General features: G+C 42.5%; 5 protein-coding genes across 6 annotated transcripts in view; 4 read left to right on the top strand and 1 right to left on the bottom strand.

Moving 5' to 3' along the window:
- The window catches only part of LOC139368158 (clusterin associated protein 1), a 21,020-nt gene extending 6,726 nt beyond the window's left edge, over positions 1 to 14,294 (bottom strand). Inside the window, exons 1-8 of the mRNA XM_071106759.1 lie at positions 14,181 to 14,294; positions 13,859 to 13,929; positions 11,832 to 11,943; positions 11,631 to 11,715; positions 11,016 to 11,195; positions 3,948 to 4,043; positions 3,506 to 3,589; positions 3,270 to 3,403 (exon numbers count right to left, since the gene is read on the bottom strand). Coding sequence (XP_070962860.1) covers positions 3,270 to 3,403; positions 3,506 to 3,589; positions 3,948 to 4,043; positions 11,016 to 11,195; positions 11,631 to 11,715; positions 11,832 to 11,943; positions 13,859 to 13,880 — 713 coding nt within the window. The 5' untranslated portion in view covers positions 13,881 to 13,929; positions 14,181 to 14,294. The remainder of the gene's footprint in view (positions 1 to 3,269; positions 3,404 to 3,505; positions 3,590 to 3,947; positions 4,044 to 11,015; positions 11,196 to 11,630; positions 11,716 to 11,831; positions 11,944 to 13,858; positions 13,930 to 14,180) is intronic.
- Positions 14,295 to 26,557: 12,263 nt separating this feature from the next.
- On the top strand, positions 26,558 to 39,815 carry LOC139367505 (glucagon receptor-like). Its single transcript, XM_071105738.1, has 13 exons — positions 26,558 to 26,617; positions 27,004 to 27,106; positions 34,034 to 34,141; positions 35,112 to 35,233; positions 35,653 to 35,759; positions 36,055 to 36,211; positions 36,399 to 36,558; positions 36,652 to 36,712; positions 36,823 to 36,892; positions 37,129 to 37,220; positions 37,422 to 37,560; positions 37,674 to 37,715; positions 39,744 to 39,815. The coding sequence occupies exons 1-13, from the start codon at positions 26,558 to 26,560 to the stop codon at positions 39,813 to 39,815; spliced, it is 1,293 nt and encodes a 430-aa protein (XP_070961839.1).
- A 5,252-nt stretch (positions 39,816 to 45,067) lies between these two features.
- LOC139368157 (WD repeat domain 90) lies at positions 45,068 to 103,677 on the top strand. Its single transcript, XM_071106758.1, has 42 exons — positions 45,068 to 45,420; positions 45,583 to 45,674; positions 45,979 to 46,155; positions 50,705 to 50,843; positions 51,061 to 51,231; positions 55,084 to 55,210; positions 55,532 to 55,599; positions 55,798 to 55,910; positions 56,121 to 56,381; positions 56,549 to 56,611; positions 56,741 to 56,809; positions 57,812 to 57,922; positions 58,188 to 58,333; positions 58,627 to 58,684; positions 77,888 to 78,006; positions 78,458 to 78,619; positions 79,698 to 79,828; positions 79,971 to 80,087; positions 80,958 to 81,193; positions 81,554 to 81,690; positions 83,417 to 83,547; positions 84,336 to 84,466; positions 88,540 to 88,701; positions 90,326 to 90,454; positions 90,613 to 90,746; positions 90,886 to 90,926; positions 91,085 to 91,216; positions 91,488 to 91,676; positions 93,108 to 93,190; positions 93,298 to 93,400; positions 95,621 to 95,742; positions 95,989 to 96,145; positions 96,290 to 96,480; positions 96,860 to 97,028; positions 97,211 to 97,334; positions 99,129 to 99,300; positions 99,424 to 99,546; positions 100,213 to 100,375; positions 100,598 to 100,728; positions 100,956 to 101,099; positions 102,419 to 102,623; positions 102,936 to 103,677. The coding sequence occupies exons 1-42, from the start codon at positions 45,408 to 45,410 to the stop codon at positions 103,091 to 103,093; spliced, it is 5,604 nt and encodes a 1,867-aa protein (XP_070962859.1). The 5' UTR covers positions 45,068 to 45,407; the 3' UTR covers positions 103,094 to 103,677.
- A 2,540-nt stretch (positions 103,678 to 106,217) lies between these two features.
- LOC139367279 (adhesion G protein-coupled receptor E3-like) lies at positions 106,218 to 113,916 on the top strand. The gene is made up of 8 exons (XM_071105506.1): positions 106,218 to 106,263; positions 110,067 to 110,204; positions 110,387 to 110,430; positions 110,553 to 110,666; positions 110,751 to 110,910; positions 111,062 to 111,184; positions 113,108 to 113,262; positions 113,698 to 113,916. The coding sequence occupies exons 1-8, from the start codon at positions 106,218 to 106,220 to the stop codon at positions 113,914 to 113,916; spliced, it is 999 nt and encodes a 332-aa protein (XP_070961607.1).
- Positions 113,917 to 127,257: 13,341 nt separating this feature from the next.
- LOC139368156 (ras homolog family member T2) lies at positions 127,258 to 141,439 on the top strand. Of its 2 annotated transcripts, XM_071106757.1 has the most exons (20): positions 127,314 to 127,485; positions 128,477 to 128,535; positions 129,183 to 129,264; positions 129,516 to 129,559; positions 129,954 to 130,008; positions 130,677 to 130,730; positions 130,921 to 130,973; positions 131,130 to 131,238; positions 131,429 to 131,530; positions 131,643 to 131,741; positions 133,014 to 133,122; positions 133,294 to 133,414; positions 133,771 to 133,855; positions 134,113 to 134,258; positions 137,626 to 137,726; positions 138,567 to 138,697; positions 138,930 to 139,010; positions 139,109 to 139,231; positions 139,409 to 139,611; positions 139,788 to 141,428. In XM_071106757.1, the coding sequence occupies exons 4-20, from the start codon at positions 129,531 to 129,533 to the stop codon at positions 139,903 to 139,905; spliced, it is 1,719 nt and encodes a 572-aa protein (XP_070962858.1). In that variant the 5' UTR covers positions 127,314 to 127,485; positions 128,477 to 128,535; positions 129,183 to 129,264; positions 129,516 to 129,530; the 3' UTR covers positions 139,906 to 141,428. The 2 variants fall into 2 exon arrangements, with proteins under 2 accessions (XP_070962856.1, XP_070962858.1); XM_071106755.1 differs by lacking the exon at positions 129,954 to 130,008 and having other exon boundaries at positions 127,258 to 127,485; positions 139,788 to 141,439.
- Positions 141,440 to 144,179: the final 2,740 nt, after the last annotated feature.

Raw genomic sequence — 144,179 nt, 5'->3', positions numbered from 1 at the left:
TCGGTCAGAAAATCGATTCAAAACATCACAGTGACAACTGATGCGCCTTCTCCTTTAGTGTCAAACTGCATGTAACGGTGTTGATTCATTGATCTACAAGTAATTTTGTTTGCCGAACCACCCCAGGCAATATCAGTAGCCTAGTCAAACCGCGCACTATTCTCAGCTTCACGAGGTAGGCAACCTGTTCCTGATCTTGCGCGGCACCTTCAGCATTCAAACGCTAAAATGGCTTGCGTGATATTAGGCTTCATTGGTTGAGTGACAACCTATGTAATTTCTAGGTTATTGTTATCTATGCGCAGTTGAAAATTGTGTTTTACAAGAATGAAAGTAAACTACCGGAGACATCTGGCTATACATTATTTTAATTGTTCAGGTTCGCCATCAGCAATAGTTTTGGTAGTTCTGTTTTAAATAATCAGTGTACTGTATATGGTCATTTTTTAGATATACAGGGTAAAGTTGATCATCTCATAATGAGGACATAAATGTCTTTGCGAGGTGCAATGCAAGGCCGAAGATAGAAGATCACTCAGTAAAAACCTCAAAACTGTCAAAACCATTTGATTTTGAGATGGGGGTGAAATCCAAAATTGTGCTATATATTCATTGACCATGTCATAGCTAATTTGTAAACGATAAATATTGATACATTACTAGCGCAAACACTTAATCTGCAAAAATGACAAGTTAATTAGTGGGTGATGGTGATTTCAGAACCAAATGGGTGGGTTTTGGCCGGTCTAGGCCGCCATTGCAGAAAATAATTTGTTCTTCACTGACTTGCCTAGTTAAATAAAGGTTAAATAAATAAAATAGTACATACACCATAAACACACACACATCATCTCAGATCCATCATCAGCAGATGTTTTTATTTAGAATAGAAAATTCATGTTTATGCAACAAATGTTAGTGCATCGAATCATATCAAACTTTCTCGAATCATTTCAAACTAAAACGTATCCTTCCTGTATCGTGTCGGAGCCCATGTATCTAGACACGTATCAAATCATCTTGAAAGGGAAAGATGCACATCCCTAGTAAATGAACATAGGCAACACAATGCTTCAGCCTATTTATTTATAGCCACTATGCTGCATCAGTTGGGCTACAGGTTATAATGCTCAGTGCTAATAGCACACCTGATCATAGGGACCATGCATATAGCCTATGTTAAAATATGTTAAATTAATTTCACGGTCCAATATGTTAAAATAATTTGACCAATATGTTATTGGGCTCATTTCTCGAGGTGGAAATTCTATTTTAGATGGTGTCAGCATAATTGTATTTTCATTCATTTTGGAGTACAATGTCCTTTTAAAAAGTCATCAGAACAGAGCTTCTCAGTCCTTCTAAATCAGTGGTTCTTAACCTTGTTGGAGGTACTGAACCCCACCAGTTTCATATGCGCATTCACCGAACCCTTCTTAATTGGAAAAATAAAATTATTTTTTCAAATTCAAAACAGGTATATATTTGACTGGTGCACAAAATGAACCAACATGCATCAACATCATTGTGTTCAAAGAACAAAATCATCAAAATCTAAGTGCGTGGCAATTGCTTGCTTCAGTTCCGCGGGTACAGAAATGTCTCCGATTCCAGATACATCTTCGATCTTACTTACACAGTCGTCCAGCAGGGGAAAGTTTGCGAAGTTATTGTTCTCTGTTCGTCGTTTCCATAACGGTAGCCTTTTTTGAAAAGCCTTCAGGTTTTCCTCCGCTTCGATGATGTTGACTCCACCGCCCTGCATCTTTTGATTGAGATGATTGAGAGCTGCGAAGATATCGGCCATGTACGCTAAAATGAGAATGAACTCAGAATTTTTGAAGCAATCTGCATGGCAATGTTGGTGCTCTTGCAAAAACAGGGCTAATTCCACACGCATGGCAAAAACACGATTCAGCACCTGTCCCCGGGATAACCACCGAACGTTAGAATGGTACAGAAGTACCTCGAATTCAGAGCCCATTTCTTTACACAGCTCACTGAAGATGCAATGCCGCAGAGCACTAGTTCGCACATAGTTCACGCATTCCACTACAATTTGTAATACTTCTGCCAGTTTTGGAGGCAAGGTTTTTGTTGCCAACGCATGCCTGTGCAGAATACAATGCGTAACAATGATGTGTGGTGCATCGGCTTTCACTAGCACCAAAACCAGACTTTCTTCCCAGCATGACTGGAGCTCCGTCCGAACAAACTGCAGAAACCATATCCCACGAAAGATTGTTGTCTTTGAAGAATTCATCCACAAGTTTCTTCTCATCGGCTGCCTCAGTTGTTGTTGTAAGAGGCTTACAAAATAAAAAATCGTCCTTTATCACGTCGTCTTTCACATAGCGCACGAATACAGCAAGCTGGCTTAGATTGGAAACGTCTGTGGTCTCGTCCAGTTGAAGGCTGAATTTTGCCGGGCTTGAAATCAGATCTGCAACTACTTGAGCCAAGATGTCGTTGCTCATGTCCTCTATTCTGTCGCTGATGGTGTCATTTGAAAGAGGAATTTGGGATAACTTAACTTCAGCCTCTTTTCCCAGCATGATATTCGCCATCTTCAACACAGCTGGTTTTATGAGTGTTTCACCAATGGTGTGTGGTTTGCCCTGCTTTTCGATCAGGTAAGCAACTTCGTACGATGCTGTGAGGATCGGTTTGTTGATGGGTACAAAGCCGAGAACAGGCAGAGTAGCCTTTTCATCGAATCTGGCTCTCTTCACCTTGAATTCAGCGAGTGTTGTGTTCTTGTATTTTCCATCTCCATGCAGCTTAAGGAAGTGTTCTCTTAGTTTTGCCGGTGCTAGACTAGAATTGCTCAACTTGGCATTGCAAATCATGCAGTTAGGACACTGACTCCCATCACGTTCCGTTATACATGTGAATCCATATTGTACATATTCGTCCGACCACTTTCTTTTTTTGCTCGACATAGTAAGTATGAAGGGATTAAAATATTAAGAAAGAAATCACAAGACGTACCATCACGACAGTCACAAGTCGACTACTGAGCACACCAAATTCCCTGCAGCACAGATAGGCCTAGCGATGTAGCGTGATCACATGCAGCCAATGATGGCCAAGCGGAGCGTGTCATCACGAATCATATGAATCGGAAGTGTGTCTTGACCTCCGCCGAACCCCTGAGACTGACTCACCGAACCCCTGGGGTTCGATCGAACCCAGGTTAAGAACCACTGTTCTAAATATATATATTTTTTTTAAACACATAATTGCCACAGAAGTTTCTCCTAACTCACCGTACACTCTGTAGAGTCTGGAGTCTCTTCTGATTCCTCTCCAGCTCCTGTTTCTTCTTCTCCATTTTGGATTCCAGGCTGGTCTCATCTGAGGACACGTTGTTCAGCATGTCTTTGGTTTTATCCACGCTTTCCTGGACCACAGAGCAAGACATTAGCTAGAGTGGTTGCTATTGAGAGTGAATGCTGGTGGAACAGACATATGAGCTGTGTCTGTATCTCAAGACAATACACACCAAAACTTCCTTGATGGCTGCTCTGAGGGCCTTCTCTGTCTCATTGATCTCCAAGGGTCTGGAGATGGCAGCAGTTCTCATCTCCTATAATCAAAAAAGAGACAGGATTAACATGATAAGGTTCAACTCTCAAAGACAACATGTCATTATAATCTCTCACATAGATTCTGGTGAGGAATTGCATAGACATTCTTCCCCAAGGTTTGTGGGGTTCATACTTCTAAGTAACCAGTGTGTGCCTGTCTGCAGCGTTCCAATGTCTTCTCAAATCAAGTGCCGTGTCAAATATTTTAAATGATACAGATGTCTTTGGTAACATCTCCACATATTAGGGGGGCTGTCAAACCGTCACCCACAGTCCCAGACATGCAGTCAAAATGTCTGATTGCTTTCCCCAGCCGTGGTGTGTTTCTGAGCCTGTGTGTGTGTTTGTTTCCTTCACCCTCAGGTCCACCTCCTTCCCCAGCAGGTCGTAAAGCGACGCTCCTTTAGACGTGATCTCCGAGGCCAGCTGCCTCGCTGCCTTCAGGTCTGCAATCTGGATCACAGACAAGAGAAGGAGAATTCAGAGGGAAAAGCCTATGAAAAGTACATTTGAAAACACCAACACGTAATACAGAAAATAACATTTCTTGACGATAGAGTTGTTTTCCTTTCCTTTTTTGTGTGCAATTTTCATGGTGGTGTCACCAGCCACAATCATCAATAACTAAATATATTGTAATAGTGGGGAAAAACACCAGGGCCCAGATTCACAAAACACTTCTTTACGCAAAAACCTAAGTCAAAGGAAAAAAAGTTAAGATAGTTCGTAAGTGTAATTCATCAACAATATCTTAAGATTTAATGATTTTCTTACGAACTTTTCAAACATCTTCTTACATCTTATTTGTTGCAAGGCAACCATTTTAGCTATCTAGCTAGCAATGGCAATCATGTTAGCATATTTCGTACTGAAATTACTGTTCTAAAACATGTTCTTGAGTTTAAAATAATCAATAATGAAACTTTCAGATAAAGTCTGTGAGTGAATTAAACATGTTCAATTGCTTTCATGAGCTTTTTCTCTCACTGCCCCGAGTTTAAGACACAAGTTCAGCCATCTTAGAATTAACAACATTTCCATTAACTTTATTTTCAATAATCAAATTTCTTCTTAACTTTTTGCTTCAGGAGAACATAAGTTGCGCAATAACATTTCCAATAATCGTTTTGAGGAATAGCAACTTAGCTTAACATACTTCTTAAGTCTATAGTTAAGGGAAAAAAATGGCAGTTAAGACAGTTTTTCTCAAGAAGGTTTTGTGAATCTGGGCCCAGTACTTAAGGGCTGTTGACTGTGACTGCTAGTTTTGAGTGGTCACCAGTAGTTATTGATTTGTTCAAGTACTGATTACAGCCTGAATGTTATGGAGGACTGCATCTGTGTGCCTCATGCAATGTATCGTTCTGCAACATAAGCATAAAGCGCCAAGTAAGTGTGGGGATATCCAACCCTTGTCATATGATGAAGCTGTAAAGTCTCAAAGTAACACTTCGCTTGTTTCCAATGTTTGGCACTATGTTTAAACAGCATACATTGCGATGCCGGACACAAGCAGGGATGATGAGTGCAATCTAGATGAGATAGTTGATGTGTCAGCAGTGGGCACAGAAAATGACATGTTTGACTGTTTCAATCGGAAAGGACTTCACTTTATTCATGTCAACACATGGAGCCTGCTGCCGAAATTAGAGGAATTAAAGCTCCTCGCTTCTAACACCTGGGCTGCAGTAGTTGCTGTGACTAGGACATGGCTCGACGGGTCAATTGAGGATAATGAGGTTGAGCTACCTGGTTATAGCATTCATAGAATTGACTGAAATGGTGGCGGCATGTGCGTTTTAATGATGTGCATTTTAATCCTCATTCAGATCTGAAAATGGATGGATTGAGGTTGCACCAGTAGATATACTTCTTCCTAAATGTCGTAATATAGTTGTTGGTGTGTGCTATTGGACTCCTAAGCAGAATCATTTCTATGATTACTTGAATCAAATTGCTGTGATCACAATGTATTTGCTGATAGAGAATATATTCTGCTTGGCGATTGTAATACAAATGTGCAGTTATCACCCAAGAAATGTACACTAGTAAATGCCCTGTATAACTGAAACAACTGATTGTTGAGCCAACCCGGGTGTGTAGAAAGTAAGTCAACTTTGGATTTGATTATTGTATCATCAGACCAAGAGAATGTCTGTCAGTCAGGAGTCTTAAATATTGTTTTTAGTGATCATATGGTAACCTACTGTACCCGTAAGAAATCCAAAATACTACTTGAGCCAGGTAATAACTACATGAAGGTACGGTCTATGAAACAATACTCAAAGGAACGTTTGTAGAAGTACTTGGAAAGTTGGATTGGTCTCATGTACAAAACTGTGATGTTGATCAAGCTTGGTATCTTTTAAAGATATGTTTCTGTCTGCACTCGACTCTCTGGCTCCGATGAAACAAATTAGAATCATACAGCGGTCAGGGAAATGGATCACTTCCGAGATCTTAGACCTCACAAGGAAAAGAGATCGCTACCTGGCCAAATTCAAAAGGACAAATCTACAAGATTATGATGGTTATAGTAACTGTATAAACCAGATACACAATGGATAAGGTCAAATCCAAACATAACATAGACACTGTTAATTACAACTTACATCAGACTCGTAAACTGTGGAAATTGTTAAAGGACATTGTCTCAAAAACTCTCCATAAGGTCAAATCCTGTAGTGTTGGCCTGGATATTGATGATGTGTTATGTGATGACCAGACAAAGGCTGCAAATATATATATTTTTTACCACTATAGCCTCATCTCTGGTTAAGTTGTTTCCGACCTGCTCTGGACACGATGGCCAGTCTTTCATTAACAACTTTAACCATAGCAAATGTATCACAAATTATTTGTTTGAGCTGTGCATGGTAACAGAGGACAAAGTACCCACAAAACACCAGTCTCAACGTCAACAGTGAAGAGGCGACTCTGGGATGCTGGCCTTCTAGTGTCTGTGTTATTTTGCCAATCTTAATCTTTCCTTTTTATTGGCCAGTCTGAGATATGGCTTGCTTTTTGCAACTCTGCCTAGAAGGCCAGCATCCCGGTGTCGCCTCTTCACTGTTGACGTTGAGACTGGTGTTTTGCGGGTACTATTTAATGAAGCTGATAGTTGAGGACTTGTGAGGTGTCTGTTTCTCAAACTAGACATTCTAATGTACTTGTCCTCTTGTGCAGTTGTGCACCGGGGCCTCCCACTCCTCTTTCTATTCTGGTTAAAGCCAGTTTGTGCTGTGCTGTGAAGGGAGTAGTACACAGCGTTGTACGAGATCTTCAGTTTCTTGGCAATTTCTCGCATGGAATAACCTTCATTTCTCAGAACAAGAATAGACTGATGAGTTTCAGAAGAAAGGTCTTTGTTTATTGCCACTTTGAGCCTGTAATCAAACCCACAAATGCTGATGCTCCAGATATTCAATTGCTTCTTTAATAGGAACAACAGTTTTCAGCTGTGCTAACATAATTGTAAAAGGGTTTTCTAATGATCAATAAGCCTTTTAAAATGATAAACTTGGATCAGCTAACACAACGTGCCATTGGAACACAGGAGTGATGGTTGCTGATAAATGGGCCTCTGTACGCCTATGGAGATATTCCATCAAAAAAATCTGCCGTTTCCAGCTACAATAGTCATTAACAATAGCTACACTGTATTTCTGATCAATTTGATGTTATTTTAAATGAACAAAAACATTTGCTTTTCTTTCAAAAGAGAGTGAGAAGGGGAGCTATACAGGTATGATCATGTTAGACCTGCTGAAAGATTTTGACACTGTGAACCATGATATTCTCCTGATGAAACTGAAATGCATGGGTCTAAATGATGTAGCAGTGAATTGGTTTTGGTCTTATCTGACCAACAGAACCCAAGTACGTAATGTTGGTGATGTTCTGTCAGAGGCCAAAGAAATATCCTGTGGAGCACCGCAGGGATCAATTTTATGGCCTCTCTTATTTCTTATGTATGTTAATGACATGCCAGATACAGTAAAGTGCAAACTCCTGCTTTATGCTGATATCAGTCAAGGATACAGTTTACATAGAGGAATTGCATTTTGCTAGAGATTGGTTGACTGAACAAAATGTTGCGACATTTGGGAAAAACTGAATACGTTTTTTTTTTTAACGAAACAGATTGTTTTGGGCTGACAAAATAAAAGGTCAACTGTGCAGGCAAGGAGAATGAATCTAAAACAAGTGTAACTTATTTTGGTGTGTCCCTAGATCAATCCCTTTCTGGAGACCAGATTGCTGCTAAGACTATTTCTAAAATGGCAAACGAATTGAAATGGTTTATATCGTAACACTAGATATTTTAACAGCAAAGTTAAGAAACTGCATGTCTCAACCTTGATTCAGTGTCATGTTGATTATGCCTGCTCTGCATGGTATAGTGGGCTATCAAAAAAGCTGAAAAAGAGAATACAGGTCATGCAAAATAATGTTATCAGGTATATGCTTAAATGTCCCCCTAGGACCTATATAGGGGTACAGGAGTTTCTGGAGATGGGCTTGTTGCTTTTGGAGTCCAGAATGATGACAGAAGTGAGCGCTAAGGGGCGATAGTCATTTAGTTCAGTTACCTTTGCTTTCTTCGGTACAGGAACAATGGTGGCCATCTCTGGGATAGACTGAATATGTCCGTAAACACACCAGCTAGCTGGTCTGCGCATGCTCCGAGGACACGCTAGGGATGCCGTCTGGGCCGGCAACCTTGCGAGGGTGAACACGATTAAATGTCTTACATCGGCCAAGGAGAAGGAGAACCCACAGTCTTTGGTCAGTGGCACTGTGTTCGAACCAGAGTGCCTGTAGTGACACCTCTAGCACGGAGATGCAGTGCCTTAGACCGCTGCGCCACTAATATCAAAAAAATTGTTATGGCATACTTTGTCATAATCAACTGTGATAATTGTCTAGTAAAATATATAATTTTTTCATTCCTTCTAAGATTCTGATCTACAACAGTGTGTACAGAGATGCCCAAAGTGGTCAAAATGCAAATCCCAACCAATTTACGAGGGTCGAACCTAGGGGTGTGAACGTTTAAACGAAATTGGGATCTTTAACGTTAAGAAAAATCCGTAATGGAAAAACAACGGTTTTCCCCCCCTCCACAATACTCAAATCACTGGCTCGCCAGCTCTTTCTCTTCGCTAATGATGCGAGTGTGTGTTCAGTCTTCGGTCTGTTGCGTGTAAAATATCCTAGCCTATTAATTGATGATAAAGCCCTGCATTACTCAAGTTGCGAGACATTGAAAGACAAGAAATTGCGAAATACAACATTCCAGCACGCCCCTCCTGTCTCTCTCCGTCCCTTGCTAGCTCGCTATGAAAGATCAGTGTTTGTGTTCTCGGAAGCACGGCAACTAAAATCAGTCTCATCCATTACAAAAATACTGAATCTTAGGAATCGATTCCTAGCGGACGATTCCTACCACAAAAAAGCTATGTCCTTCCCTGACTTTTCCTAAAATGGTTGTATTTTACATTGCTCATGTCAGAATTTTTCAACTCACAAACAGAAAAGCCTTTTTACCCCACAACTATTCACAACTTAACCCGCAAGACAATGAGCTGTAGGATGTTTGTACCCAGCCAGGCATGTGTCTCTGTCTCTCTCCGCACTGAAGCATACCACACTGCATCCTTGCCTCTGAAGCTAAGCAGGGTTGGTCCTGGATGAGAGACCAAAAGGATTTAGGAGGCACTTTCCTCTGGTCTAAAAAAATATTAGCCCGATGCTCCAGGGCAGTGATTTGGAACATTACCCTGTATAGGGTGCCGTCTTTCGGATGGGAAGTTAAACGGGTGTCCTGATTCGCTGTGGTCACTAAAGATCCCATGGCACTTATCGTAAAAGTAGGGGTGTTAACACCCCTAATCATGCCACCTAATCATCCCAAGCTTCCAATTGGCTTATTCATCCCCCCTCCTCTCCCCTGTAACTATTCCCCTGATTGTTGCTGTAAATGAGAATGTGTTCTTAGTCAACTTACCTGGTAAAATAAGGTTATAGATAAGAATGAATGGGTGATAATTGTGCACGTTACTTCACAATTAAACTAGGCCTAACTGAATGATAAGGATGGTGAAGAGGTTGATTTAATTTATAAAAATAATAGTGTGATGACGAGTTCGTGTTATGCCTACCCATCAAATCAAATCAAATTTTATTTGTCACATACACATGGTTAGCAGATGTTAATGCGAGTGTAGCGAAATGCTTGTGCTTCTAGTTCCGACAATGCAGTAATAAGTCAGCATAAGTCAGCATTGGCGCTCATGATTTTAATTTGAAGGCGTGACTTGCGGGTTAATACTGTATCATTCTCTTTTACTTTGTCAAAATAAGCTGTTACAGGACTGTTTAATTTACTATAACTATTACTAAATGTATCGTAAGGGGAAATTAAAACATTCTACGTGTTGCACTAGACTTTTAGAATACTGAAAAACATATCCTTGACGCTATCCGAGTTGATGAGCGAGGGGAAGCAAACGATGCTAGTCCGCCTATAGTGTAATTCTACAAAGTCCAGGCCCATGTTTTTCCCTAGGACTTTGTAGATTTACACTATTGTGGCTAAATTTCTACATGGATTTATTTCCAATAATATTTCTTCATGCAATTCATCCTTTACGCACTATTTAACAAGAGTTGGTGCTTATGTTTGTACACATTGTGGGTGGATATGAATCTGATGCATATGCTAAAGGTGACGCCCGGCAACGTTCTCTAAGGGGTACTTATAGGCTGAAAGCCAGGCGGTTTAGTGTTAAAAAGCCGTAGTGTACTCTTACAGACAAACAAAAACGCTGTAACCGAGGCACTTTCAAGAGTATATGACTGCGGTAGATACACTTTTAACTTCAATGCCTGGCCCTAGCGGTCATAATAAGACCATTATTTTGCATTGTGAATTGATGTGGAATTTTATGACTTTATCTTACCGTTTTAAACAAAAAACAAAACATCTGTTTAAACCTTAAGCAAAATTGTCCATTTGTCACATCTGTGGTCGAACCCCCAACAGGTCTGAACTGTCTTCACAGACAGGGCTGGGATTATCTCCTTGTCTGTGGGGCTGAATATATTACAATACCAATAACCCTGTAACACCAACAGAGAAACCCCATGCAGTCTTTGCTATGTCAGGGGTCCCCTGCTAATATTAACCTAGTCATATCTATGGGCTAAACAGAATCTTTCAGCAGAACCGTAGAAACCTACAGTACCGGTCAACCATTTTGGACCTCCACGCCATTTCTTCCTAAAAATAACAATTTCTTGCAGATCTTTTCTCATTTGGTATATTTTTTTTTGTTACATAGAAGGTACATGGAGCTAGCATATTTGAAGGTAGGCCTACATGGAGTTGGCAACATGTACATGTTACAGTGTCATTCTCACCTTGGAACCCAAGTCAAACTTGAATTTGCTATTGTCCTCCTCCACTTTGTCCCCTGAGGCCATCTCCTTGGTCTTCATGGCACTGTACAGCACTGAGGTGATCTTCAACATCTCTTTCACAGCGTAGCCATCAGCCTGGTACAGACGCTTTGTGTTGACCTTGATGTGAGCCTTTGTTGCCTGGAATCAGGTGAAAACACATTTTGAGTTCCCCTCTTAAAAACCTGTTTGCCTCGTAAACTACACATTCCCTTATTTTCTAAAGACGATAGCGCTAAAATTAAAGTGGCCTTGTAGAACAGTTACTACAAAATAATAAGATGTACGATAGACAAATATGGGAGGTCTCAAAATAAGCAAAATATTGACAAACAGACAAATACATTTAACAAAAGGAGTGGCTGTGAATCCAACTTCTCTGGACCCCTCTTCCCGACAGCTAAAGGTCCCTAAGCTTCGGTGCATATACTTGACACACGGTCTCTGCTCTACTGTACCCTGGCGAATGGTGCCCAATTAACAAAGTAAGACCAAGGCTGACGGGACTTTAGCTCTGGGGAAAAGGGATCCAAGGAGGCGAGATGCGGCCTTAAACAAATGACATTGCATCTTTACCATAAATTGGGCCACTGCCTTTATGAAGAAAATCCTGTCTGTCTCCGTGTCCACGTCACTCGGTATGTCCATTTGCGGTTCATATCTGTTGGAACGACAGAAACATATGATACAATAACAATCATTGCAGCAGTGTGCTGTATCGTGTGCATTTGTCAGAAGACTGGCCACTGCATTTGTCAGATGTCGCCTATTTATCACCTTTTCACAAGCCAAATGAGAATTTCTGCCACCAGGGTAAAGTTGGGGGTCCTGAAGTTCTCCATGGATATCAAGCGAGGATAGCCCAGAGCCCGCATCATTTCTGTGAAATCTGTCAAGAGATGGTTATTTGCATTATAATGAGATCCACTAACTACTTTCTGCTGGCTGATACCTTTTTCTACTGGTTTCCAACTTATTGTGTAACTAGTGTCATGATGCCTGGACCAATAGTTTTTTTTTTTTTACCTATCTGCTACCATAAATAGCAAGAAAGCTAGATTACTTTGGCAGATAGCCACCCTGTATTGCAAACCTTAGGAGAAACATCTTGTTTTCATCACGTAGCTAACGTTACCTAATGTTAGAGTATCACAGTATGAGTCATAATACCCAGCCATATCTCAGCTCACTGGTCACCATAGCACAACCCACCCGTAGCAAACGCTCCAGCAGGTATATTTCACTGGTCACCCCAAAGCCTATTCCTCCTCTGGCCACCCTTCCTTACAGTTCTCTGCTGCCAATGACTGGTACGAATTGCAAAAATCACTGAAGCTGGAGACTCATATCTCCCTCAATAACTTTAAGCATCAGTTGTCAGAGCAGCTCACAGATCACTGCACCTGTACATAGCCCATCTGTATTTTGCTCCTTTGCACCCCAGTTTCTTCACTTGCACATTCATCTTCTGCACACCTATCACTCCAGTGTTTAATTGCTGAACTCTAATTACATCGCCACCATGGCCTATTTATTGCCTTACCTCCCTAATCTTACCTCATTTGCACACACTGTATGTAGATTTTTTCCTATTGTGTTATTGACTGTACGTTTGTTTATTCCATGTGTAACTGTTGTTTGTGTCGCACTGCTTTGCTTTATCTTGGCCAATTTGCAGTTGTAAATGAGAACTTGTTCTCAACTGGCCTACCTGGTTAAATAAAAGGTGAAATACACACACACTTATACATATATATATATTTTTTCTTTTTAATTTTTTAAGTTTGTAAATTATGTCTGAGAGTTGGAGCGTGCCTGGCACAAAAAAAAACTACAAAATGTGTCCGTCTGCTTTGCCTAATATAAGTACATGTTAGCGATTACATTTACTTTTGATACTTAAGTTTATTTAAAACCAAATACTTTTAGACTTTTACTCAAGTAGTTATCTTCTTCAGGCTAGGGTCATTTTTTTATCAATTTCCACCTTACTGACGTGCCCAAAGTAAACTGCCTGTCACTCAGGCCCAGAAGCCAGGATGCGCATATAATTGGTACCAATGGATAAAATAAGGGCTGAGGTTAACACAGGTTTAAGGTTCATGCATTCTTCGGTTCGGCTGGCAGCTAGCCGAACGAGTGCGCATGCATACTTCCTTATTAGAGACCTTCACCTGGAAAACGAGGGGGGGAAGCAACAATAGTACTGTTTGTCCATCTTGATGCACCGTTCCTCAAAATAGTCTGACTTAATCAAAGATAATTTATGAAATCTGTCATTCAATTTGACGTTTTTGCCGTAGAAATCTTAGTCGCGCAATTTAATTAAGATGTTTGATGCAGGTTTTTTTTCATAGTATTTCTCAAGTGGAAAAAAAACCGTGAAAACAACTCGAAGTTGTCATAATTGAATGACAAACATTCAATTGAAGAATCCCTAATGTTGACCAATGACCGACGAAGGGGCGTAGACTTCGACTTGCTTCTAGAAAAGATGTGCTTTGTTTTCATTAACAAAAGCTTCAAAATTCACAAAAAGTGACTTTAGGTGATGACGATTATCTATTAGAACTGAACGTATAAGATTTCTTAAGCCTTTGTTTCCCAGACCTTATTTTCGGCTTTCATCTCATACCCCCATTAAATTCCCTATGGCATTAACTAACGAGCCACGGCGGGCATCCGCGTTATTAGAGTGCCTACAAAAAGACGCCATTACTATTACTCTCTATTACAGACATTAATATCGAAGATATTTATAACTCCTCTTCTGCCTGTGGTAATAGCTAGCTAACGTTACTTACTTCGTAAGTCTCTAAAGGACATCGTTTGTTCGTGTTGTGGCACTCAATCACACAAGGAAGTCTTCTGGATCCTGAGAGATTTAAGAAAAATCAGATACGGCCTTATGCTACCAAAGTCAACGATATCACTAACGTTACTTTAGCTAGCCAACTACGTTAACATAAGCCAAATCAGAAACACGACAGCCCGTAATGTAACTATTTACATTAACTATACACTTCGAGCAATACACCTAGTTGATATCATATTTGCTGCATAATGTTCTTAAAAGTTGCACACTATAACACAATATCTTAGCAAGGAAGTTTAAACACGATTTACCTTATCTTGGGTGTTAGATTGGTTAGCTTCTTCTATGAGGTATAGCTTGTTAGCGATCTGGCAACAACAAAAAATATGCTTGCCCGTCTCTATGGAATCCAATACTACGGAATCATAGAGGAGACAAACCTGGCGGTTTTAATGGAACGCATTCTCATAATTTAGCTAAAAATAAGTTTGTAGCTGGAAAAATGATAATTTCGTTATTATTATAATAATAAAGTTTATAGTCGATATAGTTGAATTGTCATCACGTCAGCTTTGTATAGCCAAATAGCCTACATAGGTTAATTATATAGTTGGTTGAAATCAAATCAATTCTATGCTTAGATTATAGGGGTTTTGAATTTACATTGCATGCATTATAATAATTGGCCTCAATCCCTAGAATATTATATTTCAACCGGGTATCAACTGTCGGTATTGGTGCACTCATGATACGTACGCAGTTTTCTGTATGTATAATGCTGCCACTGGACTGCTACAGGTGCACTGCATCTCAGCGCCAGTCTTTCGACAAGAGGCAGCATTTCTACTTGAAGGTACAGTATCTTTATCTACTCTATATATTGTACTCTATTTTATGTACCATGTTTGTTTAGCTATGTATTAAACTGTTCTTACTTTATAGTTGATGTTGTAAAGGTAGGTTACTGTAGGCAAACTTTAATGTGACGTGCATATAATCAATGTTCTTCAATATAAGAACATTGTGGGCACTTGTAAAAAATATATATAATAATGGATGGTGGACTACAGCAATTAAGAATGGATTTGTTGTTGATTCAATTATATACCGGCATAAATACCCTTCATTGCAATGAAAATATGATAATTCCTTTTTATTTGCGAGGGCAGAAATATACCTATTTGCTTGTGAAAATGTAATGTATTTGCGAGGGCAGAAATATAATAAATTCTACTGTATATAGAATAAATTATATTTCTGTGCATTTGCTCTATTCTGTTTACCTTTTGTTGGTATCCCACTTGATGGTATGTATAATTTCACAAATGGTATAGTTGCAATCACAATTTGTTTGATTTACTGAAACCTACTGAAATGTAAGACTACTGAACTACAGCAACACCTGCTTTTTATGAACAAATTATCTCATTGTAAATGTGAACCTGTGCGGACTCCATAGGTGTTCTTTTGCTTTACCTGTTGTAATGCCATTATTAAGGGTTTGAAGTTGTGATTACCTCTTATTATAATCTTTTGAGTTGAAAAACAGCATCTTAAAGAAGTTACAGTCATGTGAAATACAGTAGAATAGACCCGAATACAATGTAACTTAATGTTCATTGGTACTTTGTTTTCTCAGGGTAGGTGTAAAAATGATTGACACCCCTGTTTTCAATACCTTTCCATACCTCACCTTGCAAGCATAATGGCAATAAGCCTTTATCTAAAGTGTTTTATGAGTTGGAGACAATTCCTCTGTACAGAATCTTTCCAGATCCTTGATATGTGCTTGGAGTTATTGTCTTGCAGGAATATCCAATGTTTTGGGCCAAAAAATCCTGGTACTGTGTAAAGTTCATGATGTCGTTGACTTTAACAGGGACCCTAGGACCAGTGGAAGAAAAATAGCCTCATAATATATTTTCTGCATTCTCATTTCAACATCAAACCCACCACTGGCGTGCGTAGCCAAAGAGCTCTATTTTCACTACCCTCAGCGAGGTAGGTAGAAACAGCAAGCATCCAGTTTTCAGGGGCAAAGCAGAGAAGAGGAAAAGCCTGAAAACCAGATGCTTCCAGTTTATTGCGTCCCCACTCAGGTGTTTCTATATTATACTGAACAACAATATAAACGCAACATGTAAAGTGTTGGTCCCGTGTTTCATGAGCTGAAATAAAAGAGCCCAGAAATTGTCCATATGCTCAAAAAGCTTATTTCTTTCAAATGTTGCACAAATTTGTTTACTCCCTGTTAGTGAGCATTTTTCCATTGCCAAGATAATCCATCCACCTGACCGGTGTTGCAAATCAAGAAGCTGATTAAACAGCATGATCATTACACAGGTGCACCTCTGCCACTTTAAAATGTGCATTTTTGTCACACAACACAATGCCACAGATGTTTTGAGACTGCAGAAAGGTGTGGCTCAGTGTGGCTCAGTTGGTTAAACATGGCACTTGCAACACCAGGGTTGTGGTTTTGATTCCCACGGGGGACCAGTATTGGGAAAAAGTATGAAAATGCATTCACTCACTACTGTAAGTCGCTCTGGATAAGAGTGTCTGCTAAATGACTAAAATGTAAATGTAAGCTGTTGCAAGAGAATTTCTCTACCATAAGCCACCTCCAACGTCATTTTAGATCATCTGGCAGTACATCCAGCCGGCCTCACAACCGCAGACCACATGTAACCACACCAGCCCAGGACCTCCACATTCGGCTTCTTGACTTGCAGGATCGTCTGAGAACAGCCACCCGGACAGCTGATGAAACTGTGGAACAGAAGAATTTCTGCACAAACTGTCAGAAACCGTCTCAGGGAAGCTCATCTGCGTGCTCATCATCCTCACCAGGGTCTTGACCTGACTCCAGTTCGGGGTTGTAAGACTTCAGTGGGCAAATGCTCACCTTTGATGGTCATTGGCACGCTGGAGAAGTGTGCTCTTCACCGATGAATCCCGATTTCAACTGTACCTTGCAGATGGCAGACAATGGCGTGTATGGCGATGTGTGGGCAAGTGATTCGCTGATGTCACAGTTGTGAACAGAGTGCCCCATGACGGCGGTGGTGTTATGGGCAGGCATAAGCTACGGACAACAAACACGATTGTATTTTATCAATGTTAATTTGAATGCACAGAGATACCGTGTCGAGATCATGAGGCCCATTGTTGTGCCATTCATCCGCCGGCATCACCTCATGTTTCAGAATGATAAAATCTAATTTTATTGGCCATATGCACATATTTAGCTGATGTTATTGCGGGTGTAGCGAAATGCTTGTGTTCTTAGCTCCAACAGTGCAGTAGTATCTAACGATTCACAACATTACACACATCTAAAAGTAAAAGAATGGAATTAAGAAATATATAAATATTAGGATGAGCAATGTCGGAGTGGCATTGACTTAAATACAGTAGAATAGAGTACAGTATATACATATGAAATGAGTAAAACAGAATGTAAACATTACTAAAGTGACTAGTGTTTCATTATTAAAGTGACCAGTATTTCCATGTCTATGTACATGTGGCAGCAGCCTCTAAGGTGCAGGGTTGAGTAACCGGGTGGAAGCCGGGCTAGTGATGGCTATTTAACAGTCTGATGGCCTTGAGATAGAAGCTGTTTTTCAGTCTCTCGGTCCCAGCTTTGATGCATGTGTACTGACCTCGCCTTCTGGATGATAGCGGGGTGAAAAGGCAGTGGCTCGAGTGGTTGATGTCCTTGATGATTTTCTTTGGCCTTCCTGTGACATTGGGTGCTGTAGGTGTCCTGCAGGGCAGGCAGTGCCTTCTTCACCACCTTGCCACCACCCCACACTGTTGCACCTTCATCACCACACCGTCTGTTTGGGTGGACCATTTCAGATAGTCAGAGATGTGTACGCCGAGGAACTTGAAGTTTTTCAACTTCTCCACTGTGGTCCCGTCGATTTGGATAGGGGCGTGCTCCCTCTGCTGTTTCCTGAAATCCACGATCAGCTCCTTCGTTTTGTTGACATTGAGTGAGAGGTTATTTTCCTGACAACCACTCTGCCAGGGCCCTCACCTCCTCCCTGTAGGCTGTCTCGTCATTGTTCGTAATTAGGCCTACTACTGTTGTCGTCTGCAAACTTGATGATTGAGTTGTGGCCACACTGTCATTGGTGAACAGGAAGTACAGGAGGGGGCTGAGCACACACCCTTGTGGGGCCCCTGTGTTGAGGATCAGCGAAGTGGAGGTGTTGTTTCCTACCTTCCCCACCTGGGGGCGGCCCATTAGGAAGTCCAGGACCCAGTTGCTCAGGGCGGGGTTCAGACCCAGGGCCATCAAGCTTAATGATGAGCTTGGAGGGTACTATGATGTTGAAGGCTGAACTTTAGTCAATGAGCAGCATTCTTACATAGTCCTCTTGTCCAGATGGGATAGGGCAGTGTGCAGTGCGATGGTGATTGCATCATCTGTGGATCTATTGGGGCGGTATACAAATTGAAGTGGGTCTAGGGTGTCAGGTAAGGTAGAGGTCATATGATCCTCAAAGCACTTCATGAAGACAGAAGTGAGTGCTACGGGATGATACTCATTTAGTTCAGTTTCCTTTGCTTTCTTGGGTGCAGGAACGATGGTGGACATCTTGAAGCAAATGGGGACAGCAGACTGGCATAGGAAGAAATTGAATATGTCAGTAAACACTCCAGCCAGCTGGTCTGCCCATGCTCTGAGGACGCGACAAGGGATGCTGTCTGGGCGGTAGCCTTGCGAGGGTTAACACACTTAAATGCCCTACTCACGTCGGCCACGGAGAATGGGACCCACAGTCCTTGGGAGCGGGCCACTTCAATGGCACTGTGTAATCATCAAAGCAGGCAAATGAGGTATTTAGGCCTCCAGAGTGGCGCAGCAGTCTAAGGCTAGAGGCGTCACTACAGATCCGGGTTCGAATCCAGGCTGTGTCGCAGCCGGCCGCTACTGCGAGACCCATGAGACTGCGCACAATTGGCCCAGCATTGTCCGGGTTAGGGGAGGGTTTGGCCAGCCAGGATGTTACGCTTTCAATTTTGAGCAAATGCTGCCATCTATCCACGTTTTTTGGTTTGGGTGTATTTTAATAGTCACACTGGGAACAACATCCTCTACACACTTCCTGACTAACTCAGTCACCGTGTCAATGTTATTCTCAGAGGCTGCCCAGAACATATCCCAGTCCGCGTGATTAAAACAATTTTGAAGCATCGATTTCCGATTGGTCAGAACAGTGCTAAATAGACCTTAGCACAGGCACTTAAAAAAAAAATCTGCCTATAGGAAGGGAGGAGCAAAATGGAGTAGTAATCTGATTTGCCGAAGGGAGGTCTGGGGAGGGCCTTGTAGCCATCCCGGAAGGGGGAGTAACATTGGTCAAGTGTTTTTGTCCAGCAAGTACTAGAGGCAATGTGTTGATAGAACTTCGGCAGCGTTTTCCTCAAATTTGCTTTGTTAAAATGCAGGCAAGGATCTGTACACAATTCCTGGATTCTGAAAATGTCCTTGTTCTTCCTTGGCCTGCATATTCAACAGACAGTCATTGAGCATGTTTGTGATGCTCTGGATCGAATGTACGACAGCGTGTTCCAGTTCCCACCAATATCCAGCAACTTCGCACAGCCATTGAAGAGGAGTGGGACAACATTCCGCAAGCCACAATCCAAAGCCTGATCAACTCTATGCAAAGGAGATGTGTTGCGCTGCATGTGGCAAATGGTGGTCACACCAGATACTGACTGGTTTTCTGATCCACACCAATACTTTTTTTTAAGGTATCTGTGACAAACCGATGCATATCTGTGTTCCCAGTCATGTGACATCCATAGATTAGGGCCTAATGAATTTATTTAAATTGACTGATTTCCTTATATGAACTGTAACTCAGTAAAATCTTTGAAATTGTTGCATGTTGTGTTTACAATTTTGTTCTGTGTAGGTTACTCTGACACAAGTGTCAAAAAAAAGTATGTGAACCCTTTGGAACTACCTGGATTTCTGCATAAATTAGTCATAACATTTGATCTGATCTTCATCTTAGTCACAGCAATAGACAAACACAGTGTGCATAAACTAATAACACACAAATTATTGTATTTTTCTTGTTCGATATTGAATACATCATGTAAACATTCACAGTGTAGGTTGGAAAAAGATTGTGAACCCCTAGGCTAATGACTTCTCCAAAAGCTAATTGGAGTCAGGAGTCAGCTAACCAGGAGTCCAATCAAAGATTAAGAATTGTTGATTTGCATAAAGCTGGAAAGGGTTACAAAAGTATCTCTAAAAGCCTTGATGTTCATCAGTCCATGTTAAGATAAATTGTCTATAAATGGAGAAAGTTCAGCACTGTTGTTACTCTCTCTAGGAGTGGCCGTCCTGCAAAGATGACTGCAAGAGTACAGTGCAGAATTCTCTATGCGGTTAAGAAGAATCCTAGAGTGTCAGCTAAAGACCTACAGAAATTTCTGGAACATGTTAACATCTCTGTTGATGAGTCTACAATATGTAAAACACTAAACAAGAATGGTGTTCATGAGAGGACACCTCGGAAAAACATTGCTGCACGTCTGAAGTTCGCAAAATAGCACCTGGATGTTCCACAGCGCTTCTGGCCAAATATTCTGTGGACAGATTAAACTAAAGTTGAGTTGTTTGGAAGGAACACACAACACAATGTGTGGAGGCAAATAAGGCACAGCACACAAACATCAAAGCCTCATCCCAACTGTAAAGTATGGTGGAGGGAGCGTCATGGTTTGGGACTGCTTTGCTGCCTCAGGGCCTTGACAGCTTGCTATCATCCACAGAAAAATGAATTCCCAGGTTTATCAAGACATTTTGCAGGAGAATGTAAGGCTATCTGTCTGCCAATTGAAGCTCAACAAAATTTGGGTGATGCAACAGGACAACGACCCAAAACACAGAAGTAAATCAAAAACAGAATGGCTTCAACAGAAGAAAATATGCCTTCTGGAGTGACCCAGTCAGAGTACTGACCTCAACCTGATTTAAAATGCTGTTGCATGACCTGGAGAGCGGTTCACACCAGACATCCTAAGAATATTGCTGAACTGAAACAGTTTGGTAAAGATGAATGGTCCAAAATTCCTCCTGGCCATTGTGCAGGTCTGATCCGCAAATACAGAAAACGTTTGGTTGAGGTTATTGCTGCCAAAGGAGGGTCAACCAGTTATTAAATCCAAGTGTTCACATACTTTTTCCACCCTACACTGTGAATGTTTACACAGTGTTATCAATAAAAACATGAAAACAGATAATTGTTTGTGCGTTATTAGTTTAAGCAGACTGTGTTTGTCCATTGTTGTGACTTAGATGAAGATCAGATCAAATTTTATTACCAATTTATGCAGAAATCCAGGTATTCCAAAGGGTTCACATACTTTTTCCTGCCACTTGTAAGTGGCCCATGTTTTAACAGACTGGAATGGATTCAATGGAATGGTACTAAACACATCAAACACGTGGTTTCCATGTGGTTGATACCATTCCATTGACTCCATTCCAGCCATTATTATGAGCCGCCCTCCCCTCAGCAGCCTCCACTGCTGTAACATTACCAGGAAATGAGCTCAAAGTTATGTTCATTTAGGAAATCTGTTGCCAAGTATTCCCACGCATAAATATAGAGACATATGTGATCATTACCCAAATGTAATCAAGGTTTGAAATTATTATTATTTTGTCAAATACTATATCTGTTTCGGATTCTTGCGTCGAATTTGCAGTGTACAAATTATTTATAACTATGTTCCGGCCCCTGGACCGTCCGCTCAAGGAAAAATCGTCTGACTGCTGAATGTAATTGGGGACCCCTGCTCGAACACATACTGCTCAGGGAGCACACAGACATCCACTGTCTTTTGCTATTGTGTCACTCAACAGACCCAAGAGTCTTTCTCTCCATAGGGAACCATTGTTTGAGCTGCCACTGGCAATGACTGTGAAATTGGTCTTGCCAAGAAAGTAAAATCACTAAATGTGATCTGCCAATCTCAGCCCACCAGTGTGTGCTAGTCTGGAGCCCGAAGAGGGTTACTGGTGAGGGTAGGTTCCAGGGTCTGCAGGTGTTTGTCTGGCACAGTGATGAGCATTGTTCCACACAGACTAACTGACTGACTGACTGCAGGGGAGGTCCACTGAGGATACTCTTACCAGCAGGAGTGGATATTATGTCACCACCCACACAAGTTATGTTGCCACATTCAATTTATCAACAAACTAGCAAGCAAATAAGCAAGCAAAACAGTACCCCCCCCCCCCCCCCTCCCCATCACATCGCCACTGTGGTTATGCACACTCTTGTGTTTTGATTGAATAAGAAATACATTAGCTTTTAGACCTCTTGAGGATTACCTGAGTTTTCTCCGACTGACTCCTAATAGGACCGAAAGGCTCTGCTGGAGCTGGTCTTGGAGCGGGTCTTTTTTTCTTTCTTTTTCTTTCATGTTGTTGTCTTCACAAGTGTACCATTCCTTATCTACTGTAGCCTTATCCTGTCGTTGCAGGGATTGAGTTGCTATGGTGGCAATTGAACGGTATTGGAGGTATACAAAGCAATCAATGCAATGCAGGTAAAGAGACGCCGCGAGAGAGGCCAACGTGCGGGCACCCTGACGACACTACGTTGGCGAGTAAATAAACCGCCTTTACCCTCCGCTCTATTGGCTAACGTACAATCACTGGAGAACAAACTGGACGAGCTCCGTTCGAGACTATCCTATCAACGGGACCTGAAGAACTGTAATAGCCTATGTTTCAGTCGTTGCTGGACATGGATAATATACACAGAGTGTGCAAAACATTAGGGACAGCTGCTCTTTCCATGAAATAGACTGACCAGGTGAATTCTGGTGAAAGCTACAATCCCTTATTGATGTCATTTCAATCAGTGTAGATGAAGGGGAGGAGACATGTTAAAGAAGGATGTTTAGGCCTCGAGACAACTGAGACATGGATTGTTTATGTGTGCCAATCAGGGAGTGAATGGGCAAGACAAAATATCTAAGTGCCTTTTGAATGGGGTATGGTAGAACTGCAACGCTGCTGCATTCTTTTACAGTCAAAAGTTTCCCGTGTGTATCAAAAATGGTCCCCTACCCAATGGACTTCCAGCCAACTTGACACAAATTTGGGAAGCATTTGAGTTAACATGGGCCAGCATCCCTGTGGAATGCTTTCGACACCTTGTAGAGTCCGTGCCCCGACGAATTGAGGCTGTTCTGAGGGCAAAGGGGGTGCAACTCAATATTAGGAAGGTGTTTCTAATGTTTTGTACACTCATTTTGTACACTCAGTGTACATCAAGATGTTTTTTCTATGCATTGGCAGGACAGAACAGCAGCTTAGGGTAAACTCAAGGGGGGAAGTGTGTGTCTCTTTGTTAAGTACGTCTCAAGGTTCTGTTAGCCTGAGCTAGAATAACTCATGATAAGCTGTAGAGCATACTATTTACCAAGAGATTTTTCATCTATATTTTTCATAGCTGTCTATTATAGCTGTCTGTATAGGGATATAAGCAAACAAGAAAATGCTAATCTAGAGGTTGCGTTCCTAGTAGCTGGTGATTTTAATGCAGGGAAACTGAAATCCGTCTTAACTCATTTCTACCAGCATGTCACCTGAGCAACTAGTGGCAAAAAAACTCTAAATCCCTTTTACTCCACACATACAAATGCATACAAAGCTCTCCCTCGCCCTCCATTTAGCAAATCTGACCATAACTCTGTCCTCCTGATTCCTGCTTGCAAGCCAAAACTCAAACAGGAAGTACCAGTGATGCGCCCAATTTGGAAGTGGTCCGATGAAGCAGATGCTAAGCTGCAGGACTGTTTCACTAGCACAGACTGGAATGTGTAACAATACCCACTGCTGCTGTTCTCTCTGTTTCTTCCCCTCTTACTCCCTCCCAGAATGATGCGCTTTAGTGTGAAAAAAAACCTCATCATATGGTACATCAGTTTGGGATTAAACAAGTGTTTCAAAGGTGTGCAGGGGTAATTATTGCCCTAGGATATAATGTTCTCCTAATGTTCTCCTAAGTGGGGTAAGTGGATATCTTGCTCTGTTTGTTTAGAGATTTCCCTCTTTGAATGATAGATTGATGAATGGCCATATTTGCAGAGCATATGAAGGAGGATGACTCATTCCTATTTATAATAAAGTATAATAAGGTTTCTCAAAGTGTGCTACAAACCATCTGTGATGATTGAAGGCTGACACTGATCCGTCTATGGGTCAGAATATATGCTATATGCTTTTGAGGCCCTCAGGCACAATTTTGTTGGGGGGGCCTATCATGCCAAATAATGTCCCCCTGCCCAAGGTGTCCCCCTCCATTACAATGGTATGTGTTAGTTGAACATTATTCATTGTTGTATCCTAGGACCAACAATAGGTACATGCAGTACCAGTCAAAAGTTTAGACACACCTACTCATTCAAGGGCTTTTCTTTCTTTTTACTATTTTCCACATTGTAGAATAATAGTGAAGACATCCAAACTATGAAATAGCACATATGGAATCATGTAGTAACCAAAAAAGTGTTAAATTAATTATATATTTTATATTTGAGATTCTTCAAAGGTGCCACCCTTTGCCTTGATGACAGCTTTGCACACTCTTGGCATTCTCTCAACCAGCTTCATCTGGAACACTTTTCCAACAGTCTTGAAGGAGTTCCCACATATGCTGAGCACTTGTTGGCTGCTTTTCCTTCACTTTGCAGTCCGATTCATCCCATACCATCTCAATTTGGTTGAGGTTGGGTAGTTGTGGAGCCCAGGTCATCTGATGCAGCACTCCATCACTCTCCTTCTAGGTCAAATAGCCCTTACACAGCCTGGTCAAGCATTTCGCTTCACTCGCATTAACATCTGCTAACCATGTGCATGTGACAAATAAAATGTGATTTGATTTGATTTGGTGGTGTGTTGGGTCATTGTCCTGTTGAAAAACAAATGTTAGTCCCAATAAGTGCAAATTAGATGGGATAGCATATCGCTGCAGAATGCTGTGGTATCCCATCTAATTTGCTGGTTAAGTGTGCCTTGAATTCTAAATAAATCACAGACAGTTGCTCCAGTAAAACACCATCACACCTCCTCCTCCATGCTTCACGGTGGGAACCAGACATGCAGAGATCATCCGTTCACCTACTTTGCGTCTCACAAAGACACAGCTGTTGGAACCAAAAACATGTTGAAACATGTTCTCAAATGCCATTGAAATGGCAGCAGCGGTATGACAACCAGCATATTCCTGAGCATGCAATACGACTTTCCTCAGTACGAAATCCTCAACTACCCACTGTGCTGTCAGACTCCGCATGCTCATGGGGCTGATATCACTGGTCCAAATGTCAGTCGTGAAGCTAATAGCAGTGACGCTATTACTGTGTAACTCCGGTAGGGCAACATCTGAAAAATAGCCCACTTGGTAGTGTGTACCGGTGCTCGACCAGTCAGCGAAAGCCAACATCACCCACGACAGAGAACGGTTGATTGTTAAGGGCAATGAATTCCATTATCTTGGCGTTAATGGATTTCGCTTTGGCGTTAATGGATTTCGTTGTCTCGCTGAAATGTTCTTCCTCTTTCAAATGACTGCTCGACTTGTTGACTGCTCGATCCACACAGCAGACATTGTGGGCTAGGTTAGGACACTAGGTTATAAATGCTGTGTTGCACGTGATGCGCAAAATTTGATCATGTACCTACGTTATATAGGTATGCACGTCAGCTTTGACATCGGTTTTGCATATCTGCGTTAAATTAGACATTGGGCCGATACCGATGTTGGCATTTTTAGCTAATATCGGCCAATTCCGATATTGTGCATCCCTAGTTAACAAGGCACCTAAAAGTAGTTTGAAGTCTTGTTTTCATCTTATTAGCTAAACAACACTACTTTAAACAGCAAAACTGTCCTGGTAATCAGCTTTGTTTACATAGTGGGGATGAAAATAACATTATTTTGGCTGTAATTATCTGTTGATATAGCAACAGACGCTAATAGTTTATCAAATTTCATTGTGACGCAAGGGGGGACTATTTGGTTAAAATAAATAAAAATGTGTGACACCCTCTTGACGCCGGAGAAACATTTAATGTTTTAAAGTTTTTACACATTACATTACACTATCTAGACAATTTTTTCTTCTTCTCAGTTTTCCAGTTTGCTGAAATTATACACATTTTGCTATGGGTTGGAGAAAACATACTTTCTTGCAATTCTACTTGTTTTGCCATGGGGTGGAGAGACATTTTGGCAGTTCTATAAGCACGTTTTCTGAAATTAGACACATTTTCCCATGACTTATGCCATGTTAATATAATATCTGAGTGAGAGTGACTAACAAAATCATTGGAGACCCCATGGAGGTCAGGGCCCCTGGGCACGTGCCCGGTCGATAATTTGGCTATGATTACTACAAGTTTTGATACCTGGGTAGACTAACCAATCAAAAATGTTTTACTGAAGGACTAATTGAGTGACTGTCAGTGACTGACATAGCAAGAGGAAAACTGCTGACGCACAACCAAATTTTGAAATTGCACCTGGTGTATTCTACTATTTTAACGCTCAACAGTAAGTTGAGAACCCGACTGAGTTCCTAAAAAAAAGTGTTCTTGACCTCACAGAGAGCGCTCATCCCCCGAACAGAGATGAGTTGTACCATGGGAAGCATGGCCCTGACCTGCCTACTGCTGCTGAAGATGCTAAAGGTGAGATATGAACAAAATACTGTATTGAGACTGTATCTGTTACATGCAAATGTTGTGTTGTTTTGAGCAGAACCATACAGTCGTGAGTGTTGTTGAACGTGACACACCATAATAGCCAAAGTGCTATCAAGAGCCACTTATAACTGTTGGACACTGTAGAGTACAGTGAGTGTACAGTGTACAGTGAGTTGAGTCTGTACAGAGGAAACACCTATTGTTTAATGGTTGGACTGTGGTGAGACAGAACGTAGCTACTGTCGTACAGAGCAATACATTTTTAGCTGCCCCCATTCATTCATTCATTCAATCATGTTTTTGAAATCCCACTAGATGGCAAAAGAGAAGAAGGCTATTCCATTAATGTTTTTTTTTGTTTCCTCTTCCAGGTGGAGATGGTCGGTGGGAAAGTCCTGGAGGAGACCTACATGAGGTGGATCCACTACAAAGACGAATGTGTGAAGATGATTGACTATGAGCCATTTCCTCAAGGTAAGAACACAACTCGACTCAAATAGATTTGGCATTTAGAAGTGGTTCCTTGGTAAACTTCCCACAGTCTCTCACACACCTGGGAGTAGAGTGCCATAAGTCTGGCAAGCAAGACTAATTAAGGATAAAATAGGATTGGTTCCATTGGCATATTTTTTGTTGTTGTTTTATATTATGAAGTAGGCCAGAAGGCTTCTGGTAGAACAGTGGTTTCCAACCTTTTTGGATTACTGTACAACCAACTGAATTTTGCCCTGCTCAGAGTACCCTTGATAGACATATACAGTGCATTCGGAAAGTATTCAGACCCTTGTACTTTTTTCACATAACTTTGTTACAGACTTATTCTAAAATGGATTAAAACATGTTTTCCCTCATCAATATACACACAATACCCCACAATGACAAAGCAAAAACAGGTTTACATTTTTTTGTAAACATTTATTACAAATGTAAAAATGAAATACCTTATTAACATAAGTATTCAGACCCTTTGCTATGAGACTCGAAATTGAGCTCAGGTGCATCCTGTTTCCATTGGTCATCCTTGAGATGTTTCTACAACTTGATTAGAGTCCACCTAGGGCTGTTGCGATGACCATATTACTGCCACCGGGGTCACGAGTCATGAAAGCAGTCAAATTCCATGTGACCGTTTAGTCACAGTAATTAGGCTTCTCCAAGCTCTGATGCTGCTCATGGTCATTAGTAGCCTACCAAACTTGCTAACTGCCTGGTATTCAGCACTTTTGTCCCTATAATCACTCTAACATTAATGCAAATGTTACTGAAAAAATCGAATCAAACACTTCATGAGAGCCCATGAGGTCATGTTGCGCAACATTTCTATAGGCATGAGAAAACAGAGTGATGGCCTCTATGAAAAGAGGAGGGTCCCATCAGCTTTCTATAGACTTGGCCTATAATTTTTTCTCAACTTTCCTAATATTAAGCACTTTGCGTATCTTTACAACAAGAGTGCAGTCTATCTGGCTGGCATGCTATTTAAGTACACAAGATGACATGTATTTTTTCCCCTGCCCCTGTTTCCAGACAGGTGCAAGATAATTGTCCATTCTAAATCAAAGCAAATTTCACACATACAGTACTGTGCAAAGGTTTTAGGCAGGTGTGAAAAAATGCTGTAAAGTAAGAATGCTTTCAAAAATAGACCTGCTAATAGATTATATTTATCAATTAACTAAATGCAACGTGAGTGAACAGAAGAAAAATCTAAACCAATCCATATTTGGTGTGACCACCCTTTGCTTTTAAAACAGCATCAATTATTTTAGGTACACTTGCACAAAGTCAGAGATTTTGTAGGCATATGTATGATTAAACAATTACACCAAACAGGTGCTAATGATCATCAACTCAATATGTAGGTTGAAACACAATCATTAACTGAAACAGAAACAGCTGTGTAGGACGAATAAAACTGGGTGAGGAACAGCCAAACTTAGCTAACAAGGTGAGGTTGCTGAAGACAGTTTACCGTCAAGAGTCATACACCAGACACAAGACACAAGGTAGTTATACGGCATCAGCAAGGTCTCTCCCAGGCAGAAATGTCAAGGTTGACAGGGGTTTCCAGATGTGCTGTCCAAGCTCTTTTGAAGAAGCACAAAGAAACGGGCAACGTTGAGGACCGTAGTCGCAGTGGTTGGCTAAGGAAACTTACTGCAGCAGATGAAAGACATATCATGCTTACTTCCCTTCACAATCAGAAGATGTCCAGCAGCGCCATCATCTCAGAATTGGCAAAAAACTGTGGGACCCTGGTACACCCATCTACTGTCTGGAGAAGTCTGGTCAGAAGTGGCTTTCATGGAAGACTTGTGGCCAAAAAGCCATACCTCCGACGTGGAAACAAGGCCAAGCGACTCAACTGTGCATGAAAACACAGGAACTGGGGTGCAAAAAAATGGCAGTAGGTGCTCTGGACTGATGAGTTAAAATTTGAAAAATTTGGCTGTAGCATAAGGCTGTAACGGCTGTTGGAAGGAGAGGACCAAGGTGCAGCGTGGTATGTGTCCATATTTATTTAATGAACACTGAAATCACAAAAATAACAACGCGAACGACCGAAACAGTTCTGGCTGGTGCAGACACACAACAGAAAACAACTACCCACTAGAACAAATCATAGAATGCCCACCCCAACTCACGCCCTGACCAACCTAAAATAGAGACAAAGTCAGGACGTGACAGTAACCCCCCCCCCCCAAAGGTGCGGACTCCGGCCGCAAAACCTAAACCCATAGGGGAGGGTCTGGGTGGGCATCTGTCCGCGGTGGCAGCTCTGGCGCGGGACATGGACCCCACTCCACCTTAATCTTGGCCCACTTAGGTGGCGCCTTTTTGAGCGGCGACCCTCACCGCCGACCCCGGACTGGGGACCCTTTCAGTGGGCCCCGAATAGACGGGAGACTCTGGCAGCGCCGGAGTGAAGAGCGGCTTTGCTAGCTCCTGACTGACGGGCTGCTCTGGCAGCTCCTGACTGACGGGCGGCTCTGGCAGCTCCTGACTGACGGGCGGCTCTGGCAGCTCCTGACTGACGAGCGGCTCTGGCAGCTCCTGACTGACGAGCGGCTCTGGCAGCTCCTGACTGACGAGCGGCTCTGGCGGCTCCGGACAGGAGGGAGGCTCTGGAAGTGCTGGACAGGAGGGAGACTCTGGAAGCGCTGGACAGGCGGGAGCACCTGGAGGGAGGAGACGGAGAGACAGCCTGGTGCGTGGGGCTGCCACAGGAGGCCTGGTGCATGGAGGAGGCACCGAATGGACTGCACCGTGGAGGCACACTGGAGGTCTCGAGCACCGAGCCTGCACAACCTGTCCTGGCTGGATACCCCCTGTAGCCCGGCAAGTGCGGCGGGGTGGAACAGACCGCACTGGGCTGTGCTGGTGAACCGGGGACACCGTGCGTAGGGCTGGTGCCATATAAGGGCCGAGGAGACGCACTGAAGACCAGATGCGCTGAGTCGGCTTCATTCCTCCTGGCTCGATGCCCACTCTAGCCCGGCGATACGAGGAGCTGCGATGTAGCGCACCGGACTATGCGTGCGCACCGCATAACACGGTGCCTGCCCGGTCAAACTCTCTCCATGGTAAGCACAGGGAGTTGGCTCAGGTCTCCTACCTGACTTAGCAACACTCCCTGTGTGCCCCCCCCAATACATTTTTGGGTCTGCCTCTTGTCCCTGTTGCGCTGCCGTGCTAACTCCTCATAATGCCGCCGCTCGGCTTTGGCTGCCTCCAGCTCTTCCCTGGGGCGCCGATATTCTCCAGCCTGTGCCCAGGGTCCCTTACCGTCCAAAATCTCCTCCCATGTCCAGGAGTCCTGACCCCTCTGCTCCTGGTTACCACGCTGCTTGGTCCGGTTGTGGTGGGTAGTTCTGTAATGGCTGTTGGAAGGAGAGTACCAAGGTGCAGCGTGATATGTGTCCATATTTATAAAATGAACACTGAAATCACAAAAATAACAACGCGAACGACCGAAACAGTTCTGGCTGGTGCAGACACACAACAGAAAACAACTACCCACAACTCAAGGGTGAAACCAGGCTGCCTAAGTATGGTTCTCAATCAGAGTCAACGATTGACAGCTGCCTCTGATTGGGAACCATACTAGGCCAAACACATAGAAATACAAACATAGAACAAAACATAGAATGCCCACCCCAACTCACGCACTGACCAACCTAAAATAGAGACATAAAAAAAAGAACTAAGGTCAGGACGTGACAAAGGCAGTTTGTTTGCCAAAGGACTAGAGAGTGGTACACGAATGACTGTCTGCAGGCAACAGTGAAGCGTGGTGGAGGTTCCTTGCAAGTTAGGGGCTGCATTTCTGCAATTGGAGTTTACAGGCAGATACTTATCCATCATGCAATACCATCATGGAGGCATCTAATTGGTCCCAAATTTAACCTCCAGCATGACAACAACCCCAAACATACAGCAAACATAATTAAGAACTATCTTAAGCGTAAATAAAAACAAGAAGTTCTGGAAGTGATGGTATGGCCCCCACAGAGCCCTGATCTCAACATCATTGAGTCAGTCTGGGATTACATGAAGAGAGAGAAGCACCTGAGGCTGCCTAAATCCACAGAAGAACTGTGGTTGTTTGGCCCAAACTACCTGCCGAGTTCCTTCACAAACTGTGTGCAAGAATAATTTATGCTGTTTTGAAGGCAAAGGGTCATTGATTTGATATAGATTTTTCTTCTATTCACTCACTTTGCATTTTGTTAATTGATAAATATATTCCATTAACGGGATTATACGGGATTGTGCTGCAGTACAGCACCCTTAACCACTGCGCCACCCGGGAGGCCCAGTTTATCCACATTTTCATCTAAATGTTCTGATCTGTTTTCTTTATGCTAGTGGTTCTATTAATTTGGGATCTGTCGCATCCCACAACTGTCCTAGACTATGTTTGGAATATGTATTTCTCGCACAGAATAGAATAGGTCAACTTTTGTACTATGGGATAGTAAATTGGCATAGGCTAGTGCTCTTGCTGTTCGTTAGGTCTACTCATCTTCTTGGCTGAAAAGTACATGTGGACAGTTCTTCCAATATCTTCAATATGCAACTTGGAACTGGATAAGGATGCGCGCAGTTGCTTCCCCGATGTGTCTGTCTACACTTGTAGCCTGTGAGAAAGACCTGATCAGGTGATGGCAGCCATATGAGTGAGAGGTGCTTCAGAGCAGCAGCACTCCGGGGGAAGGGCACAACGCAGCACTCTGGGCCAAGACTTATGAAGTGTGTACAGCCAGTGCAAAAGAAAAAGCAGAGCTCATTCATTTGAAGCAACTTTTAAAAAATCATCATTAGAGTCGCATCATACGTTATGTTACAATGTATTAAAAATCAAAACATATAGCCCAACATTTGTAGAACCACTAAAGTTACATTAATAACTCTAAATTAAGCATATGGGAGTACATATTTCTTTGTTAACCGCTCAACACAGAATAGCCACATGTGCACACTCCCTCAAATCGTTTGGAGAAAATATCCTTTCTATTTTATTCAGCTTTGTTCAATTGTATTCTTCATACTATAAAATAATATTAATAAAGCCACGGAATTCTAAGCAAATCTTGTCAGCTAAATTAAATAGTATAGCCCACAGCCATTTGGCATAGCCAGATCAAGACCTAACATAAGGACAACTCAGAGTATGCTATTCTGTTCTTCCGAAATAGACTGCATTTTCTTCATATTATGTTTCTTTAGACCTGTCTAAAATGAATAATGCATTTATTGTGAAGGTGTAGGCTATATTACATGGATTTGTTAGACTTTTTAAAATGAAGATGATCCAAAGGTCTGCATCAGTGTCTTGTAGGCTATGTGTGGAAGCCAGGAGATGCTACATGTGTTTATGTTAATTAACGGTCAATTACCCGGAGACTGACAGTTATTTGCTTGATAATCACCGGCTGATGAAATTTTGTGACTGCCACAGTCCTAAGTCCACCTGTGGTAAATTCAATTGATTGGGCATGATCTGGAAATGCACACACCTGTCTATATAAGGTCCCACAGTTGACATTGCATATTAGAGCAAAAACCAAGCCATGAGTTCGAAGGAATTGTCTGTAGAGCTCTGAGACAGGATTGTGTTGAAGCACAGATCTGGGGAAGGGTACCAAAACATTTCTGCAGCATTGAAGATACCGAAGAACACAGCGGCCTCCATCATTCTTAAATGGGAGAAGTTTGTAACCACCAAGACTCTTCCTAGAGCTGGCCGCCCGGGCCAAACTCAACAATCGGGGGAGAAGGGCCTTGGTCAGGGAGGTGACCAAGAACCTGATGGTCACTCTGACAGAGCTCCAGAATTTCTCTGTGGAGATGGGAGAACCTTCCAGAAGGACAACCATCTCTGCAGAACTCCACCAATCAGGTATTTATGGTAGATTGCCAGATGGAAGCCATTCTACAGTAAAAGGCACATGACAGCCCGCTTGGAGTTAAAGGACTCAGGACTCAGACTAAAGGACTCAGACCATGAGAAACAAGATTATCTGGTCAGATGGAACCAAGATTGAACTCTTCGGCCTTAATACCAAGTGTCACGTCTGGTGGAAATCTGGCACCATCCCTACGGTGAAGCATGGTGTACTGGGAGGCTAGTCAGGATCGAGGGAAAGATGAACGGAGCAAAGTACAAAGAGATCCTTGATGCTCCAGAGTGCTCAAGAACTCTGACTGGGGCAAAGGTTCACCTTCCACTGGACAACGACCTTAAGCACAGAGCTAAGACGACGCAAGAGTGGCTTCGGGACAAGGCTCTGAATGTCCTTGAGTGGCACAGCCAGACCCCGGACTTGAACCCAATCTAACATCTCTGAAGAGACCTGAAAACAGCTGTGCAGCAATGCTTCCCATCCAACCTTACAGAGCGTTGAGAGGATCTGCAGAGAAAAATGGGAGAAGCTCCCCAAATACAGGTGTGTCAAGCTTGTAGCGCCATATCCAAGAAGATTTTAGTCTGTAATCGCTGCCAAAGGTGCTTCAACAAAGTACTGAGTAAAGGGTCTGAATACTTAGTGTGTAAATGTGATATTTCATTTTTTCATTTTTTATACATTTGCAAAAGAAATCCCCAAAAAACATTTTGCGGGGTATTGTGTGTAAATGGATGATAATTTTGTATTTGTTTTCATCAATTTTAGAATACGGCTGTAATGTAACAAAATGTGGAAAAGTCAAGGGGTCTGAATACTTTCGAAATGCGCTGTAAGTTTACATTGAAGTGCAGCTAGTTGTAGTTGCCTATCCTTGGTCAGATAGAATTGCCTCGTACAGGCATTCTAAACACTGCACACACTATTTTGGCCAGTCTGGATGACCAGGCTACAAATGGAACGCTCGTGGTCATGTTCTTTCTCTGTCTCCCAGGCTTGTTCTGTAACAGGACGTTTGACCGCTACGCCTGCTGGCCTGATGGTCCTCCTGGGTCGGTGGTCAATGTGTCCTGTCCCTCCTACCTGCCCTGGTTTGACAAAGGTGACTGACTTTTTTTTATTTTTTTGAAATCTACATTGTATTGTCGATGGTCATCTATTGAATTGTGATATGATGTCACAGAATAATACCCCAAAATATATTGACCTATTCATAAAACATATAAAGGTAGCTGTGCTGTTCTAATAATCATATTCATTATGATCTGTTAGGTTCTTATTTTTCAGAGTAAATTACTCACGAACACTAGAGAAGCTTAACCAAGTTTAATTCTTCCTAAAGGGTACAGCTGTAATTCAGCTGTAATTCAGACAGAAAAACATTTCACACAAGCACTGATATTTAACCCTTTCCCCTAGGCTGAGTCTCCTCCTCCACAACCGAACAGCCAATGCATCCCTGTTGCTAGACAGAACCATAGTGATATGTCATGGTTATTGATACCAGACTGTGTCTCTTCTCCTCCCAGGAGATCCCTAATGACTAACAATAACATATCCGTACATAATGTAAACGTTATACATTACCCTCTCTCCCTTAGTGGCATTTGTTAGTTTCTAATCTCTCCACCGTCTCCCCTTCTCAATGCCTGCCACATGTAATCACTTCCCTGCACTCAATACATTCCAAGCTTAGCTGCACCCACTGTATACCTTCCTCTTATAACCCTTAACTTCTGTTGTAGACCCTCAACCTGAGCACTCCATCAGTGACATGAATAAGTAACATTTCATATTCTCAGAACCCAACCGATCTAAATGGCAAAACTGATCCTATTTTAGCACGCCTACTCTCAGACACAGCTCCAATAATTATGCCAATTCGGAAACATTGTTTGTACGTGTTGCTTTCAGAATAGTGTGTGGGTGTGTGTGGGCACAAGCTGTATGCGTGTTTCTGTGGAAAAATATTTTTGTCTGTGCACTCAATGTGTGTTTATGTTTGTGTGTGTGCGCGCACGTGCATGTGTGCGTATGTGCGCAAACACTGGACATGTCTGCGGGATGTCCAGTGTCTCAGGGTGTGGTGCGTCGGCGGTGTGGCTCTGATGGCCACTGGGTGGAGGAGGAGGACGGGGAAGTCTGGAGGGACATGTCTCAGTGTGAAGAGGAACAGGAAATCACATCTCAGGAGGTACCTGGCAAAAACACTATCTATTGTTTTGTACTTGTAGGTGTTAATGAGCACTGTGCCCCTGAGCTCTTCAGGTAAATCAGCCTTCTGTTCCGTCATTTGGAGGACTGTACTACTGTAAACGTATGCAGTCCCTTAACGCAAAGCCTTCAATGTTTGTAAGATCTGAAGGGTCTGGATATTGTAGGTATGAGCAGTGTAATGATGGCGTTTCCACCTTACAGATCTGCAAACATTAATGGATTAAGGCTAAGGGGAAAGGCTAGGAAGCGGTATGGGAACGGCCAACGCTTTAAAAAAAAAAAAAAGTTGTTTCCGTCTTTGTCAGTGACAAGATGTGTATATAAAGTCCTACTTAACATAATCTCTTCTGACATGAGTTTCCATGGTAACGCCGCTCTGCATTGTTTTTTCCACAGCTGTGGTTCAAGCAGTTGATGGTGAGCTTCAGGATGCTTTACACGGTTGGCTACACCCTGTCCCTCTTCACCCTGGTCTCAGCGCTCATCATTCTACTGAGTATCAGGTACACTTGTCCTTCTGTTCGCCACCACTCTTCAAATAGAAACACTGGTCCACTTCACTCATCTCTACTCCAGTAATCAAGCACTTACATCAAAGTCATATTTACCACAGAAAGCCCAAAAGGATACTTTGGATGAGCATTGGAAAAGCAACCATAGAGAAGTAACAGTATGGGAAGGTTTGTGAGTGTGACTAAACATAAGAACATCTTGAGAAGATTTCTGGGTAGTATTCTTTGATGGTATTTTTTTGGTAGTAATACTTCTTGGCCATCTGCCTCTATTGTTCCCTATCAGGAAGCTTCACTGCACCCGCAACTACATCCACGCAAACTTGTTTGTGTCTTTCATCCTGCGAGCTGTGTCGGTGATCGTCAAGGACACCATGCTGGAGCGTCACTGGGGCCGGGAGATCATGAGACAGGCCGACCTGGGAGAAATGCTGAGTCACGAGGTGGGTTGTGAGCAGTGTAGGTGGAGCTACCACATTGCTTGTTCCTATCATATTTATTCCTTCAAGTCTGCAAACACTTGAATACCCTTGAATATGGTGACATGATCTGTGGAGACTAGTTGTTTTTGAAATGTCATCACTGATTGACCTTTATAGTAATCACCATCTTTACCATCTTTATTTCAAGGCTGCCATTGGCTGCAGGATGGCCCAGGTGGTGATGCAGTATTGTGTTCTAGCCAATCACTACTGGTTCTTTGGAGAAGCCATCTACCTGTATTCGGTGCTCATCGCCTCCGTATTAATTGAGAACAACAAGTACTTGCCTTATATCTGCCTCGGCTGGGGTGAGTAACGTATCCTTTGTCTACATCCAAAATACCACTTCTTCCTTTTATACCCACTGTGTCTTATTAATGCTCAATGTCTTTCTTTGTCAGGAACCCCTCTTTTATTTGTCCTTCCTTGGATGTTGGCCAAGCTATTGAGAGAAAACAAAGAGTGAGTGGGTGTCCATGTGTCACCTCAATCAGTGCACACTGCACGGCCTGTTGTTTGCATTGATTTAGAGACAGACGTAAACAATGAATGTCCCAATGTGGTACCCTCAGGTGCTGGGCTGTCAATGAAAATATGAGCTACTGGTGGATAATACGGTTCCCCATTCTGTTCGCGTCACTGGTGAGGGCGGCTATTGGCTCTGTTATTATGTACATTATTGTGTGTGTGTGTGTGTGTGTGTGTGTGTGTGTGTGTGTGTGTGTGTGTGTGTGTGTGTGTGTGTGTGTGTGTGTGTGTGTATTTGCGTGCCTGTCTGTGTGCATTGTGTTGGTCTGCATATTTATAGCCTACTTGTCATACATGGCTGTGTGTGTGTGTGTTTGTTTTTGAAAGCTTGCAAATGCTACTGTCAACAGATCAACTTATTGATTTTCATGAAGATTTTGAAGGTGATTCTATCCAAACTACGTGCCAACAATCAGAATGGCTATCCTGACTACAAGCTTCGGTAAGGAAGAAGGACAAGAGTCTGATATAATGATATTACACACAGGCCTCTTCCTTTACCGATGTGGCATCCAATTTGATAGTTGGTGACAGAGAGAGGAGGAAAGATAAAGGAGCAGATTAAAAGAAAGAGGGCAAGACATGCGGAAAATTAGTTGAGACAGTGAGACAAATTTCCTCCCTATGTCCTATCTCCTGATAGCTTGGCCAAGGCGACCTTGACCCTCATCCCTCTATTTGGCATCCATGAGGTCATCTTCATCTTCGCCACTGATGAGCAGACCACTGGCATCCTGCGCTACATCAAGGTCTTCTTCACGCTCTTCCTCAACTCATTTCAGGTGAGGAACCTGAAACCAGGTTACCCAGGTCAACAAACCATAGCCTTGCATTATTACCTAGCAAGTGAAGCCTATCAGTGTTTTGTTTTAACCCAAGCGTTGTGTCTCTATAGGGATTTCTGGTGGCTGTGCTGTACTGCTACTGTAACAAAGAGGTTTGTAAGATTCTATTGTGTTTTTTTCCGTTATGTTCTATGTTTTTCTATTGTTTTCCATCCATCAAACTCATCACATGCTCCCCCTGAGGTGCCCCATCCTTTCCTATATAAGCTGTAACGCACACACTTACTGCCAACTGCACATCCCTGATTGAAGACTCATTTGGCTACCTCGATTATCTGTGACAATTGCTGTAAACGGTCTGGGTTATGGTGTGATGTGAAGTCAGATGGGTCACAAGTATCTGACAGGTTCGCTAGTGTCTGAAAGAAATGTTAATGACATTCTGAATTACTTTAGGAACGGGCAACTACTATTATTAGACTAATGCCTTTTGAACGTCAGACTTGTTCATTCTAATGTGCGGTAGCTTCAGACCCGGCCCCAGGATAAAGTGACTAAAGGGGCAGTTGAAATCGGCGAGGGGGCTACATTTTTGGGGGTGTCCTTGCATTGGAATGATATTGAATTCTGCTGATATAATCACGCTGTTCCACAATAAACATAACGTTCAAATGCTGAGACTCCAAGATCATTGAGTGCTTTTGAAATTACGCTACACCACAGTAAACATAAAAGTTCAAGAATTGCTTTTGACCAAGAAGTGACAGGTTCGATGCCACGACATCTCGCTGCGCTCCATCAACACCATGGACAGCGCCCTAAACCCTAAAGCAAGATTTTGATCAAAACCAACCAGCTAGATTGAAACAATCTTACGTTTTCAAAAGGGTTGCAGCTTCCTTGATGCTCTGTGGAATTTCCTGAATAATCGATCAATCGATCATTCCTTGAAATCTTCTTGTGAGATCCCCCTCAAATGCCAGTTGGATTAGTTGAGCTTTCCTCAGGTGTAGCGTGTTTGTTCTGTTCTGATTGGACGCCCAAAAAGTCAGTCCATGTTTCAGTGTAGTAAGCATGGTCGGCATAGCGGAAAGAGGCCCAGAGAATCGTTGCAGGATATCAAGTGGGGTCAATTTGTCCTCATTTTTAGCCAGAACGGGTGATTTCAGTCAGAAAAACCTAGCAAACGGCACTGAACTCAGCTTCCACCAAATCTGTTTTGCTTAGATCTTGCAGTGGATTCGCCTTTTAACTCATTTAGAAAGTCATGGCTCTCTGGGTCAAAGGCACACAGGGCCTTCACCAGTTCTGACGTTTCACCAATGACGGTATCCAACGTGCTGAAGAACGGTGTTTTCCACTCAGTCTCTTCTCCTCAGTTCTGCTGGCCTACTGTATTGGCCATCATGTAGGCCTGGAGGTTTGTACTTATATACTGTAACATCGTTGTTTGCTTGGCGCTGGTGGTGGTGCATCAGTGCCACTGGCACTGCACTGTGCCTAAATGGCTTCGAACTCACTGTCGCCCCACAGCTTCTTGACACACTCCAATACACTGTGGACCACTTTGACTCTAGTGTAAAGATCCGTTGCTTTTGCCTGGAGTAATTTGTTTGGAGGAGGGAGAAGACTGAGGATTCTGTGCACCACATGCTGGCTGTAAACTTAAAGCCGGGGTCTGTCACTGTCCTCAGCAACCTTGCAGTCCTCGAGTCTTACTTCTGTGCTTTAGGAACGCATGCATTTCTGCCTGATTTTTATGGAAACCAAAAGGAGTCATACCTTACCACCCAGTGACTTCTCATAGCCGCCCTACACACACCACAGCGTTCCCTGTCCATTGTGCTGACACAGCGCAACGGAGATACAGATAATATTTTGCGCCAAAGCCCCCTTTAGCCCCCTCGTGGACCTCGGGGCAGAAAGATTCTTCCATTCTCATGTACAGTATAGTTGCAGATGTCCTCTTTTGCTCTGCAATCGCCCTTCCTGAGTAGGAAAAATGCATCAATTCAACATCCTTTGATTAAAAATTGGTTTTGCAAAAAGACAGGCTATCATTTACTGAGGGAGTAGAATTGTATGAAGAATAGTAGACTGTGCATCAGTGACTAGCAAGGACAAACTCACACATTTCAGTTGAAGGGAGGGAAGAATGTTTTTTCCTCTGTTGGTTGCAGGTGAAGACAGAGCTTGCGAAGAAACTGCGAAGCTGTAGGATGGAGGTGGAGGTGGTGTGCTGTGGACAGTGACTAACCGAGACAAGAGTAGAACCATTCTCCATCGCCACAGTTCCAGAGAACAATGGAGCTTCTACACCACCACCAACAGGAGTCCAGCCTGATAGTCCTCCATCTCCGCAGGCTCAAAGTTCAAGACAGCATGCTCGGAACACCTCCATGACACCTGAGACTCTCGCTCAACTGCATTGTCGTACCACAACGGCAACCCTGGAGAAGAGTACAGACTGCACACACCTAACTCCTAATGAGACCACGGGGTCTAGTCCATCTATGCAGGTGTCATTCCTCATTCACTTAAACGACCCAGTTGAGTTACCTCCACATGTTGTAAATATTTATTCAGATTAAAGGCCCAAATGCAGCCATTTTTATCTAATATCAAATCATTTCTGGGTAACAATTAAGTACCGTGGGCCTCCCGGGTGGCGCAGTGGTTAAGGGCGCTGTACTGCAGCGCCAGCTGTGCCATCAGAGTCCCTGGGTTCGCGCCCAGGCTCTGTCGTAACCGGCCGCGACCGGGAGGTCCGTGGGGCGACGCACAATTGGCCTAGCGTCGCCCGGGTTAGGGAGGGCTTGGTCGGTAGGGGTGTCCTTGTCTCATCGCGCACCAGCGACTCCTGTGGCGGACTGGGCGCAGTGTGCGCTAACCAAGGTGGCCAGGTGCACGGTGTTTCCTCCGGCGCATTGGTGCGGCTGGCTTCCGGGTTGGATGTGCGCTGTGTTAAAGAAGCAGCGGCTTGGTTGGTTGTGTATCGGAGGACGCATGACTTTCAACCTTCGTCTCTCCCGAGCCCGTACGGGAGTTGTAGCGATGAGACAAGATAGTAGCTACTACAACAATTGGATACTACGAAATTGGGGAGAAAAATGGGTAAAATTTTAAAAAAAAATAAATAAACAATTAAGTACCGTAGTGTAATAGTTTGAAATTAAAATGTGAAACAAAATTACTAAAATAATTGTTTCGCAAGCAAGAAGTTTCAGAGGTCTGTCTAGGAGTGGTCTGAGTGAGGGGTCTAATTGGGGGTGCCTAATGTAACTTGAAAACTAGCTGTTGGCAGAGAGGTTTGACACTTTTTTTGTTATTAACTTATACTGCCTGGGGATGTCATCATGCAAGACAACTCCGCCTATGCAAAACCTGCAGATTAGAAGGTCCTGTGTAAATTGTATTTTCAACGGGCAAAACCTGAAAGTTACACTGATCACATTTTTCCCACTTTTACAGTGTTATTTTCATCAGCTGTTGTACAAAATATGATACGAAACACAGGGAAAACTGAAATTTGACTGCACTGGGCCTTTAAGTAAGATATTATTTGTGTGTCACTCTGTTAATGTACAGTATTTTAATGTATTTCCAAATGATGAGTGGTACAGTGCCTAGTGAAAGTCTACACATCCAACTCCCCCCATGCCTTAAAATTACATTTAAAAAGGGATTAAATAAATACAAATCCTGCCGATCTACATGACCTACTCCACATTTTCAAAGTTAAAGAAAATTATGGAAAATGTTCCACAAGAAAAAAGAACATGTCTAAATTGCATTTGTGTTCACACCCCAGAGTTAATACTTCATGGAAGTATTTTGGCAGCCATTACAGCTGGGAATCATTTTAAATGAGATCTAACCGGTGTGCCAAATGGCTAGCTAGATAGTAGCATTTCAATCTGTGACATCACTTGCTCTGAGACTTTTAAGTAGTTGTTTCACTTGCTCTGCAAGGGCCGTGGCTTTTGTGTAGCGATAGTTAACTATGCTTCATGGGAGGCAGTTGTTGATGGTTTCAGAGGATCCCTGGTATGAGCCCAGGTTGGAGCAAGGAGAGGGACGGAAGCAAAGACTGTTACATTTGCACAACTCTTAGGGCAACATACACTGAGTTTACCAAACATTAGGAACACCTTCCTAATATTGAGTTGCACCCCCCCCCCCCCTTTTCCCTCAGAACAGCCTCAATTTGTCAGGGCATGGACTCTACAAGGTGTCAAAAACGTTTCATAGAGATGCTGGCCCATGTTGACTCCAATGCTTCCCACAGTTGTGTCAAGTCGGCTGGATGTCCTTTGGCTGGTAGTCCTTTGGCTGGTAGACCATTCTTGATACACACGGGAAACTGTTGAGCATGAAAAACCCAGCAGCATTGCAGTTTTTGACACAAAACAGTGCGCCTGGCACCAACTACCATACCATGTTCAAAGGCACTTACTGTAAATATTTTGTCTTGCCCATTCAACCTCTGAATGACACACATACACAATCCATGTCTCAATTGTCTCAAGGCTTAAAAATCCTTCTTTAACCTGTCTCCTCTCCTTCATCTATACTGACGTGGATTTAACAAGTGACATCAATAAGGGATCATAACTGTCAGCTGGATTCACCTGGTCAGTCTATGTCATGGGAAGAGCAGGTGTTCTTAATGTTTTGTATAATCAGTATACATTGTTTTTGTCAATATTGCTCAAGCTCTGTTAATTAAGGTTAATTGATGGACAGTAATATATAAACCTTCTGGCCTGGACCACGCAGGAACACTCAGCACCTCTTGGAAAGCCATTCTGGTATGTTTGGCATTAACATTTGTGTAATTGAAAAATAAAACTCTCCCAGGGTTAGGTTTTCAGAAGACTAAGGTGGGTTTTCCTCTAACATTTTAGCTGGGTTTTACTCCCTTCATATTTATTTTGATCCTAACAAAACACCCCAGTCTCTGCCGGTGACAAGCATACCCATAACATGATGCTGCCACCACAATAGTTTAAAATAAAAGTTGGTAGAATGTTATTCAAAATTGTTCACAGCTGTAATGGCTGCCAAAGGCTCCTTCCACTAAGTATTAACTCTGGGGTGTGAAGACATATGCAATCAAAACATCTTCATTTTTGATGAATTTGGAAAAATGTATATATTTTTTCTCTCGCTTTGAAAATGCGGAGTACGTTGTGTAGATCGTTAGGGGGCAAACCCCCCCACATTTATTCCCTTTTTAGATTTCATTTTAAGGCACAAAATGGGAAGGCTGTGCAAGGGGTGTGTAGACGTTCACTAGTGATTGTGTCTCAAGTAGTCATTTTGTATTCGAGATGAGTGAAGCTTATCGCTACAAGACTTTTGAAATGTCAATAGATAAAATGAAATATGACATAAAAAAATCATACTTTTCCTGCTGTTGTCTTTCTGGAGTCCATAGGGTGGATAACTCAAAAACATGTTTGTGTCAGTGATGCGTATTTGAACCCTGAATGCATCAGTCGCTTTACGCAATTTAACATGACCTTTTACCATATCATGTTTAGTGTGGAATTTATGCTTAAAAGTATCCTTATCCAACTCAAGACATGGGTCGGGCTCCCAACTCATAGGAATCCCCACCCAGTTGACTACTTTAAAATGGTGGAAGCCCTCAATGGCAATGTCCATGCTAAAATGGGTTTTATCCATAATGAGTTTATCTCCATGACAACAAACTCCAATATCAAGTTATTTTTTCTAAGTTGCCGAAATGCCACTTGAGTCCACCTATATCAGTGCATTCCTAACCTAACCAAACTTCTATTTGGTCAAATAAGTCCATTTAGCAAATTAGCAATACTTTTTTATTGTTGACCAAATTTGATACTCTTATCTCATTGACCTCCATATAAAAAATCCTCACTTCGTGGGCTTATTTCTGTGGACAGATTTTGGGCAGAGTAAAACCTGTTGTTTTGCCTCATACTCTCTGGCTCAACCATTCCTATGGGGGAAATTAATGGGGAAAGAATGGGGTTTTGGGATAGACACAGGCTTCGGAGATCTTATACACTACATGACCAATAGTATGTGGACACCTGCTTGTCGAACATCTCATTCCAAAATCATGGGCATTAATATGGAGTTGGTCCGCCCTGCACTCTTCTGGGAAGACTTTCCACTAGATGTTGGAACATTGCTGCGGGAACTTGCTTCCATTCAGCCACAAGAGCATTAAGGAGGTCGGGCACTGACTTCGGGTAATTAGACCTGGCTCTCAGTCAGCATTCCAATTCATCCCAAAGGTGTTCGATGGGGTTGAGGTCAGGGCTCTGTGCAGGCCAGTCAAGTTCTTCCACACTATCTCAACAAAACCAATTCTGTATGGACCTTGCTTTATGCATGTAGGAATTGTCATGCTGAAAGAGGAAAGGGCCTTCCCAAAACTGTTGCCACACATTTGGAAGCACAGAATCGTCTAGAATGTCATTGTATGCTGTAGACTTAAGATTCCCTTCACTGGAACTAAGGGGCCTAGCCCGAACGATGAAAAACAGCCACAGACCATTATTCCTCCTCCGCCAAACTTTACATTTGGCACTATGCATGTGGGCAGGTATTGTTCTCCTGGCATCCGTCAAACCCAGATTCGTCCGTCGGACTGCCAGATGGTGAAGTGTGATTCATCAATCCAGAGAACGCATTTCCACTGCTCCAGAGTCCAATGGCGGTGAGCTTTACACCACTCCAGCCGACACTTGGCATTGGGCATGGTGATCTTAGGTTTTTGTGTGGCTGCTAGGCCATGGAAACCCATTTAATTAAGCTTCCATCAAACAGTTCAGTGCTGACGTTGCTTCCAGAGGCAGTTTGGAACTCGGTAGTGAGTGTTGCAACTGAGGACAGACCATTTTTAAGCACTACGCACTTCAGCTCTCGGCGGTACCTAGACATTTGCACTTCACTTACAGTTGACAGGGGCAGTTCAATCAGGGTAGAAATTTTAAGAACTGACTTGTTGGAAAGGTGGCAGCCTATGACAGTGCCACGTTGAAAGTCACTCAGCTCATCAGTAAGGGCATTCTACTGCCGCCAATGTTTGTCAATGGCGATTTTGTGGCTGTGTGCTCGATTTTATACACCCGTCAGCAACGGGTGTGGCTGACATAGACAAATCCACTAATTTGAAGGGGTGTCCACATACTTTTGTATATGTAGTGTATGTTTTGTTCTATGATATATCAGTCAGTTAACATTACCTTTATGAATTATGGAGCATTCGTGTGCATTTGTGTTTGTGCATTTGTGTTCCCAAAATGGAATGTTAGTTGATGAAGATTACCACATAGAGCAACACGTATAAGATCTCATAAACCTGTGTTTACCACAAAACCACATTAATTTGCACGAGCCATGGTGGCGTTAATGCCAACAAAAAGACGCCATTACTATTGTTCTCTATGGTCCTGAACTACCGCTCCCAGAGGCACCGTGGGACGCAAAGACGTGACGACGTATTACAGTTGGAAACGGCGGCGATTGTAGCGGGAGAGTACAGATTGTCATGCCAAAATCTGTTGTTTACATGGCGAAGAACATAAAAAACCTTGCTTCCACAATTTTAAAGGAAAATATGGAGTGAGACAAGATACGTACTTCTTTCGTAAAGCACGTTAAATGTTGATGGTACCTTTGTTACCAAAGGTCGAGTTGATAGCACAGCAAAGCCACAGTGGCTATCCGGTACAGCATTATAGTACATATTTTGCCAGATATCAACAGGTGAATTCACTTACTAGCTAACGTTAAGTTAGCTAACGTTAGCTAAGTAACTTGAAAGGACTCCCTGACATATTGCTACAATGACGTCGAGAGGTAAAGGGTTTATTTGCATATCACTGCAGGTTACCAGCTAACGTATTTCACTGCTAGTTAAAAATAGAGTAATGAATTATGACAACTATTCCAACTAGCTAACGTTAAATGCATTTACACTATTTATAACTAGTGCCCTTCAATGTTTATTGTGCCTGACAGTGTGGCAACACCCCTATGTCAACATCTTCAAACACATGAGAGTTGAGGAATGGAAAAAGACCTCAAGAGAGGGAGATGTGACAACCTATATGGTAGGCAACAATACTCTTATACCTTAACAAATCACTCTTATTACCCAACCCAGCATTGGAGAGAGGAGGCAACCTGGGGTGGCAATCATGTCAAAGGTACTCAATACCTTGTGCCCACTCTCTCCCCTCCTCAAAATATCAGAGAATTGAGGAGAAGCTCTGAGGTTGACCCCCTTTAGACCTTCTCATCCAATGCCCCTGCTCATGTCAGATGGAAATGAGGAATCAGAAACTACTTTTGAGATTCACCCCAGGTCTTCAGTTTGCTTTTTAATTGTGACTTTTCATTATGACATTTTGACAGGACAAAACACTGATGTGTTCAGTGTTTCGGATCCGGGGGTCCATTCCAGCCAGCAATTACATCCTTCTGCCCAAGACCAGCACTCAGTCCCTGGGGCTGACAGGACGCTACCTCTACCTGCTCTTCAGACCCAGTCCTGCCAAACACTTTGTAGTGCATATGGACATCGCTGCTGAGGTACAGACTGGGGACATGGTTTTCAATCCTGGCCCTTTCTTGGGTTGAATTCTGCATTGTTATGTACAGCTTGGGTGTACCATTGTTTTCTGTATTGGCACACTCCATTGTGGTTGTCATTCCAATTGAAGGAACTAGGGTCTGGTTTCAATGATAGAGGTACTATGTCACTGCCTTTGTCAATAAGCGTAAAAAATACTCAACCAAAAAATCACGAGGCAGACATTTCAGAATGTCGCGATTCAAAACCATAGTTTGGGGGGAAAACATTTGCAGTGGTTCTCGTTCAGCTAGTTAATGCAAACCAGCCTCTTGATCTCCATCTCGCTAGCAAATATTTTGTATTTTATTCAAGCGGACCTAGGAAGTGACGTAGTTCCTCAATGCCAAAAGAGTCCATCAAACCAGACCCTAGTCACTGTGTTGCCTAGGGTTGGGTTTTCGAGACTAGGAAGGAACACAATGGCATTGTCAGGCATGTAATTACATACTTTATAAAACTGATTTATATAGGATATCTGTGTTGTGAGGCATGTTATTATTCAACAAGGGCATAGTACTTAGTATTTTGATAGTATGATGGATTGGCATAGCACTGATCAAATAAATATATGCCTCAAAATTCTAAGGAATTTGCCGTGTTAAATAGTGAAATAACATTACTATTCAGAACAGTCTGTCTCTTCTCTCCCACTTCCACGACACTCAATACCTGTTTTTATACTGAACAAAAATATAAACGTAACATGCATCAATTTCAACAATTTTGCTGAATTACAGTTCATATAAAGAAATCAGTCAGTTGAAATAAATGTATTAGGCCCTAATCTATGGATTTCACATGACTGGGAAGGGGTGCAGCCATGGGTGGGCCTGGGAAGGCATAGGACCACCCACTGGGCTGGCGTGGTTACATGTGGTCTGCGGTTGTGAGGCCGGTTGGACATACTGCCAAATTCTCTAAAACAACATTGGATGCAGCTTATGGTAGAGAAATTAGCATTAAATTATCTGGCAACAGCTCTGGTGGACATTCGGGCAGTCAGCATGCCAATTACAATCTCCCTCAACTTGAAACAGCTGTGGCATTGTGTTGTGACAAAACTGCACATTTTAGAGTGGCCTTTTATTGTCCCCAGTACAAGGCGCAACTGTGTAATGATCATGCTGTTTAATCAGCTTCTTGATATGCCACACCTGACAGGTGGATGGATTATCTTGGCAGAGGAAAAATGCTCACTAACAGGGATGTAAAAAATTGTGCACAACATTTTAGAGAAATGCTTTTTGTGCATATGGACAATTTCTGGAATCTTTTATTTCAGCTCATCAAACATGGGCCCAACACTTTACATGTTGCGTTTTATATTTTTGTGGAGTATAGTAGCATGCCTCCGGAACTGATTCTCAGTAGAACACCACTTATTCCTTGTGATATTGATCTACCTGCTAGAATTGGCTGCTTTCTCATGTGTTTTATACCCAACCTTTCATTTTGAAAGTGCTGTAGTTCCTATGGATTTAAAACCCAAGGTTATTTTACCACCACTCATTAGGGATTATGACATTTAGTTGAGATCTTAACTGGAATTGGGAAAATAAGCCTTCTAAATCTGTCCATCTAAGCTTCTTAGATTTATCCATCTAATTATTGAACGAGTAATATAAATCTCTAAGTTTTAAGCCTACAGTAGTTCATTAGACTAGTTGTTTTGGTGCCTCTATAATGCAGTCTAGGTTTTAGCACCTCGAGTGACACGTTCAGCTCTGTTATTGTCTTGTCTAGGGTTTTGGGGGATTATGTTATTCTAATATCCTTGCATTTAGCCAGGGCCATATTCATAAAGCCTCTCAGAGTGGGAGTGCTGGTCTAAAATCAGTTTTCCCTAGATCATAATGAATAAGATTAGTAGGGGACCTGATCCTAGATCAGTAATCCTATTCCGATACCCTTTATGAATACGTGTGCTGTTCAGGCGTTCAACCATGGAACTCTCCTTGATAAGTTACCAGACAGAATCATGACTGGTATTGTTGATTCCAGCTTTATGGATGTTACATTTGCAGGCAAAATCACAACTTGAATGTCTCACAGAATGGACAAACAAAATGTAAATTAAGCTTCTGATGTGTGTGTCTATAGGTCCCCTTGGAATACCCAAATATTGGCATGTTGGCCAAATAAAACAGAGGCATTACTTGTAACATTAAATGGGCCAGATTTTGGGGAGACTGAACATATTAGCAGAAGTCTGAGTTTGTAAGTCTCTTAGGTCAAAACATGAATAGGCATTTTGAAGGGAAGGCTTGGCTGAACACAAAAAAAAGGAAACATTTGAAAAGGATGTAATTTCCATTATTACTTTAGAGTGGAAATACAACCGTTATGGATATTACACCCATTGACATTCAAATCTTAAAGATTTCTTTATCAAAATCTATCGTAACACATTTGTTGTCTACTGGAACTTTTGTAAAATGTCAGCAGATGGAGGAATTGTACCTAAATAATGTCTGCACTTCAAAATACACTGAACAAAAATATAAATGCAACAATTAACGATTTTACTGAGTTACAGTTCATGTAAGGAAATCAGTCAATTTAAATAAATTCATTAGTCCCTAATCAATGGATTCACATGACTGGGCAGGGTCACAGCCATGGGTGGGCCTGGGAGGGCACAGGTTGAATACCTTATGGTTAACTACTGTGTGAGCATGGTTTCATTTTTGAATAATTCACCTTTTTTGTCAGGGTGACCTTCCCCTGGGATTGCCCGTATGGTTTCTTGCTACCATTATAAGTTTTGTCGCATCTACCTCGTCTCTGACTCTACCTGGGTTCCTTCTCTTGTGGATTTCATAACCACGCCTTTATAACCATTAAATCATGATGAGACATGAATTTGTTCAACCATTTATCTGAACGTGCTCGTCTTAACACATACGAACCCCTATGATGCTCTGCCGCACAACCCCAATACACAACTCTCTCTACATGAACTGTTGGGAGAGTTTATTCTACAAGTCCAACCGTTTAGTTGCCCGTCTATCTCTCGTAGTGTTTGGTGTGTAGCCCATTCACTCACGCTGACCAGCTCCAGTACTTTGTTCTTAACTAGAGCTTCAAAGTCAGCCTCGACTTTTGGTTTGATAGTATAAGTTAAGTGTTGTGCTTTCAAAAACGTTGGTTTGTGTCTGACACGAGATACAGCTGCCCCTGTGTCAATCTCCATATGTACTGGCTGCCCCTCTAGTAAGGGAGAGGCATAGTAGCCATACCCCCCAGCAACAGTCAGGATTTTTAGTGTGACTTCCTTGTCTGAGTCTCTCACCTCAATGTTCTCTGCTCAACAGCGTGAACATATATTTTTATTTTGTTGGAACGTCTGTTTGTTTTCAGTCTTTGACGTTTTCTCTGAGCGCGATGTTGCCGGCAGTTCATGTCCTTACATCAGCACATAGCCTGATGTCCCGCTTTGCCACAGCGAAAGCATGTGCCTTGATTTCCCTGTCTCTGATTCTCAGTTGAGATAATCAGGGAAAGTGCACAACTGCTGAGCGTCTATCATCTAAGTCCATGGACACACTGACTTCAATGGCCCTTGCCAAGGTCAGATTACTTTAAGTCAATAGTCTCTTTTGTGTAGTGTTAGCAATTGATGTTATTCTTCAATAACACAAACTCCAAAGCAAATCAGGGGGAGAAAAATAGGACAAATCAAGATGTTATGCTGGGAGGTAGATGTTCAGTCTCCCCTGTCCTCAGCTTTTCTCCACCGAACAAAGGAAAAGGATGCCATTTATAATCCCCCCACACTAGCCTGGGGTTGACCAATCAGAAGTCCTTGCAGGACAACTGGCCAAATAACAAGTGTGAGTTCAACCATTTGACCTTGCTCATCTTAACACATATAAACCTCTATGATGCTCTGCGGCAGGACCCCAATACACAAGACCTAGTACCTCATTTTGACAAGGTTGATTTCTTTTACCCCAGGCCACTCAAAGCCATGCTTAAAAGTTGGACACACTATATCATTCTGTCATTAGATTTGCCTAGGGGTTCAGTGGATCACTTATCACTCTCCTCATGGTTGCAAAGAGTGAAATAGACCTATTCTCACTCTAGATGTAGGGTTGTGACGGTCCTGGAATTTAGGATGACTAATTGGCCAGACTAATGACTGCGGTCTCTGTAAAAGTTTGAATAGCAAAAATAAAAACATATTTTTAGACGCACATTTTCTCCTTCGCTCCTGATTGCATGTGCTGCCATAGAAACATAATTCATCTACGAGTTATATGTATATGTGTGCTGCTTCTACATTGTGGGGGTTGTTACCTCTGCAACCCGAGACTTTGTTGCTCCTTGCCGACTCAAGAAACTAGCAAAGTTTCATCACGTTGTTAAGAGTCCATTTTTACCTCAAACGAACTAAACTGTACAAATAAGTATTCACATTTTTACCAATTACCAGTAAAACCCCACCATAAGAATTACAGGTAGTATATTTGACCTCCCTGTTTCCTCTGCTGTTTTTTGTAGGAGGGCCAGGTGATCCGTGTCTCCTTCTCCAACCTGTTTAAGGAGTTCAAGTCCACGGCCACCTGGCTGCAGTTCCCCTTCCTGTGTGGAGCGGCCAAGGGTTCGGTGTACGAGAGCACTGCAAAAACAGCCAGACACGGTGAAAACATACATCTACACCAAACATAGTGACACAGTTACAACAACAATCATGTTCAAGCAAAACTGGTTGAATTGTAACAGCTATAAGCTGGTCATTTGAATCAGATTTGTCGAGTTTTGTCTTCTGTGATGTCTTCACTGAACATGGCTAAACCAGCTAATTACAATTGTACTGCGGTATTCCTTGATCATGACCAAGTTCTTCTATTGGCCAGGACTGGTGGGTCCCGCCCCCTCTACGGTGCGTTGGACCTGTCTGATGATGGACCTGCAGTACATTCTCTCTGTCTACCTCAACCGCCGCCACAGCCACCTGAAGACAGTCAAACTGTGTGCCAACATGTCAGTGAAAAACATGTTCACCAGTGACCTGGTGCTAGACCCTGGTGAGACTGAGACCCAAAGCTATCACAGGGTTTTATAATAGGATTATAATGTAATATAGTGTTAGATGCTTCATGTCAGGTTTACCAAGGACTGTGTATGTACACAAAATGAAATTGCAATCTGGGAGAAAATTCCTGGCTCAAAGTTTTTAATGTTTCCACAGAACTAGCTATTAGTTACCTTTTTTATTAGTAATAACGTGTCAGCTTTTGTCATTGAGGAAGAATGTTCCCTGAGATGGGAGAGGCAGGACTTGCAGTGCAATCTGCTTCACAAATAGAACTGACTTCTATTTTACATGCTGACTACACCGCTCGCGTTGCAATATAAATAAAAAAATCTATATTATTCAATTATTGCACCCACACTGCTCGCGCGCGCCAACGAGCATCTGCATTGCCAAGGGCTTAAATAGAAATCAGTTCTATTTCTGATGCAGATCGTGCTGCATGTCCTGCATCTCCCATCTCCTCATTGGTTTATAGAAGCAGGTACCCACGTGCCATCTCATTGGTTATACCCACGTGGGTGACTGAAAGACGAAATCGGTCGGTGGCGGTAATGCATGTAATTTATGAAAGTTGCCAATCACAATATAAAGTCAAGAGAACAAAAAGCCTAGAAGGACAAGAGATGACTAGAAACGATTCGGTTGACCATTTTATGTGTGGATTAATTGTCGGAGTAGAGGACCTTGTGCATTTCAGGTAAAATAACAATGTTTATCCCAGGACAAATTAGCTATCAACAGCAATCTATCTAAATAGAACAAATTAGCTAGCTAGCTAAATTGCTATAAAGGTTTAATTATTTTCGACCTGTCCCCAAATTAATGTAATTGGTTCAGAGTTTGTTTTGATATTTTAACCTGAGCGCGTGTGGTGTGGGGGCAACAAAATAAATTGTTAGCGCTTGGCAACGCAGACGCTCGTTGGCGTGTGCGAGCAGTGTGGGTGCAATAATTGAATAATATAGATTTTAAAAATTATTTTGCAACACGCGAGCGGTGTAGTCCGCCTGTAAAGTGCCAGCAGTTCACGCGCATTTGCTAGTGAAAAAAATTAAATTAAAGTTAGAAAAATAACTGGTCGCACAATGCTGCGTCCCATTAGTTGTATTTTCCACGTAACGTTACGAGCATCACGCAACCTGACTGTAACTGTAATTATGATCCACGTCACAAAAAGCATTACAAAAGTATAATAAAAAATAAATAAACATATTGGCATTAAATGGAGTCGGGATTTTAGAAGACCGCACGATGAAGAATGAATGAGTGTCTGGTATTTGCTATAGAGGTAATGCTTCTAAAATGCCTTTGCACTAGATTTGAGATTTTATACATCTTCGAAACTCTGAAATTGTGTAAGTGCTTCAAAGAAATACGATAGGCACCTTTACGTAGGCTGAAACAGCGGACTCTTCTAGCGAACAGCGTTCAGATTCCCTTTGCGGTAGCCTAGCGAACAGCGTTCAGATTCCCTTTGCGGTAGCCTAGCGAACAGCGTTCAGATTCTCTTTGCCGCAGCCTAGCGAACAGCGTTCAGATTCCCTTTGCGGTAGCCTAGCGAACAGCGTTCAGATTCCCTTTGCGGTAGCCTAGCGAACAGCGTTCAGATTCTCTTTGCCGCAGCCTAGCGAACAGCGTTCAGATTCTCTTTGCCGCAGCCTACTTAAGCTTTGTGTAGCCAGTTTGCGGTCTGTGTTCATTTGTTTTTGTTTTAATGTTTTCAAAATTATTTTGCTTTTAGTGTTGATTAGGAACCGTGTCTAAAAAGCCAATACTTGTGAGCTGGCCCTAGTGATTTGTGAGATAACAAGCGTTCCTCTACTATAGAGACTAAGCTTGGGGGCATGAGCTAAGAAAAACGTTATAGATAATTATCTTCATTCTACTCTGTACATGTAATGGAATAAACATACAGACAATCTGTGCTAATTCCACAAAACATATTTATTTGATATGTTCTGTACTTATCAGTATGAATTTATTTATGTTTTGTAAATACCTTTTCAGAGGACTGAACTGAACCAGGTGTGATCCATAATGTTTGTCTAAGCACATGAATCTTCAATTTGCCGCATGAGTCTGGTATTCTCAAAAGTTGGACAGGGTTGGCAGGTCTGGGGAGCTTTCAAGGCCAGCATGGTTGTGAACAGAGCACTGCACTTAAGACCCCATTCAGTGTAGAAATATTCACTCACCAGCCAGCTTATTAGGTACACCCATCTAGTACTGGGGCGTACCCACCTTTGCCTCCAGAACAGCCAGAATTTTTTTTGAGGCACTCTACAAGGTGTCGGAAACATTCCACACGGATTTTAGTCCATGCTGGCGTGACGGCATCACGCAGTTGTTGCGGATTGGATGGCAATACATTCATGCTGCGAACAGCCCTTTCCATTTCATCCCAAATATGCCCTATTGGGTTGAGGTCTGAGGACTGAGCAGGCCTCTCAAGTAAGCTGAACTCGCTGTCATTTTCTAGGCAATGTTTTTCCACTCCTTAATTGTCTAGTGTTGGTGATCGTGTGCCTACTGTAGCCGCTTCTTCTTGTTTTTAGCTGATAGGAGTGGAACTCTGGCTTTTACAGCAGATGACCACACCATCTGTGACAAGGATCGACGAGTTGTGCGTTCCGAGATGCCGTTCTCCGCTGTTGTGTTATTTGTCTGTTTGTTGCCCTACTGTTAGCTTGCTCAATTCTTGCCATTTTCCTTTAAAAAAAAAAGAGTTGTAGCCCTTTTTCTCCCCAATTTTGTGGTATCCAATTGTTTAGTAGCTACTATCTTGTCTCATCGCTACAACTCCCGTACAGGCTCGGGAGAGATGGGAACACCGTGCACCTGGCAACCTTGGTTAGCGCGCACTGCGCCCGGCCCGCCACAGGAGTCGCTGGTGCGCGATGAGACAAGGATATCCCTACTGGCCAAACCCTCCCTAACCCAGACGACGCTAGGCCAATTGTGCGTCGCCCCACGGACCTCCCTTTCGCGGCCGGTTACGACAAAGCCTGGGCGCGAACCCAGAGTCTGGTGGCACAGCTGGCGCTGCAGTACAGCGCCCTTAACCACTGCGCCACCCGGGAGGCCCACCATTTTCCTTTGACCTCTCAGCAACAAGTGTGATACTGGATCCGGGACACCTGGCACCAGCGATCATACCGCTCTCAAAGTTGCTTAGGTCACTCGTTTTGCCTGTTCAAACGTTAAATCGAACAGTAACTGAATGCCTCGATGCCAGTCTGCCTGCATTATATAGCAAGCCATGGCCACGTTGACTCACTGTCTGTAGGAGCAATCCATTTTCATGAACGGGGTGGTGTACCTAATAAACTGTCCGGTGGGTGTATAGCTACCACATAGTTAAACAAAAATATATTTAGGTTAAGGGCTCATTTTCTTCAGGATGTTCAAAAGCCTGGGCATTTTTATAGAAATAGTTCAAATGCAGAGAATCCTTCAAGCTAAGCCTATTTACAAGACCATTTCCTTAGTTTGGCATATTTTTCTTTAGTTTATAAAATGTTTAACAGCTGAACCTTCAACCTGCTTATTTCAGACCATTTCCTGATTTTGAAGTGCATTTTTTTGTACTTGAAATTTTTCAAAAACAGCTGAACTTACTTATTCATGGCCATCTCCTGAGTTTGAAGTACTTACTTTTATTTCAAAAATAATTATTCAATTCAACCACAGTGCAATTGACCAGGCTGTGTGGGGGTGCAATCAATTCAATCAATTGTGTTCATTCATTGTGCCTCCCTCAAGGTTCTAGCCCGGCTCCAAGGCAAAAATATCTCTTCAATATACTTCCTCATCTTTTTATCCTTTGTTCATTTCCCTCCAGGAGTGTCCTTCAATGAGGCAAAGCAGGCCGGGTTGGCGTCATCTCTGGGCACAGGCCCCATGCCTAGGGAGATGTCCTTCCCTGTGCCCAAGGGAGGCAGCTGGCATGACCTCTATGACTACATCAGGTGGGTGGCCTCACCAGGGTGGTATTCAAATGGGGGAGAGAACTTAATTGAAAAAGCGAGCGACTACCTGGACTTGTCCAAAAATAACTGCTTGTTTTCGTTGTCTGTTAAATAACATTTTCAAACTTTTTGCACCGGTATGCCCTAATGAACTGCTGTCCAGTTACCGTAGACAGGGTGAATCGAGCTGCTGTCACAATTCAATCAATTGCTGACGCTATGCACATTTTCTAGTTTCAGTCGGTATTGAAGTGTCAACTTGCCTTTCAACTGCTTCTTATGTTTAAAACTTTTGAGCTGCTACTTTGTTTATTCTAACAGGTTTCCATCAGACGGAGCCAAGATGCCCTTTGACTCCATTCAGAAAGGCTATCCCAGCGCTGTATCTAGTAAGTGGACAGCACTATAACACCTATGAATGTTTGATTTACCTCTAATTCCTATGAAGTTAAGAATAGATGTGCCTAAGCAGCAATTGTGACAAATGCAGTGATTACTATGTTAGTGTATAATTACAGTAGAATGAAAACATTAATTGCACAGTACAAATTCTGTGGTAACAGCACGTTATTGTTGTCTTGCCCCAGCATGTTCCCCAGCAGAGAGGAGTCCCATGAGAGAGATGTCTCGCAGTGTGAACATCAGCAAACCAGTGCAAGACAGAGTGTCACTCATCCAGCAGATCACCACCCCCAAACTAGTAAGACAATAGCCTGGGTGGGTGGTTGGTTGGTTTGTGTGTGTGTGTTCTTTGTGTCTGAAATTGTATTTTCATGCTCTAAATATATGTGTATATCTGTGGTCGTCCCATTTTCTGTATACTGTCTGTGTCAGACTGTCTGTTCTGTGTACAATTACAAACGGCTGTATTTCGCATTGTCATAACCTGATGTGCCGTTTCCTCCCCCAGCACCCAAGGCATCGCACCACTCTGGAGACGTCCAGTATTGCTGAGCTGGGAGTGGTCACATCTGGCCTGAACGGCCAAGACACATCACAGGATGACTGGCATTGCCCTGGCGACAACCTGGGAAAAGGTCAGGGGTCGAGGACCTCCTGGTCGCACCGCTCGGCTGTCAGGATACCGTGCACGGACGATGGGGGCGTGCACGTTTACGCCCACACCGAGGATGACATCAACACCCACAGAGACGACAGTGACATAGAGGAGGTGAGACACACCATTTAGCACTTACACACACACCTCTCAATTTACACTCCACCTTCATGTAACAGATCTCTTTCACAAAGCCACTTCCTGTGCTTTCCCTGCTCCTACACACTGCTTTGTTTCTGTATTGTTGAAGGTTTTCCGCATTCGTCTCTTTGCATTTCCAGATTGTTTGTACAGCAGTCTCAAGACCTGTCACTCTTCCCATAGCCAAGGAATCCCAACAGCGGGTAAGAAAAGACAAGAAAAAAGAGATTGACTTCAGATTTTGAAACACCTGACGACTTTGTTAGGTTCCGTACAGAATATTGTGTGAACCCATACAGTTATTGGTGTGAATTCTGTTTCTGTCTACTCAGAAGCTGCATCCTGACCCCATCCTCAGGCTCAACAGAATCATTGGTTTTGGGGGAGCCACTATGAAATGTGTAAGTCTCAAGTTGGCACTGTGTTTGTTTACGCTATGAGATATGTTTTCACACGGGGGCCTCACGAGTGGCGCAGCGGTCTAAGGCAATGCGTCACAGTGCTTGAGGCGTCACTACAGACTCTGGTTCGATCTCGGGCTGTGTCACAACCGGCCGTGACCGGGAGTCCCATAGGGTGGCGCACAATTGGACCAGCGTAGTCTGGGTTAGGGGAGGGTTTGGCCGGGGGGACTTTACTTGGTTCACCGCACTCTAGCGACTCCCTATGGCTGGCCTGGTGCCTGCAGGCTGACTTCAGTCGTCAGCTGAACGCTGTTTCTTCCGACACATTGGTGCAGCTGGCTTCTGGGTTAAGCGGGCAGGTGTTAAGAAGCGTGGTTTGGCGGTTCATGTTTCGGCAGACGCATGGCTCGACCTTCGCCTCTCCTGAGCCCGTTGAGGAGTTGCAGCGATGAGACAAGATAGAAAAAGGGGGTTATAAAGTCATGTGAAATAAGTAAAGGAAAACTTATGATCCATCGTTGCCGTATATTAGATATCATACCATTTTTATATGTTATAAATATAATATCAGATATGAGTTTCTCTCTCTCTGTGAGATCATATATGACAAAACTATATCATATACACAAGTACTGTATATTTAAGAAATAAGGCCCGAGGGGGTGTGGTATATGGCCAATATACCACAGCTAAGGACTGTTCTTATGCACAACGCAGAGTGCCTGGATACAGCCCTATATTGGCCGTATACCACAAAGACTCGAAGTGCTTTATTGCTATTATAAACTGGCTACCAACGTAATTAGAGCAGTAAAAATGTACATTTTGTCATACCCGTAGTATACGGTCTGATATATCGCGGCTTTCAGTCAATCGGCACTCAGGGCTTGAACCACCCAGTTTATAATGTCTGATATACCACGACTTTCAGCCAATCAGCACCCAGGATTCAAACTACTTGGTTTATAAATACCAAATCTACTACCGCTCTCCCTTTAGGCTCTATGGACTAAGTCTGGGGATACGGTGGTGTATCCCTGTCACGCCATCATCGTCTCCATGAAGATCTCCTCCGGACAGCAGAGGTTCTTCATCGGCCACACTGATAAGGTGTAACACACAGTTTAATGAAAAATCCTGAATACACACACAACACACACTCACAAATAGCGCCGCTGTTGTCATAGTAGGCCATGCCACTTCAAATACTTGGCCTGGCTGGTGCTGTAGACGTTGTACTATAACAGGTTTTGAATGAAATGCCACAGCAGGTAATGAGAGTTCCGTAGTCTTTTTTGACACTAGCGCTGCATTTTATCACTGTCAAGGTGGCATCAATGTCACCTCACAGTGTGTTGTCTCTGTGTGCTGTCAGGTGTCTGCTCTCACGTTCAATGGGAACAGCACAGTGCTGGCCTCGGCCCAGACCGGCATTCAGAGTGTGGTGCGAGTTTGGAACTACCTCAAGGCCAACTGCTTGGCCATGTTCAAGACCCACGCTCACTCACTGTCCTCGTTGAGGTGACCGTTCACACACAACCACAAACGCACACGCACACGCTCAGCCACAAGACCCATGCTCACTTGCTGACCTCACTAAGGTGACCCTTCACATGTAAACGCACACACCTCTTCACCTCACATCTCCACTCTTATGTAACTCCTCTTCACATTTGACTTTCCCCTGTGTGTTCTTGTCCCATTGTCCTCATTGAGTTAACCACACGCATATACAGTATAATACAACACACACACATTCGCTTTAAGGACAAATATTCACTCTGCTCATGACTTGTGCTTCTTGTTGTCCTCAGCTTCTCCTACAGCGGTGGGGTTCTATGTGGAGTGGGGAAAGACGGCCACAGTAAAACAGTAAGCGCCACAGCCAACAGCCATGATATGATGCGTGACTCGGAAGAATTGTTTGCAGATACTGTATTCAAAGGATACAGTCCATGACTAGGAAGAATGGTATCCAGATTGTATTCTTAATATAATCCATATATACAATTCTGTCGAAACAATTCTTCTTAGTCACTTTTTTGGCTACAGCCAAGATTACCTTATTCAGTCTTAAACTCAGTTTGTTTCAGGTTAAACAATTATCTTTCTTTTTGGCCTTCTAGCTGTTTTCTTACCTGAAAACAAAACAGTCTGTTTACCATGGCTACCCAGCTAGGGAGCAACCAAGGTCAATAGAAAAACACTTCAGCGCACTGCTTAGGGACCTAATGAGAAACGCTCTGGGGGGGAAAAAGCAATTCATTATCATCATCATGACTTTTACCATGGCTTCGCAATCAGTGTTAGTTACCTTTTGGTTGACTGATTGCTGTGACTGTGAACAGAAAGTTAATTGCTTGTTGTGTGGCGGTGGGGGCCTAACTTTTAAAAAAAACTATTATTTGTCACATGCTTCGTAAACAACAGGTGTAGACTAACAGTGAAATGCTTACGGGGCCTTTTTCAACAATGCAGAGTTAAAGATACAAAATGGTGAATAAGATTGAATAACAATGACCAGTAAAAATTACTTTATATAGGGAGCAGAAAATAACATGGCTATATACAGGGAGTAGCAAATAACATGGCTATATACAGGGAGTAGCAAATAACATGGCTATATACAGGGAGTAGAAAATAACATGGCTATATACAGGGAGTAGCAAATAACATGGCTATATTTTTTTATTTAACTGGGAAGGTAAGTTAAGGACAAATTCTTATTTACAATGACTGCCTACCAAAAGGCCTCCTGCAGGGCCGGGGGCCTGGGATTAAAAATAATATATAAATATAAGACAAAACACACATCACAACAAGCGAGACAACTCTACATAAAGAGAGACCTAAGACAACATAGCAAGGCAGCAACACATGACAACACAGCATGGTAACAACATAACAACAACATGGTAGCAGCACAAAACATGGTACAAACATTATTGGGCACAGACAACAGCACAAAGGGCAAGAAGGTAGAGAACAATACATCACACAAAGCAGTCACAACTGTCAGTAAGAGTTTTCCTGATTGAGTCTTTGAATTAAGCGATTAAGATAAAACATTCCAGTTAGTGTTTGTTGCAGCTTGTTCCAGTCACTAGCTGCAGCGAACTGAAAAGAGGAGCGACTCAGGGATGTGTGTGCTTTGGGGACCTTTTTTTGTTGTTGTTTGAATTTTACCCCCTTTTCTCCCCAATTTTGTGGTATCCAATTGTTAGTAGTTACTATCTTGTCTCATCGCTACAACTCCCGTACGGGCTCGAGAGAGACGAAGGTCGAAAGCCGTGCGTCCTCCGAAACCCAACCAAGCCGGACTACTTCTGAACACCTGGCGACCTGGTTAGCGTGCACTGCGCCCGGCCCGCCACAGGAGTCGCTAGTGCGCGATGAGACAAGGATATCCCTACCGGCCAAACCCTCCCTACCGGCCAAACCCAACCCTCCCTAATTACAACATTTGTTTCATCAGTGCAATTTATAGTTTTTGTAAAGACACATTTTTTCATCACCTCATACAATCTCGTTTTTTTCTTCAATGAAGTGTTTGTTGTCACTCAACTTTAGTTTCATCAGTTGCGGCTGAACAGTTTGTTTGTGTGATTAACTCTGCCTGTAAACACGCTGGATGATTCTAAGGAAAGAGAACACGGCGCTGATAGGTACTTTAGACTATTCATTGCAAGGTGTAGGTGGTGCAAAGGGAGGACAAACAACTTAAAGAAACCTTGCTTGATGTACAGTGTAGATCAATACGGAACAATCTAATATTTTCAGGGATACCGGAGAATGACAACAGCAGAGGCAGTGAGGACACAGTCCGAGACTTTATGTCAACTCAACTAAAACTGCCTACTGATGTTGTGCGTAATGCCACTTTCTCCAGAGTCCATAGAATAGGTAAGGCCTCTGGAAATAGGCCACGGGCTATTATTGCATGTTTTGACAAATTTAAGCAAAAGGAAATGATGAAGAACATGGGCAGAGAACTCAGAAACACTGATTTTGGAATGAATGAACACTTCCCCACCGAGATCAATGAAAGGAGAAAGACTATATCCCATCATGAAGGAAAAGCGTTGCCTGAATCAACGGGTCTCCATGGTGATGGATAAACTTTATATCAACGGGCAATTGTATCGGGACTCTGGAGTAACTCCCTGGCTATTATAATTTAATGTTCAAATCTGAGTTAGTGTGTTGTGGTGTATCATGACAACTTCAACTACAACGAATACATGCTCTATTGATCTTCACTTGATAAGGAAAGGGTTGCATATAGCTCAGGTTAATGTATGTAGCCTTCCTAACAAAATACATGAGGTTTTTAACTTGGTCAACATAAATAATATTCATATTTTGGCTTTGACCGAAACACATTTTGATGCATCTGTAAATGATGGGCAAATTAATATTCAAGGATATAGTCTACTGAGAAGGGACAGGAATAGGAATGGTGGGGGTGTAGCACTGTATTCAGAATCATATACCTTTTAAGAGGAGGGATGATCTTAATGTATGTCAAACTATGGGCTCAAGTACATCTGCCTCACCAGGCACCCATATTGGTAGGATGTGTGTATAGACCTCCTAGCTCTAAGGTGTCCTATGTGGATGACTTATGTACTGTGTTTGACCAGGCCACAGATGGCAACAGAGATGTATTTATTTTGGGTGATTTTAATATAAATTGGAAGAATCACAATAATTCGAATAGAACAAAATTGATGAGAAATGCCAAGAACTGTGGTTTGAAACAAATGGTTAATGATACTACTAGATCTTCAATTAAGTTGGGGCATCGTTCAGACACATGCATTGATCTGATTTTCTGTATTATACCATTGCAATGCTCAAAAGCCAGATCAATGCCAGTGGGCTGGACAGACCATAATATTGTGACCATAACCATGAACACCATGGTTCCAAAGAAACCCCCTAGGATTGTGGTCAAAATACATTTTTAAACATTTAATCATGAGCTATTTCTAAATGATTTGGCTGCTGTACCCTGGAAGCTGATTTATCTAGAGGATGATTTAAATCACGCTACAGAAATGTTTTATTGATTTGCTCACTGAGGTAATGGACCATCATGCCCCTATAAGAAAGAGTACAGTTGGTGCCCGTCCATTTCCATGGGTTGATGATGAACTGGGTTTGGCTTTTTCTCAAAGAAATAAGTCTAAGCAGCCAAGTCAAAATTAGAAATTGATGAACAGAATTATAGAACATTACGTAATTATGCAGTTAAATTGAATCGAAATACACTTTTTTTTTTAATTTGATTTTACAATGATGCGTTTATTGATTGTAAAAACGATTCTAAAAAGGTATGGAACACAGTTAAGGGCTTACTTGGTACATCTATCTCATCATGCCCATCTAGTGTGGAGGTTGATTGGAGAATAATAACAAAACCAGTTGATATTGCCAATCATTTTGCAGATTTTTACAAAGAAATTGTAATTACTGAGCAACAATGTAAACATACATTCTTCCAAACAAGCTATTGTCCAATGGATTGATGATCATATTATGAGCAACAAGATCTGCTCTTTTCGTCTTCAAACGGTGTCAGTGGAGGAGGTGTTAAACCTATTGAAGTCATTACCTGATGGTAAATCTACAGGTTATGGTCTTATGGACAATTTTTTGCTTCGCTGTGCTGCTCCCCAGATTGCAGTTCCACTGAAATACATATTTAATTGGTCACTTGAAAAGGGGATGTTTGCAAATGTATGGAAGCATGCAAAATTGTGTCCTATTCCGAAAGACTGCAAAGAACCCATTACTCCTTCCAATAGTCGACCAATTAGTCTACTCCCTACACTCAGTAAGATATTGGAGGGTATTGTGAGTAGACAAATATGGGAGTACATGGAAAAGAATGATCTGATCTACAGCCAATCAGCATGCTTATCGTAGAAACCATTCCACTACCACCGCATTGGTTGACATGACTGACCAGTGGCTCAATGCTATGGATAATAGCAGATTTGTGGGTGTACTATTTTTAGATTTCAGTGCAGCATTTGATTTAGTGGATCATGAAATCATTTTGACAAAATTGATGCATTATGGCTTTAAGGAGGTAGCATTGAATTGGGTACAGTCATACAGTGCAGCAAAAAAGTATTTAGTCAGCCACCAATTGTGCAAGTTCTCACACTTAAAAATATGAGAGGCCTGTAATTTTAATCATAGGTACACTTCAAGTATGACAGACAAAATGAGAAAAAAATGATGAATTAATGAATTTATTTGCAAATTATGGTGGAAAATAAGTATTTGGTCAATAACAAAAGTTTATCTCAATACTTTGTCATTGCCAACAAAGGGTATATAACAGAGGTCAAACGTTTTCGGTAAGTCTTCACAAGGTTTTCACACACTGTTGCTGGTATTTTGGCCCATTCCTCCATGCAGATCTCCTCTAGAGCAGTGATGTTTTGGGGCTGTTGCTGGGCAACACAGACTTTCAACTCCCTCCAAAGATTTTCTATGGGGTTGAGATCTGGAGACTGGCTAGGCCACTCCAGGACCTTGAAATGCTTCTTACGAAGCCACTCCTTCGTTGCCCGGGCGGTGTGTTTGGGATCATTATCATGCTGAAAGACCCAGCCACGTTTCATCTTCAATCTTCATCTTCAATTTTCACTCAAAATCTCACGATACATGGCCCCATTTATTCTTTCCTTTACACGGATCAGTCGTCCTGGTCCCTTTGCAGAAAAACAGCCCCAAAGCATGATGTTTCCACCCCCATGCTTCACAGTAGGTATGGTGTTCTTTGGATGCAACTCAGCATTCTTTGTCCTCCAAACACGAGTTGAGCTTTTACCAAAAAGTTCAATTTTGGTTTCATCTGACCATATGACATTCTCCCAATCTTCTTCTGGATCATTCAAATGCTTTCTAGCAAACTTCAGACGGGCTTGGACATGTACTGGCTTAAGCAGGGGGACACGTCTGGCACTGCAGGATTTGAGTCCCTGGCGGCGTAGTGTGTTACTGATGGTAGGCTTTGTTATTTTGGTCTCGGCTCTCTGCAGGTCATTCACTAGGTCCCCCTGTGTGGTTCTGGGATTTTTGCTCACCGTTCTTGTGATCATTTTCACCCCACGGGGTGAGATCTTGCATGGAACCCCAGATCGAGGGAGATTATCAGTGGTCTTGTATGTCTTCAATTTCCTAATAATTGCTCCCACAGTTGATTTCTTCAAACCAAGCTGCTTACCTATTGCAGATTCAGTCTTCCCAGTCTGGTGCAGGTCTACAATTTTGTTTCTGGTGTCCTTTGACAGCTCTTTGGTCTTGGCCATAGTGGAGTTTGGAGTGTGACTGTTTGAGGTTGTGGACAGGTGTCTTTTATACTGATAACAAGTTCAAACAGGTGCCATTAATACAGGTAACGAGTGGAGGACAGAGGAGCCTCTTAAAGAAGAAGTTACAGGTCTGTGAGAGCCAGAAATCTTGCTTGTTTGTAGGTGACCAAATACTTATTTTCCACCATAATTTGCAAATAAATTCCTTAAAAATCCTACAATGTGATTTTCTGGATTTTTTTTTCTTCTAATTTTGTCTGTCATAGTTGAAGTGTACCTATGATGAAAATTACAGGCCTCTCATCTTTTTAAGTGGGAGAACTTGCACAATTGGTGGCTGACTAAATACTTTTTTGCCCCACTGTATCTAACTGACAGGAAACAGTTCACCTATATCAATGGTTCATTTTCTTCCCCTCGTGTTAAACTGTGGAATACCGCAGGGCAGCTGCCTTGAGACACTTCTTTATTTAATATATACCAACGATCTTCCCTATGCCTTAGCTGAAACTAAAGCTACTATATTTGATGCAGTTGATACTACAATTTATGCAGCAAGCCAATCGGTTAAACAGGTACAGCAAGCTTTACAAGGAGATTTGGAGAATATCAGGGAGTGGGTTTGCCAAAACAAACTTGTTTTAAACATCAAGAAAACCAAAGTTATGTTGGTCTGTTCAACTAGGAAAATGCCAAAACAGCATGGGATACAATTAAGTATGGGAGGAGTACAAATTGAAGAAGTGGCAGAAACCAAACAATTGGGAGTGCAGCTAGACAACTGCTTATCATGATCATCTCAAATAACTAATCTATGTATAAAAAAAAATATTAAAACAGCATGCATAATCAGAAGAATAGCTAAATATTTACCAGGAAATATTATTCAGCAAATAACACAAGCATTAATTGAGAGTCAGGTGAACTACTGTTCTGTGGTCTGGGGAAATGCATCATTAAGTGAAGTTAGGAGGCTGCAGAATGCACAGAACAAAGCAGCAAGGATTGTTTTAAGGGGGAGATAGATGGTTATTCTGTTGCAGTCATGCGCAGTGTTCTTGGTTGGTCATCAATCGATAGGATAATTGAAAAAAACATGCTTATTTTATTTCATAATATACATCATTTAAAACGGCCAAGTTCTATTCACAACGGTATTCAGTTGGTAAGAGACAGACATTCCATAAATACTAGGAGTAGATTGTCCACCATCTATCTATGTGTTATCCAGACAGAAAAGAGAAATAGGCAAAATAACATTTCGATTTAGAGCAATAAAGAAATGGAATAAATTAACTGAGGAAACTAGAAACCTTTCAATATATACAGTGCCTTGCGAAAGTATTCGGCCCCCTTGAACTTTGCGACCTTTTGCCACATTTCAGGCTTCAAACATAAAGATATAAAACTGTATTTTTTTGTGAAGAATCAACAAGTGGGACACAATCATAAATTGGAACGACATTTATTGGATATTTCAAACTTTTTTAACAAATCAAAAACTGAAAAATTGGGCGTGCAAAATGATTCAGCCCCTTTACTTTCAGTGCAGCAAACTCTCTCCAGAAGTTCAGTGAGGATCTCTGAATGATCCAATGTTGACCTAAATGACTAATGATGATAAATACAATCCACCTGTGTGTAATCAAGTCTCTGTATAAATGCACCTGCACTGTGATAGTCTCAGAGGTCCGTTAAAGGCGCAGAGAGCATCATGAAGAACAAGGAACACACCAGGCAGGTCCGAGATACTATTGTGAAGCAGTTTAAAGCCGGATTTGGATACAAAAATATTTCCCAAGCTTTAAACATCCCAAGGAGCACTGTGCAAGCGATAATATTGAAATGGAAGGAGTATCAGACCACTGCAAATCTACCAAGACCTGGCTGTCCCTCTAAACTTTCAGCTCATACAAGGAGAAGACTGATCAGAGATGCAGCCAAGAGGCCCATGATCACTCTGGATGAACTGCAGAGATCTACAGCTGAGGTGGGAGACTCTGTCCATAGGACAACAATCAGTCGTATATTGCACAAATCTGGCCTTTATGGAAGAGTGGCAAGAAGAAAGCCATTTCTTAAAGATATCCATAAAAAGTGTTGTTTAAAGTTTGCCACAAGCCACCTGGGAGACACACCAAACATGTGGAAGAAGGTGCTCTGGTCAGATGAAACCAAAATTGAACTTTTTGGCAACAATGCAAAACGTTATGTTTGGCGTAAAAGCAACACAGCTGAACACACCATCCCCACTGTCAAACATGGTGGTGGCAGCATCATGGTTTGGTCCTGCTTTTCTTCAGCAGGGACAGGGAAGATGGTTAAAATTGATGGGAAGATGGATGGAGCCAAATACAGGACCATTCTGGAAGAAAACCTGATGGAGTCTGCAAAAGACCTGAGACTGGGACGGAGATTTGTCTTCCAACAAGACAATGATCCAAAACATAAAGCAAAATCTACAATGGAATGGTTCAAAAATAAACATATCCAGATGTTAGAATGGCCAAGTCAAAGTCCAGACCTGAATCCAATCGAGAATCTGTGGAAAGAACTGAAAACTGCTGTTCACAAATGCTCTCCATCCAACCTCACTGAGCTCGAGCTGTTTTGCAAAGAGGAATGGGAAAAAATGCCAGTCTCTCGATGTGCAAAACTGATAGACATACCCCAAGCGACTTACAGCTGTAATCGCAGCAAAAGGTGGCGCTACAAAGTATTAACTTAAGGGGGCTGAATAATTTTGCACGCCCAATTTTTCAGTTTTTGATTTGTTAAAAAAGTTTGAAATATCCAATAAATGTCGTTCCACTTTATGATTGTGTCCCACTTGTTGTTGATTCTTCACAAAAAAATACAGTTTTATATCTTTATGTTTGAAGCCTGAAATGTGGCAAAAGGTCGCAAAGTTCAAGGGGGCCGAATACTTTCGCAAGGCACTGTACATTTAATTAAACATGATTTTAAAACAATTGGAATATAATAACCCGGACGACGCAATCAAACCCGCACAACGCTAGGCCAATTGTACGTCGCCCCATGGACCTCCCGGTCGCGGCCGGCTGCGACAGAGCTTGGGCTCAAACCCAGAGTCTCTGGTGGCACTTGGGGACCTTTAACAGAATGTGACTGGCAGAACGGGTGTTGTATGTTGAGGATGAGAGCTGCAGTTGATATCTCAGATAGGGGGGAGTGAGGCCTAAAGAGGGTTTTATAAATAAGCATCAACCAGTGGGTCTTGCAACAGGTATACAGAGATGACCAGTTTACAGAGGAGTATAGAGTACAGTGATGTGCCCTATAAGGAACATATGTGGCAAATCTGATGGTTGAATGTTAAAGAACATCTAGCCGCTCGAGAGCACCCTTAACTGCCGATCTATAAATTATGTCTCTGTAATCTAGCATGGGTAAGATGGTCATCTGAATCAGGGTTAGTTTTCACAGCTGGGGTGAAAGAAGAACGATTATGATAGAGGAAGCCAAGTCTTGATTTAACTTTGCCCTGCAGCTTTGATGTGTGCTGAGAGAAGGACAATGCATCGTCAAGCCATACTCCCAAGTACTTGTATGAGGTGACTACCTCAAGCTCTAAACCCTCAGAGATGGGAGGTGGGGCATTCTTCTTACCAAACCATATGACCTTTTGTTTTGGAGGTGTTCAAAACAAGCTTAAGGGTAGAGAAAGCTTTTTGGACACTAAGAAAGCTTTGTTGTAGAGCAGGGGTGTCAAAGTCAAATGGACGGAGGGCCAAATAAAAAAATCAGCTACAAGACGAGGGCCGGACTGTTCGAATGTTCATTGAAAAATTTTTAAATGACGCATATAGTCTAGTGAACCTAATTGAACCTACTGAAAACCTAACAAATATATTACAATATGATCAGATAAATAAAGCAATATTTTCTTATGGCTCTGTCAGTAATCTTTAATTTTCAACAGACACAAAAGACAAATTTCCTTTATATAAATATCCCCATAACATGAACATTAAATGAAAGAAACCGGTATTCAAGGCACCATCAGTAGACTATATTTTCTATTTTAGCAAAAGTGGGCTAAATTTACTTCAAAGAAAAAACAATAATAGCAATTTTCTATCATCCACTCAACTGAAATATTTTTAAAATATAATTGGATTGAAATACAAAAAAATAAAGTGCAAAAATCTATTAATCAAAAACAACACTTTGTTTAAGGAGAAGTAACATGCAGTGAAAACAAATATTAAATTTTAACTTTTAAACTTGAACTGAGTAAAAACTCTAAATATGTGATTGCACAGTAATGTTCACTTGTTTGAGGTTGAGGGTGATACTTGGTGGTGTCCCATCTTTTCCACAAGTTCATCAATGTTCGGGGTAAGGCTCTGAGCTGAAGAAATCCTCAGAATTGAGTGGAGGTGTTCAGCAGTAAGTCGACTTCTGTGTGATGTTTTGTTCAGGTTCATCAAAGAAAACAGTTGTTCACACAGGTATGTGCTGCCAAACATAGACAACGTTTGAGCAGCCTGGATGCGCAGCTGGGGCATTGTGCCGGGGAGGAAACGGGCGAACTCCGCAGCACCCACTGCCGCATATTTTGCCCTCAGTGCATCATTGCATTGGAGGTCAATCAACTCCATTTGGAGGTTTGGTGGTGAGCTTTCCACGTCAACAGCAAATGGGTTACCGAGCAGTTCCAACCTGCTTTTTTGTGCTTCAAAGTCAGCAAATCGGCGTCGAAAGTCAGCGGCAAGCATACCTATTTTATCAGCCAACTGTGTGCTCGGGAACGCACTGGTAGAGAGCTTCTCTTTCATGGTCTGGCAGCTGGGAAAGTGGCTCAAATTTTCTTTCCGCATCTGCGTCTCCCACAGAGTCAGTTTGGTTTTAAATGCCTTCACTGTACTGTACATATCAGAGATGACACGATCCCGACCCTGCAGCTGCAAGTTTATTGCATTCAGATGACTCGTAATGTCACACAGAAAAGCCATTTCACACAGAAACATTTCGTCTCGGAGTTGTGTTGTGTCTTTCCCTTTGCTGTCCAAGAACAGACAAATCTCCTCACGAAGCTCGAAACATCTTTGAAGCACCTTTCCCTGGCTTAGCCATCGCACCTCTGTGTGATAAGGCAAATCACCATGCTCCGTTTCTAACTCCGTCAGAAATGCCTTGAACTGGCGGTGATTCAAACCTTTGGCTCTGATAAAGTTAACTGTGCGCGTGATGATGCTCATTACATGCTCCATTTTCAAGGCTTTACCGCACAACGCTTCCTGGTGTATGATACAATGATAAGCTGTCAGCTCACCTGTCGCGTTTTCCTCTTGCATCTTTTCCCGTATCTTCGCCACCAGTCCGCTCCTGTGTCCACACATCGCAGGTGCTCCGTCGGTTGTCAAACCCACGAGTTTTTCCCAAGGCAGCTCCATCTCATTTACACATCTTGACACCTCTTCATACAAATCATGCCCCGTAGTTGTGCCATGCATAGGACGTAAAGCCAAAAACTCCTCTGTCACGCTTAGGTTGGAGTCCACTCCGCGGATGAAAATTGACAACTGGGCAATGTCAGAAATGTCGGTGCTCTCATCCACAGCCAAGGAATATGCAATAAAATCTTTTCCCTTTTTCACAAGCTGCTCTTTTAGATTGATGGACAACTGGTCTACTCTCTCGGCAATGGTGTTTCTGCTCAGACTCACATTTAAAGAGTTGCCTTTTTTCTGGGCAAACTTCGTCACAAACTTTAATCATGCAGTTTTTGATGAAATCCCCCTCCGTAAATGGCCGGGCTGATTTAGCGATCTCTTCTGCCAAAATAAAACTGGCCTTGACAGTTGCGTGTGTGTCCGCGTGTTTCGTTTCATAATGTCGTCTCAGATTATACTCTTTCAGTACCGCCACACTTTCTCCACACAGAAGACACACAGGTTTTCCAGCTACCTTCGTGAACATATACTCCGACTCCCACCTTGTTTGAAACCCCCGGTTCTCAGTATCCACCTTCCGTTTTGCCATTTTTGATGGGTATCTGAAAGTTAATTTTACTGTGATGCTGACGACTGCTGTGCCAATAAATATTGAAATGAAGCAGCCTACTGCTCGGTGCGTCACCTTTGCATTGTGGGAAATGTAGTATTGGTGCGTGTAAAAGATCTGCGGGCTGCCGGCTTGCTGCGGGCCGGTTCTAATAATAAATCAAGATCATCCCAGGGGCCGTAAAAAACCTTCTTGCGGGCCGGATGTGGCCCGCGGGCCTTGACTCTGACATATGTGTTGTAGAGCATTTAACACAAAATCTGTGGAGGGGCCAGCTGAGGATAAGACTGTATCATCTGCATATAAATGGGTGAGAGATCTTCCTACTGCCTGAGGTATGTTGTTAATGTAAATTGATAAGAACTTGGGGACTAGGATCGAGCCTTTGGGTACTCCCTTGGTGACAGCAGATTTTCTGACTTTATACACTGCACTCTTTGAGAGAGGTAGTTAGCAAACCAGCCCAAAGACCCCTCAGAGACACTAATACTCCTTAGCCAGCCCACAAGAATGGAAGGGTCTATCGTATCAAAAGCTTTGGCCAAGTCAATAAAAATAGCAGCACAATATTGCTTAGAATCAAGGGCAATGGTGACATCATTGAGGACCTTTTAAGATTGCAGTGACACATCCACAACCTGAGCGGAAACCAGATTGCATACCGGAGAGAATACTATTGACATCAAGAAAGCCAGTCAGTTGATTGACACGTTTTTCCAACACTTTTGATAAACAGGGCAAAATAGAACAGTTAAGATCAACTTCATCTCCCCCTTTAAATAAAGGATGGACCGTGGCTGCCTTCCAAGCAATGGGAACCTCCCAGAAAGGGGAAAGAGGCTTGACGATGATAGGGGCAGCAACCTTAGAAGAAAGGGTCTAAACCATCTGACCCAGATGTTTTTTGGGGTCAAGTTTAAAGAGCTCCTTCAGCACCTCGGACTCAGTGACTGCCTGCAGGGAGAAACTTTGTTGAGGGGCAGGGGAAAAATAGGGAGAAGCATCGGGGATAGTCACATTAGAAGAGTGTGGGAGATGAGGAAATGTTGGACGGGCAAGGAGGCATGGCTGAGTGAAATAGCAATCTTGACTTAATGAAGTGGTGATTAAAGAGCTCAGCCATGTGCTTCTTGTCAGTAACAACCACATCATCAACATTAAGGGACATGGGCAGCTGTGAGGAGAGTTTATTCTCCAGGTCTTTAACTGTTTTCCAGAACTGCTTTGGGTTAGACCCACAAAAAGAGAACTGCTCCTTGAAGTAACTAACGTTGGCCTGAGTGCACTCATTTCTCATTTGCCTGAATGATAGCTAGTCAACCTGACATGTGCCTAGCCTTTCGCCAAATGCAATTCTTGAGGTGGAGTAACTCTGCAAGATCACGGTCGAACTAGGGGCTGAACCTGTTTTTACTTATTTTTTTCTTTATAGGGGTGTGTTAACAATACCACTGAAAATATAAAATAAGAAGGTCCAAGTGTCTTCGACAGAGGGGATCAAGCGGATTCTATACCATTTTAGAGGCTAGGAAAGCTTGCTCATTAATGTTTTTTTAGCAATTGTCTATGACAAATCAGGACAGATCGTTTCACTGAGCAGCCATTACGAACACATGCTGTAAAACAGGGATCACTAAGGTCATTACAGAAAACACCAGACTGATACTTATCAGGATTATTTGTGAGGATAACATTGAGGAGAGTAGCCTTTTCTGGGTGTTTGGAGTCATACCTTGTGGGATTGGTGATAATCTGAGAAGGATTTAGGGAGTCCCATTTGCTTTAGGACTTGGTCAGGTGGTTTAACCTGTCTAGGACTGGGGTTCCGCACCATTTTAAAGATACAATTCTCGTTAATCCAGCCACAGTGTCTGAGTTCAAAAATGCTTTACAGTGAAAGCTCCACAAACGATTGTTAGGTCACCACCAACTCACAGAAAAACCCAGCCATTTTTCCAGCCAAAGAGAGGAGTCACAAAAAGCACAAATAGAGATAAAAGTAATCACTAACCTTTGATGATCTTCATCAGATGACACTCATAGGACTTCATGTTACACAATACATGTATGTTTTGTTCGGTAAAGTTCATATCTATATCCCAAAATCTTATTTTACATTGGCGTGTTACGTTCAGTAGTTCCAAAACATGCAGTGATATTGCAGAGAGCCATGTGAATTCACAGAAATACTCATTATAAATGTTGATGAAAATACCATTTTTAGACATGGAAATATTGATGCACATCTCCTTAACTTCTTTGGGATAGGGGGCAGCATTTTTACTTTTGGATGAATAGCATGGCCAGAGTGAACTGCCTTCTACTCAGTCCCAGATGCTAATATATGCATATTATTAGTATTGGATAGAAAACACTCTGAAGTTTCTAAAACTGTTTGAGTTATGTCTGTGAGTAAAACAGAACTCATATGGCAGGCAAAAACCTGAGAAAAAAATCCAAACTGGAAGTGGGAAATCTGAGCTTTGTAGTTTTTGAACCCCAACCCTATTGAAAACACAGTGGGATATTGGTTGTTGCACTTCCTAAGGCTTCCACTAGATGTCAACCGTCTTTAGAAACTTGAGGATTCTACTGTGATGTGGAGCCGGATGGGAGCTCTTTGAGTCAGTGGTCTGCCTACAGCCTCGTTCTCAGTCACGCGCTTTCACTTGAGAGGTAGCTGTCGTTCCATTGCTTTTCAAAAGATAATGGAATTCTCCGGTTGGAACATTGTACTTTTATGATAAAAACATCCTAAAAGATTGATTCTATACTTAGTTTGGCAAGTTTCTTCAACCTGTAATATAACTTTTTGAATGTTTAGTCCGAATGGACCAGATTGCGCATTTGGATTTGTTTACCAAACGCCCTAACAAAAGAAGCTATTGGACATAAATTATGGACATTATCGTACAAAACAAGCATTTATTGTGGAACTGCGATTCCTGGGAGTGCATTATGATGAAGATCATCAAGGGTAAGTGAATATTTATAATGCTGTTTATGAATAATGTAGACTACCCAACATGGCGGATATTTCTCTGGCTGGTTTGGGCTCTAAGCACCGTTCTCAGATTATGCTTTTTCAGTAAAGTAAAAAAAAAAATCTGACACAGCGGTTGCATTAAGCATGTTCAAGTCACCAAGCAGGACAAGTTCAGACTTATTCTAAGGTGCCACGAGAGAGCTTAGGGCAGGTAGGGTACAGACCAGTGCTGATGGAGGACTATAGTCCCGGCAACAGCCAACAAAGAGCTATTTGAAAGTTGAATGCTTAAAACCAGCAAATCAAATTGTTTGGGGACAGATTTGGTGGAGACAACTTAGCACTGAAGGTGACCCTTGGTAAAGATTTCCACTCCCCCACCTTTGGAAGATCTGTCTTGCCGAAAAAGGTTATAACAAGGAAGGTTAACATCAGTATTCAAAACACTCTTCCTTAACCACATCTCCGTCATGACCAACAGATCTGGATTGGAGCTGTGAACGCACACTTTCAATCTATCCATTTTAGGTAATAAGCTTCTAGTGTTAACGTGCAGAAAACCCAGGCTTTTACGAGTGTAGAAATCAGTGATGCAGATATCAGAGCACAAGTCAGAATTTGGGAGAGCTCTGCAGGGAGAGCTCTGCAGTGCTGATTTATGACATCTGCATATGCATCAGATGGCAACAAGATCATATTGAACAGCAATTCCATCAGGTAACATGAATACAAAGCCGGTGAGAGGTGGTTAGAATAGGATGGGAGGCCAAAAGACAGTGTAACCAATAGAGGGTCAGAGTCCCGAGTGTGGGAACAAACAGTCTGTCCCACAGTTGGGTAAAGAAAGTTTGTAGTCAACAAAGTATGCAGGAGTCATGAGGCAAATAGCAAAATGCACAAGAAACAAATAAAATATATATTGACTTCAGAGTCACTCGCCCAACAGTGCATGAGTGCTGGAGGTGAGCGAAAGCTCGGGAGAGAGGGGTGAGTATGGTGGGGGTACTTGTACCAGACAGGGGTAGACAGGCCAGGGCAGACGGTGAACAGATCGGCAGGTGGAATCCAAGCAGCAGTGCAGCAGGCAACGGGAGTAGGTGTCACGCCCACTTGGGAGAAGCTTTTATTTCTGGAGGCAGATTTCTTGTAGGAAATGCCAGTGGATGGTCTTTGAACAGCAGGAGGGGGCTTCAGAGGATGCTTCAAAGACTCCTGCCACTTGTTGGGCCCAAAGGCCTCGACACCCTTTACTTCACACATTCATGCTAATTGAATTTGTATCTGGTCTGTCCTTGCAAGCCTGGGAGCCTTAACTCAGCATTCAGTCCATATAAAATATATCATTGGAATGTACTTTATTTTTAATTTTCTATTTTTGTTCTTGGCTTTCAAAATTGCATCAGACCAAACACTGCTCACTCAGTTCCAGGTTGGATGGTGTCCTCAGGTCTCTGCTGTTTGTTTGCTAGAGCACCCTCCATAAGGCTTGGAAAAATAACCCTGGAAGCAGTAATCTCTCTGGTTAATTTTAGTCAAAATTAGGTTGTAGGTTTGGAGTTTTGATCTGGAGCAAAGGCCATGCTGTGGAGAGTACCATCCTGTGTATGTACCTGCTGAAAAATCCAAGTTTATCGAACTCTAAATCTATCCTTTTGTAAAAAAAAAAAAATAAACTGGTTCCAGGGATTGGAAAATAACATGGCTATATACAGGGAGTGGAAAATAGCATGGCTATATACAGGGAGTGGAAAATAACATGGCTATATGGAAAATAACATGGCTATATGGAAAATAGTGTGGCTATATACAGGGAGTGGAAAATAGCATGGCTATATTCAGGGAGTGGAAAATAGCATGGCTATATTCAGGGAGTGGAAAAAAGCATGGCTATATACAGGGAGTGGAAAATAACATGGCTATATACAGGGAGTGGAAAATAACATGGCTATATACAGGGAGTGGAAAATAACATGGCTATATACAGGGAGTGGAAAATAACATGGCTATATACAGTGAGTAGCAAATAACATGGCTATATACAGGGAGTAGAAAATAACATGGCTATATACAGGGAGTGGAAAATAACATGGCTATATACAGGGAGTGGAAAATAACATGGCTATATGGAAAATAGCATGGCTATATACAGGGAGTAGACAATAGCATGGCTATATACAGGGAGTGGAAAATAACATGGCTATATGGAAAATAACATGGCTATATACAGGGAGTGGAAAATAACATGGCTATATGGAAAATAACATGGCTATATACAGGGAGTGGAAAATAACATGGCTATATACAGGGATTGGAAAATAGCGTGGCTATATACAGGGATTGGAAAATAACATGGCTATATGGAAAATAACATGGCTATATACAGGGAGTGGAAAATAACATGGCTATATGGAAAATAATATGGCTATATACAGGGAGTGGAAAATAACATGGCTATATACAGGGATTGGAAAATAGCGTGGCTATATACAGGGATTGGAAAATAGCGTGGCTATATACAGGGAGTGGAAAATAACATGGCTATATACAGGGATTGGAAAATTACATGGCTATATACAGGGAGTGGAAAATAACATGGCTATATAGAAAATAACATGGCTATATACAGGGAGTGGAAAATAACATGGCTATATGGAAAATAGCGTGGCTATATACAGTATATAGGGAGTGGAAAATAGCATGGCTATATACAGTATATAGGGAGTGGAAAATAACATGGCTATATACAGGGAGTGGAAAATAACATGGCTATATACAGGGAGTAGCAAATAACATGGCTATATACAGGGAGTGGAAAATAACATGGCTATATACAGGGAGTAGCAAATAACATGGCTATATACAGGGAGTGGAAAATAACATGGCTATATACAGGGAGTGGAAAATAACATGGCTATATGGAAAATAACATGGCTATATGGAAAATAGCATGGCTATATACAGGGAGTGGAAAATAACATGGCTATATGGAAAATAACATGGCTATATACAGGGAGTGGAAAATAACATGGCTATATACAGGGAGTGGAAAATAACATGGCTATATACAGGGAGTGGAAAATAGCATGGCTATATACAGGGAGTGGAAAATAACATGGCTATATACAGGGAGTAGCAAATAACATGGCTATATGGAAAATAACATGGCTATATTCAGGGAGTGGAAAATAACATGGCTATATGGAAAATAACATGGCTATATACAGGGAGTGGAAAATAACATGGCTATATGGAAAATAACATGGCTATATACAGGGAGTGGAAAATAACATGGCTATATATAGGGAGTGGAAAATAGCATGGCTATATACAGGGAGTGGAAAATAGCATGGCTATATACAGGGAGTGGAAAATAACATGGCTATATATAGGGAGTGGAAAATAGCATGGCTATATGGAAAATAACATGGCTATATTCAGGGAGTGGAAAATAGCATGGCTATATACAGGGAGTGGAAAATAACATGGCTATATTCAGGGAGTGGAAAATAGCATGGCTATATACAGGGAGTGGAAAATAACATGGCTATATTCAGGGAGTGGAAAATAGCATGGCTATATATAGGGAGTGGAAAATAGCATGACTTTATGGAAAATAACATGGCTATATTCAGGGAGTGGAAAATAACATGGCTATATATAGGGAGTGGAAAATAGCATGGCTATATGGAAAATAACATGGCTATATTCAGGGAGTGGAAAATAACATGGCTATATATAGGGAGTGGAAAATAGCATGGCTATATACAGGGAGTAGCAAATAACATGGCTATATGGAAAATAACATGGCTATATTCAGGGAGTGGAAAATAGCATGGCTATATGGAAAATAACATGGCTATATTCAGGGAGTGGAAAATAACATGGCTATATGGAAAATAACATGGTTATATACAGGGAGTGGAAAATAACATGGCTATATGGAAAATAACATGGCTATATATAGGGAGTGGAAAATAGCATGGCTATATTCAGGGAGTGGAAAATAACATGGCTATATGGAAAATAACATGGCTATATACAGGGAGTGGAAAATAACATGGCTATATGGAAAATAACATGGCTATATTCAGGGAGTGGAAAATAACATGGCTATATATAGGGAGTGGAAAATAGCATGGCTATATACAGGGAGTAGCAAATAACATGGCTATATGGAAAATAACATGGCTATATTCAGGGAGTGGAAAATAGCATGGCTATATACAGGGAGTGGAAAATAACATGGCTATATATAGGGAGTGGAAAATAGCATGGCTATATATAGGGAGTGGAAAATAACATGGCTATATGGAAAATAACATGGCTATATTCAGGGAGTGGAAAATAGCATGGCTATATACAGGGAGTGGAAAATAGCGTGGCTATACACAGGATGTGGAAAATAGCGTGGCTATACACAGGATGTGGAACTTGTATTTGTTTCATACAAATATTGACACGTGTTTGCTTAAAATAAACACTGTTGACATTGAGAGGACGTTTCTTTTTTTTTGCTGAGTTTAGGTCGGGTTAAAGTGACTAGGGAGCAGGATGTATCATAGACGGTAGCAGCAGTGGGTATACTCACTACCCTCTGTCGTGCCTTGCAGTTGCCGAACCAAGCAGTGACGCAGCCAGTCATGATGCTCTCAATGGTGCAGCTATAGAACTTTTGAGCACCTGCGGGCCCATGTCAAATCTTTTCACTCTTTTAACGCTCCTCCACAGATGGTGGTTGTGTGGAACACCCTGCGTGTCACTAAAGGAGGAGAGGTGTCTGTCCTGGCCAAAGCACACACCGACGTGGACATACAGACCATGAAGATTGCCTTCTTTGATGACACACGGTAACGTTAGTCTGTCATACTTCAATATGTGAAGCAACACAAACATTGACACACACACACACTCACACACACGATAACATACGCACTATACATACACATGTATTTAGTCATGTAGATATGTGGTAGTGGTAGAGTAGGGGCCTGATGCCACACAGTGTGTTCTGTGTGCCCTCAGGCAGTGAAATCTGTGAATGTATTGTAATGTTTTAAGTGTATAAACTGCCTTAATTCTGCTGGACCCCAGAAAGAGTAATGGGGATCCATAATAAATACAAATATGTAAGGCTTCTTTCAGGATTCAATAGAGGTTCAAATAAATGGGTGTAGGAATGTGTTCATTCTGTCATCTTGAGTTTGTGTCACTATGATATATATATATATATATATTTTTTTTTTTCCTTTGCTAAATAGCCAAAATGTAAATATGTTATTTTGTGTATTTACGCTCCAGGATGGTGTCCTGTGGTCGGGATAACGTTCGGTTGTGGCGTGTGCGGAGCGGGGCCCTGCGGTCTTGTCCGGTCAACCTGGGGGAGTACCATGCCCTGGACTTCACCGACGTGGCCTTTGAGGAGGGTCACTCTGCTGACCGCGAGCCTGAGGACCGCACGCTGTGAGTCCACACACTCCTTTCAGCTTTTTTAACCTTTTCATATATTGTAGGTAGGCTATGGCTGCATCCCAAATAGTGCAGGGCTCTGGTCAAAGGTAGTACACTACAGAGAGAACAGGGTACCATTTTTGAGATGCAGTCTATAACTTCTGGAAGGGTGTAAATGTCACAGTATATCTAGAAACCCTTCTGCAGTAAATCTCGCAAAGCTCACAAAGCTGCCTGATCCCGCGAGCTTACATGAATGTTGCTGATAGCGCAGCGTGACTGTCTGGTGTTTACGAGGCTAAATCTGACCCACTAAGCATTTTACCATCTAAGATAAATTACCTTGACCTTAATACATGGCGGAAGAACATTTTTAAATTGTTTCATGTGCAAATTTGGCTCTCCAAACTGTGAGCTTACTTATGTCTTCCTCCAAGCCCTGCGTAGTTCCATTTTGTGGAATCAGAACCCAGTGCCTTCTCTCTCTACTTCTCTCTCTCTCTCTACTTCTCTCTCTCTCTCTCTCTCTCTCTCTCTCTACTTCTCTCTCTCTCTCTACTTCTCTCTCTCTCTCTCTCTCTCTCTACTTCTCTCTCTCTCTCTCTCTCTCTACTTCTCTCTCTCTCTCTCTCTACTTCTCTCTCTCTCTCGCTCTCTCTCTACTTCTCTCGCTCTCGCTCTCGCTCTCTCTCTACTTCTCTCTCTCTCTCGCTCTCTCTCTCTCTCTACTTCTCTCTCTCTCTCTCTCTCTCTCTCTCTCTCTACTTCTCTCTCTCTCTCTCTACTTCTCTCTCTCTACTTCTCTCTCTACTTCTCTCTCTACTTCTCTCTCTCTCTCTCTCTACTTCTCTCTCTCTCTCTGCTTCTCTCCCGCTACTTCTCTACTTCTCTCCCGCTGAGCCTATGAAAGGTTTGAAAAGATCCACACATCACTGCCTCTGAGTGACTGATACCTCACCTGCTGGAGCCACACCACTCAATCCCCTAATAACCCAATCTAAAGTACCTAATCCCGCCCACTCTCCGGAGAGGAGGCCATAAGTGCTCAATTTTCTAATTCAGAAGACTTCGGTTTCCTTGTTTCCAATAGATTTGCCAGTAGCCGCAGTGGCCACATCCTGGAGATAGACTACGGGAGCGTGGCGATCAAGAACGTCAGGAGACTGCTGCCTGCCCAGCAGCCCCACTCTCAGCGCCGTGAGAAACAGACCTTCGGCATGGGTGAGAGGACGGTGGAGGAGGAGGGTGGGAAGGGATGTAGGGAGGGAGGGAGAGAGAGAGAGATAGAGAAAGGTCATTTGAGGTGAGACATGAGATCACTTTAAACTATGCTAAACAATAAAAATGTTCTCCTTCCCACCAGGTCTGGGCATCGCTGTCAACAGCATCAGCGTTTCATCAGCGTTCTGCGCCACAGGCTCTGAGGACGGCTTCCTGCGGCTCTGGCCCCTAGACTTCTCCACCGTGTTCCTGGAGGCTGGTGAGAACAGGCACAGTTCAACATTATTTTAACATTCAGCTCCATCCCAGCTCGGTCTGTCAATCATCTACATTTACATTGAACATTTTAGTCATTCAGCAGACACTCTAATCCAGAGTGATTTCGGCGGCAGGTGGCCTAGTGTTGGGCCAGTAACCGAAAGGTTGCTGGATCGAATCCCCGAGCTGACATGCTAAAAATCTGTCCTTCTGCCCCTGAGCAAGGCAGTTAACCCACCGTTCCCCCGGGCACCAAAGACGTGGAGTTCGATTAAGGCAGCCCCCCGCACCTCTCTGATTCAGAGGGGTTGGGTTAAATGCAGAAGAAGGCAGCTGAAGGCATTCAGTTGTACAGCTGACTAGGTATCTCCCTTTCCCTAATATAGGTTAAAAAAAACAACCACATCACTCAGTCCTAAAGTGATCTGCAAAACCAGTGGCAGGAAGAAAAGACATCTCACTCAGCCACAGTCATTTGTTTTATTCAGTACATCTGCCGCATTCAGCGTGTCAATATTGACTGGCATCTAAAGAATTGGCAACTTGTTTGAAGTAAATGTCTCTGATTAACTGAAGGTGTTTGAAGACAACTCATATCAAACGGATTTCCAGGTTGAATCCCAGTCAAAGCACCTATCAAAGAGCTAAAATTGTATTGCTTGTATGAAGGGTTTCAAAGGAGGCTTGATGGGATTTTAGAGTAATGTAATCGCTGCCGTTTAATCACAAACCCACATTCTGCGCACGCTGCCTCCCATTTCCTCAGCCAACGCACTTTCTCAGCCTACTGTACACAGACACACACTCCAGTGTTCCTCAGCCCCCCCCCCCCCCCCCCCCCCCCCCCCCCCCCCCCATCTTTCCTCCCCAGAACACGAGGGTCCTGTGAGCCTTGTGTCTGTGTCCGACGACGGCCTCAGCGTCATGGCGGCCACCACCAGCGGTAACCTGGGCTACCTGGACGTGAGCAGCCGAGGCTACAGCACCCTGATGAGGTCACACACGGACGGCGTGCTGGGCTTCAGCGTGGACGGTATCCGTCGGCGCATCACCACCGCCTCCTGCGACCGCACCGTGCGCGTCTGGGACATGGACTCCATGCAGCAGGTGGGAACTCGAGCTCTGGAACTGAGCACACACTGACGCTCAAAGCTACAAGGCTCATTTTCAAACCCACATATTGTTTTCGCACTGCTGAGCCGAATTGAGGCAAACTGAGCTGGCCTGGTCATGTGTCCACCATAGTTGCTTGAACAGTGTTGATAATGATAATGCCACGGTTTGGTACAGGTCGACGCGATAGTAAGAAAATGGTAAGTGTTATGTTTTTCGAGAATTATTGTAAGGTTTCTCTCACCTGAAATAACTGACCTCTCCTCCTTAGAATTCTGACTCTTCCACCGTGATCTTATCTGACTGAATCGCTGTAACCTCATGACTGCTATGTGTCCTCTGGGCCTTCTCCAGCTGTATGACTTTGTTTCTGAAGACACACCCTGCTCCGTGGCCTTCCATCCCAGCCTGCAAGTCTTCTCCTGTGGATCCAGCTCCGGCCTCGTCAGGGTCTTTGACATCGCCAGCGCCAAACTACTGGCAGAGCACAGGTAGGTAGACCCAGACTAGAGGAGATACTGTCGTATACATAGTGGGTTCTGGAGTTGATGGATTAATGAACAACAGAAGTTATGTGGTGCCTTGATACAGTAGAATCTAGATACTGTCTCTGAGCAGCGAAAGACCTTCAGCACAGTTTTGCCTTGACTCGCAATAATCCTTTCAATTCTGATCTCGTGCTGTAAGACGCCGTAACCCGACGGCCAATTTGCCGGACGTGACTAGCTGTCAGTGGATCATACGTCTTGGTGCTGATTTGAATATATAGCCGGTTAAGTCAGTGACTGTTTATCCCGCCAGCTGAGTCATGTCATTACTGTGACCTACCATAAACCTCTCGAACACCACCACCACCCCTCACAAGGAAGTGTCACACCTGTGACATCTGCTGTGCCTCTATCTTTCACCCTCTTACAGGCATGGGCGATGGCGGTGTAGGACGGGTGACAGAGAATTGGCTCTTGTCACAGTCTGTCAGTTGGTACCAGTGTGGTATCTCGTTATAGAGGAATCAAGCGGAGGCCTTCTGGAGATGAGAGAATCTGTGATTCGTGACTGAGCCACACTCGCTCGCACACCTACTGTACACACACGCACACACACACACACACACAGTCTGTGGGACAGAGTTGGCAGCAAGGCTATTATAGACACATTTAATACGTTTGTGTATGAATGTCGAGACCACTGCCGCAGTTTGAACACTTCAGTGTTAACCCGTGTAAAGGTTTAGAGAATGAGAGAGAGCGAAGGAGAACGGAAATGGTTTTATTAAATATATGATTAGTTTGTCGTTTTTGGCTCTCGCTCTGTGACTCATTGTATTTGGGTGTTTGTTAACCTTTACAATCGTGGGAATTGGCCTATATGGATCGGGCCCAATTGAAATGTTTCTAACTGAAGAACTACAGGGTGAGAAGCATATGCATAACCATGGCAGGAATTGAAAGGGAACAATTTGGAGATTAGGGTGAGGACACTTGTTCACCTGACACGACTGAATCCAAAATAACTGTTGATTTTACGTTTGACGTTTTACTGTACGTTTCGCAGCATTTATCGACAATGAAATCTGAAAATACTCTGCATACATTCAGTAACGTAGTAAGAATATTCATGAAGATTGTGGGGGTAGGTGCAATGTAAGACAAAATGAAATGAGAAGGTTTTGAGTGAGGGGTCTAACTGATGGCCACACATCTCTCCAGTGTGCACAGTTTCTAAGTACTTTCAATGCGCATTTATGACTCAAAGGAAAGCGCTTTCAACCTTTTCTTAGTTGTGCCGTTTAGTAACTGAAGCAGACTTGTAGATGTTTGTTTGGAACACAGCCCTGCGTCCCCACCATCACACAATTACTGTTGTTATTTACACCATCACACAATGACTGTTGTTATTTACACCATCACACAATTACTGTTATTTTTTAAATTTAAATCTCAATCTGGGTTAGGGCGGGCATCATTTGAAAGCAGTAGTCATTCACTAAACACAATACTAACAAACTGCTGTTTAACTTGAAACGTGTTACATTTCGATAGAATCCATCATACTGTAAATTACATGAGTTTGAAATGGAAATGTGAAGTGCGCATTTGGACTCACAGGTGTGTGTGGTTTGCTTCTATGACATCAAAATGCAATTTATTATAATCCTCGCTGTCTCATCTTTCAGAACACCTCGAGTCCTCCTGTGTTTTTTTTTTGTTTCTGCAGGCAGCACAGAGGGGAGGTGGTGGGCCTGGCCTTTTCTCCAGATGGCGAGTTCATGTACAGCGCTGGCTCCCTGGGCTCTCTGGCGCTCTACAACTCCTCTCAGGAAGACCACCATGTACTCCGAGTACTGGGTGAGTTAACACTGACAACCACACATGTACAATACAGCTGGAGCTGGTTGAATTAGCTGGTATGTTATGAATGGAATGGAAGAATGAACCTTTCACCTTCAGAAATACAAGGTGTATTGTAGTGTATTGTATTGTTCTGATATTACCTGTCAGACAGCTCTATCTCCAGTGGAGGTACTGTATCTTCTATTTTCAATGACTTACAGACAGGGCCTAATGTTAACACCCGCCACTAGCCAAATGTGGGTAGATTTTGGCATTTGAGGGTAAGATGTCCATTTCACTAGCCACAATGGCGGGTGGTCAGGGCTCCACAGTGAGAGCATTTCACTGGGATGTGTGAATAAAAGTAGTCAAGTATGATCACATGTATAGGAAAATAAATGCTGCAGTAGCTGTTCTCAAAGTATTTCTGACGTTTTCTTTCATAGCTGGTAAATGAATCGCACAAAGTCAAAGAACTACGAATCCACCTCGCGCTGAAACACTGCCTGGCTGGGGGCTGTGATATTTTGGTTGAAATACTCCGGTCACAAAAAATGAAATTAAACATCATACCACATTATTTCATACTAGTAATACATTTGTAATACATTGGTTTTAGAAACATTACAAAGCATATTTTTTTGTGTGTGTTTTGTTGGTGTAATTTTAATGACTATTTTATTTTGGCTGCTATAAAATCTGAGTGGCTTGTAGATTTTTAAATCTACCTGCAACAGTGGCTGGTAGACCAATAAGTTAATTTTATGCCCCAACACACCCTCCCTCATTCTATTTTTGTGTAGGTAATGTGGTTGCTCGAGGCACTGAACGTGCTCCTGACGCCCTCACTGTAAGCAGTGACAATCGCTGTCTGGCTTTCGTCGGGCCGTCTGAGTACACCGTCACCATCATGGCCGCCTGCTCCCTGGATGAGGTACTGTTGCTTCTCTTACGATCAACAAAATCTCTGCCCCCTGTTATTGTGTCAATCAATTAGTCTTTGAGCTTTCTTTTCCTATATGTGGCTTGAACAACTTTATTGTTCAAATTATAGTGTAAAAAAATAGTGATTTACTCTGTACTTCCCAAATGGTAGGTCAGGACCAACTGGTGTGTCTCTGCAGTAATTTTGTCAGAGATAAAGTAACACCTACATGTTTCAAGTAGACCACCATAGTCTCTGTGCCCAAGAACGCCAAGGTAACCTGTCTAAATGACTATCGCCCCGAACTACTCTCATCTGTAGCCATGAAATGCTTTGAAAGGCCGGTCATGGCTCACATCAACGGCATCATCCCAGACACCCTGGGCCCACTCCAATTTGCGTACCACCCCAACAGAGCCACAGATGATGCAATCTCTATTGAACTCCACATTGCTCTTTCCCACCTGGATAAGAGGAACACCTATGTGAGAATGCTGTTCATTGACACCATAGTGCCCTCCAAGCTCATTACTAAGCTAAGGACCCTGGGATTGAACACCTCCGTCTGTATCTTGACTTCCTGACGGGCTGCCCCTTGTGGTGAGTGCAGGCAACGCATCCACCACGCTGACCCTCAACACGTGGGCCCCTCAGGGGGGTGTGCTTAGTTCCCGCCTGTAGTCCCTGTTCACCCAGGACTGCGTGGCCGCGCACGACTCCATCGCCATCATTAAGTTTGCTGATGACACGAGAGTGATGGGCCTGAACACCGATGATGATGAGACAGCCTATAGGGAGGTCAGTGTGGTGCCAGGACAACAACCTCTCCCTCAACGTCAGCAAGACAAAGGAGCTGATCATGCACTACAGGAAATGGAGGACCGAGCACACCGCCATTGACATCGGCACGACTCTAGTGGAGTGGGAATTCCTAGGGGTCCACATCACTAAGGATCTATCATGGTCCACACACACCAACACAGTCATGAAGACGGAACGACAACGCCTCTTGCCCCTCAGGAGGCTGAAAATATTTGGCACTGGGCCTCAGATCCTGAAAAAGTTCCACAGCTGCACCATTGAGAGCAACTTGACTGGCTCCATCACTGCTTTGTGTGGCAACTGCTTGGCATCCGACCGCAAGGCGCCACAGAGGGTACTACGTCCGGCCCAGTACATCACTGGGGCCAAGCTTCCTGCCATCCAGGACCTCTATACCAAACGGTGTCAGAGGAAGGTCCTAAAATTGTTAAAGGCACCAGCCACCCAAGTCAGACTGTTTCCTCTGCATCCGCACCTCAAGCGGTGCCGATGAATCAAGTCTGGAACCAACAGAACCCTAAACAGCTTATACCCCCAAGCCGTAAAACTGCTAAATAGTTATTTAAGTAGTTAACCAAATAGGTACCTGGACTATTGACTCTTTTTGCACCATTTTTGACTCATCACATACAGTGAGGGAAAAAAAGTATTTGATCCCCTGCTGATTTTGAAAGTTTTCCCACTGACAAAGAAATGATCAGTCTATACTTTTAATGGTAGGTTTATTGGAACAGTGAGAGACAGAATAACAACAAAGAAATCCAGAAAAACGCATGTCAAAAATGTTATAAATTGATTTGCATTTTAATGAGGGAAATAAGTATTTGACCCCTCTGCAAAACATGACTTAGTACTTGGTGGCAAAACCCTTGTTGGCAATCACAGAGGTCAGACGTTTCTTGTAGTTGGCCACCAGGTTTGCACACATCTCAGGAGCGATGTTGTCCCACTCCTCTTTGCAGATCTTCTCCAAGTCATTAAGGTTTCGAGGCTGACGTTTGGCAACTGGAACCTTCAGCTCCCTCCACAGATTTTCTATGGGATTAAGGTCTGGAGACTGGCTAGGCCACTCCAGGACCTTAATGTGTTTCTTCTTGAGCCACTCCTTTGTTGCCTTGGCCGAGTGTTTTCTGTCATTGTCATGCTGGAATACCCATCCACGACCCATTGTCGATGCCCTGGCTTAGGGAAGGAGGTTCTCACCCAAGATTTGACGGTACATGGCCCCGTCCATCATCCCTTTGATGCGGTGAAGTTGTCCTGTCCCCTTAGCAGAAAAACACCCCCGAAGCATAATTTTTCCACCTCCATGTTTGACAGTGGAGATGGTGGTGTTGGTGTCATAGGCAGCATTCCTCCTCCTCCAAACATGGCGAGTTGAATTGATGCCAAATAGCTCCATTTTGGTCTCATCTGACCACAACACTTTCACCCAGTTGTCATCTGAATCATTCAGATGTTCATTGGCAAACTTCAGACGGGCATATATATGTGCTTTCTTGAGCAGGGGGACCTCGCGGGTGCTGCAGGATTTCAGTCCTTCACGGCGTAGTGTGTTACCAATTGTGTTCTTGGTGACTATGGTCCCAGCTGCCTTGAGATCATTGACAAGATCCTCCCATGTAGTTCTGGGCTGATTCCTCAACGTTCTCATGATCATTGCAAGTCCACAAGGTGAGATCTTGCATGGAGCCCAAGGCCGAGGGAGATGTGTTTCTTCCATTTGCGAATAATCGCACCAACTGTTGTTACCTTCTCACCAAGCTGCTTGGCGATGGTTTTGTAGCTCATTCCAGCCTTGTGTAGGTCTACAATCTTGTCCCTGACATCCTTGGAGAGCTCTTTGGTCTTGGCCATGGTGGAGATTTTGGAATCTGATTGATTGCTTCTGTGGACAGGTGTCTTTTATACAGGTAACAAACTGAGATTAGGAGCACTCCCTTTAAGAGTGTGCTCCTAATCTCAGCTCGTTACCTGTATAGAAGACACCTGGGAGCCAGACATCTTTCTGATTGAGAGGGGGTCAAATGCTTATTTCCCTCATTAAAATGCAAATCAATTTATAACATTTTTGACATGCGTTTTTCTGGATTTTTTGGTTGTTATTCTGTGTCTCACTGTTCAAATAAACCTACCATTAAAATTAGACTGATCATTTCTTTGTCAGTAGGCAAACGTACAAAATCAGCAGGGGATCAAATACTTTTGTCCCTCACTGTACACTGCTGCTAATGTTTATTATCTGACACTTTATTCATAGTTACAGTTGAAGTCGGAAGTTTACATGTGGGGGTGCTTTGCTGCAGGAGGGACTGGTGCACTTCACAAAATAGATGGCATTATGAGGAAGGACAATTAGGTGGATACATTGAAGCAACATCTCAAGACATCAGTCAGGAAGTTAAAGCTTAGTTGCAAATGGGTCTTCCAAATGGACAATGACCCCAAGCATACTTCCAAAGTTGTGGCAAAATGGCTTAAGGACAACGAAGTCAAGGTATTGGAGTGGCCATCACAAAGCCCTGACCTCAATCCCATAGACATTTTTTGGGAAGAACTGAAAAGGTGTGTGCGAGCAAGGAGGCCTACAAACCTGACTCAGTTACACCAGCTCTGTCAGGAGGAATGGGCCAAAACTCACCCAACTTATTGTGGGAAGCTTGTGGAAGGCTACCTGAAACATTTGACCCTAGTTAAACAATTTCAAGGCAATGCTACCAAATACTAATTGAGTGTATGTAAACTTCTGACCCACTGGGAATGTGATGAAAGAAATAAAAGCTGAAATAAATCATAATCTCTGCTATTATTCTGACATTTCACATTCTTAAAATAAAGTGGTGAATTTCAACTGACCTAAGACAGGGAATTGTTACTAGGATTAAATGTCAGGAATTGTGAAAAACTGAGTTCAAATGTATTTGGCTAAGGTATATGTAAACTTCTGACTTCAACTGTATATGTTAAATGTACATATCTACTTCAATTACCCTTCATCAACTCGCTACTGGATTCATATATATATATATATATAGCCAAGTTATCGTTGCTCATTGTGTATTTATTATAACTTATTATGTGTTCTACTTTTCTATTATCTGTATATTTTCTGTCTCTTTGCATTGTTGGGAAGGTAAGCATTTCATTGTTAGTCTTTACCTGTTGTTTACGAAGCATGTGCCAATTTAAAATTAGATTTGAACAAGTTCGGATGTGTATCTGAGCCTAGGTAACATGATGCTCTACTTTGCATCACCCAGCTGCTGCGTGTGGACGTGAGTATCCTGGATGTGGAGAGCACCACTCTAGACTCGGCCTTGAAGGTGTGCTTCTCCCCGGCCTCCACCGGACACCTACTGGTCACCACCTCCGCCAACAAGATCCTGTGGATTAGCGCGAACACCGGACGACTGCTCAGAGAGGTAGTGGTACTCATATGCATGCCGTCTTTCTGTTTTTGAGGTGTGTGTGTCTACGTTTTAGTGTGGGAGATACTTTTGTAGTGTGTGGGGACACCTGCTCGTCAAACATCTCATTCTATAATCATGGGCATTCATATGGAGTTGGTCCCCCGTTTGCTGCTATAACAGCCTCCACTCTTCTGGGAAGGCTTTCCACTAGATGTTGGAACATTGCGGGTGCCTTGCTTCAATTCAGCCACGAGAGCATTAGTGAGGTCGGGCACTGATGTTGGGCAATTAAGCCTGGCTCTCAGTCGCCGTTCAAATTCATCCCAAAGGTGTCCAATGGGGTTGAGGTCAGGGCTCTGTGCAGGCCAGTCAAGTTCTTCCACACTTATCTCGACAAACCATTTCTATATGGACCTCAATTTGTGCTCTGTCATGGGGGGGGGCATTGTCATGCTGAAACAGGAAAGGGCCTTCCGCAAACTGTTACCACAAAATTGGGAGCACAGAATCATCTAGAATGTCATTGTATGCTGTAGTGTTACATTTTCCTTTCACTTGAACTAAGGGGCCTAGCCCGAACTATGAAAAACAGCCACAGACCATTATTCCTCCTCCACCAAACTTTACAGTTGGCACTATGCATTGGGGCAGGTAGTGTTTTCCTGGCATCCTCCAAACCCAGATTTGTCAGTCGCACTGCCAGATGGTGAAGCGTGATTCATCACTCCCGAGAATGCATTTCCGCCGCCCCAGAGTCCAATAGCAGCGAGCTTTACACCACTCCAGCCGACGCTTGGCATTGCGCTTAGTGATCTTAGGTTTTTGTGTGGCTGCTCGGCCACGGAAACCCATTTCATGAAGCTTCCGACGAACAGTTCTTGTGCTGACTTTGCTTCCAGAGGCAGTTTGGAACTTGGTAGTGAGTGTTGCAACCGAGGACAGACAATTTTTTCCAACACTCGGCGGCCCCGTTCTGTGAGCTTGTGTGGCCTACCACTTCGCAGCTGAGCTGTTGTTGCTCCCAGACATTTCCACTTCACAATAACCGCACTTACATTTGACCGGGACAGCTCTAGCAGGGCAGACATTTTATGAACTGACTTGTTGGAAGTCACTGAGCTCTTCAGTAAGGCTATTCAACTGCCAATGTTTGTCTATGGAGATTGCATGACTGTGTTCGATTTTATACACCTGTCAGCAACGGGTGTGGCTGATATAGTCAAATCCACAAATTTTGAAGGGGTGTCCACATACTTTTGTGTATATAGTGTGGTTGTGTGTGACAATGTTGATGTGCATAAGATACATACAGTGATGTGTGTTGTAATGAAGGTGCTGATTGTCTTTGCCACTGACCTAAAGAGATGTTTTTACATTTTAGTCATTTAGCTTATGCTCTTAACCAGAGGGACTTAGTTAGTGCATTCGTCTTAATAAGGTAGCTCGGTGAGACAACCATATATCACGATGATAGTAAGTAAACTATTTCCTCAACAAAGCAACTTATCAGCAAAGTCAGAGCTAGTGAGAAAAGAAAAGCGTGGGTGTTACATTTCTTTTATTAATCAAGGTACTTAATATATCTACATTGTTTTGGTGGAGTTCTTCAGTGTTTTGTGTATGGTATCCCTGCCAGGTGTCTAAGGTACACAAGCACCAGTGTTCCTCTCTAGCTGTGAGTGAGGATGGACGTTTCTTACTGACAGCAGGACACAATGCTGTGAAGGTGTGGGATTACAGCATGCAGCTGCATGTCAACTCGCAGGTAAAGTTGATTGGGTTCGGTTACCATGCCAACCGGCATTTTGTATTAGCAATTTATGGATTTCAGTATTGTGATCTTACCAAATTTCAAGTAGTTTTTAAAAGTTGTGACGTTATTCATTTGAAATGTGTTGATTTGAAGACGCCATTCCATCCCAGATGTTCATAGGCCACAGCCAGCCTATTCGCCAGGTGAACTTCACCCCAGACCAGATGGCTGTGGTCTCAGTAGGAGACGCCATCTTCTTCTGGGACTTCCTGGCCCACCCTCAGGAGACTGGAACTGACAGACGGTGAGAGTCTTGCCTGTCTGTCTGTCCCCCAAAGAATTATCCACAGTGGTATTGCATTACTGTACTGTTGTAAATTGTATAAGTAGGTTGTATTCATGCATCTGTGTGTAATTTATCAGTTTTCATTTTTCTCTCGCAGTTCACCACCAAAGGCAGCCTCTGTTTCCCCTCCTAAACCAGGTAAATACAAAAACAGATGATGAATCATCATTTCTTTCTATGTCATTCGCACCATATTTGAAAAGGTTGCCAGTAAATAGAATAGCATGTACAGAAAGAAGTAAGTCTTCTAGTTCTGGCTATCAATAGATATTCAGAATTTGGGGGTTCTACTGTAGCCCTTAAAGGTCCTTCAGAGTCAGAGGTCAACGGTAGGCTGCTATCCAATGGAATGCCTCGACGGACAGCGCCCCTTCCCACCTCACCTCCGCCCTGTTTGGACATCAGCTCCATAGACAGGATTGGACAAGGTGAGAATCACTGCTCCTTTTTTCATTCACTTTTTTTACACTTTGTTTTTATCTCTCACCCTTACTTGTAAAATTACCCCTAGCACCAACCCCTGGAAAAGTGTGCAAAAAACGATGGTGATCGTTCCACCTAGCCCGCCAATGGGTTTCCACCATTTTCCTTATGACTTTCTGCAAAGATAAGGAGCAAGGTATTGTTTTACAACCGACCTAAAGTACATGTTCTCCCCCACTTTGCCCTTCTCCTGTGTCTCCCTCTTTCCTTCTTAAGCTCTGAGCCACCTGTCTCTGTGTGAGGAGGACATTGACGAGGTTCTTCCCCGCGCTGCCCCCCTCCCTGCCCCCCTGGCAGGCCCCTCCCCTCGCCCTCCGTCTGGCTCCTTTCTCAAAGTCACTGAGATGGCAGCAGGCGGAGACTCATCAACCCTGAAGTCTAGTCTGAAGAGAGCAGCGGACAATGGTAAATTATTTATTTATAAATTCAGTGGCAAAGATAATCTTCATGCATGTAGTACCAGTCAAAAGTGTGGACACCTACTCATTCAAGGGGTTTTCTTTATTTGTACTATTTTCTACATTGTAGAATAGAATTGAAGACATCAAAACTATGAAATAACACATATGGAATCTTCTGCCTTGATGACAGCTTTGCACACTACATTCCATGTGTTATTTCATAGTTTTGAAGTCTTCACTATTATTATACAATGTAGAAAAGAGTCAAAATAAAGAGAACCCCTTGAATGAGTAGGTGTGTCCAAACTTTTGACTGGTACTGTACATACTGAACAAAAATATAAACGCAAACAATTTCAAAGATTTTACTGAGTTACAGTTCATAGAAGGAAATCAGTCCATTTTAAATACATTCATTAGGCCCTAATCTATGGATTTCACATGACTGGACAGGGATGCTTCAATGGGTGGGCTTGGGAGGGCATAGGCCCACCCACTTGGTCACCAGTTCCACCCACTGGGAAGCCAGGCCCAGCCAATCAGAATGAGTTTTTTCCCCACAAAAGGGCTTCATTACAGACACAAATACTCCTCAGCACCCCCCTCAGACGGTAGGTGAAGGAGCCGGAAGTGGAGGTCCTGGGCTGGCGTGGCTACACGTGTTCTGCGTTTGTGAGGCTGGTTGGATGTACTGCCAAATTCTATAACAATTACGTTGGAGGCGGCTTATGGTAGAGAAATTGACATTCAATTCTCCGGTAACAGCTCTGTTGGACATTCCTGCAGTCAGTCGGGAGCGCCGCTGCTCAGCTATATTCAGGTCTCTGCAGAGATGTTCGATTGGGTTCAAGTCCGGACTCTGGCTGGGCTACTCAAGGACATTCAGAGACTTGTCCTGAAGCCCTCCTGCATTATCTTGGCTGTGTGCTTAGGGTCGTTGTCCTGTTGGAGGTGAACCTTTGCCCCAGTCCGAGGTCCTGAGCACTCTGTAGCAGGTTTTCATCAATGATCTCTCTGTACATCTTTCTCTCGATCTTACTGGTCTCTCAGTCTATGCCGCTGAAAAATATCCCCACAGCATGATGCTGCCACCACAATGCTTCACTGTAGGGATGGTATGGGATGATCAATGGAAACAGGATGTACGTGAGCTCAATTTTGAGTCTCATAGCAAAGGGTCTGAATAAGGTATTTCTGCTTTTAATAATAATAAATTAGCAAACATTTCTAAAAACATGTTTTTGCTTTGACATTATGGGGTATTTTGTGTAGATTGAATATTTTTTTATTTTTTTATCCATTTTAGAATAAGGCTGTAAAGTAACAAAATGTGGAAAAAGTCAAAGGGTCTGAATATTTTCCGAATGCGCTATAATATGTATGTGTATATATGTATGTATGTGTGTTGTATGTTACTTTGTTGTATGTTATACAGATTCTTTGAAGGTGGAGAAGCCAGTGCGTCCTGACTGCTACAAGCACTTCACCCCACGTTTCAAAACCTCCACCCTCGACCAGGTAGAGAGCACCTCTCGCCAGCTCAAGTCCCGTCATTGAGAAATAAGGAAGCCTGCATTTATTAAGGCTTGCTTTCCAAGCATTCTGTCTGCTTGTCTCCATCTCAGAGTACTGCAACTCCTGAACTGGGCGAAGAGGGCCTGAGTCTGAAGGCTGTAATTGGTTACAATGGCAATGGGCGGGCCAACATGGTGTGGAATCCAGAAACAGGTAAAACCTTGCGCTTGTTCAGCTGATTTCATTGGCTGACTAAAATATAGTGATAGAATACAGCAAATATTATGATGCCAGTTATAATGCATTATAAGACTTGGCGTAAGCATGTATGACCCGAACCCTTGTCTCTTTCCTTCTTATTTACAGTTTCATCGCTGTTTGTTTATCTTATGTGGTTGTGTTGACTGATTACAGGTCTGTTTGTGTACTGCTGTGGTTGTGTGGTAGTTGTGTACTTTCCTGTATATAGCTTCTTACTTTCTTGTGTCTTTATTTTTATTTATCTTGTGTTTTGGTTCTATCTTATGTTATTATTAGTACTACATTGATATTGATTGTTGGGTTTGGAGCTTGCAAGAAAGGGATGTTATGTTTCTTGTCCACGTGACATTAAAACTTGAAACTTGACTGAGTGCAGGTCTGTTTGCGTGCTCCTGTGATTGTGTGGTGGTTTTGTTTAGGGCTGTTGCGGTGACCGTATTACCGCCACACCGACAGTCACGAGTCATGAAGGCAGTCAAATTCCACATGACCATTTTAGTCACGGCAATTAGGCTTCTCCAAGCTCTGATGCTGCTGATGGTCATTAGTAGCCTACCAAACTTGCTAACTGCCTGGTACTCTGCACTCTATTGTCCCTCTAATCAGTCTGACATCAATGCAAATGTCTTCGAAAATCTAATCAAACACTTCATTTGAACCCACGAGCTCATGTTGCGCAACATTTCTATAGGCTATTTCATTGCATTTTAAGGTTTGTATCACAACTGAAGTGGCCAAATAACTTCTTAAAATGATGCACATCCATCCACTTTACAAAGGGTGTAGAGCCTAACTGGCATATATACGCAGCGCGTGAGTTTCAAGTTTGGGGAAGATCATTTTCACCATAAATGCACCTTTATAATAAAAGCATTACATGCATAATCGCGTTTGCAGTCACTTGATAATGGTGTTTTTCGCAAATGGAACATTCGCGCTTAATGCCTACTACCATGTGCGCTTATAATATGAAGAAATAGTCTAATAGTTAATCAACATTTTAAGCTAAACATTCTGATCTGTTGCGTCAGCCACATTGCATAAAAAAAGTTTTTTTGATGCTAGTGGTTGTATTAATTTGGGATCTATCGCATCCCACAACTGTCCCAGACTATGTTTGGAATATTTATTTCTCACACAGAATAGAATTGGTCGACTTTTGTGGGTATAGTAGATTGACATAGGCTAGTGCTTTTGCTGTTCGTTAGGCCTACTCATCTTGTTGGCTGACGAAAATTAAATGTGGACAGTTCATCCGATGTTTTCAATATGCACCTCAGAATTGAATAATGACTCACGCAGTTGCGTCCCCGATGTGTCCGTCTTCACTTGTAGCCTATGAGAAAGACTCGGTCACGTGACAGAGAGCCGTGTGAGTGAGAGATGTTTCGGATTGCGCAGCACCCTCGGGGAGAAGGGCACAACGCAGCACTCCGGGCTTCAAAAGGCATGGTTTTGTTTTAATGGTGCATTACGACCACAAAGGGGATGTCGCCATGAAATTCGAGGCATCATCAAGTGCTTGTCAAATTGTGAGAGACTATTGGTGTGTGCAGCCTGTGCAAAAAAAAACAGCTCATGCCTTTCAAGCGACTTTCTTCAAATCATCATTAGTCTCATGCAGCCTTACAATGTATTAAAAATCAAAACATATAGCCCAAAGTTTACAGAAACACTAAAGTTACATTAATAACTATAAATTAACTCAACGCTTAACACAGAATAGTCAAATGTGCACACTCCCTCATCGTTTGGAGAAAATATTAATATTTTATTCAGCTTTGTTCAATTGTATTCTTCATTCTATAAAATAATGCCACAGCCACAAATCTTGTCTGCTAAATTAACTAGTGTAGCCCACAGCCACATTAGGATCTAACCTAAGGAGAACTCAGAGTATGCAATTATTTTCTTCTGAAATGGACTACATTTTCTTTATACCATGCTTCTTTAGACCTGTCTAAAATAAATCATGGATTTATTGTGAAGGTGTAGGCTATATTACATGGCTTTATTAGACTTAAAAAAAATGTATTTTAGGCTATGTGTGGATGCCACGAGATGTGTTTGTATTAATTAACTGTCAATTACCGTGAGACCGACAGTTATTTGCTTGACAATCACCGGCTGACAAAATTCCCCCACAGCCCTAGTTGTGTTGACTGATTGCAGGTCTGTTTGCGTACTCCTGTGGTTGTGTGGTGGTGGTGGAGAACCTACACACTGGCTCCCAGAGACACTGGCTGGGCCACACTGAGGAGATCTCCTGTCTGGCTGTTACCAATGACGCGCAGGTAGGCCTCCAGTCTCCTCTCTAGCATGAGCGATGATGATGAAGGTGGTGGACTGTGCTGGTGCCAATAAGGATGATGCATTCTCTGCGTCTCAACCACTGTCTGAATGTGGTTTCTCTCTGTGACTAGTTGTGCTAAGTCTGAATTATCCTGTTTAAAGTGTTTATGTGACTTTGAACCCTTCTAACTAGACAGGTGATTTTATGAGTCATTGCACGTCTCTGACGGTGTGTTGTTCTCTTTCAGACTGTGGCCTCGGCGGCAGGGGGCAGCGGTGGCTCCAGGAGCCTCATCTGCATCTGGAACGTTCAGGATGGAACCTGCAGTAATACCATCTCATACCACCGGGGGGCGGTGCAGGCCCTGTCCTTCTCCAGGGATGATTTCTTCTTCCTCACTGTGGGTCAGTGGAAGTGCCCTTCAAGGACAAGTGGAGTTTCACTACATAGCGTTCACATATCCAGTCACATACAGATTCATGATTACCTCAAGGATGAGAGATGGAAAATGTTTTTTTTTAATGGTATTTGAATCCGCCCTCCTGCAGGGGACTTCACTGACCCGGAAGTGGCGCTGTGGAGCACCAGGACCTACCAGCTGCTGTCCAGGGTCAGTGTGTCCGGCCCGCTCCACGACGTGGCCTTCAGCCCCTCTGCAGCCAGCCAGCTGGCCTGTGTGGGCAGCCATGGACTCTACTTCTGCAACATCCACACACAGGGCCTGGACGTGGAGCTCAAGGTAACAATATAATTAGAGTGAATTTCTAATTAATTGTTTTTCTAAGAAGGTAGCCCTGATACTTTTTTTACACTATCGTACCGACCCAAACTATGCTCTTTTGGCCTGCTTTCTAGAGAATATGTTTCAGTATAATACCAGCCTTATTTTGTTGAACACTGCTTATTTCCTGCCTGGTTTGGGCTGGGCATGTCTAGCTAACTAGAGCCCCTCTGCTTGGATAAAAATCAGGCCGGCACCAGGTATGTTCAACATGTCCTCCCTCATAGGAAGACATATTTCCACATAACGAGGACAACAACGTTTTTCTTTCACAAAGACTTTGAAGAAAAATGTCCATGTTGTGTGGACAATAATGTTTTTCTAATTCAAATTCTAGGTGCAGAGAGTGTGTGCGCCAGAGGAGGTGGGTGACGTGGAGCTGACGGCTCTGTGCTACAACGCCAACTCCATCCTCTTCACGGGCACCAACAGTGGACATGTGTGTGCCTGGGACTGCAACACCCAGCGTTGCTTCATGACCTGGGAGGCTGACCAAGGGGAGATCGGTCAGTTACATTTTTAAAAATGTTACTCATAGCAGGCACTCTTATCCAAAGCTTATCCAGACTTCATTCAACTAAAGTTGGTAAATAAACACACATCACAATCCTTGCAAATAAACCCGTCTCCAAAATAGGTTTGTGAGTCTGTATGTACAGTATTAGTGTACGTTTGTGTGTGTTCCTAGGAGTGCTGCTGTGTCGGGGGAACCGTCTGTTGACGGGTAGTAACACTCGTAGGCTGAGGCTGTGGGGCGTGGCAGCTGTACAGGGCATGAGGCCTGGAGGAGAGGCCTCTAACACAGAGGACAGGTCTGTTGCTCACCGCACACTCCTTCTCAGCCTACACATTCTACTCCTTACATACCTTTTCCCTCATCCTCCTATGTTACATAGTGTATCTTCTCATCACATGTCTTTAAAGCCCATTCATCTCTGTGGTCTGTTGATTTATATTCCTTGAAAATGTGGTATTTAGTTAATGCTGCAATATGTAACTTTTTGAGGGGACCTGATCAAATTCACATAGAAATGGTAGTTACAGATCTGTCATTCTCATTGACAGCAAGTCTAAGAAGCGGTAGATCTGTTCTATGTCCGCTATTTCTATGTTTCTACTTTATTTGTCTTATACGGCGGAGCAATTTCAGCATACAACATGTAAAGTGTTGTTTACATCCCTGTTAGTCACACCTGTCTAACATCCCTGTTAAATAGGTGTGGCATATCAATAAGCTGATTAAACAGCATTATCATTACACAGGTCCACCTTGTGCTGGGGACAATAAAAGGCCACTTTAAAACGTGCAGTTTTGTCACATAACCCAATGCCACAGATGTCTCCAGTTTTGAGGGAGAGGGCAATTGGCATGCTGACTGCAGGAATGTCCACCAGAGCTGTTGCCAGATAATTTAATGTTAATTTCTTTACCATAACCCTCATCCAACGTCATTTTAGAGAATTTGGCAGTATGCCCAACCGGCAGTATGCCCAACAGACCACGTGTAACCAAGCCAGCCCAGGACCTCCACATCTGGCTTTTTCTCATTCTGGATTGTCTGAGACTAACCATCTGTGGGTTTGCACAACAGAAGAATTTCTGCACAAACTGTCAGAAACCCTCTCAGGGAAGCTTATCTGCGTGCTCGTCGTCCTCACCAGGGTCTTGACCTGACTGCAGTTTGGTGTCGTGACCGACTTAAGTGGGCAAATGCTCACTTTGAATGGGCACTGGCACGCTGGAGAAGTGTGCTCTTCACTGTACCGGGCAGATGGCAGGCAGCGTTGTATATGGTCGTGTTAGTGAGTGGTTTGCTGATGTCAACATTGTGAACAGATTGACCCATGGTAGGGTTATGGTATGGGCAGGCATAAGCTACGAACAACCAACACAATTGCATTTTATCAATGGCAATTTGAATGCACAGAGATACGTGGCGAGATTCTGAGGCCCGTTGTCGTGCCATTCATCCACCACCATCACATCATGTTTCAGTATGATAATGCACGGCACCATGTCACAATGATCTGTACACAATTCCTGGAAGCTGAAATGTCCCAGTTTTCCCGTGGCCTGCATAATCACAAGACATGTCACCCATTGAGCATGGTTGGGATCCTCTGGATCGACATGTACAAGAGCATGTTCCAGTTCCCGCCAATATCAAGCAACTTCACACAGCCATTGAAGAGGAGTTGGACAATATTCCACAGGCCACAATCAACGGCCTGATCAACTCTATGCAAAGGAGATGTCGCACTGCATGAAGCGAATGGTGGTCACACCAGATACTGACTGGTTTTCTGATCCAAGGCCCTACTTTTTTTTTAAGGAACTGTATCTGTGACCAACAGATGCATATCTATTCCTAGTCATGTGAAATCCATAGATTAGGGTCTAGTTAATTAATTTCAATTGACTGATTTCCTTGTCTGAACTGTAACTCAGTTTATTTGCGTTTTATGTTTTGGTTCAGTGTACATGTATTGCATCAGTGCGATCTTGTGAGGCTATTACGTTTTATATAGAGAACCACTCTTATTCAATGAATTGGCTTATTTGATCGAATGGTCTACTCTCATTGGTCCTTGCCTCTGTCTATCAGAGGTGCTCTGGTGCTATTGGAGCAGGAGATGATGCTAGACGGGACGGTGGTGAGCGCGGCCTTTGACGACGTCATGGACATGGGCATCGTGGGCACCACGGCGGGTACCCTGTGGTACATCAACTGGGTGGACAACACCAGCATCCGCCTCATCAGCGGGCACAAGAGCAGGGTACAGTATAGAGTTTTTGCCAGCGTGTGCATGCGTTTGACTTTTGGAGCCTATATGAGCGTTCATTGTGGACGCCTCTATCCGTACATTGAATGACCCCCCCCCCCCCCCCCCGGTGTTCAGGTAAATGACGTGGTTTTCAGCCCAGACGAGAGCCACTTTGCCACGTGTGGGGAGGATGGCAGTGTGAGGGTGTGGACGGCCCCCAACAACGAACTGGTGGTGCAGTTTCAGGTGCTCAACCAGGTGAGACTGCAAGACAACTACAGGAAACCCTAAAGCTAAGATGGCCGTGTGGATTCAAAAAAAACTTTATAACGTTAATGCGCTCAGTCGCTGTGACGTATTTCCACTCATATGGGTCATTGTTTGTTTCTAATCGAAAAGGACTGAAAGTGGTGAAACTCGCAGTTTTAATACATGTACAAAATTATCCTCTCTCCCTAAGAGCATGATGGGCATGACATTTATAAATGGAAGGGGAGGATGACTTGGGCCAGCAGACAATCGATCTGAGATCCACTTAAGTTTCAGTCATGGGATTTTTGTTGTTGCTTTAACCCCTGATTACACCTATATACATTAATACATTGTAACAGCAGCCATATGTATTATAATGCAAATATTATAAAGCGCTTATAAACAACAAAATGTTGTGAAGCATGTTATAATTAGAGCTATGACATGAACAGAGCTATTATTTTCAACTACCGCCTTACACAGGCTAAATGGCTGTATATCACATGCGGTAGCAATTCCATTATGACATGGTACTTACAAGGCTACATGCCACATCGAGAGAGAGAGAAGCTCCAACGCATCATGCACCAGTTATAAACCTAGGAGTCTGACTGTCAATATCTACACCCCTGATCCCCCCCCCCGGTCCTCCCGTCTTGTCTTGTCTGTCAGAGCTGTGGTAGTGCGTGCTGGAGTCCCTCTAAAGGGGGTGCCTGTGTGGTGGGGGGGTACAGCGACGGGACCCTAAGGATCTTTCGCCTGGCCTCCTCAGAGATGGAACTCAAGCTACACCCGCACCCTGTGGCCGTCACCGCCATCCAGTACTCTGCTAACGGTGTGTGTGTGTGTGTGTTTGGGAAGGTCACTGTCAATGCTACCTGTGGACATTGTCTCGTGTGTGAATTTGGTAGTCGGACACTGCCGACTCTGCTTTACTATTCATGTTTAGGATGTGATGGCAGTCTTTCTGTTGGGACACCGTTTGTATGTCATTTCACTGGGATGTATAATAAAACACATTATATAACGGAGGCTATATGTGACCTCTGACCCTCAGGTCAGGTGATCCTCTCTGCTGGGAGGGACGGCCTGATGGCTGTCAGCAGCCCAGTAACCGGGCTTACCGTCAGACTCATCAGCGACCACAAGGGGGCACCCATCACTACCATCCAGTGTGTGAAGAAACAGGTCAGGGCCCATATTCACACATCTAAGTAGGAGTGCAGATTTAGGATCAGTTTTGCCTTTCAAATTATAATGTATAAAAGGGGAGACCCGATCCTATAGTATACATAGAATGACTAGAACATACTTCTTCTGTGTGACGTCTTCTGAGGTTACAAGTGTAACTGTTTTTGAGGAGCTACTAAGAATCTACATGAAGGAATTGTGTCGTCATGCATTTTGCCCATCAGTACAAAGAATTTGGGCTTGAAGGAAACGAGTTGTGGTTGGCTGCCAGTGCAGACAGACGGGTCAGCGTTTGGGCAGCTGATTGGATGAAGGACAAGTGTGAGCTCCTGGACTGGCTCACATTTCCAGCCCCTGCCAATCCTGAGGTAAACCTCTCTTCATAGGCATACACACACATGCACGCAGAATAACTAGCATGGAAATCAGTCTGTTAGACAAGCACTTTCAGGTGAGGATTTTATTCAGGATAGTGGGAATTCAGACCCAAGTTATGCACGTCCGCATCAATGTAACTTCATTCCCTTTTATGCGCTTTTCTCTCTATGTATTCTGAACTTGGACTTAAAGCTGCAATATGTAGGCGACCCGACCAAATTCACATAGAAAAGTAAGTTATAGATCTGTCATTCTCGTTGAAAGCGAGTCTAAAAACTGGTGGATTTGTTCAATGTGCGTAATTTCTATGCTTCCCATTCTTAAGTGTAGTTTTTTCGTCTTTTCATTTCGGTTTTGTACACCAGCTTCAAACAGATGAAAATACAATATTTTTGGTTATAGAAAATAGATTTCACAGCGGATTAGCTGGTACAATGATTCTCTACATAATGACTGCTTGTTTTTTCACCATAAACTGAAATTAGGCAAACTATTTGAATTTTATCATCCAAGAAATGGCGGTGTGATTTCTGCATATTGCACCTATTAAGCATGGGGAAATGCATGTCCCAGCAAGGTATTTCTTTGGGGGGTAGATCACAGAAATTGAAGGTGTGGCAGAGGTGTGTCTACAGATATGGAAATCATAAATAAGTTTGAGTTTACCTGTTTGTTCCAAGTGGATTTTTTTTTTATAGAAATGATTTGAAATAACACCGCTCTCCATGCAATTTCATTTACAAATTGATAAGAGCTATTGATAAGAGCTAGGTAAATGAGTAATCTGTTTGGAGAAGGGGATTGTAAAATACAAATAGCAATAATTTTAGATGATTTTTCCTTCTGTGCGCTGGGGACTAATGTGAAACCAGTCATGGAAGCAAACTGGTAAGCATATCAAGATGACAGCTATTTCCACCCCATTTCCCACAATGAAGTATAAAATGTAAAAAAGTATATAAAAAAAATGAAAAGCATTTTATACTGCACTGTGGGAAATAGGGTGTGTTTTCTGTGATTTGAATTACATTTATTCAGTGCTTGCAAGGGAGCCATACCTGCAAACCCCCATTGCGCATGTGCATAGGGTAGGTCTGAATACTAAATACTGAGAAGCGCTTCAATCAAAACGGGTAAAAAAAAGTCTGAATCGGCCCCGACGTGAAGTGCAAGATGAGACGTGATATCAGTCAATGGCTGTTTTTTACTTGAAAAACCTTTCTCAACCTTGCAAGCATGGAATAGTTTTACCGTGAACATTTCTGTATTTTTAAAAAGTCCTCTCTCTCTTTATCTCTGTCTTCATCAGGAGTCAGACAGCCTTCCTCCCAGCCTGGCTGCTTTCAGCCCCATAGACCCTGGCCTGGTGGTGTACACAGGCTATGGAGTGGAGAGAGAGCTGTCCTTCTACAGCCTGGCCAAGAAACGGGTCATAAAGAAGATTGCCCTGTCCCATTGGGCCATGTGCTTCAGCCTCTCCTCCAAGGGTCGCCTCATAGCGGTGGGCTCAAAAGGTGCATGTCACTTCTCTTCTACCTCTCTCATTTCAGTTTTACAATGTGACTGTTGTGTTTTGTGTTGTAAAAAGCACTTTTTTTTTGCTAGCAAGGAATGAAGCATTAAAATAAACTACAATAAAAACCCATCAAAAGCAGACCAGCTTGGCACAGGCATGCTTGGTATTTTCAAATTTACAATACAGCATCAGTTTGACAAATCACCAGCATGTGTGTCTCTCTGCACAGTACTGTACTTAATGACACACATTCTGTATGTATGTAAATAGGTTGCATGAAGCTGCTGTGTGTTTTGTCTCTCTCTCTCAGAGCGAGTGCTGAAGCTCATCAAATCATCCAGCGGTAGGTTCCAGGACTTCCTCCACCACAGTGACTCTTTGCAGACCTGTCGATTCTCCCCCTCAGGGAAACACCTCTTTACCGTTGCCTACAATGAGATCCTGCTGTGGGAGGTGCGGGGCCTTTAGAACAAGGTAGACCACTATACATTAGTAGACTGTGAACTATATTATTAAAGGACAATCAGAGGGTGATCTACTGTATAGACCCAAGCTTTGACCATTGGTCCTAGTTAGTATGGATTTCTACATGAGGTGTTGGGTGGTGGTAATGTAGGTTAATTGAAACACTGCTCTCCTGTCTGCATCAACCCTCGGTTGGGTGTAGATTAAAAGTCCTCAATACTCACGCACGCAAGTGCCTCAGTTTAACTGACGAAGCTAACTGAATAATTGATCAATTGTTTACTTTAGTCATTTTAATTCTGAGGTTTTTATCAGTCCTGTAAATTACTTTTTATATTTGAAGAAAATATTTCATTTTTATTTATATGAGAGCCTCCTTTGTCTGTTCAGTGGTTTTACACTTCATGGGAGTGATTTTTGTTTTGCATGTTATGTTCTTAAAATTATAATGCGCTATGTCCATCAGCCAATACGGTAATTCAGTCTAAATGATGCACTAAAATGTTTTGTCCATCAATGTTATACACTTGTATATATTTTTTTTTTCAACAAAGAAATTTAAATAAAGGTTGTCACCTCAAATGAAACCCTAAATTGTGTCATTAATGTGATTTGTTTTTTGTGATGCAATTGCAAGGTAAGTATATTTCCACTAATGTTATGTCATCAAATGAAATTGTGACTTTGGTTGAGCTGAGGGGGCGGAGAGGCATTGAATTGCAAGTATTTAGACAGCTATGTACCGGAATCTTCATTATCGCTCACCATCTTGTGTGACGTGCGTTTTAGCCAGTACTGAGAAATTCTGTTTTTGTTTATTGAATGTGTCATTCTGATTACACAACAAGGTTTGGGATGATGCATAGTTTTGCAAGTTGTTTTGTTTTATTTAGGGGGGAAAATGAGAGGGAAGAATGCATCTTTTAACGTGTCTGATTTTGTATTCCTTAGGTAGGGTGACACGCTAAAGCTCTTAATGTTTGTGATGTCTTTCACTGGATTTTTTTTTTTTTACCCTTTATCTCTTTCCCCATCACTGATAGAGGAGGTGGAGATGACGACGAGAAGAACTGATATCGTGACTTCCATTTTCTACTTCCAGATGAAATCTCTTCAGATGACGGTGTTGAGAAAAGTAACAAAAGGGAGACATTTGCAGAGAGAATAGCGTGACCGTGTTGAAGTACTACTCTGTCAGTTACACGGCCCGCACAGTTAATTCGACAAAACGACAAACTGCCTTTGTAATGGGAGTGAATTTATGCTTCTGGATTCTTGGTGAGTTAGCTCATTTCTCCATGGTACTGGAAGGCCTTTCAACTGTACGAGTTTGTTGTTGTTGCCTGAAATAAAGATGAGGGCGTCTCAGAGATTGAGAGAATATCTGTTTGTAATTTGACGCTACCCAATGGCATGACTGCACTGGTCTAAAGGATATGCTTGCATGTATATAGAGGCATCATTTGTTTATGTCTGATATTTCTTCTCTTTTTTTCCCCCCTACAGGTCTCTACCTGGCCCTACCTTTGGAAGGGATATATCCTCCACTCTGTCAAACAGGGTATACGATTTCTAAGATTGGAAGTGGCTGTTCTGGTAAGATCAACTGATTTACCCTGGTGATGAAAAAGATCACTGCATTTGAATGGCAAGTGTAGACAGCAGGGTATCGTTTCTTTCATCTCTATCTGTTTGAATTTAACGGGTGCCTTTTTACAGGTTCACATCTAGGATAAGAAGTTTAGAATTCAGACTTACCAAGAGGTTAGAATGAGAATGATGATGTCTAAAATAATGCATTCACTGTTCATTAGCTGAAACTATTCTCTATTCTCACTCATTTCAAGCCAACCAACTAACTGATTAATACCTAACATCTGTCCTAACCTCAGATACTTACTTGGTGTTATGTAGATACAGATGAGTGTGTGGAAGATCCCTCCATCTGTGGGAACCATTCTACTTGCTTCAACACCCTTGGTAGCTACCACTGTCAGTGTCATCCTGGGTTCGAATCTAGGATCGCTTATTTCACCTCCGCAGATGGAGGATGTACAGGTCAATACTGTGTTTTTAAGATGTTATTAATAACTAATAATAATAGCTTTAATTCCTTACCACTAATATGAATAAAACGGGATAATTAAAAGCTAGTTTTACAATTATGATAATGTTGTAGCATACAGTAGGGTCTGAAATGATTGACACCCTTGATAAAGATTTAGCAAAAAATAAATACGGAATTCAAATACTGAGCTATATTGTATGCTCAGAAATGTTGGGAAATGATGTGATTTTATACTTGTACAATTTCTCAGAGGAGATTTTGTTAAACAAGTAATACTTTTTTCCTCAAAGGTAGGGGTAAAAATTGACACACCAGTTTTCAATACCTCACCTTGCAAGGATAACGGCACAGTCTTTTTCTAAAATGTTTCCTCCATTCCTCCATACAGAATCCTTCTCGATCCTTCAGTCTACGCTTATGGACTGCTCTCTTCAATTCCAACCACAGGTTTTCAATGGGTTTCAAGTCCAGAGACTATGGATGGCTATTCCAAAAAATATATATTTTTGGCCAATTAGCCATTTCTTTGGATTTTGATGTGTGCTTGGGGTTTATTGTCTTGGTGGAAGATCCACCTATGGCCAAGTTTCAGCCTCCTGACAGAGGCAACCCGTTTTTTGGTTAAATTACTTGGTACTGGGTAAAGTTCATGATGCCGTTGACCTTAACAAGGGCCCCAGGACCAGTGGACTTGCACTACAGTGGTGGTTTTGGCATGGAAAGGACAATGCATTAGCAGAGAAGAACCCCTTTTACCTACTGTAAAATATGCTGGTGGATCTTTGATGTTATGGGGCTATTTTGCTTCCACTGGTCCTAGAGCCCTTGTTAATTTATTGGCCAAAAACCTGGTTGCCTCCGCTAGGAGGCTGAAACTTGGCTGCAAGAGGTTCTTCCAGCAAAACAATAACTCAAAGCACAAATCAAAATCCACAAAGAAATGTGTTTATTGTCCACAAAATAAACATTTCTAACCCATTGAAAACTTGTGGTTTAAATTGAAGAGGGCAGTCCATACGTGCAGTTAAAAGATATATCAAGTATCTGGAAGGATTCTGTATGGAGGAATGGTCTAAGATCCCTAAAATGCTGCTATCCTCACAAGGTGAGGTACTGAAAGGTACTGATAATAGGGGTGTCAATAATTCTGACCCTAACTTTTTAAAGATTTTTATTGTATTACTTGTTAACCTCTAAAAGTCTAAAACAGACAGTTCAAAACATTTATGATTTAATTTTTTTACTATCTGTCCGATATCTAAGACATATAAGAAACCTCAGGAATTTTACAAATCTATCTATTGCGTTAGTGCTTAGTTGGTGAGTCATATCCTCTTTTGGATGAAGGAATTCGGTCTTAATCAACTATTCCTAAATATCCCTTGTAATCATTCTGTTACTGAACAACATCCTCTGCTTTTCGAAAGTATTCACACCCCTTTACGTTTTCCACATTTTGTTGTTACAGCCTGATTTTAAAATGGATTAAATTTGGATTTGTTTTTGTCACTGGCCTACAGACAATACCCCATAATGTCAAAGTGGAATTATGTTTTTGAATTTTTTACAAATTAAGAAAAAATGAAAGCTGAAATGTCACAAGTCTGTAAGTATTCAACCCCTTTGTTATGGCAATCCGAAATGTGCTTAACAAGTCACATAATAATTTGCATGGACTGACTCTGTGTAATAATAGTGTTTAACATGATTTTTGAATGACTACCTCATCTCTCTACCCCATATATACAATTATCTGTAAGGTCCCTCAGTTGAGCAGTGAAATCAAACAGATTCAACAACAATGTCCAGGGAGATTTTCCAATGCCTCACAAAGAAGGCCACCTATTGGTAGATGGGTACGAATAAAAAAAGATGACATTGAATATCACTTTGCGCATGGTGAAGTTATTAATTACACTTTAAATATTGTATCAATACACCCAGTCACTACAGAGGTACAGGCATCATTCCTAACTCCGTTGCCAGAGAAGAAGGAAACCGCTCAGGAATTTCACCATGAGGCTTTAAAACAGTTACAGTTTAATGGCTGTGATCTGAGGATGGATCAACAACATTTTAGTTACTCCACAAAACTAACCTAATTGACAGAGTGAGAAGAAGGAAGCCTGTACGGAATAAAAAAAAATCAAGGCAAGTAATACTGCAAAAAAATGTGGCAAAACAAATACATTTTGTCCTTAATATGAAGTGTTATGTTTGGGGTAAATCCAATACAACACATTACTGAGTACCACTCTCCATATTTTCAAGCATAGTGGTGGCTGCATCATGTTATGGGTATGCTTGCAATCGTTAAGGACTGGAGAGTTTTCAGGGTAAAAAATCAACTGAATGGAACTAAGCTAAGTCAAAACCTGGGGGGAAACCTGGTTGTCTGCTTTCCACCAGACATTGGGAAATTAATGAACCTTTCAGCAGGACAGTAACCTGAAACACAAGGCCAAATCTACACTGGAGTTGTTTTCCAAGACGATGGTGAATGTTCCTATGTGGCCAAGACAGTTTTGGCTTAAATCTACTTGAAAATGTATGGCAAGGCCTGAAAATAGTTGTCTAGCAATGATCAACAACCAATTTGACAGAGCTTGAAGAGTTTTGAAAAGAATAATGGGCAAATGTTGCTCAATCCAGGTGTGGAAGTTTCTTAGACTTACCCAGAAAGACTCACAGCTGTAATCGCTGCCAAAGGGGACTCTACAAATTATTGACTGAGGTGTAAATACTTAAGTAAATAAGAAGTATTTCATTTTCAATGAATTAGCAAATTAATATATACATTTAAAGAACAGTACATATCCAATTTACATAAGCAGCGATAAAAGTCTTCTTGGGTATTACGCTACAAACTTGGCACACCTGCATTTTGGAAGTTTCTCCCATTCTTCTCTGCAGATCCTCTCAAGCTCTGTCAGGTTGGATGGGGAACGCCGCTCCACTGTTATTTTGAGGTTTCTCCAGAGATGTTCGATAGGGTTCAAGTCCGGGCTCTGGCTGAGCCACTCTAGCACATTCGGAGACTTGTCCCGAAGCCACTCCTGCATTGTCTTGGCTGTGTGCTTAGGGTCGTTGTCCTGTTGGAATGTGAACCTTCGACCCAGTCTGAGGTCCTGAGCGCTCTGGAACAGGCTTTTATCAAAGATCTCTCTGTACTTCGCTCCGTTCATCTTGACTGGTCTCCCAGTCCCTGCCTCTGAAAAACATCCCCACTGTCGTGGAAATTCTAATCAATAATGAGTGAGGAGACCCAACACTCTTGAGTGATGTGCCGAGATCTCTGACATACAAATATATTTTATAGCAAGATACATCCTCTTAGTCTACATGACAAACAGATGTGTGGAATGGGTCAAACGGTGAGACTTGATATATGAGAAAGGAGTATCCCCCAGCCAGATAGCATTTGCTGTGAAGACTGTTGTTATTGTATAGAAACCAGAGTTTGACCCCTAAGAAAATGTTCCTCTCATTATTATCCACACCCGAGCCATCTCTCCCTGGTACGAACACCAACTCATTCTATGAAATGCATATCACCAAACCATTCATAAATAAATGATCAGCGTTTTAAGCATCAGAGGATTTTCTCAGTTCACACAGACACATGAGAAAGTACTAATAGAAACCTATTTTATTGCATAAAACAACCATTTGATGCATAAACAGTATTAAACATAATCTTGTAATTTGTTTATCACACACCACCATGCTTCACCGTAGGGATGGTGCCAGGTTTCCTCCAGACGTGACGATTGGCATTCAGGCCGAAGAGTTCAATCTTGGTTTCATCAGACCAGAGAATTTTGTTTCTCGTGGTCTGAAAGTCCTTTAGGTGCCTTTTTGGCAAACTCCAAGCGGGCTGTCATGTGCATTTTACTGAGGAGTGGCTACTGCCTGGCCACTCTACCATAAAGGCCTGATTGGTGGAATGCTGCAGAGATGGTTGTCCTTCTGGAAGGTTCTCCCATCTCCACAGAGGTACTCTGGAGCGCTGTCAGAGTGACCATCTTGGTCACCTCCCTGACCAAGGCTCTTCTCCCCTGATTGCTCAGTTTGGCTGGGTGACCAGCTCTAATAAGAGTCTTGGTGGTTCAAACTTCATCCATTTAAGAATGATGGAGGCCACTGTGTTCTTGGAGACCTTCAATGCTGCAGAAATACTTTTGGTACCCTTCCCCAGATCTGTACCTCAACACAATCCTGTCTCTGAGCTCTACAGACAATTCCTTTGTCCTATTTTGTTTTCACTTTGTCATTATGGGGTACTGTGTAGATTTAATTTAATCTATTTTAGAATAAGGCTGTAACGTATTTTTTTTTGGGGGGGGGGGGTCAAGGGGTCTGAATACTTTCCAAATGTATTGTATATACAGACAATTGCAATGTTGTATTTTTTTGTTACTCCCATTTTCATCACATACACCACCATCATCTCTCTCCCCACCACTTTCCCCCCCACTAATCTCTTCTACTTTCAGACATTGATGAGTGTGGTGAGGACAGACATATTTGTGGGGAGTGGGGAACCTGTCACAATAGGAAGGGAAGCTACTGGTGCAGTTGTCTCCAGGGATTCCATCAGGAAGGAGATATAAGTTCTATGTGTGTAGGTGAGAGAAACCCCATTCTCCTTGGGTCGATGTGTTCTGTGTAAGGTTAAGGTGTGGTACCGGTGAGGTAGTCACTTTACTAATACTACCTCACAGTACCGCAAAACTAAATGCATTGACCAGAATTATTTGAAACGTCTTAGGTCACTGTCCGACACATCCATGTCGTCATCCTTATTCCCCCACTTTCTCTCTCTCTCTCTCTCTCACACTCTCTCACTCTCTCTCTCTCACACACTCTCTCACTCTCTCTCACACTCACTCACTCACTCTCACACAGACGTAAATGAGTGTATAGGGGCTGGGAACAAATACCCCTGTGGCGAGAATGGAACCTGCTGGAATCTGGAGGGCAGCTACAGGTGTCATTGTCCTCCTGGATTCACTACCTACGGCAACAACCAATCTAAGTGTCAAGGTGAGAGAAATGCTTGTTCTACCTTTTCATTTTCTGCTGACCTCAGTTGTCTTCGCTTGTGACCACTGATCTTGAGGCCATCTGTTGAAACCTCCACCCAGTTACCAGTTTCACAATCGCGATGACCGGCCTGATGTATTGTTTTGTATTTGTACGATCTGAGGTCATGATTTTCCTTTTAGAGCTGAATTGTGACCCTTTTGCAACTCAGAGTACACCTGAACAGGTAAATTCTTCCCCTTATTAAATTATTATTTTCTCAAGTGCTTCTCTTCATCTTGATTATTCACCATATTCTTCTCATTTATATTTCTCTCTCTCTTTCTGTGTACTTTCTGTCTCTCTCAGACTCTACCAGGTTTTGACAGCCTCTTGTCTCTCCTGAGAAACAACTGTTTGGTGTTGATTAACTCCTCTGGGTTGGCTGGAGCTACAGAAAAGACTGGAGAGGCGCTTTTGACAGTATGTTGTCTCCCTGAGCTACACACAAGCGCGCACACACACATACACGTTGCATCACGTCTCTGTTGTCTGTCTTTTCTAAAGGTACTGGCCAATGTCACTGATGTTCTTCAACTCCAGTCCAATGGTCAAGGGGGTAACAGCGGGAAAGTGACTACGCTACTGAGGACAGTAGAAAACTCTATCAGACTGATTGCTCCACAGCTGAGAGAAAATGTGAGCAGGATAAATACAAGCCATACAGGTAACACTTATACTCAAAACACATTTAGTCATCACTTTAACATCAGCTGTACCACAACTTAACCTTACATTGACCACTAAGTGACCACTTGTTCTTTCAATAATGGGGATTTCTACTTAGTATAGATTTTTGTCCCTATGTTGAAAACCAGAGGTAGAAGTTGTGGTGAGGAGGGACAGGACACCACCCCGAGGACCAGTCAGACTGACAAATGAAAACATCCAACTTGACACCACCTGGGAGACGGCGATCGGAGATGACACGAATTTCCCAGGTACACTCCCACTCAGCTGCAGTGGCATTAGCCTTCTTTAAAAAAACAAAGTAATTGGGAGTTTCTGAGTGACAAGTATTTACTGACATTTCTATACGTTTCTATATTTTATATCTTGTAGGATTTGTGTGGAGGCTTTTGTGTTTTGTGCAGGGCTTATTATACTGTATACAGTGCCTTGCGAAAGTATTCGGCCCCCTTGAACTTTGCGACCTTTTGCCACATTTCATGCTTCAAACATAAAGATATAAAACTGTATTTTTTTGTGAAGAATCAACAACAAGTGGGACACAATCATGAAGTGGAACGACATTTATTGGATATTTCAAACTTTTTAACAAATCAAAAACTGAAAAATTGGGCGTGCAAAATTATTCAGCCCCCTTAAGTTAATACTTTGTAGCGCCACCTTTTGCTGCGATTACAGCTGTAAGTCGCTTGGGGTATGTCTATCAGTTTTGCACATCGAGAGACTGACATTTTTTCCCATTCCTCCTTGCAAAACAGCTCGAGCTCAGTGAGGTTGGATGGAGAGCATTTGTGAACAGCAGTTTTCAGTTCTTTCCACAGATTCTCGATTGGATTCAGGTCTGGACTTTGACTTGGCCATTCTAACACCTGGATATGTTTATTTTTGAATCATTCCATTGTAGATTTTGCTTTATGTTTTGGATCATTGTCTTGTTGGAAGACAAATCTCCGTCCCAGTCTCAGGTCTTTTGCAGACTCCATCAGGTTTTCTTCCAGAATGGTCCTGTATTTGGCTCCATCCATCTTCCCATCAATTTTAACCATCTTCCCTGTCCCTGCTGAAGAAAAGCAGGCCCAAACCATGATGCTGCCACCACCATGTTTGACAGTGGGGATGGTGTGTTCAGCTGTGTTGCTTTTACGCCAAACATAACGTGTTGCATTGTTGCCAAAAAGTTCAATTTTGGTTTCATCTGACCAGAGCACCTTCTTCCACATGTTTGGTGTGTCTCCCAGGTGGCTTGTGGCAAACTTTAAACAACACTTTTTATGGATATCTTTAAGAAATGGCTTTCTTCTTGCCACTCTTCCATAAAGGCCAGATTTGTGCAATATACGACTGATTGTTGTCCTATGGACAGAGTCTCCCACCTCAGCTGTAGATCTCTGCAGTTCATCCAGAGTGATCATGGGCCTCTTGGCTGCATCTCTGATCAGTCTTCTCCTTGTATGAGCTGAAAGTTTAGAGGGACGGCCAGGTCTTGGTAGATTTGCAGTGGTCTGATACTCCTTCCATTTCAATATTATCGCTTGCACAGTGCTCCTTGGCATGTTTAAAGCTTGGGAAATCTTTTTGTATCCAAATTCGGCTTTAAACTTCTTCACAACAGTATCTCGGACCTGCCTGGTGTGTTCCTTGTTCTTCATGATGCTCTCTGCGCTTTTGACGGACCTCTGAGACTATCACAGTGCAGGTGCATTTATACGGAGACTTGATTACACACAGGTGGATTGTATTTATCATCATTAGTCATTTAGGTCAACATTGGATCATTCAGAGATCCTCACTGAACCTCTGGAGAGAGTTTGCTGCACTGAAAGTAAAGGGGCTGAATAATTTTGCACGCCCAATTTTTCAGTTTTTGATTTGTTAAAAAAGTTTGAAATATCCAATAAATGTCGTTCCACTTCATGATTGTGTCCCACTTGTTGTTGATTCTTCACAAAAAAATACCGTTTTATATCTTTATGTTTGAAGCCTGAAATGTGGCAAAAGGTCGCAAAGTTCAAGGGGGCCGAATACTTTCGCAAGGCACTGTATGTTGTGTACCGTGTGTGTTTTATTTTAGGTTGATGGGTTTGTATACTTGATGATTTGTGAATTGGTTTTGTTTTATATTGTTTGTTTCTGTACGTTTTAAGTGGATTGATTTTGTGTTATGATGTTTGCAGGTTTTGCGTTTGCCATTTTGCTCAGCTACAAGAGTCTGCAGACTTTGACCAACAGCTCCGAGCAGCTCTCCTCCAGAGTGGTGACTGTATCTGTTAGCAACCCCAACACAACAAACCTGTCTGAACCGATCATTCTCACCTTCAATCACTTGAAGGTAACAACTGTGTTTCTCTAAAAGGCTGACTGTCAGTTACAGTGATAATTCACTTCTTTCGCTTATCTTTGACTTCCCTAGATTGTGATTGTTCTTTCTCCAAACAGGTTTTTCATTTTTGTTTAGCTGGTTATTTAGCAATGTTTAAAATCTCCTAGCTACAATTTTTGAGGAATGTTGCAATGCTAGTGGAAATTGGATTGTATCCATTAGCGATGTGTTCAAAATCATGGGGAAAGAGCTCGGTGTGGTCTACGTCCCCATGCTTTTGAATGCACCACTAACGGATACAAAAATGCTAGCCAGATTATTCTGGATTTAACTTCAAAATAAAGTAAACTAACCCTTTAAAACAACATTTGTTTAACAGATATGCACGCAGTAGACCTTAGCTGTTCATAAAATGATATGAGTCTCATCTCCTCTGTGCCCCAGTACAGTGATGCGAATACCACCTGTGTTTATTGGTCAGAGGATGGTGAGGGGGCTTGGTCAATCCAGGGCTGCGCCTCCGTGATGTCCAACTCCACCCACACTGTGTGCTCCTGCACCCATCTCAGCAGCTTTGCCCTGCTCAGGGGAATCCAAGAGAATAAGGTGATACACAACAACACCGTAGAACTGCTAAGAGGGAAAAGGTTCTTAGATCTGTGAGATGGTCTTTTTGCCTTCAAACTCACACCCCAAGCATACCTTCCTTGGGGCAGTAGTATGGTCTATATTTGATTCTTGTTATTCCGCATTGACATTGACAGAAATGCAGACAGTTGCAGTTGGTGATGTGGGCGGGCGCTTCCGTGGCGCTGGCTTGTGTGGTCCTATCCCTGCTCATGACCCTGTGGTGTCGCTTTGTGAGCAAAAAGCGCAATGGAGGGAGCCGACCAGAACAGCATTTTAACCTCTAAAGCACCTCAATTTAGACAGCAGGGATTTCTAAAATCTATTTCCTGTGTTTTGTATATAATCCCACCCTATGTCAATTTACTGTAAAATAACTATTTAGACTGTGAACAAACTGTTAGAAAATGTAAATATGACGTTTCAGTTTCAACCTCAGTCAATTGATAAACATGATTTTGTGAAATATATAAATGTATTTTGATATTATTGATTGTTCTCAATTCCCATCAATGTCAATTTACTTTTATCACTGTTCAATTGTACGTAGACGAGTTTACCATATAGTATTATTGTACAGGTTTAAATAGCAACTCTGTTGTAATCAAAGGAAGGACGTACATGTTTGTTCATGAAAGACTGAACACACACCTTTACGCTCACTGTGTATACTGGACACGTAGAAAGGGACAAACTGCACATGCATACCTACATTACATTCATACTGTTATGTGGCCTGGAGACCGGTTCAAGTGCATCAGGCAGATTGCGTGAAAACATGAAACGAGGAGAACAAAACATGCGTTAAACAGCAACCTCTTCAATATTTCAGGCTTTCTAAGTAGGAAAGCTCAAATTAGAGTGCTGTGTAGTAAAGCTCATCAAGTCCATCAGCTGCAGCTTCCTAAAACCTGGCTTTCCTGAAACGGGTAGGTGAAGAACCGACGGTCCAGGTTGAGTTTCTGTTTTGGTTAGAATGTCAGAGAATTAAAAACATCTTTTAAAGGTCCTGAACAGTTAAAATGGTGTTTATCATCAAATTGGATGACTTGTATTAAACCCTATCAGAGTATGACAAACGACTGTCGCTGGTACACTGATAAAGTTAGATCATAAATTGACTTGCTTCTTCCTTTATGTCAAAATCTTGAATTCAGGAATCTAGATACTGTTTGCTTATTGGGGATCGGTGAAACATCCACATTTATTCGCTCATTTTAATACACCAATAGTAACGTCTTATTCTCATACCCTATTTAAAAAAGTACTGCCTTGTAACCATCATTGCAGAAGACGTGTTCGCAGAGGGACGTGGTTTACATAGCTAGCTAGCTAGACTACTGGTGTCAAAATTTGACTGCAGGGTGTTATAGGTTTCCCCTATTTATCTGTGGCAAATATACTTCTAGGTTTTCACTTTCATCTGTATCTGGTGTTGGCTAGTTACTGGCCAGCATGGGGGAAGGAATTCTGTTTGGAACACCGACTCAGTTGTCATGTCAGTGCTGCTATGAACTGCAACAGAAGAGACTTGCCAAACGATGTATACATAATTATTGACATCATGGCAAGGCATGGTTTATGTACATGGTCTGGCAGTCAGCAAATGTAATTGATGAAGTCAACCCAGGCTTTTTCCGACCAGTTTCAACTGAACTTGTCCAACATGAACTGAGACAGGATGTTGTCTATATCGATGCGGTTACAAAAACCAAACAGTTGGATAGACAAATAATTTGTGAAGCCATGGTGTGATGTATGACAGGATTGGAATCTTGTTTGAGCTTCGTGTATCAGCACATTTGCTTGAGATGATCTCACTGCAGCGTTGCATCCAAGTTGCCGTCAATCAAGGTGAGCTCCCCACCCACTCAGACTGGTCCTTCAGCCTTACTGATAGTTGGAAATGAGAGAAAAGGTCAATTCTGAGCATTTGAATCTAGGTGGGGGGGTATTATGGGTGATGTTTTAGTCACTCAAATGCTATTTTCGTTGGGAAATATAGTATTGCTGGATCTTTTTTAAGCTTATGATTTATGATTTTGTAATTGGGGTTATGCTCAAAAGCTAATGTGTGTCAGTTATTTTTGTTTTGTGACTGGATGGCTTTAACCCGTTATCTCTGTTCCCCTAATGTTGATAGAGCAACTGATTAGCTGTAGCTATGCATTCTGCTGTTAACTGAAATACTGTACATATCGTCACAAATGAACAGTATGATTGTGAAAGGTGAGGAAACACAAGAATGGATCAAATGATAAATATTAACAGAGAGTGTGTGAGAACATGCAATAGTTGATCACACATCAACTCAGAAAACTTCTTGCACTTGAACCCTGCGCTTTCTTCCAGGCGTGAGCTCACTGAGTAGCTTAATAACTAATGCCTTGGTTTGGACAGCAGGTTTGTACTATCAAGACAGCATGGGATCCAAGCATGGGGGGGGGTTAGAAAATTTTGCAAATGTATTGAAAATTAAATACAGGAATATCTTATTTACTTTGACTTGACTTGAGTCAATACATGTTAGAATCACCTTTGGCAGTGATTACAGCTGTGAGTCTTTCTGAGTAAGAAAGAAGCTTTAATACAACCAAAAAAACACAGGTTGTGACTAGTTTCTGGAGGCACTGTTTGTACAGTGTGTGTGTGTGTGTGTGTGTATACATAGTGTACAAAACATGCTCTTTTGATGACAGACTGACCAGGTGAATCCAGGTGAAAGCTATGATCCCTTGTTGATGTCACTTGTTAAATCCCCTTCAATCAGTGTAGATGAAGGGGAGCAGACAGCTTAAAGAAGGATGTTTAAACCTTTGAGACCTGTAGTGTGTGTGTGTGTGCCATTCAGAGGGTGAATGGGCAAGACAAAAGATTTAAGTGCCTTTGAACGAGGAATGGTAGTGGGTGCCAGGTGCACCGGGTTGAGTGTGTCAAGAACTTCAACGCTGATGGGTTTTCATGCTCAACAGTTTCCTGTGTATCAAGAATGATCCACCACCCAAAGGACATCCAGTCAACTTGACATAAATGTGGGAAGCATTGGAGTCGACACGGGGCAGCATCCCTGTGGTACGATCTTGCCCCGACAAATTGAAGCTGTTCTGAAGGCAAAAGGGGGGTCAACTCAATAGTACGAAGATGTTCCTAATGTTTTGGTCACTCGGCAGCATTGCAAATCTTGACACACTCAAACTGGTGCACCTGACACTTACTACTATACCCTGTTCAAAGACACTTCCATCTTTTGTCTTGCCCATTCACCCTTTGAATGGCACACATACACAATCCATGTCTCAATCATCTCAAGGCTTAAAAATCCCCTGTCTCCTCCCCTTCATCTACACTAATTTGAAGTGGATTTAACAAGTGGCCTCAATAACTGATCATAGCTTTCAATTGGGTTCCCCTAGTCAAGTCTGTCATGGAAAGAGCAGGTGTTCTTAATGTTTTGTTTGTTTCAGAACTGTTTCAAAATGTGCTTCTCTATAACTTATCTGTCATGATGCTGGTCTTATATATGCGTATGTGCCCAATAAAAATGTGATAAGATTTATGGAACACATCGACCAGAAAAATAGCTTTTGAGCATCATTGAAGATTTAATGTATTTTGACCAGGCTTCTGAGAACGGCTCATAATAATGTATTTGGTACCATTCCACTCCAGCCATTACCACGAGCCCGTCCTCCTCAATTAAGGTGCCACCAACCTCCTGTGATTTTGGCTGACACATACATTGTCTTTCAGACATATGTATCATACTTTGTCACACCTCCATCTGTGGAGAACATTTGCATCAGCAACTACATCTGTCAGTGCCAACCTGGGTTCATGGTTGACGCAATTGGACAATGTTTGGGTAAGAATTGTGAAATAATATGTATGCGTTTGTCTTAAGTGTAAGCCTTTCCTTGTCATCACACTAATCTCTCTGTGTGCACTACTTCCTTTTATTTTTAAAGGCTCAGTGCAGACAAAATTTGGATTTTTCTGTGTTTTTCGTATCATGTTGATCAAAAGAACAGCTGATGAAACTAACACTGTAAAAGTGTGAAAAAAATATGAAGTGGGTTTTTTTCCTGATAGTTGCTGGTTGAAAATACAGTCTACACAGGACCTTCTCGTCAGCAGGATTGCATGGGTGGGAGTTTTGGGCTTTCCATGGTGACATCACTATGCAGTAAATTGGTTAATAGGCCAATAAAGAGTTCCAAACCCCTCTGCCAATAACATCTTGTTTTCAGTTTTTCCCTACCCACTCAGACCAATCCCACATAGTCCTAGCAAAATTCTTGCTTGATAAATAGTTTTTTGCAAAAAAGTAATTTTTTCAGATTTGAATGGAAATCTATTACAGTAGCTAGGTTTCCATCCAATTGGCGTCCCATTTTAATGTGAATATACAGTACCAGTCAAACGTTTGGACACGCCTACTCATTCCAGGGTTCTCTACATATCTTCTACATCCTGAAATGTATTCCCATGCCGTAAGTCTTGAACATTTATAAAAACCTTTCATTTGCATCCTTAAAATCACTTGTTTCACTGCTGCCAGACTGACCTGAATATATTTTCATATTGAATGTACAGGTGAAGTCGGAAGTTTACATACATACACTTAGGTTGGAGTCATTAAAAGTTGTTTTTCAACCACTCCACAAATTTCTTGCTAACAAATTATAGTTTTTCCAAGTCGGTTAGTACATCTACTTTGTGCATGACACAATTTTTCCAACAATTGTTTACAGACAGATTATTTCACTTATAATTTACTGTATCTCAATTCTAGTGGGTCAGACGTTTACATACACTAAGTTGACTATGCCTTTAAACAGCTTGGAAAATTCCATAAAATGAGGTCATGGCTTTTGAAGCTTCTGTTAGGCTAATCCACATCATTTGAGTCAATTGGAGGTGTACCCATGGCCTACCTTCAAACTCAGTGCCTCTTTGCTTGACATCATGGGAAAATGAAAAGAAATCAGACAAGACCTCAGAAAAAAAGGGTAGCCCTCCACAAGTCTGGTTCATCCTTGGGAGCAATTTCCAAACGCCTGAAGGTACCATGTTCATCTGTACAAACAATAGTACGCAAGTATAAACACCATGGGACCACGCAGCTGTCCTTCTGCTCAGGAAGGTGACTCGTTCTGTCTCTTAGAGATGAACGTACTTTGGTGCGAACACTATAAATCAATCCCAGAACAACAGCAAAGGACCTGGTGAAGGTACTGGAAGAAACAGGTTCAAAGTATCTATATCCACAGTAAAACGAGTCCTATAACGACATAATCTGAAAGGCCTCTCAGCAAGGAAGAAGCCACTGCTCCAAAACCGCCATAAAAAAGCCCGACAACGGTTTGCAACTGCAAATGGGGACAAAGATCGTACTTTTTGGAGAAATGTCCTCTGGTCTGATGAAACAAAAATAGAACTGTTTGGCCACAGATTTTCTCCTAAGGGACACCCCAGTGGCAGCAAGGCAGCAGCCAAACATTTAAAGGCACCGTTTCCCTCCCTAGTGTAATTGGGATGGACGGGGAAGACCGCATTTACAATCCTTAAATAACTACGGTTGTATGATGGCCTGGATGAATAGGAAAATATTCTCCTCAAGGAACTGACCGTCTGCCTCTTTTGAGGAGCAGGAGTGAAGCCATTTTTGAGGAGTGGTCAAACCTTGTTTTTGTCTGCTGTGTTAATTGTTTCAATTGTTAATTGTGTTGTTTAGTAAAGATGACGTAGCAGTCACCCGAGTCTCTGGTCTCTTTACTGGAGCTGGTATAACTGTCTATATGGTATAGTCTGTTTCCATTCTCATGAGGAAAGTAAATAGCATTATAAATCAGGATAGGTAGTAAGTGTGTGTGTGTGTGTATGTATGTGTGTATATATATATATATATATGCTCAATTAAATAATATAATTACAAAGTTCTAACATTTATCAACACAATTTTAACAGTACATGACATACATAACACGTTTGTTGTTCACTGCAACAATATCAGTAGCTTGTCTTAAAAATAGCATGAAGAAAAAAGTGTTTACACATGCTGGTACCACTTTATATAATATTTTTTATGAGCTTCAAAAATAAAATGAGTTTGTATTCAACATGTGCCTTGCACGAACTGTGTATTTGTATTCAGTGTGTGACTCAAACCTCAGTTGGACAAAAAAAACTGCACACTGCAGTCAGGGATACTTGCCACTGTGGAGCTCGATTTAGGCTACATGTACCTCAATTGATCTTTATGGCCTTCCTGTGACATCGGGTGGTGTAGGTGTCCTGGAGGGCAGGTAGTTTGCCCCCGGTGATGCGTTGTGCAGACCTCACTACCCTCTGGAGAGCCTTACGGTTGTGGGCGGAGCAGTTGCCGTACCAGGCGGTGATACAGCCCGACAGGATGCTCTAGATTGTGCATCTGTAGAAGTTTGTGAGTGCTTTTGGTGACAAGCCGAATTTCTTCAGCCTCCTGAGGTTGAAGAGGCTCTGCTGCGCCTTCTTCACAATGCTGTCTGTGTGGGTGGACCAATTCAGTTTGTCCGGGATGTGTATGCCGAGGAACTTAAAACTTACTACCCTCTCCACTACTGTCCCGTCGATGTGGATAGGGGGCGTGCTCCCTCTGCTGTTTCCTGAAGTCCACAATCATCTCCTTTGTTTTGTTGACGTTGAGTGTGAGGTTATTTTCCTGACACCACACTCCGAGGGCCCTCACCTCCTCCCTGTAGGCCGTCTCGTCGTTGTTGGTAATCAAGCCTACCACTGTAGTGTCGTCCGCAAACTTGATGATTGAGTTGGAGGCGTGCATGGCCACGCAGTCGTGCGTGAACAGGGAGTACAGGAGAGGGCTCAGAACGCACCCTTGTGGGGCCCCAGTGTTGAGGATCAGCGGGGTGGAGATGTTGTTACCTACCCTCACCACCTGGGGGCGGGCTGTCAGGAAGTCCAGTACCCAGTTGCACAGTGCGGGGTCGAGACCCAGGGTCTCGAGCTTGATGGGGAGTTTGGAGGGTACTATGGTGTTAAAAGCTGAGCTGTAGTCGATGAACAGCATTCTCACATAGGTATTCCTCTTGTCCAGATGGGTTAGGGCAGTGTGGTTGCAATTGCGTCGTCTGTGGACCTATTGGGGCGGTAAGCAAATTGGAGTCGGTCCAGGGTGTCAGGTAGGGCGGAGGTGATATGGTCCTTGACTAGTCTCTCAAAGCACTTTATGATGACGGAAGTGAGTGCTACGGGGCGGTAGTCGTTTAGCTCAGTTACCTTTGCTTTCTTGGGAACAGGAACAATGGTGGCCCTCTTGAAGCATGTGGGAACAGCAGACTGGGATAAGGATTGATTGAATATGTCCGTAAACACACCAGCCAGCTGGTCTGCGCATGCTCTGAGGACGCGGCTGGGGATGCCGTCTGGACCTGCAGCCTTTGCGAGGGTTAACACGTTTAAATGTTTTACTCACGTCGGCTGCAGTGAAGGAGAGTCCGCAGGTTTTGGTAGCGGGCCGTGTCAGTGGCACTGTATTGTCCTCAAAACGGGCAACAAAAATTATCCAGTGTCCCGCTGGATTCATTACCTATGGTAAAAACCAAACCAACTGTCAAGGTGAAAGAAAGATGATTGTGTTGGTAGGTTAATGAATTTGAGAACTGTGGTTTCTAAACACTATTCTGTACTCTTAGTTGACCTATCCTTGTGACCAAAGACTTGAGATTCAATCTATGTTGAAACCTTCACCCAGCCTACCAGTTTCGCAATTACGATGACCAGGCCGATGCATTGTGGTGTGGGATATAACTGAGATAATCTGTGTTCACTTTCTTGACTTTAGAGCTTAATTGTGACCTGAGTACACCTGGAGAGGTACTTTCCTTATGCTTTGAAATGACTACTCTCTGAAAAGTGTACTCGTCTTCATCTTGTTTACCAATTTTTGTTCTTCCCCCCCACCTCCGTGCCTCTCTTTTTCTATTGCTCTCATCTTTCAAACTCTACCAGGTTTTGACAGTTTCTTGTCTCTCATGAGAAGCAACTGTTTGACATTGAGTAACACTGGACCTCCAACACCGGTTGGACCTCCTGGATATGGTGGACCTCCTGGACAGTCTGGATCTACACCTGGTGGACATCCCGGACCAACTGGAGAGGTGCTTGCTTTTGACACCACCTTGAACTGACGTGAACACACACTACCCCTGTCTCTGCTGTGTCTCCTCTAAGGAACCTGGTTCACTTCACTGATGTTCTTCAACTCCAGTCCAATGGTCAAGGTGGCAGCAGCAGTCAAGTGACTACGCTACTGAGGACAGTGAATTACTCTGTCGAACTGTTCACCCCACAGCTGAGAGAGAATGTGAGCACTAAGCAGGAAACTAACCATACCCTGAACACATGAACTGAGCACATGGTTCATGCAGGCTATACAGTTGAAGTCGGAGGTTTATATACACCTTAGCCAAATACATTTAAACTCAGTTTTTCACAATTCCTGACATTTAATCCTAGTAAAAATGCCATGTCTTAGGTCAGTTACGATCACCACTTTTATTTTAAGAATGTGAAATGTCAGAATAATAGTAGAGACAATGATTTATTTATTTCTTCACATTCCCAGTGGGTCAGAAGTTTACATACACTCAATTAGTATTTGGTCGCATTGCCTTTAAATTGTTTAACTTGGGTCAAACGTTTCGGGTAGTCTTCCACAATCTTCCCATAATAAGTTGGGTGAATTTTGGCCCATTCCTCCTGACAGAGCTGGTGTAACTGAGTCAGGTTTGTAAGGCCTCCTTGCTCGCACACGCTTTTTCAGTTCTGCCCACAAAATTTCTATAGGATTGCGGTCAGGGCTTTGTGATGGCCACTCCAATACCATGACTTTGTTGTCCTTAAGCCCTTTTGCCACAACTTTGGAAGTATGCTTGGGGTCATTGTCCATTTGGAAGACCCATATGCGACCAAGCTTTAACTTCCTGACTGATGGCTTGAGATGTTGCTTCTATATATCCACATAATTTTATATTTTGTGAAGTGTACCAGCCCCTTCTACAGCAAAGCACCCCCACAACATGATGCTGCCACCTCCGTGCTTCTTCACGGTTGGGATGGTGTTCTTCAGCTTGCAAGCCTCCCCCTTTTTCCTCCAAAGATGGTCTTTAAGGCCAAACAGTTGTATTTTTGTTTCACCAGACCAGAGGATATTTCTCCAAAAAGTACGATCTTTGTCCCCATGTGCAGTTGCAAACCGCAGTGGCTTCTTTCTTGCTGACCGGCCTTTCAGGTTATGTCGATATAGGACTCGTTTTACTGTGGGTATAGATACTTTTGTAGCTGTTTCCTCCAGCATCTTCACCAGGTCCTTTGCTGTTGTTCTGGGATTGATTCTCCCTTTTCACTCCAAAGTAAGTTAATCTCTAGGAGATAGAACAAGTCTCCTTCCTGAGTGGTATGATGGCTGCGTGGTCCCATGGTGTTTATACTTGCGTACTATTGTTTGTACAGATGAATATGGTACCTTCAGGCGTTTGGAAATTGCTCCCAAGGATGAACCAGACTTGTGGAGATCTACCATTTTTTTCTGAGGTCTTGTCTGATTTCTTTTCATTTCCCCATGATGTCAAGCAAAGAGGCACTGAATTTGAAAGTAAGCCTTGAAATACATCCACAGGTACACCTCCAATTGACTCAGATGATGTCAATAGCCTATCAGAAGCTTCTAAAACCATGACATAATTTTCTGGAATTTTCCAAGCTGTTTAAAGGCACAGTCAACTTAGTGTATGTTAACTTCTAACCCACTGGAATTGTGATACAGTGAATTATAAGTTAAATAATCTGTCTGTAAACAATTGTTTGAAAAATTGGATCTACATCTACAAAGTAAATGTACTAACCTTACCAACTTGGAAAAACTATAGTTTGTTAGCAAGAAATTTGTGGAGTGGTTGAAAAACTAGTTTTAATGACTTCAACCTAAGTGTATGTCAACTTCCGACTTCAACTGTATATTTAGGAGACATTGATGAGAAAGAATGGCCAAGTGTTGATATTTGTAAAACAGAGATAGAGGTTGTGGTGAAGAGGGACAGGACACCACCTCGAGGACCAGTCAGACTGACCAATGAGAACGCCCTACTTGACACCACCTTGGAGACAGCGATCAGCAAGGACAGGAATTACCCAAGTACAGTCCCACTCAGCAGCAGTGGCATTAGGCTTCTTAGTGACTACAGGCTTAAAGAGGCGAAGCCTAAAATCCAGATGATTCCGGTTGATGAAGACCCAACTCAGGCGTTTCTTTCTCCTGCTACGTTATGTTAATTGGTCAGAGGGTGGAGAGGTCAAGCCAACGTTGCACCTAATATGGTGTCCAACTCCACCCACGCTGTATGCTCCTGCACCAGAGATCTGTATATAGTGATGAGATGCACATGCCTCCGCCCTAACTTTGGGTGGTGTTGTCCCAAAGGCGGTAAGCTTAGGTCAAAAATAAGCCCATAGAAACGCACTGGTCTTATTTTGGACAGATTTTGGCGAGAGTGAAACGTCTCACTTCGCCGCTCCCTCTCTCCCTGCACCCATCTCATCAGCTTCACCCTGTTCAGGGGAATCCAAGAGAGAAAGTTGATGCACAACAACACTGTCGAACTACTAAGAGGGAAAGGAGTCTGACAGCCACATCGCGGCCCACACAGTAAAACCCCCTGCCTAACAAATATCGTTACGTATGCACGTTAACAATCACTTTGCGCTATACACAAAATATATAAATAACGACGTGACACTTGGTTTTGGTTTCATATATCCCATCCATACTTTATTGCAGAAATGCACAATTAGTCTTGACATTTGTTATTATCGTTTCTCTATGTTGAGTCGACGTGTTATATTACATTGTAACAGTCACTGGTATCATCTAACGTTATAATTGAACTAATTTCCTTATCAACAAACAGTGAAAGTTCTAGGTAATGTCTTCTCTTTGTCTCCGTTTGTCTCAGTTACCGGCCCCATGTCTGCAGAATGGAAGCCAGCTGTGTTCTGGTGAAGGAGGTCCGACCGGATTTCCGTTGTTAAAGCATGGTTCCGGAGGGGAGTTGGGAAGTGCAACCCATCTGTTCACTGCGGAGGAACACTTTTTGATTCACATGTCGACATTCCAAAGTACCTTTCATACATTGATACTGTTAATGCTAAAATAACTGTATGTATTTCAAATCTGATCAGTGCCCTGAAACGTAATATCACGATCATGTGTATTGAAAATATATGTCTTGCAAAACTCACCTTCTACTTGACAATGGACAGTTCCATACACTGAGTATACCGCCATACACTGATATACCAAACATTAGGAACAACTTCCTAATAGTGAGTTGCACCCTCCCCTTTTGCCCTCACAACAGCCTCAATTGGTCGGGGCATGGACTCGGCAAGGTGTCGAAAGCATTCAACAGGGATGCTGGCCCATGTTGACTCCAATACTTCCCACAGTTGTCAAGTTAGCTGAATGTCCTTTAGGTGGGCCATTCTTGATACATGGGAAACGGTTGAGTGTTAAAAACCAAGCAGCGTTGCAGTTCTTTACACAAAGAGGTGCGCCTGGCACCTACTACCATACCTCGTTCAAAGACACTTAAATATTTTCTTTCCCATCCACCCTCTGAATGGCACACATACACAATCCATGTCTGAATTGTCTCCAGGCTTTAAAATCCTTTAACCGGTCTCCCCTTCATTTACACACAGATTGAAGTGGATTTAACAAGTGACATTAATAAGGGATCATAGCTTTCACCTGGTCAGTGTGTCATGGAAAGACCAGGTGTTCTTAATGTTTTGTGTACTCAGTGTATATTATTGAGGTAAAACTCCCTCTTGTCATTCTTTTATTTTTGAAGTTGATTCATGAGTTTATTTATGTTGCATTCGGTTCTGTTTGTTTTAATTTCAATTCAGTTTATTTGTCTATTTTAATACTTTTTGGTTTATCTTCTCCTGGCATAATTTGTATTTTTTGCAATTTGAACGAATAAAACTCCTAATATTTGCACCATATCTCAATGCGTCTCGTTGCCTACTTTGTCATCCATGACAGAGTCTTAGGCTGTAGTGTGTTTCTGTCACAGATCTATGTCAGTTTGAGTGTGATTTATGCTTGGTGATAGTTTTGTCATGTTTTTATGTTGTTTTAGACAGCTGTGTGTTCAATGTGAGTTGAGTATCCATGTTTAGACGTTCTGTGTTTGACTGTTTGGCCAGGTGATGCGGGTGGGTTGGAATTTCTGTGGTGCTGGCCAGTGTGGTCCTATCCCTGCTTAAGGCCTGTGGTGTCGCTCTATCAGCCACGAAACGCAATGGAGGTCACCGGTCGCAACAGCATTTTAACCTCAACTTAAATCAATGTTTTTTTTCCTGCAATTTCATGCACTAGAACACATTCATTAATGTTATCAATAGTCTGCCAATAATTTGTCATTATTCACCATTCTGTCTTGCCTAGTTAAATAAAGGTTAATTATATATATATATATTTTAAATACACCATTCTGTATGTTTGGCATTTTATTGGTGTATTTCAATTGTCACAAAGATGGTCATTGTTTTGGTTCTAAGATTCTCATGCCAATATTAATATTTGATTTACTTTCTTGTGCTTTTACTAGAGGCAACCCTGACCTATAATGGCTCAAGATAAAGTTGTGGATATAGTCTGAACCCCCCAAAATACATACATGTATTACAACATAGATATAACATTAAATTGCAAAGTGAAATATTTCAATTGGTTTCAATCTGTCAGATTTTGTTTAACCTTTTTATATGATGTGCATAACTTTAGCCTGTGCCTACGTATATGAAATGGTCTAGTTGGCTCCCTGGAGACCTGGACCATACATTTGAACAGTGACCAATCTTTGATTAGTTCGACAATGTGCAGATGATATGATTGTTATTTAAAGTAACGTGATAGCCGCCATGGCCCACAACACTTAGGTTACATTAAAGAGGGTTTGGTAAGACCAATAAACATACTACCAATACTGATTACCAATTTTGAAATGTATAATACAGCATCTGACTTTTATCCTCCAGGCTGATTGGTTAGAGCATGTAAGTAAGCATTTGACTGTAAGGTCTACCCTTGTTGTATTCGGCGCACGTGACAAATAAACTTTGATTTCATTTAAGTATTGGGAAAATTGGAAAATGAAATCTGACATTGTGGAGTCAATAAATTGGTTGTTTGCTTTTTCTTTTTTTGCCTCAGGCTTATAGAGAGGACATTCTTAAAACCTCTAACTTACTGTTGGTACACATGATATTGTTACAGTAGCTACAAGTTCGCCCACTCTACCGACGACAGTGGGCGCTATTTTTGGCTCTCTTGAACCGGAAGCCACTAGATTTCTCCTTGGGCGCTGCTAGCTAACTGGAGCTACTAGCTAGCTGGAATGGGTCCGAGAGGTAGCTAGCTACCTGAACTGCGGTTAAAAAGTCAAAATAATTTAGACGCATAAGACCCAGCAGAGTACACTCATTGGAAAAGGGAGCGAAACATGAAACGAGATGTCAGGATACTGTTATTGGGGGAACGTAAGTAAATCCTGTTTTAATATTGACACGCATATATTCAGCGCGCTAACGTTAGTTAGCTACTGTACAGCTAACGCCTTGTTGTTAGCTACAGACTGCCTGATGGAAACCTGCAGTTTTCTATAAATCTGGACCCCCCCCCCCGTGAATTACTAGCTAATTACCCAATGTTATAGCATTGGCAGCCACCACATCATTATGTTTTAGCTACATAACATAGCTAGTCTAACATTAGCGAGTTAGACAGCACCAAATCTGACAGTACTAACGTTAGTCAGTAACGTTACGTGTTGTTTTGCACATGCACTTACAGTACTAGCCCTACGTTAGCTAGCCAAGTTAGTAGCTAGGTAGAAGTTAGTAGCTAGGTATTTAGCTAGCTAGTTAACTGTCAAAATCTTTTCTCATGCGTTAGCTAGCAAACCAACTTAGAAACCTTGCCACCAAGTGTGCTAAAGAGGATGTTTCTTATTTGACACGTTTTGCTGACAATATTGGTGGTTGGTTGTTGAGGAAAAAACATATATATATTCTAGCTAGTTAGCAAAAAAGTAACTACCACCAAGTATTTTCCTAATAATTATCTTTGTATACCTAGCTGCATTGTAACTTTAGCTACTTTGTTTGCCCCTCTATTTGAATAGGCTATTCATGAACAGACCTATTCATGGCAACTCAACAAGAGAATGTCAGTGAGAACCCCTTATCAGGCCGTACTCTGTGGTTAATAAAAGAAAGACATTTAACTAGCTAGTTATAATAAACTTAGACTACATTTAGATTTAGGACTTAGTTATAGTTCAGCTTAAGTATTAGCCCCCCATGTAATCCAGCTCTGGCTACTTATGAGCTGGAGAATGTGATCTATTTACCTGAGGGTATGACCTCAAGGTGAAGTGTGTTTTGCAGTCCAGAAATACTCTTCTTCCAGGTTTCATTTTCCTCCTTTTTCAATCATGTCTCGTTCCACTTTTCGCCCCTCTGTCAACAGCCAAGGTGGGCAAAACATCACTCATCATGTCATTGGTTGGGGAGGAGTTTCCTGAGCATGTAAGTGTAGCTATGACTGTACATTCCCACTGGTTTATTTCTCAGTTTTGTCTGCAGTGCTGACACGTCTAACAAATTATACCCACCGAATGCAAACACTACGTTGATGACTAAATAGTCAGCTTATTTATAAAATATGTATCCACTGGCTACTGCTACACCGTACAAAAGCAGCATTCTCATTGACTTGGTACATTCAAAGTTTGCATACACACTGTCTGCTATCTACACCACAGCACACAGAGGGTGGCTCTATTCAACTGTGAAAGTGTGATTGGTAGGGAAAATAAACCTCCACTCGTCCTCTTTACTTTGCATTTATAAGCACTCGTTATTGTAATATTTTCTTTGTATTTATTTTCTATCCGTTATTTTACCAGGTAAGTTGACTGAGAACACGTTCTCATTTACAGCAACGACCTGGGGAATAGTTACAGGGGAGATAATGACTCATAATATGCCACTTCTCCTCACCTTATCCAAAAAAGAGGACATTTCCAAGTTATTATCCCAGTCTCAGACAGTGTAATGCCTAAACACTCCTCACACTCTAACCATGAAGTTAATTTCAGCCTGTCAGTTCCAAGATAATTAAAGGTTAATGGAGTCCCTCTGTCAGACTGTTGAATCTGTGTAATCCCCCTTAGGTGCCCCTCCGAGCTGAGGAGATCACTATCCCTGCCGATGTCACTCCAGAGAAGGTGCCCACACACATAGTGGACTACTCAGGTGAGGTGCTGCTCACTCAGTGGCCTAGTACAACTCTCTCGCTATAGTCTGTGTATGTGCCTGTGCGTTTCTATGAAGACCGGATATCTTCCTAGCTGCCAGAAAGTCTTGTCTGCAAGCTAACAGAATGGCTGGTTAAGTGTAATTGCTTGCTTATCAGTCCAATTCAGTGCTGCTGCTGATGAGGTGCTGTAACTGTTATCAACTGGTTATCAGTTGATTAAATTGAGTGCATTGTTTTGGCCCTACAGAAACGGAACAGACTGATGAGGTCCTCAGAGAGGAGATTATCAAGGTAAGGCTAGTTCTCAGTGTTGACCCACCTCTTCCTTAGCTTAACGCCCAAGGGTGAAGTTTCCCCTAGGTACAGATCTAGGATCAGCTTCCCCTCCCTCAATCCTAACATTAACCATTAGTGGGGGAAATACTAAACTGACCCAAGATCAGTGTCTAGGGGAAACTTCACGCTACACCTAGCTGAACAGGTATTAATCAAAGCTAAGCTATTAATCAAAATATCTGTTATTTTTCTGTTTTTAAACAACTAATTGACTGATGTCTGTTAAGTCATTTTTTTGTTTTTTTTCCTGTGAGATCGATGCGCAGAAAACATGATAACATACTACAATCACCATAATCCATTGCGTGGCTACTTGTCTGGTCTGTTTCTTTTACGCCTGCCACGTAAGAGATAGAAGAATGTGCAATCAAGAGGGGATACATAGGGAGCAGTTGCTTTGCGAGGTATTGTTATTCAGCAGTCATAAAAGTATGCCTTATTTACAATGAAAACTACTAAAATAGTGATTTCTTTCAGACAGCATAGGCAGCAGCTCTAAAGAGATAAGCTGATGACTTGGAATGAAATAATAGTGATCAAATAAAACAAATATACACAACATAAATATTTTATTAAAGTAATGTGAATAACTTTGTGTTGCCAAGGCAGCAGCTACTCTTCCTGGGGTCCGGCAAAATTAAGGCAGTTATACAATTTTAACAACATTACAATTCGTTCGTTACAGAATTCACAACACACTGTGTGCCCTCACTTATTAACTGACGGTTAATAGGTGATACGCTGTAATGGGGAGTCACTACCATCATGGGACTTTTCTTAATGGTTTTATTTTGTGTTACAGCATTCAACCCACATAATGCATAGTGCATTTTTTACTATTCTAACCAAAACCTAACAGATATCAAAGTGCACTAATGAACAGGAGAAGCATCTGTAGATGACCAACAGTTGATCTCGCCTCATTATTCAATCATGTGTTGGAGTGAGCCTTTCCCAGCTGTACCTTACAAAATCACAATCATTTCAGTTCATTTGGAGAATGTGTTCGATTGCGTGCTTTAGTTGATGATAAAGACCTTGCACTCCAACCATGATTTCTCAACTCCTGTAGGCCAACGTGGTGTGTGTGGTCTATGACGTCACCCAGGAGGAAACTATAGACAAGGTATCCTCTCTCACACATGTACACTGTCTTTTATAGATCTTACATTTCCTTCTTGGAGAAACCAATATGGAAGCATTTGGCATGGTATAACAAGCATTTGTATAATGTAGCCTACAGCATGCTATCAATATGATAAATGAGAGATTTTATTAGTGTTTTGCTATAATTTCTTATGCTACTCACTTCTCAGATCCGAACAAAATGGATCCCCTTGGTAAATGGTGAAGCAGAGAAGGGGAATAAGTATGTACATACTGTTGTTTCGATGACATTTGCTTTGAAGCTTGTGTACATCGTCCTTGTCTAAAAGTGCTGTGCTTGAACTAGCCTCTTTGGCCTTTTGTGTCATAGAACATTTAGATATCTTTGATCTTAAATTCATTCCTTATGATGTCACAGAGTTCCCATAATCCTAGTGGGGAATAAATCGGACCTTCGCTCTGGGAGCTCCATGGAGACCATTCTACCTATCATGAACCAGTTTTCTGAGATTGAGACCTGTGTAGAGGTAAGGCTTGCATCTCAAACTCACTCTGCTCTCTTCAGCGGCCTCCCCACTCACTCAGCGCAATGAGGACCTGGTTTCGCACCAATAATTACTCCCACCAATCTTATGCAAACAATATTTAGTTTAACTGTTTTTGTTTGAACACACCTATGATTAGGCAAACCTGAGGTTTTGACTTTTCTCTTCCAAGTGTTCTGCCAAGAACCTGAAGAACATCTCTGAACTGTTCTACTACGCTCAGAAGGCTGTGCTCCACCCCACCGCCCCGCTCTACGACCCGGAAGACAAACAGGTCAGGGAGGACATTTTGAGGATCGCTTTATACCTTTGGAATGACCTGGTTTTATTGCGGAATCTTGCTTTGTTGAGTGTTAACTGTGTCTGTGTGCTGATGTTACTTCCAGTTAAAGTCCATGTGTGTCCGAGCACTCAGCCGAGTCTTCAGCATCTCAGACCAGGACCATGACCGTATCCTCAGTGACACTGAACTCAACTGCTTCCAGGTGAGAATCAAATAACACTCACCCATCCATCCTTTAATCTATCCACCATACGTCAATTAATCTATTAATATATACACTACTAATATATACACTCAAGTTTGGGGTCACTTAGAAATGTCCTTGTTTTTTGAAAGAAAAGCAAAACATTTTGTCTATTAAAATAACTTCAAATTGATCAGAAATGCGCCTCACAAGTCCTCAACTGGCAGCTTCATTAAATAGTACCCGCAAAAAACACCTGTCTCAACGTCAACTGTGAAGAGGCGACTCTGGGATTCTGACCTTCTAGGCAGAGTTGCAAAGAAAAAGCCATATCTCAGACGGGCCAATATTTTTTAAAATTAAGATGGGCAAAAGAACACAGACACTGGACACAGCAACTCTGCCTAGAAGGCCAACATCCCAGAGTCGCATCTTCACAGTTGATGTTGAGACTGGTGTTTTGTGGGTACTATTTAATGAAGCCGCCAGTTGAGGACTTATGAGGTGTCTGTATCTCAAACTAGACACACTAATAATGTACTTGTCCTCTTGCTTACTTGTGCACCGGGGCCTCCCACTCCTCTTTCTATTCTGGTTAGAGCCAGTTTGAGCTGTTCTGTGAAGGGAGTAGTACACAGCGCTGTACGAGATCTTCAGTTTCTTGGCAATTTCTCGCATGTAATTGCCTTCATTTCTCAGAACAAGAATAGACTGATGAGTTTCAGAAGAAAGGTCTTTGTTTCTGGCCATTTTGAGCCTGTAATCGAACCCCAAATGCTGATGCTCCAGATACTCAACTAGTTTAAAGAAGGTCAGTTTTATTGCTTCTTTAATTAGAACAACAGTTTTCAGCTGTGCTAACATAATTGCAAAAGGGTTTTCTAATGATCAATTAGCCTTTTAAAACGATAAACGTGGATTAGGTAACACAACGTGCCATTGGAACACAGGAGTGATGGTTGCTGATATTGGGCCTCTGTACGCCTATGTAGATATTCCATTCAAACATTTCCAGCTACAATAGTCATTTACAACATTAACAATGTTGATACTGTATTTCTGATCAATTTGATGTTACAGGGCAAAAAGGTGTTTTTCTATCAAAAACAAGGACATTTCTAAGTGACCCCAAACTTTTGAACGGTAGTGTACATGCGCGCACCACACGTACATCCTTAAGAGAGAAATTGCAGGCAAGGTGTAAAACTGGCATGGCCATTGGAGCAGCCGGGTATAATTCAACTCTGTGTGTGTGTGTGTGTGTGTGTGTGTGTGTGTGTGGTTCCTCAGAAATCGTGCTTTGGGAACCCTCTAGCCTCTCAAGCTCTGGAGGACGTGAAGACTGTGGTGTGGAAGAACACGAGCGACGGGGTGCAGGACAACGGCCTTACCCTGAACGGTGAGGGATGAACCCGACAGTGAGATGGCTCAGCCTTTGATGATATAGGACCTGTTGGGTTTAGCCTCTTGTGAAATTCAGTGTTGCTAGTACCGCCAATAGTTAGTATGGAGCCGACGTGATAAGATGGCGACATAACAGACATGATTCTATTGTATCCTCTATCACCAGGCTTCCTTTTCCTCAACACGTTGTTCATCCAGAGGGGTCGGCACGAGACCACGTGGACCATCCTGAGGAAGTTTGGTTACGATGACTCGCTGGAGCTGACGGATGACTACCTATACCCACAGTAGGTGTTTTGGCTCCACTACTTTGTGTTTCTGACCCAATCCCTGACGTGTTAGAGACAGTTGGTTACCTCCCCCATGTTGTAATGTGATATTGAAGATGATACTGCATGAGTATTGTCTCAAAGGTTTTTGGTGAGTCAGTGTTTTCCAGAAAACATCCTGGCCTTACACGATTTATGTTCATTTATCAAGCCAGAGCGATAGATCGTTCCGTTAGCTAAACCTCAGGCAAGTAACGTGTGTGTGTGTGTGTGTGTGTGTGTGTGTGTGTGTGTGTGTGTGTGTGTGTGTGTGTGTGTGTGTGTGTGTACGGTAAGCCCAGGTATTTATATGGCTGTTTGTTGTCTGTTGCCAGGTTACGGGTGCCCGTGGGCTGCACCACCGAGCTCAACCATCTGGGTCACCAGTTTCTCCAGAGGCTGTTTGACAAGTATGACGAGGTGTGTGACCGCCTCAGTGGCATCAATCAGGAAGTCCATTTATTTATATCCATCTGTCTATTTGTCAACAATGCACTAAGCAGGTTATATTTTAAGTGGAAAGAGAATACACATTTTTAAGTAGAACGCCCCCAGTTCATTTTAGGCATTGAAATGTACCCCCACTCCAACAGCATGGCTGTTTTTAGGGCTGCTGAAAGTTTGTTAGGGCTTAGTGGTGTGTTTTACCCCTCTAACAATATTTATTTTTACACCAGGATAAGGACTCTGCCCTCTCTCCCGCGGAGCTCAAGAATCTCTTTAGTGTGTTTCCCTACATGCCCTGGGGCGCAGACGTGTACACGGCTGTCTCAACCACAGACGAGGGTTACATCTCCAATCATGGCTACGTGTGTCAATGGACGTGAGTATTGACCCTTGTTCGCTTTGAAGCTATCTTGGTATGTACAGTGCCTTCGGAAAGTATTCAGACCCCTTGACTTTTCCTCAATTCTGTTACGTTACAGCCGTATTCTGAAATGGATTAAATACGTTTAAAAAATCTACACACAATACCCCATAATGACAAAGCAAAAACAGGTTGTTAGAAATTTTAGCAAATTTATTACAAATAAAAAAACATACCTTATTTACACACAGTGGGGCAAAAAAGTATTTAGTCAGCCACCAATTGTGCAAGTTCTCCCACTTAAAAAGATGAGAGAGGCCTGTAATTTTCATCATAGGTACACTGCAATTATGACAGACAAAATGAGAAAATAAAATCCAGAACATCACATTGTAGGATTTTTAATGAATTTATTTGCAAATTATGGTGGAAAATAAGTATTTGGTCAATAACAAAAGTTTATCTCAATACTTTGTTATATACCCTTTGTTGGCAATGACAGAGGTCAAACGTTTTCTCTAAGTCTTCACAAGGTTTTCACACACTGTTGCTGGTATTTTGGCCCATTCCTCCATGCAGATCTCCTCTAGAGCAGTGATGTTTTGGGTCTGTTGCTGGGCAACACGGACTTTCAACTCCTTCCAAAGATTTTCTATGGGGTTGAGATCTGGAGACTGGCTAGGCCACTCCAGGACCTTGAAATGCTTCTTACGAAGCCACTCCTTCGTTGCCCGGGCAGTGTGTTTGGGATCATTGTCATGCTGAAAGACCCAGCCACGTTTCATCTTCAATGCCCATGCTGATGGAAGGAGGTTTTCACTCAAAATCTCACGATACATGGCCCCATTCATTCTTTCTTTTACACGGATCAGTCGTCCTGGTCCCTTTGCAGAAAAACAGCCCCAAAGCATGACGTTTCCACCCCCATGCTTCACAGTAGGTATGGTGTTCTTTGGATGCAAGTCAGCCTTCTTTGTCCTCCAAACACGACAAGTTGAGTTTTTACCAAAAAGTTATCTTTTGGTTCCATCTGACCATATGACATTCTCCCAATATTCTTCTGGATCATCCAAATGCTCTCTAGCAAACTTCAGACGGGCCTGGACATGTACTGGCTTAAGCAGGGGGACACGTCTGGCACTGCAGGATTTGAGTCCCTGGCGGCGTAGTGTGTTACTGATGGTAGGCTTTGTTACTTTGGTCCCAGCTCTCTGCAGGTCATTCACTAGGTCCCCCCGTGTGGTTCTGGGATTTTTGCTCACCGTTCTTGTGATCATTTTGACCCCACAGGGTGAGATCTTGCGTGGAGCCCCAGATCGAGGGAGATTATCAGTGGTCTTGTATGTCTTCCATTTCCTAATAATTGCTCCCACAGTTGATTTCTTCAAACCAAGCTGCTTACCTATTGCAGATTCAGTCTTCCCAGCCTGGTGTAGGTCTACAATTTAGTTTCTGGTGTCCTTTGACAGCTCTTTGGTCTTGGCCATAGTGGAGTTTGGAGTGTGACTGTTTGAGGTTGTGGACAGGTGTCTTTTATACTGATAACAAGTTCAAACAGGTGCCATTAGTACAGGTAACGAGTGGAGGACAGAGGAGCCTCTTAAAGAAGATGTTACAGGTCTGTGAGAGCCAGAAATCTTGCTTGTTTGTAGGTGACCAAATACTTATTTTCCACCATAATTTGCAAATAAATTCATAACTCCTACAATGTGATTTTCTGGATTTTTTTTCTCATTTTGTCTGTCATAGTTGAAGTGTGCCTATGATGAAAATTACAGGCCTCTCTCATATTTTTAAGTGGGAGAACTTGCACAATTGGTGGCTGACTAAATACTTTTTTGCCCCACTGTAACTATTCAGACCCTTTTCTATGAGACTTGAAGTTGAGCTTAGGTGCTTCTGTTTCCATTGATCATCCTGGATATGTTTCAACAACTTGATTGGAGTCCACCTGTGGTAAATTCAATTGATCATTTGGAAAGGCACACACCTATCTATATAAGGTCCCACAGTTGACAGTGCATGTCAGAGCAAAAACCAAGCCATTAGGGTTGAAGGTATTGAACGTAGAGCTCCGAGACAGGATTGTGTCGAGGCACATATCTGGGGAAGGGTATGAAAAAATGTCTGCAGCATTGAAGGTTCCCAAGAACACAGTGGCCTCCAAGTTTGGAACCACCAAGACTCTTCTTTGAGCTGGCCGGCTGGCCAAACTGAGGAATCGTTAAATAAAGGTTAAATACGTTCTTGGTCAGAGAGGTGACCAAGAACCCGATGGTCACTCTGATAGAGCTCTAGAGTTCCTCTATGGAGATGGTAGAACCTTCCAGAAGGACAACTAGCTCTGCAGCACTCCACCAATCAGGCTTTTATGGTAGTGTGGCCAGACTGAAGCCACTCCAGTAAAAGGCACATGACAGCCTGCTTGGAGTTTGCCAAAAGGCACCTAAAGACTCTCAGACCAAGGACTGATGAAACCAAGATTGAACTCTTTGGCCTGAATGCCAAACGTCATGTCTGGAAGAGACCAGGCACCATCCCTACGGTGAAGCATGGTGGTGGCAACATGCTGTGGGGATGTTTTTCAGCGGCAGGGACTGGGAGACTAATCAGGATCGAGGGGAAGAAGAACGGAGCAAAGTACAGAGATCCTTGATGAAAACCTGCTCCAGAGCGCTCAGGACCTCACTGGGGGGGAGGTTCACCTTCCAACAGGACAAAGACCCTAAGCACACAGCCAAGACAATGCAGGAGTGGCTTCGAGACAAGTCTCTGAATGTGCTTGAGTGGCCCAGCCAGAGCCCAGACTTGAACCTGATCGAACATCTCTGGAGAGACCTGAAAATGGCTGTGCAGCAATGCTCCCCATCCAACTTGACAGAGCTTGAGAGGATCTGGGATAAAAAATGGGATAAACTCCCCAAATACAGGTGTGCCAAGCTTTGTAGCATCATACCCAAGAAGACTTGATGCTGTAATCGCTGCCAAAGGTGCTTCAAAAAGTACTGAGTAAAGGGTCTGAATACTTATGTCAATGTGATATTTAAGTTTTTTATTTTTAGAAATTAGCAAACATTTCAAAACCTGTTTTGCTTTGTCATTATGGGATATTTTGTGTAGATTGATGAGAGGAAGAAAAAAAAACTTTTTAATCAATTTTAGAGTAAGGCTGTAATGTAATAAAATGTGGGATAAGTCGAGGGGTCTGAATAAGGCACTGTAGCTTTGTGTGTATGTCAGCCATGGTGGTTTTTATGTTTAGAATTTCAGTGTAAGGAGGTCCATGAGTACAAATTTAATGTGTTAGGGGATTTAGGTTAGGACAGTGAGTGTTCCTATTCCCTCCTCCAATTTCACCAATGTGACTTCTCTCCATATACAGGCTTTCAGCGTACCTTGATATCCATCGCTGTCTAGAGTACTTGGGATACCTGGGCTACCCTATTCTCACTGAGCAGGACTCCCAAACCACTGCAGTCACAGGTCTGTGTCTGTACGCATGTCAACACATCTTCTTTTTTTTTTCTTTTTTTTTTTACATTGCTGCAAGTAGCCTCTCTAGGAAAATAGACTGTATGTTAACAAGAACCTATAATCCTAGTGCCGCAGTAAACCTCACTCGCTGTACATAGAGGAGGATTAGAACTATAATCTGGTTCACTATAGGCCTTACAGACAGAATTATATCCAGTACATGTATGCCTTCTGAGGATGTGCAGTGACTCTGAAAGGTCAACTTTGAATATGCTATTTGACTGGTGTGAAGACTACCAGAGTGTGTGTTGTGTAGTTATTATATGCAATGATTAAACAAAATTCACACATTTATTTGAGGGTACCAATAATGCCGTAGTCGCATTCCTTCAATTGGTCAATTAGTAAATTAACCTCAACCCATCATCCAGTGAAACCGAGTGGATTGTTTGAAGCGAAAACCTGCATCCACAGGGGTGCTTCAGGAACGCTGGTTGGTATGTGTGTCTGTGTGTGTAAAACTGAGGGCGTGGCTGCATGGGGTAGCAGGATTAGGGTAGGGTGACGTAAGTCTCACACCCACTCAGCCTGTGCCGTAGAGTCGAAAAGGTTTAGCTCACGCGGCTATAAATGTGGGAGAGGTCCTACCACCTCAGATCAGATTAAGAATGTATCCTGCGTTACCCACAAGGGGAAATACGATTATGTTTGAAATGCTTTGATAGCGCTCCATCATATTAATCAATGGTTCCCTGTCCTGACATGTCTGTTTCTCCGTGTGTATGTACTCCCTGTGATTTCGGTGTGTGTGTGTCTGTGTTGGCGCTATCCTTGTGTGTTCCTCTGCAGTGACGCGGGAGAAGGCTGTGGACCTGGAGAAGGGCCAGACTCAGCGGTCAGTGTTCCTTTGTAAGGTGATCGGGCCACGGGGTACTGGGAAGTCTGCCTTCCTCCAGGCCTTCCTTGGCCGAAACACAGCGGTACGATCATCTCACTGTTGACCTGTTATTTAGACTAAATAGCGATACAGAATCACACATTCCTGGAGGAACCGTTTAGTACTTTGTTACTAGTAGTATGCATTGAACTCTTCATTGTAAAACCATTCCGCTTTGTCAATACGTGTTCGAGCTGAGAAATTATGTTGAAAGCCCCAACTACTAGCATTGCTACAACTAATGATAAGCGTAACAGTCTGTGTGTTTGTTTCAGAGAGAGGAGCGTTCCACCGGTGCCTTTTCCCTCTACACCATAAACACTGTCCAAGTTAGCAACCAGGAGAAGTTCCTCATTGTGAGTTCCGTACCTTTTTACTTTCACCTCAACTCTGACCCCTGACCTTTGGTAGAGTGCGTTAGCCTCACCTCCCATCTGTCGTCTTCCCCTGGCAGCTCTACGAGGTGGACGTGGAAACAAAGTTCCTAAAGGAGTCGGATGCGGTGTGTGACGTAGCCTGTCTCATGTATGATGTCAGCGACCCCCACTCCTTCGACTACTGTGCCAGCATCTACAAGGTGTGTGGCATCTCATGTCCTCTTCAGAGCGTCTCTGGTTTTCACAGATATGATCAGCAATCTGTTCAATGTTTCACTCTTCTCTTTTTCTCTCCCTTCTTTCTTCCCCACATCCTCTTTCTCTTCGCCGTATCCCATTTTGTCTTCATCCACATCTGTCTACTTTCCTTTCTGTAGCAACACTACATGGACAGCAGTATTCCCTGTGTGATGGTGGCCTCCAAAGCGGACCTCCCCGAGGTGAGACAGCTCCACGGGATGACTCCGGCAGAGTTCTGCTACAAACACCGACTGCCTCCGCCACTCCCCTTCTCCGGCCTGTCCCTGGACTCCACCAGCAAGAACATCTACACCAAGCTGGCCTGGGCCGCCATGTTCCCGTACGTATTAGTTATTTGATTGTCACATTTGGCAAACTGTTGGTCCCTCTGTGATTCACTCACCATTTAATCTATAGTTTCGCGATTCAGTGTTGAGAAACTGGAAAATCGTGTCACTTTTTTTCATGTCTGCACCTCTACGTGGTTTCATTGACGCCTTTGTCTCCCCCCCACAGACACCTGAACGGCTCCGACATGAGCAACACATCCTTCTGGCTGAGAGTGACGCTAGGAGCAGCAGTGGTCGCGGTCCTAGGCTTTGCCATGTACAGAGCTTTCGCCCGACAGAAATGACTAGGGTCCTGACCGGAGCCCGCCTTCCCTCTTTTTCCCTCAACCCCAATCTCCAGACCAATCCTCCAGACCAAGCACCTAGACACACTAGACCAGACAGACAAAACACAGAAACATTTTACTTTGTCATGATTTATACCCTAACCTCCCCTCTCCTCTTTGCTCCTCTTTGCTCTGCTCTTCCAGTCTACCCCAGTTAGTCACGTCTTCTTGACTGACTGTAATAATCTCAGTCAAAATGGAGGAGCGTGACCATATCTCTCACCCTCTCCTGACCACCTTTGCTCGCTCTGCCTTATGGTGTCAAAATCCAGGCTAAGGCGGTAGCCTCCCTGTGCGCAACGCAACGATTCCCCCAAGAGCTGCTACGAATATGTGGGTGCTTTATTAAATGGGGATATACATATACAAGAAGAGACATTTCAAACCCAAGACTTTCCCAAGTGTCCACATGGTGTTCAGGAAAATGGATAGATTTATTTTTAATGTGTGGTCTTTCCTAAGGAAAATAATCTCAAAATGTAATAGCAATTTGGAAGAACATATCAAACTTTAAAAAGTCTGGTGCTGGTTAGAAACCAAAATGGCAAATTCAAACAGTCCATATCGCGGGGGGGCGGGGTGAAGACGAGCCTTAGAGCACAAGTTATGGAGGACCCTGCTGCAAGGACGTAACCGAGCAACAGACACTCTGAGCGGGCACAGGAAGTCCCCTGCAGAAGCTAAAGACTTGTCTTCCCATTGACCAAGCCACTGAGATAGACTTTCAGACCTGATTTGCCAAATACAGAAGCTGCTCTCTTACGGGACCGTTCCAGTAAAATACATGCTTATCACTCCATTAGCTTCTGCTACAATACTACAGTTGTGGGTGAAATGATCTAGATACATTTATTTATGTAAAAAATAATAATACTACAAAATAGCAGTAGTTGTGGCTTGCCAGATTAGAATTGAGAAGGAAGCAATGTGTTGAGAGAAGTGACTATATTGTATTAGACTGATGAAAAAGAAACACTGAACTCTGTAATGCATCCTCCTTACTCAAAGTAATCAGTCATGTTAAAACAGCCAAATCATTTGTATTTTATGGTATTAATACTAAATCCTGCCCCGTGCAAATTAACGCTTTGAATGATCATTATAAGGAAAATATCTGCCTCCCCTTGTCTTGGCTTTTATGTGCATTCACCATAAATTGGAACTTAGGCCCCAAATGTTATTTCTGCTAAATCATCCACGTGTGTGTGTGTGGGTGCACATGTATATTTGCATGTGTGCATACATGGACCTGTGTGTCAAGATTTTGATTGTATAATTAATTATCCCTTTTTTTTTTTTCTTTTTTTTTTTAAATATGGGAATCATACATTTTTATTGGTTGGTTATTTTAGTTGGGGACCTGCTATTGCCACAGAAAAAAATGATGTGGATCTTATTGATTGAAAGTGATATAAAAACAACTAAAGTGAAATGCTGAATAAAACAAAACAAGGATTGTTTACTGTTTTGCCAAACTTCTATCCTTGACTGTCAGACTGTTTGAGTATTAGTGTGTTGTTGGTGTGTGAGTAAAATCACTAGGGAAGCCAAGCCCCCACCCCCCCCCAAAAAAATATATAAGCCATATTACAACCTATGTGTTGTGATAATTGCATTGTTTGTTCTATAACCTGTTAATTCATATGCCCTGTGATAGTGATATATATATATATATAGGACTAAAGGCAGAGATAATAAGACAGTGGTAGAATAAATTCAATCACACCTTTTTGTTTTATCCCAAAACCTGGATAGCAACCTCTGTCCAGTGACATCCACAAAGCATATTGCCTGTACAGCAACAGACAGTTAGTTACATGACCTACAGCATGGTCAAGCAAGTTAATGTTTCTGACATTTTCGGACCACTGAACAAGTATTGATTTAGAGTTACCGCAAGTTACAAAGCAAACAGGAGGTGCCTCTGCTATTCCAGCACCATTTGAACTTCGACATCATCAAATCAACTCTGCTAAGTCTTAAGACAGTGACAACTAAAATATACCAAAAAACTATTTAGTCCAATCAACATAGGCTAAATATGTGGCTGTCCATGGTTCTGATTTCTGTGTGTGTGCATTCATGCAAGTAGAAAACATGATTTTTTTTATTTAACCTTTATTTAACCAGGTAGGCTAGTTGAGAACAAGTTCTCATTTACCACTGCGACCTGGCCAAGATAAAGCAAAGCAGTGCGACACGAACAACAACACAGAGTTACACATGGAATAAATAAACATACAGTCAATAACACAATAGGAAAAAAAGTATATATACAGTGTGTGCAAATGAGGTAGGATAAGGGAGGTAAGGCAATAAATAAGCCATAGTGGTGAAATAATTACAATTTTTGCAATTAAACACTGGAGTGATAGATGTGCAAGTAGAGATACTGAGTTGCAAAGGAGAAAAAATAATAATATGGGGATGAGGAAGTTGGATGGGGTATTTACAGGTGGGCTATGTACAGGTGCAGTGATCTGTGAGCTGCTCTGACAACTTGTGCTTAAAGTTAGTGAGGGAGATATGAGACTCCAGCTTCAGTGATTTTTTCAATTCGTTCCAGTCATTGGCAGCAGAGAACTGGAAGAAAAGGCATCCAAAGAAGGAATTGGCTTTGGGGTTGACCAGTGAAATATACCTGCTGGAGCGCGTGCTACGGGTGGGTGCTGCTATGGTGACCAGTGAGCTGAGATAAGGCGGGGCTTTACCTAGCAAAGACTAAAAGATGACCTGGAGCCAGTGGGTTTGGCAACAAATATGAAGCTAGGGCCAGCCAACGAGAGCATACAGGTTGCAGTGGTGGGTAGTATATGGGGCTTTGGTGAATTACATTGTGAAGTAGAAAAACATGTTAACTCACCCTACTTGTAGAGAAATGCCAATGCCATCCTCTCTCTTTCATGTTGATGAAACGGTCTATCACTCTGTCATACAGTACATGTTTAAAAAAAAAAATGTCCTATGCTACCTGGCTAATTGCTTGCTTGCCAGCCTACCTTCCAATCATGGGTAACCTTAGCTAGTTAACATTAGCCTTCTACATCTGGCTACATATTGAACTTCCATCTTCTCAGGCCAGAAGCACAACAATGTATGAATTAATGGTTGGACCAGAATCACTGTTATAATCATTGGCCAGTATGGAGAATTAAGTAAAAGTATAACTTTCCTTATAATTAAGGAAAGGGACAATTTTAGCTAGCTAGACACTGGAGGACAACAACACAACGAGATGCAACAATTTGTGTTTTTCTGTCAGAGATGTATGCTCTCAATGGGCTTTGATAGGAGTGACTCCAAATCCCCGCTGAGTCTGGCACTTTATTTGGTGTGCCAGGACCATTCACAGTTTAGTATAGTTTGGTTTTTTGTCAAGGGAGACCAGGTGCTCTCTGGCTTCCCTTGCGTTCAGTGCTATGGGAAGCAACAATGTCATACTCGTTTGGACCAGATAGCATCATATACAGTTATAGTCTGAAGTTTACATACACCTTAGCCAAATACATTTGAACTCAGTTTTTCACGATTCTTGACATTTAATCCTAGTGAAAATTCCCTGTCTAAGGTCAGAATGTGAAATGTCAAAATAATAGTAGAGAGAATTATTTATTTCAGCTTTTATTTCTTTCATCACATTCCCAGTGGGTCAGAAGTTTACATACACCAAATTAGTATTTGGTAACATTGCCTTTAAATTGTTTAACTTGGGTCAAACGTTTCAGGTAGCCTTCCGCAAGCTTCCCTCAATAAGTTGTGTGAATTTTGGCCCATTCCCCCTGACAGAGCTGGTGTAACTGAGTCAGGTTTGTAGGCCTTTTTGCTCGCACACGCCTTTTCAGTTCTGCCCACACACACATTTTCTATGGGATTGAGGTCAGGGCTTTGTGATGGCCACTCCAATACCTTGACTTTGTTGTCCTTAGGCATTTTGCCACGACTTTGGAAGTATGCTTGGGGTCATTGTCCATTTGGAAGAAACATTTACGACCAAGCTTTAACTTCCTGACTGATGTCTTGAGATGTTGCTTCAATATATCCACATAATTTCCCAACCTCATGATGCCATCTATTTTGTGAAGTGCACCAGTCCCTACTGCAGCAAAGCATGATGCTGCCACCCCCGTGCTTCATGGTTGGGATGGTGTTCTTCGGCTTGCAAGCCAACCCCTTTTTCTTCCAAACATAATGATGGTCATTATGGCCAAACAATTCTATTTTTGTTTCATCAG

This window comes from Oncorhynchus clarkii, chromosome 16 (genome assembly GCF_045791955.1).
Source record: "Oncorhynchus clarkii lewisi isolate Uvic-CL-2024 chromosome 16, UVic_Ocla_1.0, whole genome shotgun sequence".
Taxonomy (NCBI): Eukaryota; Metazoa; Chordata; class Actinopteri; order Salmoniformes; family Salmonidae; genus Oncorhynchus; species Oncorhynchus clarkii.
Note: the sequence above shows the minus strand (reverse complement) of the source record. Positions and strands in the feature narration are given on the sequence as shown.

Coding starts and splice junctions, on each gene's coding strand:
- LOC139367279 (XM_071105506.1), top strand. CDS start 106,218: ATGGAGGAATGGTCTAAGATCCCTAAAATGCTGCTATCCTCACAAG. Junction 111,185..113,107: donor AGATGACACGAATTTCCCAG/GTACACTCCCAC, acceptor TGATGTTTGCAG/GTTTTGCGTTTGCCATTTTG. Junction 113,263..113,697: donor TCACCTTCAATCACTTGAAG/GTAACAACTGTG, acceptor TCTGTGCCCCAG/TACAGTGATGCGAATACCAC.
- LOC139368157 (XM_071106758.1), top strand. Junction 58,685..77,887: donor AAGACGGCCACAGTAAAACA/GTAAGCGCCACA, acceptor GCTCCTCCACAG/ATGGTGGTTGTGTGGAACAC. Junction 97,029..97,210: donor GGCTGACCAAGGGGAGATCG/GTCAGTTACATT, acceptor GTGTGTTCCTAG/GAGTGCTGCTGTGTCGGGGG.
- LOC139368156 (XM_071106755.1), top strand. CDS start 127,449: ATGAAACGAGATGTCAGGATACTGTTATTGGGGGAAC. Junction 127,486..128,476: donor GATACTGTTATTGGGGGAAC/GTAAGTAAATCC, acceptor CTCTGTCAACAG/CCAAGGTGGGCAAAACATCA. Junction 130,974..131,129: donor GAAGCAGAGAAGGGGAATAA/GTATGTACATAC, acceptor ATGATGTCACAG/AGTTCCCATAATCCTAGTGG.
- LOC139367505 (XM_071105738.1), top strand. CDS start 26,558: ATGAGTTGTACCATGGGAAGCATGGCCCTGACCTGCCTACTGCTGCTG. Junction 27,107..34,033: donor CTATGAGCCATTTCCTCAAG/GTAAGAACACAA, acceptor TCTGTCTCCCAG/GCTTGTTCTGTAACAGGACG. Junction 36,559..36,651: donor TTATATCTGCCTCGGCTGGG/GTGAGTAACGTA, acceptor TTTCTTTGTCAG/GAACCCCTCTTTTATTTGTC.